The sequence below is a fragment of the Sapajus apella genome, unplaced genomic scaffold (genome assembly GCF_009761245.1).
Source record: "Sapajus apella isolate SASKATOON/1434 unplaced genomic scaffold, GSC_monkey_1.0 scaffold30, whole genome shotgun sequence".
NCBI classification, from domain to species: domain Eukaryota; kingdom Metazoa; phylum Chordata; class Mammalia; order Primates; family Cebidae; genus Sapajus; species Sapajus apella.
Window position 1 is genome coordinate 12,984,622 of NW_022436970.1, and position 144,179 is coordinate 13,128,800.

At 35.8% G+C, this 144,179-nt stretch overlaps 1 protein-coding gene and 1 long non-coding RNA gene across 4 annotated transcripts; both read right to left on the reverse strand.

The window, feature by feature from the left end:
* Positions 1-55,982: 55,982 nt before the first annotated feature.
* Positions 55,983-83,692, reverse strand: LOC116561778. Its single transcript, XR_004273601.1, has 3 exons — positions 75,463-83,692; positions 73,304-73,306; positions 55,983-55,997 (listed from the first exon to the last, which is right to left on the reverse strand). It is a non-coding gene; the product is annotated as an uncharacterized LOC116561778 (long non-coding RNA).
* Positions 83,693-86,494: 2,802 nt separating this feature from the next.
* On the reverse strand, positions 86,495-97,025 carry DSEL (dermatan sulfate epimerase like). Of its 3 annotated transcripts, XM_032293711.1 has the most exons (3): positions 96,887-97,025; positions 91,506-96,036; positions 86,495-87,723 (listed from the first exon to the last, which is right to left on the reverse strand). In XM_032293711.1, the coding sequence occupies exon 2, from the start codon at positions 95,181-95,183 to the stop codon at positions 91,515-91,517; it is 3,669 nt and encodes a 1,222-aa protein (XP_032149602.1). In that variant the 5' UTR covers positions 95,184-96,036; positions 96,887-97,025; the 3' UTR covers positions 86,495-87,723; positions 91,506-91,514. The 3 variants fall into 3 exon arrangements, with proteins under 3 accessions (XP_032149602.1, XP_032149600.1, XP_032149601.1); XM_032293709.1 differs by lacking the exon at positions 86,495-87,723 and having other exon boundaries at positions 87,772-96,036; XM_032293710.1 differs by lacking the exons at positions 86,495-87,723; positions 96,887-97,025 and adding an exon at positions 96,601-96,859 and having other exon boundaries at positions 87,772-96,036.
* Between the last annotated feature and the right edge of the window lie 47,154 nt (positions 97,026-144,179).

Below are 144,179 nucleotides of genomic sequence, written 5' to 3' on the forward strand. Positions count from 1 at the left end.
CACATGTTTCCATGGCAATAGCATTTATAAAGTTAATCTATCAGCATTTTTCATGACACCATTTTGACCTGTGAGCCCTTAGAGAGATCAAGGTGGTACTAATATAATTAAATGTAAGAATTATTTCACAGAGCATCTAGGAATACAGGTGTAGGTATCCTAGATGTGCCATTTATCCCTGTGTTTATGAATAGCGCTATTACCATCATAGAAGAAAAAAATGTGTGTGTGTGTATGTAATTATGCATTGCACACACACACACATATATGTGTGGGTGGGTATATTTTTCCTGTAACAATCTATATATTGATCAAATTGAACATTTTTATTCCCATGATTTATGTAAAGAAATGGCTGCTTATTAAATTAAAAAAAAACAACAAACAAGGAACTAGTGGCACCAACTACCCAGATTTTTAATTTTATACCCCTGATTCTAGTTTCAGGTGTTATACTTTATGTATTTGATAAGATGCTAGTAACATCTTTAGGACCAAGGCTTTGGTGGTTATTCGAAATGAAAAAAACCAAACACCTTAGATAGTGCTCAGAGTCTCATAAAAACCAGCCGAGTGTTCACAGCAGCAAATGTCACTCTATGTCATCAGCATTCCATCCACAGATGGTATCATCCCTCCATCCTGCCCCAATTCTATTTTCAGACGCACAGGCTAAACGTTGTCAAATAGTTTACAACAGGAACAGGATGTAACAGTTCACATTGACTTAGTTACTCCTAAAAATCTCATTTTAGACACCAGACTCAAATTCCTACACCAGGAAGATAAAGTTTAACGACACTGAAAGCAAAACGATTTGTGATTAACTTCTGAATAGTTTGTACTGGGCTATAACAACTTTCTATTATAATAATTAAAACAAGTTCAGATTCTATTTTGTTTTCCTTTTTTGTACTTATCAGAATAAGATAATGCAAAATAAACTTTAAGAAATTCTGAATGTGTCATTTATTAATTTGGAATTAAAAACAATTTAAACACAATGTGGACAACTTAAAGAAAAAATAGTGGGAAGAGGTGGGTAGCCGGTATTTTTAAAAATAATGGTTGGTAGGAGTGTAAATTAGTTCAACCATTGTGGAAGACAGTGTGGCGATTCCTCAAGGACCTAGAAATAGAAATTCCATTTGACCCAGCAATCCCATTACTGGGTATATATCCAAAGGATTACAAATCGTTCTACTATAAGGACACATGCACACGAATGTTCATTGCAGCACTGTTTACAATAGCAAAGACCTGGAACCAACCCAAATGCCCATTGATGATAGACTGGACAGGGAAATTGTGGCACATATACACCATGGAATATTATGCAGCCATCAAAAACGATGAGTTTGTGTCCTTTGTAGGGACATGGTTGAACCTGGAAACCAGCATTCTCAGCAAACTGACACAAGAACAGAAGATCAAACACCGCTTGTCCTCACTCATAGGCCGGTGTTGTACAGTGAAAACACATGGACACAGGGAGGGGAGCATCACACACTGGGGTCTGTTGAGGGGAAATAAGGGAGGGGCAGTGGAGGGGGGGGAGTTGGGGAGAGATAACATGGGGAGAAATGCCAGATATAGGTGATGGGGAGGAAGTCAGCAAATCACGCTGCCATGTGTGTACCTATGCAACAATCTTGCATGTTCTTCACATGTATCCCAAAACCTAAAATGCAATAAGAAAAAAATAATGATAATATAGTTACATAACTAAAAAGAGAATGCTGACCAGGCAGGTCACAGCAAGGCCAGGAATGAAGAAATTATTCTAGATTTTCTTAACCATAAGGAATTAATTCCTTGAGAATGCCACTGTCCAAAGAAATCAGCAGTTTATTCCTCAGTTACAAAGCTGATAATACAAATTTCAGAAAGACAATCTGATTAACATTTCTACCAAAAGTAAAAGCAATGTAAAAAATAAGTCATGAAGAAAAACCAAGGTGTTAACCACGGTGAGAATAAAAAATGAAGCAAACTGATGTTTAACCAATGCCTTCATTCCTTGTTACATGCTATGAACCTTTTTAAATAGGGGTATCTAAAACTTAAAGGGTTTAAGTTTAATGTTAATCACGTCTCTTTTGTATATCTTTCAAATTAAGTTACAAATGTTCAAAGATTATGAAGTGAGAAAAAAGAAAGCTATTTATATTCACACACAGTTTATTTTCTCTAAAAACACAATACTCACAATAGTAGGTGGGATTCAATAATAGATACGATTATGGGTATCAATATTCAAGAATGCTGCCTGATTATCAAAAGCTGTGAAGGGTTTGTGAAGGATGTGTGATGTTACCCTACTTGCAAGCTAACAAGTTGGCCTGCTGAAGTATCATGGCTACTGATCAAAGACATGAGACCACAGGGTCAGATATAAAGGCTAATTTAATAAGCAGAAGCAGTAGGCAGAATATCAGCATTTACACTATTTCCCTGAGTTCAGTTCTCGCAGAGTAAAGCAAATAGGTTCACATGATATCCTCACCACCCAGTGAGTTGTATCACAGCACAAGAACCCTGAATTTAGAGAACCTAAATCTTATAATCAGCAGAAAGCATGTCTGATCTTTGTTCTGGAGGGAAACATCTTTCTTACACTGGCCAGAAAACAAGTCCATCCTTTACTCCACAGGGAAACACTGTCTCTATCTTCCAAGGCCGTTTGCTATACAAATATGATTAAAAAGCAATGCAGAACAAAGGCAGTCAGGACTTCTTTTTGCAAAACTACAGCAACTTGAGACATACATGGGGACTGGTCTCTCAACATTCATTTCCTAAATCTTCTTCAGTTTTGGAAATTTGATCTTCCCCTCTCCTCTCTATTCTTGTAGCATCCTATACATACCCTAATCAAGTGAAGCTTACACACTCTTGTAATTTTCTGTTCCTAGGAGATTACACAAAAATTAGAGGAGGCCATTTTTGCACTCAGTCCTTACACTAGGCCCTGACAGAGCTGACCAAACCAAAATAGAGTCACTCACACTAAATGCCACATAATCAGAGATTTTAAGGAAGCAGATCCCAAAACAGATCAGATCTTCTTTAAAGCAGGTGATTACAGCCTACCTGAGTCAGGATAATAGAGAATCCCCTTCTGCTTTAACTATTACAAAAGGGTAACCTAAAGTAACCTAAGGTCACCAATCAGGAGTTTATTATTATTATTATTGTTCTGTTTACTTGTTTCAACCTTACAAAACCCACTGCTCTGATATTGCCCAGAGAGCTCTCACTGTATTTTGTAAAAGTCAATGTATCTGTAACTAAAGGTGTTGTAATTTTGTTTTTTGACATTGATTAAAAACAACTACCACTATTACTACAACTATCACTCATATCTATTTGCGTTATTTTCAGCAAATATTCTAATATAAAGTAACTCCTGCAAATATTTTTGTGTGAATTAATAAAATAGTGATTGATAGGGTAATATTTCACAGAAAAGCAAAATAAAACAAAATAATGCCTATATAAACTGGCATTATCCATGGGCAAAAAGGGAAGAATCACTTTTTAAAAAGAAATCTAGGGTACAAATAGAAATTTAAACTATCAATTATAGATAGTGTCAATAAGTATATTTTCAGTAGATAGTCTTCAGTGATAAAAAAGACAACCACCATTTTCAATCTCTTTTGATTACAAATATATTAGAAAGATCTATGTTCAAAGATTCAAAACGTCTTCAAAGGCACATTCAATTACAAAGAAGCACACATGCATTCATAGAGGGTGGCTTCTTTAAGGGTTTTTCCAGTCTTGTCTGAGTTTTTGTAATATAAAACCAGTCTTTTAAAGTTAGTCCATAAAAAGACAAAAGTCTCAGAAAGGAATATATGCTTTGAAATGCCCTGCAAAAGTATCATAATGCAATGCTAGTGAAGTATAAAACAGAATATTCCTGCAAAACTTCTTAAATAAAAAAATGATTTCAAAAACTTTGGTGAAAAATTTCAGTAACATCATTTATTTTTTCTTACTTTTAGTTTTTAAATACCACAGCAGAAATAGCAAGGCTACTAACACCAGAAAGTTTCTATGCTGCAAGACTTTGTTAGCAGTAGCCAATGCACTAGGAAATCCAAGAGATTTTGGAATATGCCCAAAAGTAAAAGAGCAAGCAGGGCCACATGTTTATAAAAAAATTTGGCATTAGCATATTACTACAATGATAGATTAATTTCAATTTCTATGGTTAAACATATCCATCTCTGCAATATTATATTTCCTTATCAAGGGCATTTGTCTAAATATTGTACTAGGTATAGCCAAAGATAGAACAATGGCTTAGGGTATGGGGAGCTTATTTTCAAGTATCAATTGTTACTGGAATGTGTAAAAATTGGGCATAATAATTGAAATAATTGTCACCACAAAACTGTACTCTCTAACATACAATACAGAAAATGGGGATGAGCAAATTTTTTCACATTCCCATGCAAATGTACAAAAGTGGTTAGCGAGGACATCCTTGATTTGCTCATAATACACTCATTCCTTTCACCAACCATGAGTATGTACATATTTCTCTGATTGGAAAGAACTAGGAAGAAAGTTTTACTTTTTACTTTCTAGTTTGCTATTAAAGAGAGAAAACAGAGAGAAAACAAGCAACTCAAAACAACCTTACACACATGCATACACACACATGCACACACACATACACAAAAATATTTTGTTCACCAACGTTTTCAGTCAATCCACAGGAAGAGCGAATCAGAGTGACATCTGGGCTACATTAAAGAAACAGTTGTATTGTCCAAAGAACTCAAGTTTAAGCTGTAATTTGTGTTGAACTCTCCCAAGGAGTCTAAATCTCTGAAAGCCAAAAGGATCTAACCGCAGGGTAAACCTCTGCTCCCACAGACATGCTTGTCTCTAGATCAGTATGTAATACCAGGCCTGACTTATCTAATATTTCTGTCTCAGCCGTTATCCAAATCTCTTATCCAGTGGCTTTGCCAAAGTCTCCACCAGTTCATCCTCATATCCACAAGACATGCTCTTGCCTTTCACCCAGTATTCTCACATTCAGTAACTCCTTTCATTGTCCTCTCACCACTTCCCAAGAATTATTCTTCAAAGCAAATTCAGCCACTTTTCAGCTTGGCTGTTCTCTCCACATGTTCAAAGAGAATTCATATTGAGATATTATGAGTCTGTGTCGTCCCTTCTACCCAGATATAAGAGTAGACTTCATTTTCCTTTTGTCTTTGCATAAGCATGCAAATGACCTTAACAGTGTTTGTCAGGTTTTTTTGTACTGATTTTTCAAGCTTCAGAAAATCTCATCCTGAGTATTGGCAGCAGGTACACCATATAGGCTTGCTTTTTGTTCTGGCATGCATGTGCCTTTTCCCCCAATGTTTAGTTATTTATTGGCATTATCAGCAGCTTAAGATGGAATATTGTTACCAAAATGGCAGGGTTTTGATGCTCACTGCAAAGAGAGCCAATCACAGAGAGCCAAATGAGTCTTTCCAGGCAGGAAGGGTTTAATTGGGTGCTTCAGCTGAGGGGAGCAGATCAGTCTCCAATTGGTCTCCTGATAGACTACAATGAGGGGTTTATATGGCAGGGAAGAAATGTAACCATGTGTGGGAAAACAGGAACTGGGGAGGGGTTAGAAAGACGAGTTGATCAGTAGGAAGCAGATGGTTGCTTAGGTCATCATGACAGGTATGGGGTCTGGCTTCTTATTGTCTATATGTGGTGATCTGGAGAATTTCAGCTGTTTGATACTATCTGGGAGGACTGATGGTTGGTTTCCTGAGAACTAAACTCAGATAAGACAAAAGTAACTTTCTCAAGTTTCAAGACTGGGAGGTTCAATTTCTGTGTTTATTCAAAATAAACCATAAACATCAGTTTTATGGAACAATTGAGCCAGTTTAAATATTGCTCCCATTACTTAACTTAGGGGATGAAAGCCTTGGCCTTGTCCATTGCTTTATGTAAACTATCCAATACAGTTCTAAGTATTCATTCCACCAAATATCATTATAATTATCATTACTCTCATAAAGTCAAGTGTAACATCTTTAATTCCAGAACTTTAAATCATTATTAATAACAATAGTAGCAGTTGGTCAAGCTAATATGATATATTAAAATATGCTTTTACTCATTTAATTTGCATTCACGTCCAAGCATAGAGATTCTACATAATCATTGCTACTGCTTATCAAAGTTATAAATAAAAAAAACAGAATAGCAAATAAGTTATATATTTCTGTGTCCTCACTCCTCATCAATGTTTTTATACCATTCAAAGAATATGATATTATTTTATTAATCTAAATATTACTTGTATGTTTTCTAGGGAGAGAGTAGATTTTATTTTTCAGGGATCCTGTAAAGGTATTGAAATAGAAAGTCTATGAGGTAAGTTGTCTTCTGCCTTCAAAACGTGCCTAGGCAAGTCTGCATTGGAAGCTAGGTTACATTAAGGACATGGAATCACCTGGAGTTGCTTTGATTCAGGGTCAGGAGCCAAGTTTAATGTTCTCACAGAGTCGTGAATAGCCTGTAATCACAGATCTTCCAAATGGATTTCGGAAGTATTCTTTCTTTTCTCTGAGGATTTGTGACTGCTCTAAACTGAAAATTTTAGGGTATAAACTGGGGAGCTTATACCTGTGTGATTCACAATGAAGAATCAGGCTAGACCAAAACCTTTCATTATTTTTGCATTCAATGTGGTTACTGGCTAATCTTAAATAGGGACTCAGAATATAATGAACCATCTGGTGGCAGACATAAATGTTTTTAATGGAAATATCCTTTCTATGTAATAACAGGAAACAATGGTTTGTTTTCTTTTGCTTGTTTTGGTTTTGGTGACTTTTTTTTTTGATACTCTGTTGTTAGAAAACAACTTCAGTAAAAAATTGTGTGCATATGTATAATGAGATTATTCTAGAGTAAACAATACACTAGATTTTGGGGTGCAATTTTAGAAAGTAGAATGTAGAACACTATAAACATTGTCATGTAGAACTGTAAGTTTCTCTTGAAACTGGATTTGAACATATGTAAGCCAAATATAATGTATATTTTAGAGCAACACGCTACCACCAGCAAAATTTAAAAACTGCTGCATTTAATTATTGTTGGTTTTTCTTTGAAAGAAAAGCATGTTTTCTCCAAAGAGAATAACAAAACACACATGTGCACACACATACACAAACACACATATAAAAATGTACAAAATAAAACCTAATATTGCCTTGTCTCTTTCTCTCCTAGTCACACACACACACACACACACACACACACACACTTTTAAACAGTATATAAGTAAATATATAAATGCATGCATATACATATGAATACATGATACACACATAAATACATTTATACCTACATAAAATAGGTAACTCATGAAAAAGAAATAAAAACTGATTTTGATTCTTATTGTCTTATAAAAGGTATTAAGCAAATGCACACACAAACACACCCACCAGAGGAAGAGATATGTAAATCAAATTGGCAATGTAGGACTATAGCTGTAATTGGGACACACTTATGAAAATGAAGGAGCAGAGTGACAGAAGCCAAATTTCAAGAAATATTTTATTATAAAGCAGGAAATTGGCTGCAGTGAGGAAGAACGAGCAATAAACCTTGTGGAACAGCGGACGGTCTAATATATTCACAACCTGGCTACTGCTATTTGAACCCTTTCCAACACAGTAGCCTCAGAAGTATGTATGCATCTTGGGAAAATAGACAAAGGCAAATCTGAAATAACTGCCTCACTATGATGTCTGACACCTCAATATCCTCACTGTGGAACTCTTTCAATAGAGAGACACAGAGAAAGAGATTTATTCTCCTCCTCAATTTGCCATAGTTCTGGTCAGTCTGTGATGTCACGGGGATAGAAAGTCTTGGTAGGCATAATGATCAGCAGGGATTTGAACCTATGTTTTACATCCTTTGCTCAGAACTGTGGAATCAAACGACAGCCTGGTGTAGGGAATTAAACAGCAGACATGTAGCATCAGGCAATCACCTGGCCTGATGATAGAGGTCATATGGGATTCCCAAAAGCATTGGTAGGGAGAACTTTGAAAATTGCAGTTATCCAATGCAATCTGCTTATTAATTTTAATTGGACTGTGTTAGTTCTTGGAGACTAGTGAAACCTGACTGTTTATAAAGGCATCTTTACAATAGTGCAGAAAGCCACAAGTTGAGTCCAAACCCTAATGATTTTCTGTCAGAAATTAATGCCTTTAAAAAATGACTCTGTAATATAAAAGGTATAATAGTGGTGTAATATATAAATCTTCAAAGTTTTAGTAAAGCCACTTTGGTGTGTTTTAGAATGGTAGCCTATTCTTTTAAAAATAAAAAGAAACAAGATTAGGAAGTTATGTAAGAACCAAAACAAATGATAGATAAGATCTTCTAGGGAAAGTTTTTAACTGAAGATTCACTGTTATGTTAATAGGGTTGTGACTTAACAATCTTTTATATATTAAGGAACAATACTACTTAAATTATAGCACTTTGAAATGAATAAATTATGAAACTTTGTCACTAAATTAGAAAAAACATTAATATGAACATAAAATTTTAATGAACATGAAAAATTCACTAAGAAATGAACCACTTTCAAAGAATGATTTGCTTTCTTTTCTAAGAATTCAAAAATCAGAAATTCTAGAAACTCCCTAGGTGTTTTTATCTGAGGAGACTGGCATAATGTGTAAAAATGTAAACAAAACAAAAATACAACTTTCATGCATGTACAAACACACACACACACAGACACACACACACACACACGCAAACATTAACCCTGACATTCTTGTTTTTCCATTTTTAAAATTGTGGTGGAATATGAATAACATAGAAACTACCATCTTAGCCATGTTAAGTGTACAGTTCAGTGATATTAAATACATTTGTAATGTTGTGCAACCAATACCACCATCTATCTTCATCTACTTTCATCTGGAAAATCTAAAATTCTATATCCATAAAATGCCAACTTTCCAGTACTCCATCCCCTTATGCCCTGAAAACCACCATTCTACTTTTTTTCTGTATGATTTTGATGATAGCAGTCTCCTCTTATCTGTTCCATGCTCCCTAGTGGCTGTCTGAAACTAAGCATAGTACTGAAACCATTATGTAATATGTTTTTTCCTTTTATGATAAAATTTAATTTACAAATTAAGTACCATAAAAGATTAACAACAATTATTAGTAATAAAATTGATTGATTGAGTTAAGTTGGGGTTACTGGAATGCAAGCATTGTGATACTGTGACAGCTGATCTACTTCAGCGTGGAGAATAGCATAAAAGATAACTATTGGGTACTGGGCTTAATACCTGGGTGATGAAATAATATGTACAACAAACCCCTATGACACATGTTTACCTATGTTACAAACCTTCACCTGTACCCCCAAATCTAAAATAAATGTCAAAAAAAAAAAAAAAGGACAGTTGAACTGATAACCAAGATGGCTGCTAAGTGGCTAACAGGTGTGCCTAACATATACAGCGTGGATAAAGAGATGATTTGGATCCCAGGAAGGAGGGAACAAGATGATGCAAGATTTGATCAGGCTACTCAGAATCGTGTGCAGCTTGAAACTTATTCTGGAACTATCTGGTATGTTGTGGCTGTGTCCCCACACAGATTTCGCCTTGAATTGTAATAATCCCCACGTGTTAAAGGCTGGGCCAGGTGGAGATAATTGAATCATGAGGGTAGTTTCCCCCATACTGTTCTTGTGATAGTGAGTAAATCTCATGAGATCTGATGGTTTTATACATGGGAGTTCCCCTGCACAAGCTCTGTTGCATGCCACCATGTAAAACATGACTTTGCCTTCTGCCATGATTGTGAGACCTCCCCAGCCACTTGGAATTATGAGTAGATTAAACTTCTTTGCTTTGTAAATTATCCAATCTTTAGTATGTCTTTGTTAGCAGTATGAAAACAGACTAATACACAGTCAATTTAATATTTTCAGATTGTAGTTCACCACAGGTAAACAAAACCTCTGAAAGTATATCGACAGATAAGGGGGAAAAACTGTATTCTGATAACTTTATGTAAGTGAAATAAAAAAGTATTTGTTCTTTGGTGACTGGCTTATTCTGCAGAGCATAATGGCCTCAAGGTTATCCATGTTGTAGTGTGTGTCAGATTTCCTTTCTTTAAAGGATCCATAGTATTTTATTGTATATATAATTGTGTATATATCTCACACCTTGCTTATTCATTCATATTTTCACTTCTGCATTTTGGTCAGAAAAGACTGAGATTAGAACTTGCAAGAACAAATTTAAACAGATAAATCATTTATTTTAATTTTTGATAAAAAGATTCCTTAGGAATGCTATCTATGAAACCAGGGATGTGCTGTTGTTTTGCTCATTTAGTAGCACTGTTGTTAAGATGCTGCTACCTGTCTTTATTTTGTGATATTAGATTTATAAAAAGTACTACATATTATTGATGTGTTCATAGTGATTAATAAGAAAAAAAGAAATTGAATAGAACACCAGCTCTCTCATCCAAGCTGATCAAAAATACATATGGGATCATTGAGGATGCACTTAACAGACTGATAGTCTCTCTCTCTCTCTCTCTCTTTTTTTTTTTTTTTTTGAGATGGAGTCTCACTCTGTCACCAGGCTGGAATGTAGTGAGTGTAGTGGCATGATCTCGGCTCACTGCAACTTCCACCTCCCAGGTTCTAGTGATTCTCCTGCCTCAGCCTCCCAAGTAGCTGGGACTACAGGCGCATGCCACCATGCCCAGCTAATTTTTGTATTTTTGGTGGAGACAGAGTTTTACCCTGTTGGCTAGGAAGGTCTCAATCTCTTGACCTCATAATCCACCCACCCAGGCCGCCCAAAGTGCTGGGATTACAGACATGAGCCATCACAGACTGATATCTTTCTTTATAGAATAATAGATAATGTATATTCTTCACATGAATAGGAGGACAGAAACTGTTTCAGAAAGTGAATAAAAGGTTACAGAAATGTGTCTTGGTAAATAGAAGTGGAGTAATCTGCCTAGAAGTGAGAAGGAAGTGAGAATCTAGACTGGAGAAGGCTTTCAATCTCTCTCCTACTGGAGAGAAGTCAAGAAAGCTCTTCAGAGATTATTGCAAAATTATCTTACTTTTGTTATTTGTCACAGAAGTAACAAATACATCTAGAACTGTACTGGGTGCTCAGGGCGTATTTTTATTTGTTAATAAATGAACACCAAGTTGAAATTATATGTAATGTAGTATTACATAATAAATAGCACACATATATTTTATATATATACAACATAGTATATACAGATTGTATAGCATTTACCTATAGTATTAAAGAGCTTGTAAAGTTGATATTTTTCAGTTAAATATATTTACATTTATTTCAAGATTTCCAGAAACAACTGATCCATCTGAAAAAGTACCATAATACTGTTCATCATAAATTACCAATGGCTAGAAAGATTTTAATTTCCATTATATCCTATATATCTTCAAGATTTTTTTGTAATTATTACTTATATGACATTAACATCCTTTCACAAACTTGTAGATATGGAATATAATAATATAAAAGGCCAGAATTAGTAGAGTACACAAAGATCTTATCCAAACCCCTAATTAACAGTGAAGAAAGCTACAGGTCTAAGAAGATCAAATTGTACAACTGAGTTAAGAAAATGAGTAATAATAATGAAGAAAAAAAAGCAGGAAGAGAAGGAGGAGGGAATATTTGTGGATAGTACATAGTGTACACTGCAGCATTTGCTAAGAACGCATTTGCTAAGTTCTCCTCATTTTTCAACTACATTAAAAACACTGAATTAAAAAAAATCAGACATGTTCTATTTATAATCTTACAAAAACATTCCTTTAGAAAAGAGGACTTCATTTCATTAGGGAAATTAGAGGACGGATTTCCTATTTAATAAAAGGTGCTGGGAGAACTGGTTAACCATATGCAGAAAATTGAAACTAGAACCCTTCCTTACACTTTATACCAAAAGTAACTCAAGATGGATTAAAAACTTAAATGTAAACCCAAAACTATAGAAATGCTAGAAGAAAATCTAGGCAATACCATTGAGGACATAGGCATGGGCAAAGATTTCATTATGAAATTGCCAAAAGCAATTGCAACAAAAGCGAAGATTGACAAATGAGATCTAATTAAACAAAAGGGCTTCTGTACAGCAAAAGAAACTATCATCAGAGTGAATAGGCAACCTATAGAGTAGAAGAAAATTGTTGTAATCTATTCATCTGGCAAAGGTCTAATATCCAGAATCTACAGGGAATTTTCTATTTTTCTTCTCCGATGCCTTTAGCATTTGGCTTACTTGCCCAGGGTTATTCTATGATGTAAGATGGCTGCTTGAACTCAGGGCATCAGATCAAATGAAGAACTGCAATTACAGATTTTTCTAAACCACAAGAAGAAATAAATGTGCCATAGAATTATTTTATTAGACATTTATTGTCTTAGGCTACAAATATGTAGCAACTCATCTAGGTTAATGAGACCCTTTGTAAAAAAAAAATAAAGTTAAAAAGCAGCATCATAGAATAGGAAGATTAATTCTTTAAAATTATTTTATGCCTTAAATGGACAAAAATGTTAATACATAATGCAATTTTAGAGGCTTTTTTAAAGAAAAGGCCAATCAAAGATTTAAAAACGTAAACTAAGCAAAGAAGAGAAGCAGAATTTATGTAGGTTCAAACTTCAGGCAGACTCAACAGCTTGATTAAAGGTATTATGTACTTTCTTTTCATAAATGGTTTCAAATGTTGGGAAATAAGAAATTTGGTCAAAAATATAAGTTGAAATATAAAATGTATACTTTTATAATCAAATTTTAGAGTTCCATCTAAAGAATTAAAATGACTTTTGAATCTAGAGAAAAGAGCCAGCCTCCAAAATAAATATAAAACCAAATTTCCTCTGTTCTCTCATATTTAAGAACTGACAGAGGACGGCACATGTAAACTTACTGTAAGCAAACAGATGTGGAAGCTCCTGTTTACCATATTGATAAGACAATAATAACTATCAAAAACTGTTCAATTATGTCACATTAAAAATAAAATAGTACTGCAAAAACTCCCTGTCATTTTTCTTAACTCCCAAAGCAGCACTGCCTACAAATGGACATAGGTGACAATACACTCTTATAAACACAACCACTCTATCTACAATTAATTCCACCTCATGAAACAGTGTTTTCTTAAGAGGAAATGTTCAGATTGTTTGAAATAAATAGGAACGTAGATAAATTATAATAAGAATAAAGGGAAAAGGAGAACAATTTTGTTTTAAAGTAAAACATTTTGTTGTAACAAAATATAAGACATAATAAAACACAAACTTTTATGCATGGTTAGTTGTAGAAAGCTTGAAGGGCAATTTACTATTTTCTCTAGTTTACTGGAACCACTCAAGTAATGAGAATTTCTAGTAATTCTAAACAGTTTCAACTTCTAAAACATACCGTCCATTCAGGAACTATTATCAAATATCATTCCTTTCTTCTTTGTGATACGACCTGTAAAATTTTAATAAGTATAATCTACTCTGCAAATAGAGCTGCCAGATTAAATGTATTAAAGTCTCATTTATCTACACATAATCAGATTGTAGCTGATCTAGAAATTAGAATACTTACATTATATATGAAACATTAAATTAACAAAGAATTACCCAGAGTTCCAGAATCCTTATTGGGAAAAGACTAACGGAGAATAGACTGAATAATTGGAGCAAAATCTATAAGAATACAGATGGTCTTTTTTTATATGCTTCTGACTTTGCTCTTTTTTACATTATTAATAGTAATAACTTAGGTTTAAGGCTTAATAGAGAAAATAACTATTCAAATTCAACTCTCCTGAGCCATTGCTAGGCAGCCAGTATGAAAAACAAGATAGTTACTTTTTACTAACCTTACTAATAATGGGGCTTGTCTTAGTCTGTCCATGCTGTTCTAATAAAAATCAAGTAGATAAATTTATAAACAACATAAATTAATTTGCTATATAGTTTTGGAGGCCGGAAAGTCCAAGAAGAGGCTACAGCAGATTTTATATCTGGTAAGGGCTTGCTCTCTACTCTCCAGTTGTTGCCTTCTTACTGTGTCCTCACATCTAGATGGGGATAAAGGGCCAAACAGACCCACTCAAGCCCTTTTATTAAGGGCACTAATTGTATCCCTGACGGTAAAGCTTTTATAACCTAATCACCTCTGAAAGTCCCCCTCTCTTGATACGAAAGCATTGGGGATTCAGTTTCAATCTGAATTTTGGAGGAACACAAACATTCAAACCAGACAACACTTTTTTGAGTTAATATAAATATAAATAAAAATATCCTTGCTCTACATAAGGGGAATGATTCTTAGAATCAGCGATTACTGTTTGTCATGATGATTCCAATAAAGTTAACTGCATCTCTTTTGCAGCTTCTGGATTACCTCTATGGGAGATTAGGTGGCTCTTCAGTGCCAATTTTGGTTGGTTTTGTTTTTGTTTTTTTCTTTTTCTTTTTTTTTTGAGACAGCATCTCACTCTTTCAACCAGGCTGGAGTGCAATGGCACTATCTCAGCTCACTGCAACCTCTGCCTCCTGGGTTCAAGTGATTCTCCTCCCTCAGCCTCCTGAGTAGCTGGGACGACAGGAGCGAACCACCACATCCAGCTAATTTTGGGGAGATATTTCTGGTAGAGACAGGGTTTTGTCATGTTGGCCATGCTGGTCTTAAACTCCTGACCTCAGGTGATCTACTCATCTCGGCCTCCCAAAGTGCTGGCATTACAGGCATGAACCTGGCCGCCAATTTAGGATTAAGAATAATTGTTTCATGGAATTAGTAGTTAGTCCTTCCAGCACCCTAAAAAAAGTACACAGTGATAAGACATTTTTTGGTTAAATAAATAACTGAGGGAACAGGCATTGAAGGATATCAATTTCATCTATAGTAACTGGAATTTTAAGTGGTTTCTAAAGTGTATTTCTCACTTTGGTTGAAATAGTAAATAACAGACTTATAAATAAAAAGCATTAAATTTCCTAAAGCCAAATAGTAATGAATAATAACATAGTCTTTAGTTTTCTTTTAACCAACTAACAGTAGCCTGCACCATTGATACTTTATGTAACAAATAATATGCAATATAATGTTAATACAGGTGAGATAAAACAATTTTTGTCTAAAAGAAGAGGCAATCTGGCTTGTCATGAAAGATCTAGGAAGTTACTTTAATTTCACTTTGAAGTCACTTTTTTTCTTGGTCAGATGTGGGAAATCCAGAATCATGGTCTTCACTTCTCCCTTCTTATAATAATCTTAGTTGTACTTACTTGTCTCACAGCTATTTAATTTCCGTAATCCTAAGATGAAATGTCTTGTCTCTAAACTCTACCAGAAGATGATTCAACAAATTTTTCAAATAGAAAAAACAAAGAGCATAAAATGCTGCTGATTCATGCTTAAGCTGAAAACAATATTTCCTGAAGACAGTAACACTTCTTCAACGAGAACCAGTAAACATGAAGATCTGAAGAAGCCCTGATGAGCTTTCTGAACCATCAGCTGAAGGAGGTCCAAAAGAAAGGCTCAATAGTTTTTGGAAGTTCACATATTCTAGGAAAGACTGATACTGTTCCAAAGCCGACAGAACTGGTATTAAAGTGATCTATCAGTTGAGACCAAACCAAAACAAACAAAATCTCTCCTTAGTAAACATTATTTCTACTGCAAGCTAGCCAGTCAGCAACAGTCCTTTCCTTTTGAAAGCCAGCCAGGCAGGAAGGGATTCACTCCAATAAAGACATTTCAGAATATCAAACATTAAATAGACTCACATGAGTAATAATGATTCTATCCATTTGAAGATAAATCAGTCTTCGCTCTCATACTTCCTCTACACTCATATAAAGTCATCAGTGCCTTCCATTAAGAGAGGCTGTGCCTGACCAGCAGTGCTTCCCATTTCTAGAAAAAGCAGAAAACTGTGCCTTCTGTTTCCTCATTTCAGATGTTCAGTGGCAATCTTATTATCCTACCAGTATGAACCCTAGGCTTCTGGTTTCGGCAAGCCCTTCAACAACAGTGTGACACGTTCTTCCAGTTTAAAAGAGTCCTAACTTAACATGTGGGCATCCCCACGCAGTTAACCCCTCCGTTAACTTCATAAGTCTTACAGTTTGGCTAATAAGTTACACATTCATTCAAATATGGTAGCATTCATGGAGATGATAAAATGATGACATTCTTTTTTGGACATATTGTATTGAAAGTCTTTGTGAAACAGCCAAGTAAAAATTTTCAGTAAGTTGTCTTATCATCACTATATGGTGAGTAACTGAAATCTCTGGAGTAATGGGGATCATATAAAAAGAAGAGACTGCAAGATGAGAGAAGAACTAAGATGAAGAGCAAGAATTACTATCATTGAAGGAAAAAGAAATCAAGAAGAGCACCCAGAAGTGTAATTGAAAAATCAGAAGAAAACAAAGTTACCAAAGACATAAGAAGAGGGTCATAAAAGGTCGATTCATGTTCAGCATTTGGTGCATATTGCAGACCTAACAGGTAAAATTCTCAGAGTATCTACACTGATGACTTTAGGAAGAACAATTTCAGTGGAGTAATTAATGAAGAAACAACTCAAATAACCATGCAGTGATGTGTCAAAAGAACTATGAAAAAATAGACATCATGAATATAAATAGTGCTTTTCAAAAGAGTGGCTTTGAACAGATAGGGAAGCGATTAGATACCAGTTGAAGAAATTGGCTTAGTTTTATATTCCACTTTGAAAATGTGGATGAATGAGCCGGGAGGACATTATGCTCAGTGAAATAAGTCAGGCACAGAAAGACAAATACTGCGTGATCTCACTTAGATGTGGAATCTAACAATGTTGAACTCATAGAAGTAGAGAATAGAATAGTGGTTACTAGGGAGAGAAGGGAGAGTTGGGGAGATATCCATCAAAGGATGTAAGATTTCGCTAGATAGGGGGAATAAGCTCAAGAGATCTATCGTACAACATGGTAACTATAGTTAATAACAATGTATTGTATTCTCAATTATTGCTAAAATAGTAGTTCTACTATTTTAAGTGTTCTCATCAAAATGATAAATATGTGAGGTAATAATGCATATGTTATTTAGCTCAGTTTAGTCATTCCACAATGTATACATATTCCAAAAACAGGTTATGCACAGTAAATATGTACAATTTTTATCCATCAATGAAAACATAAATTTTAAATGTTAAAAAAAGTGAAGTGAGTTAGTCATATTTAAATATTGATGGAAAAAGCCTGGGAGAAATAGAATTTGATAAAAAAATGTACTGAGATAAATCAATTGAATGAATTTTTAGAGCAGAGATGGGGCATCCTGACCACAGTGAAATATTAGGCTTATATCAGTGGAACAATAAGATTTCCATTATAACATAATTATGGTCAGCAAGGAGGTTCTTGAATATTAGGAATGTCAGTAAAAGTTTCTTTTTTTGTCAAAGCTCTGAAGCAATTGAAAGACATACACAGATGGTGGCATAAAATAATACAGATTTAAATATCCATTTTATCTGGAAAAAATGTACATTGGAGGAGATGGCTTAGGGGTGTAGACAAATGGTCTTGCTTACATTATACGCTAAAATTTACCCTCAAGTCTGAACACTCCCATAGAACTCTGCTCTTATAAATGTTAAGCACAGAAATCTAAATCAGGGTTTTCAATGGGAAAGCTGGCTCACTAGAAAATAATAATAATAATAATAAGAGAGAGAGAGAGTGCAAGAGAGAGAAAAGTATGTAGCTTAGCAGGCCTATTCATGTAAATTGGGTAATTGGTTGGTGGAAATATAAAACAAGCCACAAGATTTACCCTTGGGAAGTACTTCACGTGGAGACCAGAGTAGTAGCAAAATCAGATGTGTACAGTTGCAGTTACTTTTGTAGATTTGTTGAGGAGAAATTAATTCTTTTCTGATGATTTGTTTGAGGTAACAAGCAAAGATTTTTTAAGGTAATGTGTATGTTAACTAGTTCGGTTTAGCTATTCTGTGGGGTATTTCAAAATATTATGATAAACGTGATAAATATATCCGATTTTTATTTTTCAAGTAAAACTTTTAAAAAGTGAGATAAAAGAGCATTTACAGCCTAGCAGTTTTGTGAGGACAAATACACTACTAGGCTGGTGTTATAAAGCATGAGAAAGCTCATTGTAAATTATATAGCATGATGTTTTTCAAAAAAGGCATTTGAAGGCCCAATTGAAGTGGCAACCCTTGAATTTATAATGCTACCAAACCACCTGGTTACATAATCATTTTTATGCCAACACAAAGAAAAGGAAAACTTTATATTGATCTACGAATAAAATTATTTTCAGGAATGTGTAGCAGTGATATAAAAAGAAATGAAAGTTCTGCCAAGAGAGTAACTGAAGTTTTAGAGGATAGGAAAAATAAAGAGATTACCAAGGAATTTAAAGTTCTCCTGCGATTTAAAAAAAATGTATTTAAATATCTGAATGAAAGTTTTAGAAGTTTAAAGCATTATGTTCAGAGACTGTGACGTATTTGATATATGATGATATTTGAATATATTCTAGTATCTCAAATAAATTTCTGTTTTTAAGTCCCACCTTTGAAAATTCTAGTGAGTGTAGAATATTTTTTGAGTAAGGATTAGATTAATACATTTCTGTTTACTTTTGTTTAGCTGCCAAATCTTCTGCCACTTTAAGAAAATCAATTACAGCCAATTTATGTCTGACTTTCAGGAAATCTATTTGCAAGAATCTAAATTTAGGAAAACAAAATCATATCACCCTGCTGTTCAAAATTGTAAGCCAATATTGGTAAAAAATATATTAAATTGTTACATGCACAATAATACAAGAACATTTAAAACTATTAATACCTTTGCTTTTTTAACAAGTTCTAGCACATTTTTTGGTAAGTAATTTTATATTGAATGAATCAGATTTGTTTAGATTTGGATTCATATAGTACAGGTAGGATAGACAGATGGATAAAAAATACTCCTGACATATTTTATCTGCATTAAATATTTCAAGAACAAGCATTTTTGTCTCTTCTTTCCAGGCTATGTCACAGGCACCAGGCATGAATTTTTAAAATCTAGGTCAGTGGTTAGCAATTGAAGAAACAAAGTATCAGAATATTGTAAATATCTGAAATGTATATTTGAATTTTCCATCCTCTACTGACTTCTATTTTCTACCTGTATTCATGTAATATGTAAGATATCAGACCCATAGATGGCAGGTAAGACACTGAGTATTTTAAGAAAACATCTTCTTTAAATTATGATTTTGGTAATTTGATGTACACCTCTGGTTAAGAATAATTCTTTCTCCAGTTCCCAATAGCAGAAACCACTATAAACCAAAAGAGGTCTTTCACTCTAACAGCTAGATGTGATAGTCATACTACCAAGAAAACTGTCCCATGACTTTAAAACTGCCACATGTGGCATAAACTATACTGGAGTCTGCATCAAAGCAAAATGCTGAAACAAAAGAGGAAGTAACGTGTTTCTCTTTCCATTTAAACCATTTTTAATTCTAATTTAACAAAAATAAATATACATTGAAAAAGCAATTATTTATTTTACATCAAAGTATTAGTTTATATTTTAGTTAATTTATTAAAGTATTTTTGACTATTTTATAAACCCTAGGATTGTTTAAGCCAAGTGCACCTTTATCAAGAGAATGATCAAAATGAGACTGCAGATCAGCTGGGTCTCATTATAATATAAAAGATTTTCTCCAAATTTTAAAATATATTACTGAGTTTTATTAAAGAACAAAATGGACAAGGGATGACTAAAGCAACAAAAGCAATGGCAACAAAAGCCAAAAGAGACAAATGGGATCAACTTAAACTAAAGAGCTTCTGCACAGCAAAAGAAACTATCTCCAAAGTTAACCGGCAACCAACAGAATGGAAAAACATTTTTGCAATCTACTCATCTGACAAAGGGCTAATATCCAGAATATACAAAGAACTTAAACAAATATACAAGAAAAAAACAACCCCATCAAAAAGTAGGCAAAGGATATGAACAGACAATTCTCAAAAGAAGACATTTATACAGCCATCAAACATATGAAAGAAAGCTCATCATCACTGGTCATTAGAGAAATGCAAATCAAAACCACATTGAGATACAAACTCACAATCCAAAAAAAAAAAAAAGAAAAAAAAACAGACAACAGATGCTGAAGAGGATGTGGAAAAATAGGAATGCTTTTACACTGTTGGTAGGAGTGTAAATTAGTTCAACCATTGTGGAAGACAGTGTGGTGATTCTTATCTAGAACTAGAAATACCATTTGACCCAGCAATCACATTACTGGGTATATTCCCAAGGGATTATAAATCATTGTATTCTAAAGACACATGCACATTTATGTTTATTGCAGCACTGTTCACAATAGCAACTTGGAACCAACCCAAATGCCCATCAACAATAGACTGGATAAAGAAAATGTGGCATGTGTACACCACAGAATACTATGCAGCCATAAAAATGGATGAGTTTATATACTTTGCAGGGATGTGAATACAGCTGGAAACCATCATTCTCAACAAACTGACACAAGAACAGAAAACCAAACACCACATGTTCTCACTCATAAGTGAGTATTGAACAATGAGAACACATGGACACAGAGAGAGGAACATCACACATTGGGTCGTGTCGTGGGGTGGAAAGCTAGGGGACGGATAGCAGGGGGTAGGAGTTTAGGGGAGGGGTAGCATTAGGAGAAATACCTAATGTAGATGATGGGGTGATGGATGCAGCAAACCACCATGGCATGTGTATACCTATGTAACAAACCTGCACATTCTGCACATGTACTGCAGAGCTTAAAGTATAATAAAAATAGACAAAGTAATTTTCAAACTATATCAAATATATTTATAGGCATTTTCCATAGAATAAAAAGAGACATAATTTCTCTAACGTTTCTTTAACCTCTAATTGATAGGTAAGCACAATGGAGACAATGGTTCCTAAGTCCCTGTATCTAAGCTGGTCATATATCCATGAAGCCCTATAGTTGATGTCACAATTCAACTTTTAACATTCATTGCCATAAATGAATAATTGATGACACTGAAATGGAGACGATTGTGTTCCTCCAAAGCTCTTTCCTGTAATAAAGCATAAAAGGAAATTATAGTAGTTTATTAGCAATCATTTTCCACTTTAAAAGTTTAACACTGCCTAGAGGAAATTTCATATTAAACTAGCACCTGTGAAATTTTTCCATAAGGATAACTAAATTTTCTTTCATGATAATTCCCTTTTCTATACAGAAAAATAATGATCAGCAAGCATACACCAGGAGAAAACTTTAACATGCTTTTAAACAGCATCTACTATTTAAGTATTTAAACTAGTCCATTTAACAGAAAGTAATGAAACTATTTTCTTTGTCCACTGACATTTTGACTGTACATAAAAGTAACACTGGTGGACTCTTACTTTTGACCTACTTCATTTATTTTTTTACAAAATCGATCTTTAAAAGTCTATAGTACAAGGCCACAGGCAAGATTTTATGTGGTGAGTAAGAAATTCACATGGATAATATTATTTAACAGAAATCCATTTTAGGAAAATAATTGACTTCTATGAAGAATTTGTGTCAATCAAACAGGCTACAGTACACAGCCATTTTGCTCTTAAGGCTAAGCAAAACTCTATGTACTGTAAATACTATCTCTGATATGTGAGGCAGGCTTTCCACAGCCTAAGTCCTCAGAATCGGTTAAGAACCATGGAGCTCTCTTCCTGTGAGCTCTGATATATTAACAATTTTTAGAAGAACAAATTCCTACCTCTTAGTCTCTAAGATTGTTCTAGGCAATAAATAAAGATCTTGATTTTTCTTTTTAAATGCTTGAGATAGGGGTATAGGGGATTAAGTTCTAAGACACATGATAAGTTATTAATGTGGAATCATTGTTCACTTACTTTAAAGATAATTACATATTTTAAAAATTAGGCCAGGCTTGGGGGCTCACTCCTGTAATCCTAGCACTTCGGGAGGCCAAGGCTGGTGGATCACCTGAGGTCAGGAGTTTGAGACCAGCCTGGCCAACATGGTGAAACTCCACCTCTACAAAAAATATAAAAATTAGCTGGGCATGGTGGTGCACACCTGTAATCCCGGCTACTCCGGAGACTGAGGCAGGAGAATTGCTTGAACCCGGAAGGCGAAGAAGGTTCAGTGAGCCGAGAGTTGGTGCCACTGCACTCCAGCCTGGGTGACAGAGCAAGACTCTGTCTCAATAAAACAAACAAAAAAATTAATACGCATTCCTAAGTCCTTTCCTCCATGAAACTCCAAGGGACTCTGAAATATTTCAGGTCCCTTTCTTTCTTCTTATTACTTTAGGTGATTCTATGGCAGGCCAGGGTTCACTTAAAGCTGAACAGGCAGGCTTCCATGACAACTGTTTCAGCACTGACTGAGTAGTTAAGTTAAATATTAAAAGCTGATATAGCTAGTGCCCTCATACATAGGCTGAAATGCAACAAAATCCCATCAAGCATTTTGCCCAGGCCTTTCTTGGGCCTTGAAGCATGACAATATAATGAAGGAATTCTGAACAGAACCCATTTACGATTAAACAAGTTTTACTGGGGACCTGAAGGACCTCCCTAAACCTGCACAAACAAGCTTTATTGGGGACTAAAGGAACTCCCCAAATCTCCATGATTTAGTAGGAGACAAGGTAAGGGTAATTATTCTGGTATCTGGAACCATTTAGATTAAGTAAATTTATTGAGGCTCCAGAGGAAGGTCTTCAGGACTCAGATCTTAGTTATAGATTAGAAGGTAATCACTTATATCTGTAGATGAATCCACAGTTATACATAGACAGGTAGTCTAGGTGTATAAGCTCTGCAAAGCTTTGCAGTTTTGAGTTGGTCTGGTGATATTTTCCCAGCCTTCTCCCTGTACCTGGATTACAGAAATAAACTCTCTTCTTTCCCAGTTCATCTGCATCTCATTATTAGGCCATGAAAATATGCAGCCTGACCCTTGGTTTGGTCCCAGAACCATGCCACTATCAAATGTGGATTTATTATTGAATTCTGTCTGTCTTTGAGGACCAAATAACAGGATTCACAATTCAATCTCCTGTATACCATGTATTAATTGGTTCAGATGGCTGGAAGTCCATGTCAAACAGGGAAGGCTTTGCTTCAGGCCTAACCCAGTTTCATTGTTCTCTGACTTCTTCATCTGGCCCCTCCTCTGTGTGCTGGCTTCATCTGGAATTTAGCCTCTTTCATAGCAGTAAAATGCACACAGCAATTTCAGGCTTCCCACACACTAGTCCTCCCAAAGATTAGAAGAGTTTCTTTTTCTGTGGCTCATACTCTAAACTATTTCTTCCCAGAAGCTTGCAGCAAAACTCATCATGTCATGTGTGAATAGGGTCATAAGTCAACCTCAGAATCAATCTTTGTTTCAAAGTGATCAAAGTAGTAGAATTAACTCTGGATCAGTGATGGCTCATCTTTGGAACTGGTAGTGGAGTCAGTTTCTGATCAGCTTCCTTAACAGAAGTCAAACAAAAGCCTACCAAATAAATAGGTATCATTGCTATGAAAAGTGAAAACATTTTAAATTCTGAGTTTTCTTCTTACAGAAGATTATTTAAAAAACAGTTTAAGGGATGTATAGGTTTAACAAGACACCAGAGTGTGAGTGATATATTACAATGTTAAGTATATTTATAAAATAGAGAAGGATTTAAAAATAATTGTAATTATATTGGCATAGTCGTTAGAAAATTATTAATAGCAATTACTCATCAAGGAAAGAGATTGTTATTTTGAGGAGTGTCATCAAAGCTGAAGAACTACAATAGAACAAACAGCATTTTATCACATAACTTGGAATTAGTAAAACATATCTCACAATATTAACTGAGATATTTCCTCATAACCAAATTTGTTTGGAGTATAGCATATAATAATAGGTAATCAAAAATGTTCATTCAACAACAACCAAGAAGTTGAAAAACCTTTGATTAATCTATGCATGTCATAGAGTTTTTACAAAAAATTTCTTCTGGTTTGCCTCTTGCTTAAGCATTACAACTCTGGTATTACTTCTTAGTCTAAAACTCTGGTATTACTTCTTAGTCTAAATACATTATTATATATTTTAAACTCTTTTCAAAGGTATGTATGCATGGTGAAATTTTCTGACATTTTGAAAAATGGATTCCCTTGAAATTGAATGAATTAAATGAAATGAAATGGGTGATATATCTGAAGATTTGTATTTTGGTTAATTACTGCTGCATAACATGTTACCACAAATCTTAATGGCTTAAAACAACAGCCAGGAGGATTTGAGGAAGATGGCCGACTAGGAACAGCTCAGGATTGCAGCTCCTAGTGAAAGTGCAGAGGGTGAGTGGACGCCGCATTTCCAGATGGATTTTTATTGCCCACAGACCAGGAGATTCCCAGATGGAGGAGCCCCATGGGTCGCCAGCGCAGCTGTTTCGGCCGGCGCGACTGTTTTGGCCTGCGCGGCTGCTTTGCCCACGCCCTGGCGCTGCGGTTCTCCATACAAAAGACACTTGACCAGGTGCCCTCTTAGCTGGCAATTGGAGATCTGAGACGGCAGAGTCGCCCATTCATCTGAAATAGGGAGCCAGGCCAGGAGATTCCTAGGCAAAAAAACTGCCAGGAATCTCAGCACCTCTGTTTCAGCCGGCTCAGTGAGTGGCAGCACGGGAGATCTCGGCGCCTTTTCAACAGGCGACTGGAACACTGGGAGAGAGTCAACCGTTCAACAACAACAACAACGAAAAAACTCTGAGTCAGGGAGCCAGGTGATGAGGCTCGGCTGGTCCCACCCCCCCACCCTAAAAAAAAAACAGTAATTGAAAATGCTCTGGGTTGAGAGTTTCACAGCAAGCACAGCTGAACCCTGGATGGTCGGGCTCTGTGGGGGAGGGGCATCCGCCATTACTAGACACTCCATCACTATGGAGGCAGTCTGACCATCGCTGAAGCAGCCCGCCATTCCCAAGGCAACCTGCCACCACGGAGAGAGTCCGCCATAACAGAGGAGGGCCACCATTGCCAAGGCAGTTCTAACTACACCCATATAAACAGGACTGCAGGGAAGATCACATGGCAGCTGGGTGGGGCCCACAGCAGCTCAGCAAAGCCTCTGCAGGCAGACAGTGACTAGGCTGCCTCCTCACTGGGCAGGGCAGCCCTGAAAGAAAAAATAAGGCAGCAGCACAATAGAAACTCGTAAATAAAGCCGAAACTCCCTGGGACAGAGCACCTGGGGGAAAAAAAAAAAAGAAAGAAAAAGGAGTTTATGAGTTCTGCTGCAGCAGACCTAAACATACCTGCCCAGCAACTCTGAATGAACAATGGAGCTCACAGCTCAGGACTTGAGATCCAATAAAGGACACACTGTCTCCTCAAGCAGCTCCCTGACCCCCGTACATCCAAAGAGTCACCTCATAAAGGAGAGAACAGACTGACATTTGGCAGGCATCCTTCTGGGACAAAGATAGCAGAAGAGGAAACTGGTAGCAACCCTTACTGTTCTGCAGCTGCTGCAGGTGATCCCCCGGCAAGCAGGGCCTGGAGTGGATCTTGGCAATCCTACAGCAGAGGGGCCAGGCTGTTAGAAGGAAAGCTAAGAAAAAGAAGTAACTTCAGCATCCACAAACTGGAAGTTCACTCAGAGACCCAATCTGAAAGTCAGCAACTACAACGACAACAGGTGCATAAACCCACAAAGATGGGACGAAACCAGCACAAAAAGGATGAAAACATCCAAAACCAGAACACCTCTCCTCCTAAAAGGGATCACAACTCCTCACCAGCAAGGGAACAAGGCTGGATGGAGAAGGAGTGTGATGAAATGACAGAATCAGACTTCAGAAGATGGGTAATAAGAAATCACAGTGAGCTAAAAGCACATGTTCTAACCAAATGCAAAGAAACTAGGAACCTTGAAAAAAGATTTGACGAAATGCTAACGAGAATGGACAAAATAGAAAGGAATATAAGTGAATTGATGGAGCTGAAAAACACAACACAAGAACTTCGTGAAGCATGCACAAGTTTCAACAGCCGAATTGACCAAGCAGAAGAAAGGATATCAGAGGTCAAAGATCAACTCAATGAAATAAAACGGGAAGGCAAGAATAGAGAAAAAAGGGTAAAAAGGAATGAACAAAGTCTCCAAGAAATGTGGGACTGTGTAAAAAGACTTAATCTACGTCTGATAGGTGTACCTGAATGTGATGAAGAGAATGAATCCAAGCTGGAAAATACTCTTCAGGATATTATCCAGGAAAACTTCCCCAACCAGCAAGGCAGGCTAATATTCAAGTCCAGGAAATACAGAGAATACCACAAAGATATTCCTCAAGAAGAGCAACCCCAAGGCACATAATTCAGATTCACCAGGGTTGAAATGAAGGAGAAAATACTAAGGGCAGCCAGAGAGAAAGGTCGGGTTACCCACAAAGAGAAGCCCATCAGACTCACAGCAGATCTCTCAGCAGAAACCCTACAAGCCAGAAGAGAATGGGGGCCAATATTCAACATCCTTAAAGAAAAGAACTTTCAACCCAGAATCTCCTATCCAGCCAAACTAAGCTTCATAAGTAAAGGAAAAATAAAATCCTTTGCGAACAAGCAAGTACTCAGAGATTTCATCACCATCAGACCTGCTTTACAAGAGCTCCTGAAAGAAGCTCTAAACATATAAAGGAACAACCAGTACCAGCCACTCCAAAAACATACCAAATGATAAACAGCATCAATACAATCAAGAATCTGCATCAACTAACGAACAAAACAGCCAGCTAGCATCAAAATGGCAGTATCAAATTCACACATAACAATATTATCCCTAAATGTAAATGGACTAAATGCCCCAATCAAAAGACACAGGCCAGCAAATGGGATAAAAAGCCAAAACCCATCAGTATTCTGTATCCAAGAAACCCATCTCATATGCAAGGATACACAAAGGCTCAAAATAAAGGGATGGAGGAAGATTTACCAAGCAAATGGAGAGAAAATAAACCAGGAGTTGCAATTCTCATTTCTGATAAAATAGACATTAAAGCAACAATGATCTAAAGAAACAAAGAAGGACATTACATAATGGTAAAAGGTTCAATGCAACAAGAAGAGCTAACGATCCTAAATATACATGCACCCAATACAGGAGCACCCAAATACATAAGGCAAGTTCTTAATGACTTACAAAGAGACTTAGACTCCCACACAATAATAGTGGGAGACTTTAACAACCCATTGTCAACATTAGACAGATCAACCAGACAGAAAATTAACAAGGATCTCCAGGACCTGAACTCGTGCCTGGAACAAGCAAACCTAATAGGCATTTACAGAACTCTCCACCCCAAATCCACAGAATGTATATTCTTCTCAGCACCACATCACATCTACTCTAAAATTGACCACATAATTGGAAATTAATCACTCCTCAGCAAATGCAAAAAAACGGAAATGACAACAAACAGTCTCTCGGACCACAGTGCAATCGAGTTAGAACTGAGAATGCAGAAACTAACTCAGAACCACACAGCTTCATGTAAACTGAACAACTGGCTCTTGAATGTTGACTGGATAAACAATGAAATGAAGGCAGAAATAAAGATGTTCTACAAAACCAACGAGAATGAAGGCACAACATACCAGAATCTCTGGGACACATTTAAAGCAGTATCTACAGGAAAATATATAGCAATAAGTGCCCACATGAGAAGCAAGGTGAGATCTAAAATTGAAACCCTAGCATCAAAATTGAAACAGCTAGAGGAGCAAGATAAAAAAAAACCGAAAAACTAGCAGAAGACAAGAAATAACTAAGATCAGAGCAGAACTGAAGGAGATAGAGACACAAAAAAACCCTTCAAAAAATCAATAAATCCAGGAGCTGGTTTTTCGAAAAGATCAACAAAATAGACAGACCACTAGCCAGATTAATAAAAAAGAAAAGAGAGAATAATCAAATTGACCCAATAAAAAACGATAAAGGGGATATCACCACAGATTCCACAGAAATTCAAAGCATCATCAGGGATTATTACAAACAACTCTATGCACATAAACTAGTAAACCTGGAAGAAATGGATAAATTCCTGGACACTTGCCTCCTCCCAAGCCTAAACCAGGAAGAAGCTGAATCCCTGAATAGACCAATAACAAGGTCTGAAGTTGAGGCAGCAATTAAGAGCCTACCACCCAAAAAAAGCCCAGGTCCAGATGGGTTCACAGCTGAATTCTACCAGACATACACAGAGGAGCTGGTACCATTCCTTCTGAAACTATTCCAAATAATCCAAAAAGAGGGAATCCTTCCCAAATCATTTTATGAGACCAACATCATCCTGATACCAAAACCAAGCAGAGACTCAACAAGAAAAGAAAACTTCAGGCCAATATCCATGATGAACATAGATGCAAAAATCTTCAATAAAATACTGGCAAGCTGATTGCAACAGCACATCAAAAAGCTTATCCACCATGATCAAGTAGGCTTCATCCCGGGGATGCAAGGCTGGTTCAACATACGCAAGTCTATAAACGTAATTCACCACATAAACAGAACCAAAGACAAAAAACACATGATTATCTCAATTGATACAGAGAAGAGCTTTGACGAAATTCAACAGCCCTTTATGCTAAAAACCCTCAATAAACTATAAAATAATAAAAGCTATTTACGACAAACCAACAGCCAATATCATACTGAATGGGCAAAAACTGGAAGTGTTCCCTTTGAAATCTGGCACTACACAAGGATGCCCTCTCTCACCACTCCTACTCAATATAGTACTGGAAGCTCTAGCCAGAGTAATAAGGCAAGAAAAAGAAATAAAGGGTATTCAAATAGGAAAGGAGAAAGTCAAATTGTCTCTATTTGCAGATGACATGATTGTATATCTAGAAGACCCCATCGTCTCAGCCCAAAATCTCCTGAAACTGATAACAACTTCAGCAAACTCTCAGGATACAAAATCAATGTGCAAATTCACAAGCATTCCTATATATCAATAACAGACTTAAAGAGAGCCAAATCGAGAATGAACTGCCATTCACAATAGCTACAAAGAGAATAAAATAGCTAGGAATACAACTAACAGGGAACGTAAAGGACCTCTTCAAGGAGAACTACAAGCCACTGCTCACCAAAATAAGAGAACACAAACAGATGAAGAATCATTCCAAGTTCATGGTTAGGAAGAATCAATATCGTGAAAATGGTCATACTTTCCAAAGTAATTTACAGATTCAATGATATTCCCATCAAGCTACCAATGACCTTCTTCACAGAACTGGAAAAAAACACCTTAAACTTCATATGGAACCAAAAGAGAGCCCACATAGCCAAGTCAATTCTAAGCAAAAAGAACAAAGCAGGAGGCGTTACTCTACTGGACTTCAAACTATACTACAAGGCTACAGTAATCAAAACAGCATGGTACTGGTACCAAAACAGAGATATAGACCAATGGAACAGAACAGAGGTATCGGAGGCAACACAACATATCTACAACCATCCGATCTTTGACAAACCTGAAAAAAACAAGCAATGGGGAAAGGGTTCCCTGATAAATAAATGGTGTTGGGAAAACTGGCTAGCCATGTGCAGAAAGCAGAAACTGGACCCCTTCCTGGTGCCTTACACTAAAATTAACTCCAGATGGATTAAAGACTTAAACATAAGACCAAACACCATAAAAATCCTAGAAGAAAATCTAGGCAAAACCATTCAGGACATAGGTGCAGGCAAGAACTTCATGACCAAAACACCAAGAGCATTGGCAACAAAAGCCAAAATAGACAAATGGGACCTAACCAAACTCCACAGCTTCTGCACGGCAAAAGAAACAGTCATTAGAGTGAATCGGTAACCAACAGAATGGGAAAAAATTTTTGCAGTCTACCCATCTGACAAAGGGCTGATATTCAGAATTTACAAAGAACTAAAACAGACCTACAAGAAAAAAACAAACAAGCCCATTGAAAAGTGGGCGAAGGATATGAACAGACACTTTACAAAAGAAGACATACATGAGGCCAACAAACATGAAAAAATGCTCATCATCACTGGTCATTAGAGAAACGCAAATCAGAACTACATTGAGATACCATCTCACACCAGTTAGAATGGCTATCATTAAAAAATCTGGAGACGAGATGTTGGAGAGGATGTGGAGAAATAGGAACACTTTTACACTGTTGGTGGGAGTGTAAATTAGTTCAACCATTGTGGAACGCAGTGTGGTGATTCCTCAAGGACCTAGAAATTGAAATTCCATTTGACCCAGTAATCCCATTACTGGGTATATATCCAAAGGATTATAAATCGTTCTACTATAAGGACACGTGCACATGAATGTTCATTGCAGCACTGTTTTCAATAGCAAATACCTGGAACTAACCCAAATGCCCATCGAAGATAGACTGGACAGGGAAAATGTGGTACATATACACCATGGAATATTATGCAGACATCAAAAACGATGAGTTCGTGTCCTTTGTAGGGACATGGATGAACCTGGAAACCATCATTCTCAGCAAACTGACACAAGAGCAGAAAATCAAACACCGCATGTTCTCACTCATAGGCAGGTGTTGAACAATAAGAACACATGGACACAGGGAGGGGAGCACTACACATTGGGGTCTGTTGGGGAGATATGAGGGAGGGACGGGGAGAGAGGTGGAGGGAGATAGCATGGGGAGAAATGCCAGATATAGGTGAAGGGGAGGAAGGCAGCAAATCACACTGCCATGTGTGTACCTATGGAACAATCTTGCATGTTCTTCACATGTACCCCAAAACCTAAAATGCAATTAAAAAAACAGCCATTTATTTGCTTATACATCTGCAATTTGAAAAGAGCTTTGTTGGAATGATTCTTCTCTGCTCCTCATAATATTATTAAAGGCTGCCCTATCAGGGGCTAGAATATCCAGTTTCAAGTTCACTCACATGACTGAAGAGTACGTGGGACTTGAGCTGTGTCCATGGGATTGGCGTCCATGGCTTACTGGGCATCTTCAGAGCAGGAGCATGTTGTGTGGCTTCCAAAAGCAAGCCTCACAAGAAAGCAAAGCAGAAGTGCATGGGAGTATATGGTCTAGCTTCAGAAGTCACAGAACATCAATTCCAGCCTACTCCATACATCAAGGAAATCACAAAGGGCCACCTAGGTTTGCGACGCCAAGACATGATGTAACCAGCTCATAAGAAGCATATGCAGTGAGAGGTCTTGCAGCACCCAGATGTGCAAAATACAATCTGACTCAATCCCCAGCAATTACTTTCTTCTTCTTCCCTCTATCTTCTTCCTTGCTCTTGCCATCTCTTTTATCTTTACTGTACAGATTTGTTTAACCTATCAATATGGTTTGGCTCTGTGTTCCCACCCAAATCTCATCTTGAATTGCAATAATCCTCATATGTCATGGGAGGGACAATGTAGAAGGTAACTGAATCATGGGGGTGAGATTTTTTCTGTGCTGTTCTTATGATAGTGAATAAGTCTTATAAGATCTGGTGGTTTTATAAAGAGAAGTTTCTCCACACATGCTCTCTTACCTGCTGCCATGCGATATGTGATTTTGCTTCTACTTTGCCTTCCATCATGATTGTGAGGCCTTCCCAGTCATATGGAACTGTGAGTCCATTGAACCTCTTTCCTTTATAAATTATGCAGTATCAGGTATGGCTTCATTAGCAGCCCAGGCCCAGACTAATGCACCTATCATCTATACATAGAAATGAAGTTGGAGACGTCTTGGTTGGGGAGATACAAAAGAAAGAATGTAATGAGCAATCACTCTCACAATCTTGGCTTTTAGCCACTCACTTTTCCTAATCCATACACTTACCCCAAACTTCTTCCTATCTTTCATGTTCCTATGGTCATGCTTTAGGTTATCTATTATTTCTTTGCATTCATATATACTCATTTAGATAATATACAAGAAATACTGCAAAATATTTGGCAGCGGACAAATGGGTTTTAATCTTGACTCCGCTATTCATTAACAATGTGTTTTTAGTCAGTGGCTTCATGCACATTGATATATGCAAAATCAAGATAATGATGTGTAGAGCTCCTGTGGATATTAAATAATTACTATGTAGAAAATACTCAGCATATTACCTGACACATAAGTGCCCAATAAATGGTAGCTATTCATACTCATTCATTCAAGCATGCATAAGACATTTTATATGTATATGCACACACATACATATATATACTTATATACACATATATACATACAGAATCATAGAGTTATAAATGAGGTATTGAGTTAGCCTTTATGAATCTGCAGTTAATTAGGGGAGAAGGTCCTATAACAAATATTTTCAGACTATTTGGGGAGATTAAAAAATACTTCATGCTCTGTATGAAGTATTTGTCTATCAGGAACTAAAACTTTGAAACACACAGAGTCCAGATTGGATGTGTAAATTCCTGAATTGGATCATTAGAAGTAAGAGAAGCAGAGCCATTCCTGCCTCCATGTTTTGGTGTTGGATCTATGTATTCTACGTTTCAGAAGTACACCATAAAAACAACTTTAATTTAAGGTTTCTATGTGTGAAGATGCTTCAGCATTCTTATGAGGTATTGCCTCTGAGCTGACACTTCAGCTGTCACTTTACAAGGCTGTTCCAGTACCCTTATAGTTAATGTAGGGTGCACTATGACCAGTGGATTCCTTAGCCATGGGCCCACTATGCCCTTCCTTTGCCAGGTGACATCTGTTGGTCTGTGTGGCATGATGTAGAATATCATGCATGTGAATCAGTTACTGTAGGCCCTCAGAGAATGAGACAGACTCAGACCCTGCAAGAAGGAAAATTAAGCTTCTTCCCAGAATATGTACCCATTCTATCAGCATGAACCACTGGAGGCCAGGAAAGAAGAGGGCCAGTGATACCAATCTGTCATCTTTCCTTAAAATGTGATGTTATTTTCCTTAACATATTATGCCATACTGAAAGTGCAAAGCTGCTCTTTGTTGCTGGCAGGTTTGACATTTGGACCCGATACCAGCTGGACCAACCTTGCAAGATGAGAGCCCATGCTGTTGGGCCTATGCATAACCTCCACCTAGGACCCTGCATTAGCCTCTTTTCACACTGCCAATAAAGACATATCCAAGACTGGGAAATTTACAAAGGAAAGAGGCTTAATTGAACTTACAGTTCCACATGCTAGGGAGGCCTCACAATCATGGAAGAAGGCAAAGAGGAGTAAGTCACATCTTACATGGATGGCGGCAGGCAAAAAACAAAAGGAGCTTGTACAGGGAAACTTCACCTTATAAAGCCATCGTATCTCATGAGACTTATTCACTATCATGAGAACAGTGCAGTAAATGCCCACCCCTATAAGTCAATCACATCCCACCAGGTCCCTCCCACAACACATGGGAATTCCAGATGAGATTTGGGTGGGGACACAGCCAAACCACACCAGATCCCATACATGCTACTTAATTCCTGTTCTTATTGAGAAAGCAATGGAGTGGTCAATGACAGAGGCTGGCTGACATGATCTTGCTCGATCATTTTGGTCTACGTGGTTGTGTCATGCCTCCCCTGTATCAGCTTTTATTTGGTGGTTATCATGAAATATTAATATCTCTATGCTTTGTACTTACTCTCATATGTCTGAACATATGCTTCTACTCTAGACCTGGTAAGTTAATATGCCTCTAGTCTAAACCTCCTAAGCCCTTCAGGCTTCTAATCAGCTGGCCAAGCTTTAGCAGGTGGCAATTTGATATACATTCTTACCTCAGGCCATTTTCTGTTCTACACAAAGTGGAATACTACTTGAAGCTCCGTTGACAGGCAGGACTTTTTCTCATCAACTATCTTTCAAGGTCACCCCTGAGGCGGACTGGGGTACACCTATCATCCATTCCTAAACTGCACCTGCATTCTGTGATGATCTATCTGTGAACAAAGCTCCATGTTTCCCTCCTTTGCTGCTACGATAAGGGATCCCCATTGCAATTACAGGTTTGTTTCCAGGAAGGGGCACTAGTTCCTCAGCAGTAGCTGATGTAGGGTCTGGGCTACCTGGTTGTGAACCTTGTTTCTGCTTCCAAGTCCTGCTTATGCTCATTTTCATCTTAAAAAGAAATCTTGCAAGGCCCTGCAACTGTGTGACTGAGTGGGTCTGAGAAAATCCAGTTTATGATTGGCAGCTTTAATTATATGTTCACTTGATGTCCTATAGTCAAAGACCTCTGTCTTTCCCAGGGTTCAATAGCATGCCAGGAGCTATTTTGCAAAAGGTGTATAATTTTTTACTGCAGATATCATGTTCTAGGTCAAAAAAACCTCCTGGTTAATACTGTGATTATTTGATTAGATTTTTCTATAAACTACATATGTTATCTCTTCTCATCACTGATAACTTTAATAGCACAGAGTCAGCTACATGGCCCCAGCAGCTGTCCAGACCTGACACAGAGTACATCTGGGTCTGGGCTCCACTGAAAGCTGAAAGATTTTAATGTCACCTAGCATACAGGTTGGGGCACACTCTTAAGGGTGAAACATGCTTACTCCAAAACTCAAAGAAATCTATCCAGCAGCGTGCTTTCACCGTTTATGGTGGGAAGTTGAAGACGCAATAATTTATCTTTTACTCTCTTTGGTCAAAACAGTCAGATTATGTATGTTTCACCATGTATTCATTTTATTAACAGAAATCTTGGATCCTTAATGCTATTATAGACTTCTTGACTAATTGCCTTCTGAAATTAACATAGTAAAATAATAAATATGTATTTAAACAAAAATATAGAAAATTAAACCCACCTATAGGAGTTTCTTGATAAAATTGTAAGTACACATTTCTACCTTTAGTCAAATTCTTGAGTAACCATAACCACTTTCACTTTCTTGAAGTCAGTGGATAACTAATAAACTTAATGGGTACTCGTTCTTCTCACTGACACGATAGCAGGAAAGCAAAGAGAATTTTGAAGTTGATCAGCTTTGTGAGATATTAAAATATTTACATTTCAAAATTAAACAATGAGAAATATAATCTGCAGTCAACAAGAGCCTGCATTAAATTGCTGATGATAAATGGTGGAAAATAAAGTTGGAAACAGTTTCAAATTGTATGTTCCAGGGATTAAGATAAAATTTGGTTGTTGAAAATGAACTTGATTGATGAACAAGACAAAATATATGGAAAATCTGGTGTAAATATAATCATGTGTAAAATTCATTGGTGGTTAATGTAAATGCCAAAATCTTTAGCAAGCATAAATAAAAAAAAAAAAAAGGAAAGAAAGGAAACAAAAGAATAGAGTCAAAACTTTTGCAAGTCTAGTCTACTGAGTTTATGCCACAATTAAGCATAAATGGCATTCTGAAACCAGAGTTGTTAGTTACCTAACACTGGGAAAGACATGAGAATTATTTCAAGTTACAGAATAATTTATTCCATATTGCAGTTAAGGAAAATGATTAAAGCCTTTTGATTCATTTGGCAAAGAGATTTTGAAAGTTTTTCAAATTTATTCAACTACTTTCTGAAGTCCCATAGCTACTTCCTATAATTGTCCACTGGATTTGCATACCAACATGAGAAAATAGTAATAACATTTTTTTTCTCATTTATTTATTTTATTGCATTTTAGGTTTTGGGGTACATGTAAAGAACATGCAAAATTGTTTCATAGGTACACACGTGGCAGTGTGATTTGCTGCCTTCCTCCCCATCACCTATATCTGGCATTTCTCCCCTTGCTATCTCTCCCCAGCTCCCCACCCCCCACCGTCCCTCCCCTATTTCCCCCCAACTGACCCCAGTTTGTAGTGCTCCCCTCCCTGTGTCCATGTGTTCTCATTGTTCAACACCCGCCTAATAGTAATAACTTTTAAGCTAAATCATTTAAGCTTTGTTAGTTCTAATTCTGCCAAATTTCCTACTGAACTTCTAAATTTTTATTGTTCTTTCAAAATCAGTTACAATATATTGTGGCTTTTTTTCTTTCTCATTCTTTCTTTCTTTCTTTCATGGTCTATTATTTTTTGTTTCTGAGACAGGGTCTCTCACTCTGTTGCCCAGGGCTGGAGTGCAGTGGCATGGCATGGATCACTGCAGCCTTGACCTCCTGGGCCTCAAGCAATTCTCCTATCTTAGCATCCCAATTAGCAGGGAGTAATATACCATGCCCAGCTAATTAAAAGAAAAAAAAATTGTAGAGATGGGGGTCTCATCATTTTGCTCAGGCTAGTCTTAAGCTCCTGGGCTCAAGCAATCTTCCCGCCTTGGTCTCCCAAAGTGTTGGGGTAACAGGTGTGAGTTACTGCACCTGGCCTTTGCCTTTTTGCTTAAAATAAAAATACTATTGTATTTTAATAGACTAGTATCTTCTTCCATCTGCTCTTTTTCATCCAGGGACATAGATGAAGCTGGAAACCATCATTCTTAGCAAATTCACAAGACCAGAAAACCAAACACTGCCTGTCCTCACTCATAAATGGGAGTTGAACAATGAGAAAACATGTACACAGAAAGGGAAACATCACACAGCGGTACTTGTCAGGGGGTGAGGAGCTAGGGGAGGGACAGCATTAGGAGAAATATCTTATGTACATAAAGGGTTGTTGGGTGCATCGAACCATGATGGTGTCTATACCTATGTAACAAACCAGCACATTCTGCACATGTATCTCAGAACTTTAAGTATAATAATAATAAAATGAAAAAAATGTAGATTCAGAAAGAAAATACAATCTGTAGTTTTACATCTCTTGGATATAATTTTGTATGACATACACATATCTTGTAAAAGAAAAAATAGGTTAAAATTAAACAGAGTATCATAAAAAAAGAAATACAAGGCCAAAATCAGTTTTCAAACTGTTTTCTAATTCTTCATTACATAATTCCCTTTGAATTATAATTTTAACTTTCTATTTCAGTTCTCAAACCTTCAGATTTATTATTTAATCCTCTCTTGTATTATTTGATGTATTTTAGAAAAATACATAATTTATCAAGACAGGAGTGTATGTAGTTTACTTGATTTACATCTTTTATTGAATAATCTATATATAGTTAATTGAGAACAGCATGGAAAACCATGCTCAATTAAAAAACCTAACTTTTTTATGTTAGCTAAAACTAAAAACTTGCTTTTAGCTAGGCAAAGTGGCTCATGCCTGCAATCCCACCTACTTGAGAGGCTGAGCCAGGAGGACTGCTTGAGGCAAGGAATTTGAAACCAGCCTGAGGAGACATTGCCCCCCCCCAAACACGTCTATAAATTAAGAAAAATTAGCTGGGTATGGCAGTTTGTGCCTGTAGTGCCGGTAGACTGCAATGAGAGGATCATTTGGGCCCAGGATCTGTGACTCCACTGCACTCCACAGAGTAGTTTTGTGTGTGTGTGTGTGTGTGTGTGTGTGTGTATGTTTCAGAAATAGTGAGACCTTGTCTGTAAAAATAAATAAAGAATTTAAAAATTCTCTGTCATGATATCAACACCATCTACACAAAATCTAATATGGTTTTTACATAAATATTTCTTATTGCAACATTTCCTCCAAGCACCAACAATAGAGTTTCATCTTACTTTGGTAGTTGTCTATTTTGACCACAAGAGTTAATAAAAATGTGCACAATTTTTGTCCTTTTATAAATTCAAAAGACTTATTTCCATGATGTGGGAATTCACTCCGGAGGGTGGCAAAATAGTAAAGGAAAAATGTTAGAGAAAATTATAGAATATAGTCTCAAACCCTTTTAGAAGGCCTAAAGGTTTTTTCCATAGTTCTTGGCTGAAAGCAGCCCACATCCCCTTTACATTTAGTTAATAAGTAAAGCAAATAGTTAAGATATGTTGAGAAGTTTATCTAACTAGCTTGTTTACACATGCAGTCTTAAAACTAACATTTAAGAAGGATGCGCCTCTCAAGAAGTAGTCAAACAAAGAGCTTACCCTCCAATAGTGTTTAAGCATCAGAACCTGTCCTTTAATCTTTCAACCTCTAGTAGTGTTGACTTAAGCCTTTGTCAATTAAACTTTTCTAAATAAATGCAAGTCTCACTAGCTAGTACAGGCTGACAGCTGCTCTCTCTTTACAGCACTCTCCAAGGAGTCTGTAAGCGACCACAGACCCTCAGCCAGACTAGCAATGCATAATACCTGTGTGTTAGTGTACTTTATTCATTCGTTGCAATGTCAAAGTCTGTAAGACAGGTTCCCTCAAGTAGTGATGCTGACAACATGATACATTAAAGAAATGCTAATAATATCCGAACTTTGTTGTCTTTTTGTTCTTGGTTTTGGTTTTTGATATTCCACTAGAATTGTTGAGTTCATGAGTTATAAAAATTACAACAGTTTATCAGAATAAAATGTTCTGGCTGAGTGTAGTGGCTCATTCCTCTAATCAATTGCTTTGGCAGGCTTAAGGCCAAGTTTGAGACCAGACTGAGTAACACAGTGAGACTTGGTCTCTACAAAAGTGTGGTGTTGCATGCCTATAGTACCAGCTACTTGGGAGGCTGAGGCAGGAAGATCACTTGACCCAAGAAGTTGAGAACTGAAGTGATCTGTGGTCATACCACTGCACTCCAGCCTGGGCAATAGAGCTAGACCTTGTCTCAAAAAAAGAAAGAAAGAAAGAATGCAAAATTCCAACAATTTAAAAGTGGCAGCAATAACCTGTTTTGTGAATAGCAAACCATGAGGAAACTCCTTAAGCAGAGTTATTTCCTGCAGAGTGAGAACAACACGGCCCAAAATGATACAGACTAACATTCCTGTGGTGTTAAGTATGACACAAGAACCTTTATCATGCTTACTGTGACATCCTACATCTGTTTCATTAAACTAAAGTGTTCATAGGAGAATTTATGTTGTTAATTTTTTTGTTTACTGTAGTTAATACTATCATAGGCATGGATTTATTTTGGCATTTTAACAATTGAAAACACCATGTCAGCTCTGTTCATAAATCTTTTCCATACAGGAGAGTAGAGCATAAAGCTCAGAGATGGCTTGACAATGGGGTTAGGTTAGGGATACAATACCTCTTTTACTCATTAAAGTTGTAACCTAAAATAAAAAAGAAAGGAATGTACATAGAGCAGTTTGTTTTCTGGCAAAACAAAATTTGCTCCTCCTTATAATAGCAATATCAACGTGAACTGTCAAAATGTACCTGGCATTAAAATGGCTATGTCACAGTATCATCTATCCATAGGAAGTTTTAAGAGATAAGATCCAACAGGTAGAGCAGAGCCAAATAGCATATGTCCATGGAGTACATTGCAATTAATTCTATAGGATAAAAGTAATTACTGGGATTTTGTTAGGGGAGCACTATGGTCAAAGTGGTGTTTTGGAAAGATTAATTTAATCCATACTAGGGCAGTTTAGAGTTTGTAGATTATAAACTAAAAGGCCAGTTAATAACCCGTTATCATTATCTGGGATTAAAATAAAATGTCATATAGGGAGCATACCTTGGAAATGAGAAGAGCTATATTCAAACATTGAAAACACAGGATCAAGAGAATTACTATACAATAGAGATGACAACAGTGAGGAATATTAAACATAACATTCAGGTTTGCTTTTGCTCATATGAAAATAAATTCAAATGTAGGCAACCCAGAGCTAGTGTAGTTGTTTAAAGTTACTCTCAGGGACTTTGGTTCATTCTGCTTTCCGGACAGGAAGAGGGGAAAGGGGAAAAGAGAACAAACAGCATTGGTCCCATTTATCAAGAAAAGAAAATAATTACACTTAGTTGTTTTTAAGTTTTCCCTTTCATATTGTTAGAGCTCTTTCGTGGAACCACTGATTGCAGATCACGGTGGGAGGTATCAGCAGGCTCCCTCTTCTCCTGGCATACCTGCTGGGTGGGGCCAGTGGGTACCAAAGGGAGACTGAGATATCTGAATGCTTATTTCTCTAACAGTTTGGCCACAGTCTGGAAGTGACAACTGCTTGCAAAGGTAGAAAATTCCAGTCAGACGGCCCCTCAACTACAGTTTCATCTCTCAAAGGGATAAGCGGGAACTACTCTCCTTCCTTGCTCCTTTTGGCTTCCCTTTTTGGTTTCTCTTAGCCCACACTTTTGGGAACAGTCCCTCACTTCTTCAATTACCTCTTTAATGTGTGCTACTCATTTCCTGATGAACTAGAAGAATATGTGAAAACAGTAAATAATTTTGATTATAAAACTGCGTCTGAATAAAATTGGGGTAAAATAAATGAAGAGATGTGTATAGAAAGTTTAACAAGTAAAAATCCACTTGGTTAATATAAAAGTGAAACAAATTCTCAAATTTGTATAAAAATATGGCCTAAATAAAAGTTTATAGAGCCAATAAACTATTTCTATGTGAAGGTGCAAGAAACATCTCATGATTTTAAGGATTCAGATATAGAATGGATCAAAAATGTATCATCATTGTGTTTGCCCCTTTAAAAAATCTATTTTGGATAATCTTATCAAATTGAGGTACAGCTGCTTTGAAATTAGTTCAAATAAATGTAATTTAAAATAACTTTTGGAAAGTATAATTCCTAAACTGAATAACATGTCAAAAGTATTCCGACAAATCATACTAACGTTCAAACAATGTTTCAAAACAATGTCAGGATTTTACATCAGAAATTACAGTAAGATGGCCTATACTTCTTATTCCAAATTGCAAGGACTTAAAATCTCATTCTTGAACCTAATCATAAAAAAGTATAAGATAACCACAAGTAGAATTTAAAACAAAACATCCTCCAAAACACTGCCAGGTTTTGTCCAGGATGATGGGAAGAGGCAGGAAACAAAATATGCACATCAAAGGACAAAAACAAAGGAAATACAAGCAAATCATAGGGGACAAAACAGACAAATGTTCAGGTTGTAACAACAACTGCAAATAATCAAACAACAAACAAGAGATAAGAGACTCTTGACTGATGGTGTCAGACAATCATCATGCAACCTCTAAAAGTCATATACAAACTTACTATAAATAATAGAGGTAACATTACAGGCAATGTAAATACAATTCAAGGCAAAAATCATTAAGTGATACAATATTAGTCATGTTACATAAGTAGTAATGTGACGGAAAACGGGTCCCAAGAGAGGGTTCCTGAAACTTGGGCAAGAAACAAGTTGAGGGGAGTACATAAATTGAAAGCAAATTTATTAAGTAAGTAAAGGAATAAAGAATGGCTACTCCATAGGAAGAGCAGCCCTAAGGTTGCAGTTGCCCATTTTTATGGTTATTTCTTGACGATACGCTTGCAAGGGGTGGATTATTCATGTCTCCCCCTTTTAGACCATACAGGGTAACTTCCTAACATTGCCATGGCATTTATAAACTGTCATGGAGCCGCAGGAGTGTAGCGATGAGGACAATGAGAAATCACTCTCGTTGCCATCTTGGTATCAGTGGGTTTTAGCTGGCTTTTTTTTTTTTTTTTTTTTTTTAATCAGCAAACTGTTTTATTAGCAAGCCCTTAATGACCTGTATCTTGTACTGACCTCCCATCTCATTCCGTGACTTAGACTGCCTAACCATCTGGGAATGAAACCCAGTGAGTTTCAGCCTCATTTTATCCAGCTCCTATTCAAAAAGGAATTGCTCTGGTTCAAACCCCTCTAACAGTAAGAAATGTCATAATATAATCAAATTTATTCTGAAATGCTCTGTGATAAATGAAACTGAAGGAAATTATAAATCTCAAATAGTTAAAAATAAAAGGAGACACTGACATGAATTCTAAGGTCATAGCAACTAATTTTTTCATGTATGGGAACATGAAAAAAAGCATAGACATTTGAATGTCAATTTTATATTATATGGATTATGCCTATAATACATAAAGAAACATGTGTGTTGACTAAAAGCATTTTCAAACTTTTATATCATGAGCCTAAAAGGACATACTTGCACTAAATGACCTCTAGTTCCATAAGAGATAAAGATTAAATCACTTTTTTTATTTTTCTGCTGAATTTCAAAATTGACGCATCAGTTGGTAAGTTACTCCCTAGATGCACAAGGGTATTTTTCTTTTTCCTGTTTTTAAACTTGCATCATGTCTTTCAGGCCGCTAGGGTAACATCTAAAAAATTATCGCTTCAGTGGCTCCTCATAGAAAGCACTTTGGAGAGTTACTTTCAATGTTATATTCTGGGCAACTGCCAGAAAATTACAAGACATTTTCCTTGTAGTACTTTGTCATTTTAGGCATCCAGTCTTGGCTCAAAACCCAAAGAGAAGATGAGGAAAAGGTCAAATCTCTTAACATTGAGGAATTTATAAAACTCCAAGTAAAAGTTAATTCCTAAAGCACTCATATGACAGCAGACACAACTATTATGTCTTTATACACAGGTTGTTGACTAAATATGTTTGTATATCTGAGTTGAGTTTAATTTTTAATTAACCACATTTTCTTGACCTGAACTGTTCATTAAAATAAGAGACAGTAGAAAAGCTATTAAAATTTTAATAAAATTGCTTTGCAAAATGTACATTTTCATTATCTGCAACACTCCTCTCACTACTATTTCCTGGGCAGAATTTTCTATTTCTTAGCATTGTCATATTAGGATGGAAATAACAGAGTAATATAATGAGAATGGTGATTATTGTGATCCACTGGAACAATGTACTCTTCTAGAAGAAAAAAATAAACATTTAAGCAGTTAAATAATGTATAATTATGGCCATTCAGAATATATTACATATTGCATCATATAATTAATCTTTTCCTCTGAGTTCTACCTTCTGTGTCTAAGATTTTGAAAAATATATTTTGAGTTTACCAAATTATATCATAATGCATACCCATTGAGGCAAATTGAATCTATTTCCAAAAGATAACTTCTATATAGTTAACATATATAATAAATACATATACTTTTAAGTGTAGAATAGTCAATACAAGTACCCACTGCCCAGAATGAGAACTAGAAGAGTTTGGTTTTGTTTTTAATTAGCATAAATGGGAGTGCAAATTTAAGGTTGTGACTGGAATAAAATGTAATTTTATAAAGATAAATTTTTACTATCCTAGACAGAAATATGCAAATATAAAGAAAAAGAAAAAAAGTCTAGTTAAAATATTAAGGATCCACTATGTCATTTTATACATCTCATGACATCAAGGCTTAAAGTGCTTTCACTCTCCTATTCCTTAGGAAACCCTCTCTTTTGCTTTTCCTTATTTAAAAAAAATAATTTGGTCTGTTTAGATTCAAGGATATATGTGCAGGTTTGTTACATGGGTATATTGTGTGATGCTGAAGTTTGGGATACAAATGACCCCTTCCCCTAAGTAGTGAGCACAGTACTCCATAACCAGAATTTCAAACCATCCCTGCTACCTCTCTCGCTGTCTAGTAGTACCTAGTTATCTATTATGTTTATGAGTGCTCAATGTTTAGCTCTTGCTTATGAATGAGAACACATAGCATTTGTTTTTCTGTTCCTGCATTAATTTTCTTAGGATAATGGTTTCTAGCTGCATCCATGTTGCTGGAAAGGACATGATTTCATTTTTCAGTATGGCTTCATAGTATTCCATGTTGCATACATATCACATTTCTCTGTCCATCCTCTGTTGATGGACACTAGTTGATGGACACTCCATGTCTTTGCTATTGTGAATAGTGCTGCAATAAACATACAAATGCATATGTCTTTTGATGGTGCAATTCATTTTACACACACACACACACACAGTAATGAGATTGCTCGGTCGAATGGTAGCTCTAAGTTCTTTGAGAAGTCTCCAAACTGCTTTTCACAGTGGCTGAATTGATTTACATTTCCACTAACAGTAAATAAGTGTTCCCTTTTTGCTGCAACCTTGCAAGCATCTGGTGTTTTCTGACTTTTTAATTATAGGTATTCTGCCTGATATGAGCTGGTATCTCATTGCTGTTTAGATTTGCATTTCTCTGATGGTTATCAATGATGAGTATTTTTCCACATTTGTTGGCTAAGAGTATGACTTCTTTTGAGAAGTATCTGTTCATGTCTTTTGCTCACTTTGAGTGAGATTTTTGTTTGTTTGTTTGTTGAATTATTTAAGTTCCTCATAGAGTATGGATGTTGGACCTTTGTCAGTTCATAGTTTGCAAAAACTGTCTCCCATTCTGTAGGCTGTCTATTTAATCTGTGGTTAATTTCTTTAGCTGTGCAGAAGCTCTTTAGTTTAATTAGGTCTCATTTGTCAATTTTTGTTTATGTTGAAATTGTTTTTGAGGGCCTAATCATAAATTCTTTATCAAGGCTGATTCCAGAATGGTGTTTTCTAGATTATCTTTTAGGATACTTACAGTTTGAAGTCTTACAGTTAAATCTTTAATCCATCCTAATTTTTGTATGTGGTGAAAGGTAAGGGTCCATATTTGTTTTCCTGCATATGGCCAGTCAGCTGTACCAGCATCATTTATTGAATAGTGAGTCATTTTCCAATTGCTTATTTTTGTCAACTTTGTGAAGGTCAGATGGCCGCGGGTGTGGAGCTATATTTATGGGTTCCCTATGCTGTTCTATTGGTCTATGTGCCTGTTTTTAATGCCAGTACAATGCTGTTTGGGTTATACTGTGGTTTGGGTATAGTACAACTGGAAGTCAGGTAAAGATTTCTCCAGCTTTGTTCTTTTTGCTTCAGATTGCTTTTGCTATTCGGGCTCTTTTTTGATTCCATACTTGTTTTAGAACTGTTTTTCCTAATTCTGTGAAAAATAAAGTTGGTAGTTTTATAGGAATAGCTTTGAAACAGTACATAGCCTTGGGAAATATGGCAATTTTAATGACACTGATTCTTCCAATGCATGAACATGGAAATTTTTTTTTCATTTGTTCATGTCATCTATAATTTCTTTCATCAGTGTTTTGTAGTTCTCCTCACAGAAATCTTTCATCGCCTTGTTTGATGTACTCCTAGGTATTTATTTTTTTGTGGAATTGGATTTTTGATTTGGCTCTCAGCTTTTTTTTTTCCTTTTTTTTTAAATTATACTTTAAGTTCTGGGGTACATGTGCAGATCATCAGCTTGAATGTTATTGGTGTATAGAAATGCTATTGATTTTTGTATAATAATTTTGTGTCCTGAAAATTTACTTAAGACACTTACTAGTATCAGTAGTCTTTTGGTGGAGTCTTTAGGGTTTTCTAGGTGTAGGATTATATTATCAGCAAAAAGAGATAGTTCAACTCTTTTTTTTTTTTTTTTTTTTTTTATGGATCCCTTTTATTTACTTCTCCTGCCTGATTCATTTGGCTAGGACTTCTAGTACTATGCTGAACAGAAGCAGTGAGAGGAGGCATCCTTGTCTTGTTTGAGTTCTTAAGGGGAATGCTTCCAGTTTTTGCCTCTTCAATATGATGTTGGCTGTGGGATTATCATAGATTGCTCTTATTGAGGTACATTCCTTTCATGCCTAATTTTTTCAGGGTTATCATTATGAAGGGATAGTAGATTATATTGCAGGCTTTTTCCATGTCTATTGAGATGATCATATGATTTTTGTTTTTAATTCTGTTTATGTGGTGAGTCACATATATTAATTTGCATATATTGAATCTAACTTGCATGCCAGGAATTAAGCCTACTAGATCATAGTGAATTAATTTTGATGTGCTGCTAGATTCAGCTTGCTAGTATTCTGGTGAGGATATTTCTGTTTATGTTCAGCAGGGATACTGAACTGTATTTTTTCTGTCTTTGCCAGGTTTTGATATTATGGTGATGCAGACTTCATAGAATGAGTAAGGAAAAGACCCTCTTCCTTAATTTTTTGTAATAGTGGCATTAGTATCAAGTCTTCTTTGTATATCTGGTAGAATTCAGCTGTGAATCCATCTGGTCTAGGGCCTTTTTTCGGTTGATAGGGTTTTTTAAAATTGCTGATTCAATTGCAGAACTCAATATTGTCCTGTTCACATTTTAATTTCTTCCTAATTCAATATTGGGAGGTTGTGTGTCTCCAGGAATTTATCCATTTCCTCTTGACTTTCTTGTTTGTGTGCATAGAGGTGTTCATAATAGTCTCAAGATTTTTTTGTATTTCTGTTAGATCAATTGTACTGTCACCTTTGTTTCTGATTATGGTTAACTGGATCTTCTTTTTTTTTCTTCTTAGTCTAGCTAGTGGTCTATCAATTTTCTTTATTCTTTTGAATAATAAACTTTTGGTTTTATTGATTCTTTGCATAAATTTTTGAGTCTCAATTTTGAGGTGTTATAAAATTCAATTAGTCTTCAAAATAATCTTATGAAATAGGAAATGATATATTTATCATTATTAATAAGCACACATGTACAGCTAAAAAAAATGCAAAAATAAAATAAAAGTAAAATTTGGGCCAGGCACAGTGGCTCATGCCTGTAATCCCAACACTTTGGGAGGCTAAGACAGGAGGATAGCTTGAGGCTAGGTGTTTGAGACCAGCCTGGGTCACTTCAGGAGATCTTATCTCTATAAACAATTAAAAAAATCATTCAGCCATGGTGGCTCATACATGTAGCCACAGCTACTCAGGGGGCTGAAGTGGGAGGATCACTTAAGCCTAGAAGGTCAAGGCTGCAGTGAGCCATGATCACACCACTGCACTCCAGCCTGGGTGACAGAGCAGGACCCCGTCTCAACAAAATAAAAACAAAAAAATAGAAGGAAAATTTAACAGAAGTCAAGATAAGGGTTCTATCTTCATGGCTGGTATGAGAGTGCAGATGATTAGTAGTGCAATGGGGCTTCCAACATGCTGCATTACTCTACTCCATTTCTTATTCTGGGCAGCAAATACTTGTATTCACCATTTCACACTAAAAAAAAATGTATATTATATTCATTTTGTACGTGTAGAACAAATAAATTTACTCCTTTCTATATTCTCAGGGACACAAGGAGACACCTTTCGCTGAAAGGAGGCATAAGTTACATGCTGAGAAGGCATGTGCAATTTGTTTTCACAGCACAATGGAGGTGGCGGACAGCACTGCCAAGAGAAAATCAGGAATCAGAAATGCATCATGCAGAAGATTGTAGTCACTCTGGTACTCCGAGGATAATTAGGAAATCTCCAGGTGGTAAAAGAGGGGAAAGAGCAATCAGGCATGCTTTTAAAAAAACATTGAAGAAGAAAAAGCAAGCAAGCCAGCAACCTAGAAACACGACGTACAACTTAAAGGTACAATGGGATAAACTGAAGTAAATGAGGACATTAGAAATAAGACATTAATTTTGGCTACAGTCGAAAGTCAATCAATTTCCCTCTCTTTCTCTCTCTCTCTGTCTCCCTGCTTTTGTCTCTTTCCCTTTCACATACACAGCAATAGAGTGATTTTGACAGTGAAGGAAATGGAATAGGAATATTTATGGTTCAATAATTCATACAGAAGGGCTTAAAATATGCAAGATGAATAAAAAGAGATGCCAAAATTTTCACATTCACACTGTGTTTATTCAACAAACATACTCTTAAAACAATTTTGGTGTGTCTTGAAGTCGGGGTGGGAAATGGGGCAAATATTTTTGGCTTGCTAATCGTATTTCTTTTCCTAATCATTTTCCCCTTTCCTACCTCCCTAAAGAAATAGAAATGTTAAATTCTCATATTTATATACATTCTCAAAACTAAAGGTGGTCACATGTTACAGTTTCACCTAATGAGACATAATGACTATTCTACTAGAATTATGTGGGAAGATTCTCTTTCCCTGGTAAAGAGATTCAAGCATCTGTTGCCATCACCTCTTCCTTTAATCTTGACTGTGGATGTAATGTCTTAATACTGGCAGTTATTTTGTTACCATGAGAATGTCAGAGCATCCACCTCTGACATCACCAAACTACTGAACCAATACTAGCAACTTCCTTTTAATTGTCTCAGGAAAAAAAAAATCAAATATGTTAAAGCTATTGCTTGAGACTTCTATTACTTGAGGCTAGAAGTATTTCTGGCTGCTAGAAAGTTTATTCCTCACTGAGAAAGCAAAGCTAAAATATTCCAAGCTATGGCTTTGCTTTCGCCATTGGTTATGTGAGACAGAATTGGCATGGGTTTAAGGGAATTTATGAAAGAATTGGTGTGAAGTTAAAAGAAACATTTTACATAAAATGAAATGTCCTTTTGATTTTACTATGCATAAACATAACAATTGTGATTTTGAATAATAGGATCATCCAAATTCTGGATGGAGCATTGAACATTTAGGTCACAATAAATGAAATTATTAAAATGTAATTAATTTATAATGAAAATATTTCTAAAACATAGCAAATATTTTGCAAGTTCTATTTAATGCTGAAACTTTAAAATGTTAAAAACATGAAACAAAAACGTGTAAGTGTCCATCAGCTTGAATCCTAAGCAAACTAATTGCAAGTTCATTTTAAAACTGTTTGTATCGATGATTGCCTAAAACAACTGTGAGGACCTGTGCTACGCTTCCATTCTGAGATGTCACTAGGAGTCCCAAACAGGGAGGATTTACCAGAGAATGCTCTCCAATCCTTCCTAAATCTCCACTGTTTTCTGAACTGAAGCGCTGCTCTCCCTGTTTCCCTTGGCAATTCCCCATTGCCATTCTCCTCATTGGTTTATTGCCCCATATGTCTCATAGGCCAAAAACCCTCTGCTAAGGTCCAACACGCTGTTTTTTGATCCTTCTTTAATTTTTAATGCTTATTGGTGAATTTGCTTGTTTTCCCACCATTGTCTCTAATTGTCAGTGTCTAATTGTCATTGATGTTTCACTCAAATCTCCCAGCCTGCATATTTCAGGTATTTAATTCATTTTCCACTTAATAGGAAACATTTTTCCTTTCTCATATTCAACTATTCTATGGAGAAAAACCTAGACTAGAAATGTTGTGTCTTAAATATATAGTTGTTCATAGCCCTTTTTAATCTCAAAACTGGGAAGGTAACCACAGATAACTTGGAAAAAGTAAGTTTTGTTATAGGCTAAATTTTTCCCATAACTACTCTTTCTTACAACTTGCAGTAGACACACCATAACCAGGAAGATTCTTCTTCTGGAGCCCCATTATCTTCTTGTAATGTAGCTTTCATCAGCAACTTTGCCTCTTCACTAACCCCACCCCATGCTCAGGTGTTCAAACATGCCTGTCATTTTGCTGCCCTAGTTGTGAAGCCTGCTAAACCTGTATTTCATGATCTACTGGGAGTCCATTCCTCATTTTGATTAGATATTAGAGAAATATCACTAATCTCTGCCTAGAAGTATATCCAGATCTTAGATCTGACTCAATATTTAGAGCCATTTTACATATTTATCTTTTTATAATCTCAAAGATAAATATAATTGTTATATCCATTTTAGGAAAATGAAATGAAATTCATAAAAGTTAGGTGGCTAGGTCAATATCACATAACTAAACAAATAGAAAGTCCCATGCCTAGCTTTCTGGCAGGAATCTTTGCTTCATGGTCCTATTCTCTCCCTCTCTTTCTATTGTTCCCTACCCATATAAATAAATTGGCACCAAGCTATTACCAATGAGAGCTCAACATCTCTAGAACATATGCAGACGCACAGATATATATCCCTTCAACTCTAAGAATTTCATTGCCTTAGAGTCTCAAGAATATACTTTAAGTCTAATCTTTCATTCATAATAAATTTATACAAATACATTTGATTTTATCTCAGTTGCTCAACCAAAAATGTGCAAAAATTAAGAATTAACCTGGACAAATAATAGTTAAAAGTTCAAGAGAAATATAATAATCATTTTTTCAGTTACTCGATATAAGCTAAATAAAGAGAATTGAAATACATTTATTTCATTGTTACAAAGGCTATCATATTAAACTATAGTTACATACTGGATAATTGAGTATGTATGTGACTAACTGTGCCAAAGAGCATTTTTAATTATACTAAAAAATTCTATTAGCTAAGACTTAACTTCTTCAGAATGTGATACAATACAATCCCTAATGAGCCAACTTACTGCCACCAGTAAATAAGAGGCACTTACTGAGCTAGTAAAAAATATAAGAATTTTTAAGAACTATGTAAATTCAAGATTTAGGACATACAATTTTAACATTAGCAAACACTGATTATACTGGTGATGTAAAATTCTCAATATAGATCTCTTCATTAAACATCAAAATTGCTTAACCTAGTTGAAATTACAGCTATGATTATCACTTTTCCCTTCACAGTTATTACTTCAGACATCAGAGGAAAGCAGGTGAGAACACGTGGGGACGAAGGGCATGCATCCTTGCATGTGCTCTATGTGCTTCAATTTTACTTTTGTAGGGTACCACGTGGTGCTGCTCTATTGATAAAAGAAACTTTTTGAGAACACACACAACTACTGAGTACATTAAGCTGGAAAAATTGAACTGTAGATTCCTCTAAAGCAAATTTACATGAAGACAATTGGCCTCATAAAAGTTATTTTCTGTGTTTCCATCAAAACCACACAGTTATTGATAAAAGGAGATTTTTGAGGACCAAAGAAAACCACAAGGTTTTTGTCTAGGATCATAATTATCTAGGATGAAAATTACCATGCTTTTGAAGACCTGCCTTGGACAAACAAAACACATTATAAAAACACCAGTATATTATGGTACCTTGATGTGTAACATGCATTTGATTCAGAATTAGAATACCAGCTACACTAAATTTTTAAAGTTCAGAAAAGGAAAGGACTAATGAATGTATCAGAGAAATATTTATGGAAGAGAGAGAGAGAGACAATAGGCATATTGGGTGTGAGAAAGTGACTTGGTCCTAGAATAAACACTATATTTTTCAAAGTTTTAAGTATTCTATATTTGAGAGCAATATTAAGCTTGACTTACATATTTTATTTTTTAACTTCTTAGTAATTTAGATTGGCCTTGCTCAATAATTTCTCAATAATAATGACAGTGTAGGATTCCTGTCATTTTAAGAAAACCTGTCATTATAAGAAAACTTATCATTATAAGAAAACTAGTATTGACAAAATTATTTTCAATGTGTAAATTAATAACAATTGCTTTACTAAACTATACACAAAAGCGAATATATATATTGAATAAGAAAGAATTTGTGAACTTCATTGAAATAATTTTAAGTAATTTTCCAACACATGGAAAAGCATATTTAATGTATTCTTTGCATCAGTCATATTTAGAATAAAAATGCAAGAATGGTTAAGTGACTTGCCCCAAGTCACACTACAAATAGACCTAACTGTGGGTCTTCAGAGTCAGATATTCCTAAATTTTATTACGATGTATTTGCTCTACGCAGTTCTCTAAATTTACCCACACTAACATGAATTGCACAGCTCTTTCATTTAACCACAGTCTTTCTGCTCTCATAGATACTATTGTATAATAACTCCCAGTTTATCCACAAGACTTCCCACCAGACTATGAATCCCTCAGGTCTTCCCTGAAATCTATGCCTGCTCTATAGAATTTCAATAAATATTGTAATGATGGTTATTTAAAAAATTAAGCCCCATATTGTAGTGAATAGAAACTTGACTGTGATATGGGATCAACTTGAGCTTGCCGCTCAACAGCTTTATGACTTAGTATAAGTTATTTAGATTTTCTGAGGCACTCTCCTAATTTTTGAAGACAGAATGCCTCACTGAATTTAGAAAGTTTAAATCATTTAATGTAAGGAACACATTATGTACATAAATGTTCCATCAACCTGACTTTAGTGGCGTGAGACCTGCACAGCCAGAAAAAGACCTGAAATAGGCAGAATCTTTCAGATTGCATAAAAATAGCTATGTGAATTTTTGTTTGGCTAGACACAAATATTCTATTAATATACAATTCAATTATAATAAGATTAGAGAAGCAAGTTAGCTGCAGTGTGTGTGTGTGTATGTGCACACACTGGGGACAAGAAGGGTGTGAAAATTCTACAACCCATGGAAGGAAAATTATTGAATAAAAGTACAACTTGAATCTGTAAGTTTATACCAGATAATACATATGTACACCATAGTGTATTTCATATATTTTGTAAATATAGTTTTAACTTAAAGTCTCACATTCACACTTACTTGGTAGATAGCACAGTTTATCTCTAAAGCAAGTCAAGTTACCCTGAATATAAATTACTCTCAGGTTCAACATTCCAGCCTTCAGTTCTGACATACAACTGTTTTCAAATAACAAAAATTATTTCCTGAACTTGTCTTTCGACCCTGGAAAGATTTATAACTAATTAAAAAGATAATAAAAGCAAATAAACTCATTGATTTAATTATTTCATGATAAAGTAAGGGATATGGTTTTATCACTAGAACAACCTGCAGCTATTTGGCATTGAAAGGCCCACAGTGTTTCATAAATATTATCACTGCAGAGATTTTGAAAGATCAGATTTAAGATTTCAATTTTAAAATGTCTAGTTAAGTAAATGACTTTAAGTTGTGACAGCAACTTGGCATCACAGCAAACTGACAATGTTTTAATGACTGTTGAAAATGTTTAAATGAACTTAAGACTTACTACACTTAATTTTTTATTATTAGATTTACAAGATTTCTTTAAATCTTGGAAAAGTTTTCCTTTTGTGTATTTAAAAATAAAATTGAATACATTATATTTGAAACTACAATTTAAAATGTATGAAGGGATGTAATTACTGTTATAAGTAACATAAATAGACTAATGATTTTTTTAGTTGAATTTAAATTTTTATGATCTGTTAAAAACAATGGTAGCTTAACTAGACTCTACATAGTCTTTTCTGTACATAAACATTTCTTTCAGATTAAAACATATTTCACCCTTGTAAAAAACCATTTGATAAATCTTAGTTTTCTTCAGTCTGGTTGCCATACTACAATACCACGGTTTGACTGTCTCATATTAAAATTGCTTCATATTACTCTGTAACTATATAGATAAATGATCAATAACCATAAAAATCTATATTCAATAAAAAAATATACTTTAAAGTTAATTTTCAATAGGGAAAAGATCATCTATCATGATTATGCTTAAGGTTTCAAGAACAAATTTAATTAATTAATTTATTTATTTATTTATTTGAGACGGAGTTTCGCTCTCGTTACCCAGGCTGGTGTGCAATGGCGCGATCTCGGCTCACCGCAACCTCCGCCTCCTGGGTTCAGGCAATTCTCCTGCCTCAGCCTCCTGAGTAGCTGGGGTTACAGGCACGTGCCACCATGCCCAGCTGATTTTTTGTATTTTTTTTAGTAGAGATGGGGTTTCACCATGTTGACCAGGATGGTCTCGATCTCTTGACCTCGTGATCCACCCGCCTTGGCCTCCCAAAGTTCTGGGATTACAGGCGTGAGCCACCGGGCCCAGCACACAAATTTAATTTATGACATTAATAATTATTTTCTTTAATGATGTATAATGAAAAGTGGTAGTTCTGAGGTGAGCTAATTTTGCTCTCTGTTTGGCAAGCAAAAGAAACCAGAATGTTGAGCTTCCTGGCACAGCAGGGAGAGAAAAGATGGGAACAAGTTTTCTGTAAGGAGAGAGTAGTCCGGGGCCAACAAAAAAAGTCTTATATTAAATTTTAAATTATTACCTGTTCCATGCTAAAATTCTTCTGAAATATACTCAAAAATTTAAGAAAAGATTACATCCCATCACAATCTTTTATTAGGTTTATTGGAGAATTAAGGGAAGATTTTTGTACAAATTTGAAACAAATCATGCAATGGAAAATATCAGGATGCAGATGCACAAGAAAAATTAGCAATAGTGATAAAGTGAAGGCAGAAGAGGGGCCACATTGCAACCTGAAAAACAGATAAGAATCCCAGTGGAATCCTGTGGGAATCCTGAGAAAATCAAGGCATCAGAAGTCAAATTATGCATTTGTATTTTAAAAAATGGATAACCCCACAACACCGGATATCGTAAGAATTTCACTATAGGAACATCTTCAACCATATCCAAACATCTAGCTCTAAAATTGGAATGTTTAAGTCCCATGAATATATATCACAAAGATAATTTTGGCGTATTAAATACTGAGCCAGAATTAATCAGAATACTGGGCTGAAGTCCTGGATTTTTCTAATCCTGTGACATGAGACAAGTCTCTGAGTCTCCATTTCTTTTACTATGAACACTTATTATAATAGCCTACAATTTGCCAGCTGCTATTCTATGGGTTTTACACATTAAACTTAACTTTTACAACAAACCTATGGAAGGTTCTGTTATTATAATCCTTCTACATCTTGAAGAGAATGAGGCACAGAAATATTAAGTAACTGGCCTAAAGTCATGCAATATTAGCACATTGTAGTAAGGGGATTTGAACTTAGGAAGTCTGGCTCCAACCAAGTGGAAATAATTTCCTGCTTATCTTTTTTACCTCAACAAACTTTTGCAGCGCTCCCAAGGAATGCATGGTGATATATTTTATAATGGTTAGCCCAGTTCCATCCCTGATCTCGAAGAGCACATAATTCTAAAGAAAGTTCTAAAGTAAAAAGCCTCTCTAAAACTCACGTTAACCATAGATAATATGTTCCCATGGAAACATACTTTGCAATTTATAGATCTTAGTATAAAGAAAAATGATATTTTTAACATATTTATAGTCAGATAATTATTGTTCTCTTAAGCATTTGCGTAATTTAAAACAAGATTTTATTTATTCTAAAATACGTAAGGCAGCTTGTATCAAAATAAATAGTTTGAAATTTAAATGTGAAGAAACGGTGGATTCGATTATTTGGAGAATTACTTCCTACAATTCAATTTACTGGTATATGTTGCATCTATTTCCTAACATAATTTGAGATGTTTCCAACTCAGTGCTATGGTTTCCATGAGGAGAAATTTTTACTTTGAGACAGTTAAACTACATATAATGTTACCAGGTTTTACAACTGACTTTAATACATTTCTAAAAATTTGTATTTTATTTAAAGGTAAATGTTTTGTCTGTCTTAATCCACAGCTGGTTTTGGTATTTTTAATGAATTGGCTGATTTGGATGTTTATTGAAATGACTAGTCTGCTGGACAGCAGAGAGGAATGTTTGAAACTCACTGCTGTGGTTTCCATGAGGAGTGGTTTTTACTGGCTCTCCTCTTACTTCTTTCCACAGGGGCAAAGTTACCTGCTGATAAATCTAGAGGGGAACTGCCAAATAGTGTAGACTCCAGTCCTGATGTTTCTTGGGAATCAGCCTGACATGAGAGTAAGAGTAAGTGTTCTAATACACTCCTGCAGGTTAAGAGTACTGTAAGGGCAGATTTCCATGTGCGATTTCCAGCACCACTTGGGGCTGAGTGGGAAACTTTGCCTAAGTCTGGTCTTAAGTATTAGGGAGTTCGTCTTTGTCACATTCTTCAACCTAGACTTTCTCACTAATAGAGCTCACATTTCAATCTCTGATCTTTTGTTCCCTCGACAGGATCAGAAAGAACATAAGCAGGGAAGTAGAAGTGCAATACTGCCTCCTCAAAACTGTAATACAATCTAAACTCTCCCGCAGAGAGGGGGCGATCATTGTGAGGATTTAGCAAAAGAATGCAGGCAGCCTCTAAGAGCTGAAAAAGGCAAGGAAACAGATTTCTTTCCTAGAGACTCCAGAAAGAAACACAGACCTAACAACACCTTTATTGTAGCCTAATGAGACCCATTTCAGGCTTTTGATTTCCATAAATGTCAAATAATAAATTTCTGTTGTTTTAAGCTACTAAGTTTATAGTAACTTGTTACAGCATAAAAAGATAACTTTATACATACATGGATGGTCAAAATTTTACAAAAGCACAGAAGGGAGAGCTCTGCTTTGATTCAGACAAACATTGGTCTAAATTAAAAATTATTCATGAATAGAAATTTTCTATCATTTTTAGGTATGATTTTATTGAGAGTTCCAAAAATACAAGCCTCATTGTACATCAGATATTAAAGGATTTATATTCAAGTAGCAATAATGTATGTATTTATTTATTTATTTTTGATACAGAGTCTCACTCTGTTACCTAGGCTGGAGTGCAGTGACAGAATCATGGCTCACTGCAGCCTCAACCTCTTCCCACCTCAACCTCCCAAGTAGCTTGGACCACAGGCATGCACCACTACATCTGGCTAGTTTTCTTTCTTTCTTTCTTTCTTTCTTTTTTTGTAGAGATATGATTTCACTATATTGCCCAAGCCAGTCTTGAACTCCTGGCCTCAAGTAATCCTCCTGTCTTGGCCCATCCGAGTGCTGGGATTACAGGTGTGAGCCATCACACCCAACCAGCAATTTGTGGATAATTTGTATAAATCATGTATCTTCTGGTCTTCAGTGGCACATAATGTTATGATTAAACTACAAGGACATAAAAACAATTTGGGCACATCTTTTAAAACATGTTTAAATAAACATTATGATTTAACAAACTCTGCCAAGAACTGTCACAAGAAGCAAGAAACACAAACACTTTTTAATACCAGATGTGAAACGGTTTCTTCTAGTATAAAGTCAAAATACATTAGTGACTCAGCCTGTGACAGCTTGCACCCTGGAGATTATCTCCTTAAAGTGCAGAGACAGACTGAAAAATTTGACACGTTTGTTGGAGAATCAACCTAAATATCTGCATATGAAATACTGAAATAATGTTTCTTAGCAGAGAGTTACATTTTTGAATTTGGTAAGACAGTATAGTAAGGAATACTAATTTTACTTTGAATCTCTCATTAGTATTTGCAGCTGGTCAGGGTACCACATACAGTTTTGACAGGAGAACAGGAGCAGAAATTCAGCCTGAGTTACATTTACTAAACTGGGGTTGGCATGGGGCAGTACCTGCCCCATACGGAGGAGGGAGTGTCACCTTGTCAAGTCAGGCATATTTCAGGGCTTTATCCATCCAGAAAGGACATCTTTTCCTAGATTTTACAAAGGTTTTCTATGGACTGGTGACAGATTAGCATGTTAAAGAACAGACCATTATCCAAATTTTAAAACCAAATATAACATATTTGACTAAAGTCACAGTTAAATATCATAAGTTTACAATCATTCCTTTGCATGGTTTGAAGTGGTGGTACTTCACTTCAAATGAATGGTGATCACATTTTCGATTTATTGATAAAGTAGAAATTTGCTTGAAATGTGTTCCCAGATATTATCTTATTTTGCTTATATAAGTACACTGGCCAAATTAATATGAGTAGATGTCTATCAATGTCCAAGATTTGTAATTTATATCTTAGTATAATTATGAAATTCAAAAATATTTCTCTATGTTCTGTACCTACTGAAAGGTATGATTTGCTACAGTCTTTTCTCTGTAAGCTATGAAAGGGAAACTGAGTGAGTAGTAGTTATTTAGTACCAAGGACTTGAAAAGTAAAAAATACTTCTGCATATTTAAATGCTGATATAGATATTTTAGTGTCAGAAGAAGATGTTCATTATATATTGTTATGTGAAATAAATAGATTATGAAAAATATTTTATGTGACCTAATGCATATTAAAATTTGTCTTTTATGGGGAGGTATGGGTAATTACTCACAGATAAGGTTCTATAAGTGCCAGGTGCAGTGGCTCACAACTTGTAATCCCAACACTTTGGGAGGCCAAGGCAGATGGATCACCTGCGGTCAGTGTCCAAGACAGCTTGACCAACATGATGAAACCCCATCTCTAACCAGCATTCTCAGCAAACTGACACAAGAACAGAAAATCGAACGGCGCATGTTCTCATTCATAGGCAGCTGTTGAACAACGAGAACACATGGACACAGGTAGGGCAGCATCACACACTGAGGTCTGTGGGGGGGAACTAGGGGAGGGACAGTAAGGGGTGGGGAGTTGGGGAAGGATAACCTAGGGTGAAATGCCAGATATAGGTGATGGGGAGGAAGGCAGCAAACCACATTGCCATGTATGTACCTATGCAACAATCCTGCATGTTCTTCACATGTACCCCCAAACCTAAAACACAATAAAGTATTAAATAAAAAAATACAAAATTAGCAGGGCATGGTGGTGCATACCTGTAATCCCATCTACTTGGAAGGCTGAGGCAGAAGAATCGCTTCCATCGGATAGACGGAGGTTGCAGTGAGCTGAAATAGCGCCACTGCACTCCAGCCTAAGCAACAAGAGTGAAACTCCATCTAAAAAACAAAGAAAAAAAATTCTAGAAGTACACATGCCAAGATGTTAGCATGTTTATCTCCATTTCATTGAAAATATATTTTTAAATTATTCATTTATGCAGACATATTTTCTAATATTTCGATGACGTGTAAAGTTTATTGTTTTAATTGTCAAAAAGACTTATTTTCTTTGGAGAATTTTTGCTATGAAAGAAGAGGGGAAAACAAGAAAATAACATAAATATATATATATATATATATATATATATAAAATCATTCAGATCAGCACTATATCCTGATAGTAATATTCAGGTGGATTCTAGTTAGGAATAGTCAGAGAAACAGAATCAACAGTCTGTGTGTTTACGCAAGTGGTTCAACTGAAATATTTCAACGCGAACCATATAGCATTCACCTTTCTTTATTCAATTCATCTCATTGTCTTGAAAATAGTATGCCCAGAGAAAATATCAAGAACAAAGGAAAAATAAAGACTTTATCAGAAAAATACACCTTAAAAGAAATAATTTCAAACCTATCTATAGTACAGGCATCATAATGGAGGGAATAAAATTTATAATGTTTGGAAAGAAAGAAGAAAATTTCACTATTCACAGATGACAATTAGCTATGTAGAAATTTCCACAAAATCCACAAAGCCATTATAACTCATAATTGAGTTTAGCAAAATCACATGACACAAAGTTAATAGAAATATTTAACTCCATTTTTATATAACAGCAAAGCCAATTTAAAAAGTACCATTTATAATATCAAAAATAATTAATCTACTAAGCATAAATCTAAAAAATATGTACAGAGTCAGAATGCTGAAAATTATAACACTAATGAAAGATATCAGAGAACATCTAAGTAAATGGAGTTATTTCCATTTATAATGAAATGTTATTATGCTATTTCTCCCTAAATTGATCTGAAAATATGATGCAATCTCAACTAAATCACAACAGGACTTTTTTTGCGAGAAATTCACATGAAATTTAAAATTTATTTGGAAAGGCAAAGAAACTACAATTTTGAAAAAGTATAAACTTGAAGGATTAACTCTTCATAATTTCAATACTAACTCTAAAGCTATAATAATCAAGACAGTGTTGGATAAGTGAAAGCAGCAATATAAATCAATATAACAGAATAGAGAGTGCAGAAATAAGCTCATATGCATATGGTGAATCATTTTTGACAAAGTGCAAAGTTAATTCAATGGAGAAAAAGCTATCTCCAACACACAGTATTGGAATATGAGACACTCATATTTATTTATTTATACACACACACACACACACACACACACACACAAACTCACACACGTATACCTCAACCCAAACCTCACATCATGTATGTAACCTAACACAAAGTAGAACATATACTTAAATGTAAACTTAAATTAAATAAATAAATTGCATATTATCTAAACTAAAAGCATCTCCTTTTATAAAGGCATAAGAGAATAAAAAGTAAAGCCATAGACTGGAACACAATATTTTCAAAATGCATATTTGAACACAGAATTATATCCATGATACTTAAAGAACGAACAAAACTTTAAGACATCAACTAAATAAACAACAGCAAAATATTTCAAACATTTGCCAAAGAAGATACATAAATGGCAAAAAAATGAATATATGCTCAAGATCATTAGTTATTAGAGAAATGCAAACATGATCCTCAGTAAGATTCCACTATACAGATATTAGAATGGCAAAACTAAAATTAAAAATAAAATTGGCAATACTAAGTGTTGACAATTATACACAGTTCATACATTGGTAGTGGGAAAACAAAACCATACATTTGCTTTAAAAAATGTTCTGAAAATTTATTAAACATATATTTACAGTACAATCAAGAAATCTCAGTCCCAGGTATTCATACAGGAAAAATAAACTTTCTCGTCCACAGAAAGTTCTGTAGATGAAGGTTTATATCTTTTCTATTCACATTCACCAAACCCAAAAATAATCAAAATGTCCTACAACCAGTAGAATGCTAGTTCTTCCATACGATGGAATACTAGTCAGTTGTGAGAAGTAGTATTGACACAAACATCATGAATGAATTTCAAATCATTATGGTAAGTGAAAAAAGCAAATTCAAAAGCTTATATACTGTATTGTTCAATATACGTGGCCTTCTGAAAAAGACAATATTATAGGCTCAGAAAACACATCAGTATTTGCTGACACCTGGAAAATGGAAGGGGTGGGGATATTGACAACAAAAGAAGAAAAGCAAATTTTGGAGGGTCATGAAATTGTTCTATATGTTGACGGTAACACTATTTACAAAACTGTATGAATTTATTAAGACTTACAGAACTATACATTACAAAGTGTAAGTTTAACAGTATGTGAGTTATACTTCAATAATACTGGCTACAAACATATTGACACAAAATAGTTGATAAAATGTGTAGTAAATTAAAATCTAACAGTAACAAATACTCAGTTTTGACATGTGAGCACTAGTGGTTTGCTTGCTTCTTATAATCTAGCACCTCAGGTTACTAAAACAAACATATATGTGTTTGACAGTATCATTTTTTTCTTGCAATTTCTAAATTTGCTTTTGTTCTTTTGCTGTCAATATCCCCACCCCTTCCATTTCCCAGGTGTCAGCAAATACTGATGTGTTTTCTGAGCCTATAATATTGTCTTTTTCAGAAGGCCACGTATATTGAACAATACAGTATATAACCTTTTGAATTTGCTTTTTTCACTTACCAAGTTGATTAAACACAAATGGCCAAAGATATCAGAGCTTACTCTACTCAGGAAATGGAGATAATGCTGAAGACCAGCTCATAGTACACATAAATTTAGCTAAGTATTTTTTCTTGGAACTTTACAAATGCATAGTTTTTCTATTATTTATTATTAATAATGTCACTATTTGCTCATCTGTTATTATATGAAAATGATGGTGTTATAAATAATTTGTGTTTACAGCTTCATTATTGTCAAAAATGCAACTGGCTCTAAATTGTATAAAACTATGAAAGTTTGTGTTTTCATCACAAAGTCTGTGTTTTGAATTTTAAATTTTTTAGGAATGTGTTCTGATGGCATGATTTTAATGACAAGAAAACAGTCTTGAATTGTTACACAGATAAAGAAGTTTGTATCAGACTGTGAATCACCAGACTGCTTCACTCATCAGAAACACTTGCTATGAATGAAAAACTGAAATCAATTGAACTAAACAGTTTATTTGGTGATATTGTAAAACTCTGATACTACATAAATATATGTATTATTCTTCCTAGATTATTCTCATTATGTTTTAATACAGAGGTTCATCATAAACAACTCTTAGAGCATGCTGAAATGCAGTATATATTCTGGTTTTTAAAAAAGTTCTATTGACAATGTTTGAATTACTGAATGGAGCATTCTGCAAGAACTTTCTGTAATATAAGAAACTGACTTGACCCCAACTTTTAAAATACACAAAATAAACAGCAAGTCTAATGTCTTTTATAAATCATTTTACTATTTTCATGCCTGGAAAACACTCACACACACACACACACACACACAGACACACACACATACACACACTCTTCAATGGATCTTATTATACATCTGTGAAAAATTATCAACAAGCACCTCCAAATTTAACAGAATATTTTGAATTTTAGCTTCTTATCAGGGATCCACACCAGAAAAATATGAAATCCATTCTATTAAAATATAATTAGATTTATAAGGTTAATGATTAGATGTAGTATTATTCTTCCTAGATTACTGAAGATTATTATTGATGAAGGATTGAAGATAAATTTTAAAAAATACAAAATCTCTTGCTTTATAATAGATAAAAGTGAATTCCATCAGCTTACTGTAATTACTTCAAATTCTTTTCTTCCAGTCTAAGCAACATGCCTATCTGAGACTAGCTTCTCCACTGAAGTGTTATGAAATCAACACATAAACATTTAAGATCGACACTATCCCCTGAGTGACACTGTCATTTATCCAACCTAGATTATATAAATTAACAACCAAAAAGCAAGTTTATCACTACGTTGACATACACATGATTGATTCAAATGCACATATAGTTTAGTACTGGGGTTGCTACTTCACTTATAACCTTTGTTTGATTATAGTTGTGGAACAAAAGAAAGTTGCAACTGTAATAATATTTTTATATAAATTACCTATAAAAATGATTTTAATGAAAACTGTGTGCATTTTTTGCAATCCTTTCTTATTGTACATTTGAGTATTGAAATATTTGATCTGTTAAATCTAATAATAAAATTATTAGTTTCATTTCTTTTATTTCATTTTTCTAATAATTTTATTTTTATGTTTGTTTTTAATTGTATTTTACAAAAGTACAGGTCTTTGACAATTGTAAATTAAAAAGCAAACTATCCCTCACAACAGATGGTATGAGAAACAGTGCTATAAAATTTATCTCATATCAAAGACAAGGCAAAAATAGGATGATTAATAGTTTTTCACAGAAAATTGAGTTATATTGTAGCTAGGTGGCCAAAGAATGTTAATAAACATCAAACAGCAAAGTACAATGTTCTTTAACAAAGCTCTATAGTGGGTTGGCTGTTAGCCCTGCCTTGTTAAAATTTTAATTAATAACTGGGAGGAAGACAAATAAAGGGCATGTTTTTAAGATTTGTAGATGGCAGCAAGCTAGGAGTAATAACTAACTCAATAGACACAAAATCAAGGGAAAACGTGGTTTTGACCATCTGTCATGCTATGTAGAAACACAGACAACACTTTACAGAACTCAAGCAAAATCTGGTACTTTTCAAAACTCAGTGGTATACTTTCAAAGGAAAGGAAAGCTTTTTGGAGTAGTTCCTTAAAAAGAAAAATCTGGAGATTTTCATTGCATGTGCAAATACATTATGGTTAGTGGATGAGGCTCCTGAAAATTCTAACACAAAAAGACACTGCAAAATAGAAGGTAACATGGGTGAAGCATCCCATTATTCTCCAGTCTCAAAAGTCAATTTCAAACTGGATTTTTATTTCTGTCTTTGTCAAGTATAAAGGATTTTTCTTCTGATCATGATCATCGCTCCATTGTTCAAATCCTAAATCAAATGGCCTTGAGGGCTTTTTGTGTCCTGGACCATCGGTGATACAATCGAGCAGAGTCATGGGATTCAAAGCGGGTGTCAGAGCTGGGCGAAAGGTTTTTGGCACAGATGATGTGTTTGTCTGCAAGCATGAAGCTCAGTGGGCAACAAGACAGGCTGATTCTGGATACTGGCAGCTGTCCAAGCAAGAGGAGAGCGAGAGTGACATCTCTGGGCCAAGCTGGTTTCCCCTACTCTCCATGGTGTTGGGATTGAAGTCTGTCTGCCTTTACTCCTGAGAAGCTTAGTCTGTTCTTTTCTCTGTGTTTCTTTCCCTTTTCTCTTTTCCTTTTGCCTTCCCTTTTCTGTGAAGAAACAAAACAATACAAAACAAAACAACACTAAGCACTTTCCACGTAGGTAGGCAGCAGTTTGAGTCTAAGTTTGCAAAGGAAGCAGGCAGCATAGAAAGCCACACAAGAAGCATCCTTCATTTCTCAGCTTCTCAAGTTTAACTAAAAACTTTTGAGAGAAATCGTTTCATGACGATTTCATATTAATAGCTTACTATTAAAATGCAACTGTCTATATTATGGAATAGTGAGGGACTGTGTTAAGGAAAATTGCCTGTGTTTCAAAGGCAGGAATTTTCTAGCGCCATGCCTCCATCCACACCCCCCACCTGGGGACCATAGCGGCTTCAAATGTAAAGTTATTTGTCTGACTTTCCCGTGCCCAGGCTAGGTAGAAATTCCAGGTGAGCTTCTTTGTTCAGAAAGCCTGCCAAAAGCCCTGGGAGGAGGGGCGCTGTTGTGGGCCCAAGCAACCAATCTGGGATCAGAGCCCATTAATCACTCCAGAGGAGGCAGTTTGAATGAACTCCTCTCATTGAACAAGAACATGAACGGGGTGGGATTAACTCTGGGTTAAAATCCCCCTGCCCTTTACCTGTGCGGATTTCCCTCTCTGGGATCGCCTCCTACAACTGCATGGTAGCTGTCTGTCACTCTCTCTACCAGTGCGGATATCCCCTCCGGATTCCCCTCCCACAGCAGCGTGAGAGCTCTGTCTCCTTCTGTCTCTTTCTCTCTCTCTGCCTAATAACTCGCTCTCTGCTAACTCTTTGGGTCCGATATTTACTTGAATGGTAAGCTCACCGCACCTCCAGGGCCCCTTCCCTCACTTCTTGGGGCAAAGAGAGGCCAAGAACCTTGAGCACATCAAATCAGGGAGGGAGCTGGGCCCTTCTGCGTCCCACCCTATTACAATAGTATATGACATTTACTTCATTTTACAATGAGGCTTTAAATTTGGAGTATGCGGTAGGCAACTCCAAGTAATGTGCCTCATGTCTCCATTTTCACATTTCCAAAACGAAAATAATAGTAATACTACACTCCATTTTAATATCCGTATTATTGGCTTTATTTGGATATGGTGATCTAAGTGCCCTAAATTAGTCCAGGTAAATTCCTCAAATTCCTGATGGTGATTTCACATGTTCTCCTTTCATCCCTCATCCCCTTTCTCACCTGTGTCTTTACCAGACTGTCTCAGTGCTACATCCAAAGCTGACCACTTTAGGGACACTGCCACTGTACTAGGGACACTTTCTGTGGCATGTGGACCACTGATATGCCCTATTTTGTGTTCAGACAGAGAACACGACTACTACATCTGGAACACAAGCAGGGCTCCTTCATTCCTCAAAGCATAATGGTACTTTGGACAGAACTTTAACAAGACAACAGCGAAGGTCTGTGGGAAAACAAAGGGAAGCCACCCTCAGCATCTCATTCCAGGATGATTAAAAATGGAAACAAACATTTCCTCAAGTAGAGAGCCTCAGAGTGATATATTTGCATAACAGGGAGGCCCAAGCCCCTGACACACAGCCACCAAATATTCTGACCACACTTATTTGTCACAAAGACCAGTAATATCCTCAGGTGCCCTTTCCCAGAGACCTAAAGTCCACATCACCTCTAAAGAAGAGTTTGCATGGAAACAGAGAAGTATGTAGAAACAATGTTCAAATAAAGTTTTAGAAAAAAGAAATTTCTCAATTAGAAATATAGTGTGATCATTCTGCTGAAAAAAATAAATGCTACTCATGTTATAAAGAGAAGGCAGAATCACAACTAGAAGTTTATTTTGCGGGCTATTTTCCTTCACTTAATTCTATCTCCAAATTTATGCATAGGTATTGGTTTGATTTTATTTTTAAATAAGAAAATATAGAAGACAGAATATGAAATATTTGATATTAAATGAAACATCAATGTATGAAACATTTACAAAAAAAAAATATATATATATACACACACACATACATACATACATACTGTGGATGAAAGGTTAACACATATCTAGTTTTGTTTTTAAAGATATTTCCAATTTCCCTCATTAAGGATTTTACCAGTCTGGTGCAATGTCTTACGCCTGTAATCCCAGCACTTTGGGAGTCCAAGGCGGGTGGATCACAAGGTCAGGAGTTCAAGACTAGCCTGGCCAACATGGTGAAACCCTGTCTCTACTAAAATTACAAAAAATTAGCTGGGATGGTGGCCGGTACCTGTAATCCCAGCTACTGGAGAGGCTGAGGCAGAGAATTGCTTGAACTTGGTAGGAGGAGGTTGCAGTGAGCTGAGATTGCGCCACTGTACTCCAGCCTGGACGACAGAGTGAGGCTCTATCTAAAAAAAAAAAAAAAAAAGATTTACCAGTTTGCATTCCTACTAGATATGTAAGAAAGTTATTGTTTCTACATACTCTTGCAAGCAGAGTACTTTATATACTTGTTAGCAGTGTATTATTATATACCTTAATTTTTGCCATTTTGATAATATGATGGCTTTTATGTGTATCTTTTGATGATCAGAGAGGCTGAACATCTTTCCATATGCTCAAAGAGGTTTTAAGTATGTTTCTGGTAGACTATGTTTTTTAATCCATTGTCATGAGCTTTTTGTGACTTTTTCTCTCATATTGAGTTTCCTATGATTAAGATATCAGCCCTTTATCAGTGATACAGTGGTATATATTCTTCCATTTTCCGTATGTCTCTTGACTCTGTTCCGGTGTTTTTTCCTACTCAATTATTCTCTTCTTAAAGTTTTATGCTGTCAAACATGTCAAGATTTTCTTTTACTGGGTTTTTCTCAAATTGCAATTATGGTCTTGAGTAGCAGGCCAAGTTTTTGTTGTTATTCTATTATATTGCCTACTAAGACTCTGTCTTTAGCATTTGTAGTTAGCCTGCCAGTTAAGCAGATCAAATGCAGAGAATTTGTGCCTCCAATCTCAGGTACTCTCCTTTTCCTGTTTCATCTTTCACTTCCCAGTGAAGATTTATTTTTATTTTTATTAATTATTTTTGCTTCCATGTGTGGTTCAGGCAAGGGGTGGCCTCAGGCTAGAAGTGATGAAAATATGAAAATCACTACCATCATTCCCTTTGCCAATGGTGGTTTACTTGCCAGTTTCTGCTAACTTCTGATCATTCCCCAGTGTCTTCCAGTAGTTGTTTGTTCATTTTTGTATTTTCTCTAGAGTTTATAGCTACTATCTATGGGAAGTTGATTCAATGGTAGCTAACTTGTCCCTTACCAGGAGTGAATGCCAAGCATGTAAATTTTGTTATAGTTAGAAAGCCTTATCCTATATTTAGGTTGAGGACACATTTCCAAATTAGATAATTCTAGCTAGAAAAATTTTACCCTAATGCTTTCTCAAACACTCATTTTTCCAAAAATTCTTATTTTATAGTACATAATCAATTTATTTCATTAAGAAAAAATGAGTTAGAAAAGGTCAATCTGGTTTTAATAGTCTCTTATAACGTTATCTGAAAAGTAAACTGCATAAATACTATGCCTTATAAAGATGATAGTTTCAGTGACCATGAGATACATCAGAATCACCAATAGCAAGTAACCAAGGTATATCTTTATGGACAATTCAAACAAAATATAATTTGATCAATAATGACCTATGTTGAAGAGCGATAGCACACATCATGAAGCCTCTGTTATTCAGTTTGAGGATTATGTATTTCTATGAAAGATAAAAAAGAACTAGAAAACAAGAATGTTGAGAACTGGGATCCATCCTCCTCTTTTGCATTAAGTGTCCCAGTTCTTTACTGAAAGTGACAGTAATTTCAAGGATGCTTGTTTAACCGGAGTCTGTAGAAATGGGTATGAGTCTCTACGCTGAATGGTCTCTAAAAGCTGTGGATAGTTACATTAGCATATCAAAAACCTTCCAAAGTGTCTTTGGGAGTTTTTGTTTTCTTTTATCTGCAGGTTTTTTCTGTTTGGAAGAGAAAAGTGTATCTTGAGATCTGAGTTTTATTTCAAGGTTATTGAAGTATTACAGGAGTGTGGTCAAATGAAAAACTGATGAATAATATCCAGGGGGCACTGCTAGTAAGACAATCCTGTTGTTTCAAGAAACTTGAGAACCAATGATAAAGAAACTTTTTTTTTCAAGTTTGTTGCTAGTGAGAATAAATTTTGACAGAATACTCAACTTGTTTTTCTAAGTTTACCTATAAACTGTAGATTTCCAGTATTCCAATTCACAATGAGTGTCTATCATTTTGCAGTACTAAGCCCTTCTGTTCAAGAAATATCTAGACTTTAAACACAGATTTGTTGTCTAAAATAAAATAATGTAATAAAATAAATTCAAGAATATTTAAGATATTCATGTCTTTTTGTTTAATAGTAAGCTTCAGGGGAACTTTCAGGAGGTTTTCCCAAACTAATTTTGTCATTAACAATGTGCCAGTAAGAAACGTCACTTATGTTATACAGATATAATTTTCTGCATACGCAGTCTAGGTGATCACAAAGATTCCTTCGTACTCTAAAGTTCTTTCTTCTTGAAGATTGTCTGCTATCTACTATAGTATAATAAATTGAAAACTCTTTAGTATAAAGATATACAAATTAATAAATACAAATAAATACAAATGGAAAATCAACACACAGAGAATGTGTCCTCATCATCCTACTTGAGAAATATTTTATCTTTGAAAATCTTTGTGGCCTTCTTAGCAAGTTGGCTTAACATCGAGCAGCTAAAATAGCCAGAAACCTGTAATCTGACTCTCTTACAGAAAGAGAAGACAGATGTCAGCGCTACTACTGAATTTAAAAATGCAGAAAAGCACAGAGAAAAGAAAACCACAGAAGGGTAGCACCAAATTCTGCACATAAACTCTGACTGAATCTCTGGCAGATCCAGAAACTACACTTGCATGCAACAGATTCCAAGCAGTACTGACAAAGCTAAAATAACTGAAAATACATCTTGGCTGCTGTCAACAATAGGGGACTCAGTTTGCACTTTGAGTTTAGCCAAGTTAACCTTCCAAAACAAAAGGTTAAATATCACATAAATACCATTCTAGAAGAAAAGGAGGGAAAATATGAAGTTAAAATATATTTGAAGAATTAATGGACAAAAATTTCCCTAAGTTGAGAAAGGCACAATTTTACAAATTTAAGAAATTCATCAATCTTAATTAGTATAACTGATCCTATATTATAAAAATCATAAGGTGTTTCCTTTCCTTTTGTTTTCTCTTTGTCCTTTTCTTCCTTCATGCATAATCACTTGTACATAGTTATTTCAGTAGAGAGTAGTCACTAATAATTGATTAACTTTATATTCTAAGCCCCCAGGGGTTGCCTGCAAGATTAATGAAATTGTTTTTCTTTTAAACAACAATGATTCTTAGGTCATACAGACCTTTGATGGCATCTAGAAGTTCAGTCTGAGGAGGGAGGCAAACAGCTTTGATCACAGAAGGTTCTCACCTCACACTCAACTTCCTTACTCTTAAAAGCCCCTAGTTATGTTCAAAAGCAGGTCAGACTTGAGAGTTTGCCTCTCCCACTCTCACGCTTTGGCCAAATCGAACAAACTTTTCTCTGCTCCTATGCGCTCGTGTGCCAGTATTGGGCTTACTCTGCACTGTATATTCAAACCCAAATCTGGGAGTTCTAACAGCAGAACTAGTACAAAAACAACCACACCTAGACGCATAATAATCAAATTGTTAATTCAAACGTTAAAAGAAAATCTTCAAAGTAGAAAGAAAAAAAGAACACTTTATGTACATGGGAACAATAATATTAATGTTTGCTGACTTTCATCAAAAACAATAAAAACCAGAAGACAGTATAATAATATTTCAAAAGTTAGAATATTTTCAACCTAAGATTTCCATTTCCAGTGAAAATATTTTTCAAAAATTTAAAACAAAATGAAAATATTTTCCAATGAGAGAGTGTGTCTATTAGTGTGAGAGGGAAATAATGTCCTGTCATCAGATCTGTACCAGAGAAATTTTAAATAAAATCTTCCTGTTGAAGGAAAATTAATAATGATATACACATTGTTGGCTAGCTTGACCTTATCAAAAATTATAAAGTGCTACACATATAAGTATCAGTATATTCATTCTAAGTGCTTTCTAGAGAGTGCATCTATTTGGCTGAGAGGCAAATAATACCTTGACAGCAGACCTGTACTACAGAAATTTTAAAGAAATTATCCTAGTTGAAGGCAAATTAATAACGATATGCATATTGTCACCTAGCTTGACCTAACTGAAAATTATAAAGTATAATACATAAAAATATCAGTATATTCATCCTTTCTAAGTGATTGTGTACGTTTATCATGTTATGGTACTTTTATGGTACCATATGGTCTATTCTGAGCATCAAAGAATGCTCAGTAATTGCAGTAATTGAAATCACACAAAGCATCTTCTTATCCACAAAGAAATTAAATTATAAAATTAACAGAAGGACAGAAGAGAAAACTCTGAATATTTTAAAACAACATACAGCTGTAAATACCCTACGGTTGCATAATACATCATATAGGATGTATAAATATATACTCAATGGAATGAAATAAAAACAAGATATATAAAAATTTGTTGGATAAAGTCTAGTCAGTACTTAAAAATAATTAATTGAAAATTCTTGTTTTAGCAAAGTATAGTTTTAAAATCAATTACCTAAGATTCCATTAAAAAAAAATCAAAAACAAGCAAACTCCATATCTACTCGAATGGTAAAATTTAACAGAATGATTACCATCAAGTATCAGCAAGGATTTGGAGAAACTAGAACTCTCATGTGCTGCTGGTGGAAATGTAAAATGGTATAAACACTTTTGAAAACTGTTTTTCAGGTTCTTAAACAGATAAACATACTACATAGAGGGAAATAAAACTTTCCTAGATTTTTCACCATTTCTGTAAAAAGCTCTCACCTCCTAGAAATATTTTCACAAACCATTAGAGATCTCAATTAGATCTGTAGCCATTTGTCTACTTAGTTGTTCTGACTCAATCAGAGAGTCAAACTTCTCATTTTATTAAAATGGTTACAGTTGTACTAGGTTCCAGGTTAAGAGGCCAAGATACCTGAAAAAATAAGAGCAGCTACTTTCCTAGGTATTCACATATCAAAGGCGAATGGGCTCCAAGAATCTGGACACATCTCTAGGTCATAAAAACCGGGTCACAAGGGGCTAGCTGGCTGTGAGAGAGATTCATATACATGCATGCTGAAAGGCTAAACGAAGGAGTCCCTTTCAGAGGGGTGGGAATGCAGCTGCCTCCTTCCCCTTTATAAGCAGAGAAAAATGATTTTTTTCTTTATCCCTAGCTATTAGGCTGTCTAGCTACTTGTATAGGACAATGGACCTACTTCTCATCACATTGTTCCAAGGGTAAGGACTAAGGCAAAGGGAGGAGAACACCTATTATTTGTAGTGACACATATAATATCTCTACCTATGATTAACAACACCTCATGTGTGCTTTTAGGTTAAAAGTAATAAAGATAAATATTAAAAATTCAACACACACATAACACAACCCTGGCATTCTACTCATAGGTATTTAGACTACATCAATGAGAAGTAAATATAATAGCAGAAATATACATAGAGCAAAAATTGACACAACTACTAGGAAACAAAGCCATCTTAATAGGAGATTTTAAAGCATCTCTCCAAGTTAGAAAAAACTGTGTGTACGCACACCCACCAATGTGTTGTTGATGACTTATACAATTTAAATAATGTGATCTCCTAATGGACATATAGAAAACACTATGCCCAAACATTTCAGAATGCACTTTGTTTGCAAGGACACATAAATAATTTCCAATTATTGACCATATGCAGAACCATAAAGTCAGTTTCAAAAAATCTCCATGTATTAAAATAATATACAATATTTTTATCACAGTGCTATCAAAAAACATAACTACTAATCTCTATGTTTTGGAAATTAAGAGTGATAAATCTAAAGCATGCATAAAAATAATAAAAATAGAACATAATCTGAACAGTGAAAATATCACATATCAAAATGTATAGGATGCAATTAAAGCATTGCTTCTCCTCAATTACCTTTTTAAACTTCTGCCTTCCCCTTAAATATTAGTTTTCTCAGAATTTATATCTTACTTATAACTTTTTCCATGTTAGCTATTCCTCTTGAGTGACAGCATTCCAGTGCTGGTTTAACCCATCAGCTATAATACCTATAATACTAATGATTTGCTAATACTATTTCTATTTCTGGCTGTAAAATGCTTGGATTTACTAATGAGGCAAATTTACTAACAACCCAGAAGCTAGCTGAGAATGTGTCCATTTTATTCTTCCTCTCTTTTACCTTTCTTTGATTTAGAGGTAAATGGATGTGTAAAATGAAGAAAATAGTGAATGTCTTGTGAAATAACTATGTTTGGATTTTTTCTTGGTTCTTCACTATATTACTCCCTGCAAACCTATTAGAAAGTTAAGGAAACACAAATCAAAACCACAATGAGATGCCATCTCACGCCAGTGCCTATTAGAATGACGATCATTAAAAGGTCAGAAAACAACAGATGCTAGAAAGGACGTGGAGAAACAGGAATGATTTTACACTGTTGGTGGGAGTGTAAATTAGTTCAACCACTGTGAAAGACAGTGTGGCGATTCTACAAGGATCTAGAACCAGAAACACCCTTTGAGCCAGCAAACCCTTTACTGGGTATATACCCAAAGAATTATAAATCATTCTACTATAAAGACACATGCACACATATGTTTACTGCAGCACTATTGACAATAGCAAAGACTTGGAACCAACCCAAATGCCCATCAACGATAGACTGGAAAAAGAAAATTTGGCACATATCCACCATGGAATACTATGCAGCAATAAAAAAATGGATGAGTTCATGTCCTTTGCAGTGACATGGATGAAGCTGGAAACCATCATTCTCAGCAAACTAACACTGGAACAGAAAACCAAACACTGTATGTTCTCACTCATAAGTGGGAGTTGAACAATGAGAACACATAGCCACAGGAAGGGGAACATCACACACTGGGGCCTGTTGAGGGGGGAGGGGCTAGAAGAGGGATAGCATTTGGAGAAATACCCAATGTAGATGAGGGGTTGATGGGTGCAGCAAACCACCATGACACATGTATACCTATGTAACAAACCTGCATGTTCTGCTCATGTATCCTAGAACTTAAAATATAATAATAAAAAAAATAAATAAAAAATCCAGCCTTCAAAAAAAAGAAGGAAAGAAAGAAAAGAAAAGGAAAGAGAAAGAGAAAGAAAGAGAAAGAGAAAGAGAAAGAGAAAGAGAAAGAGAAAGAGAGAGTGAGCGAGTTAAGGAAACTTTCTTAGGGTTTTGAAATCCAAATCCTAAACACCATCACTTCCACTGAGCGAGATTTAAAGTAAATATCACAATGAAAAAGAATGCCCCTCTTCTAGTGAACTATTCAAGGAACTAGACATGTGGGCATGCTCTACTTCCTGAAGAAAACAGAAAATGTAAGTGCCTAAGAGCAGTCAGCACTGGCTATGTGTAGATCTGTCACAGTGTGCCCTTCTTAAAAGCATCTGAAATGGAGCACTCAGAAGTAAACAGGATGTACTTGAAGAGTACTCACTCCCATCATTTCCATGGTAATTGCCATCATCCTAAATGGAAAGCTAGGATAGTAGAATAATTCCATACAAAACATAGAATATGAAATCAAGAATGACAATACCTGACAACCTACATTTTGATATACTACATTTTCTCTTTCACAATACTTAAAATACAAACAAATAAACAACAATGATTTTTCTAAGTTTAGTGTTAAGTGCTTATTTTTGACTTTTGGCCATGTTACTTCTCCCTTACTGTCTAAACCAAGAAACAAACAAAAGAGACATAGCCTTAATGTCACCTTAGTTTTAACTTAAGTTGGGCCCCTTGGCTTGAGAGAAGATATGTTTTGTGGGTTGAGAAAAATGAATCCCTCACCTATGGCTTGAGATGCCAAGCTTGTCTCTGTGATGACCACTAATCACTGAAGAAGCCCAGGACATTTTTGAAACTGAAGTGACTTTTAACCAATCCCATTCCCACCCCCCCTTTTTTTTTTTTCCAGAATTTGAATGTAGAGGGGCCTTGAAAATTGGAAAGCATGACCCCAAAACAAGTCTATGTGTAGGAAAGAACAAGAAAACACCTAAAATAAAATTACCTTGAGAGGAAATTTTAGGCTGATAATTTAAGTTCAATAGAAGTTCCTAATTTTTTTTAGGAGTTAAGGGTATGGGAAGATGGCTGATTTCTGTGTAATATGTACCTAATGCAGGCAGCTCTTCTAGCTCTACTAACAATGATCCACTAGGTTGCCCTTTTAAAAAACAGCGAACTAAGCAAACAAGGTGAACTAAAATGAACTGGCCTTTTGTATGAACCACCAATGTAAACTGCACGAAATGGTATAAGCATGCAATTTTGGCCCTCACACACAATTGTCATTTGTTTAGGTGAGCAGAACCAGTCCTCTATAGTGATACTTTATACCAGTGAGAAGCAGTGAAAGTTTTGCCCACATGGATTTCATGTCGTTCTTCATTTTGTTTGGAATTAGTCCTGAAAACTTCTGATTAATTTCCAAGAAATTTTAGACTTTTTTTTTTTTTCTCTCCTGTATGTGTTTTTCCTCCATTTAGTAAGTAGTAGGAGGAAGACATTAAGTAGAAATAATTATAAAATGGAAGAAAAGTAAGAGTACGCATACCTGAACTGGTAAAACAGATTGTTTTAAACATATTTTATCACTTTGATTTCTCTTTTAAGTTGAAAATTTTCTCTTTTACTTAAAGATTTATAAAACATTTTCTATATTAAAAATATTAAATGTTTACCAGTTTATAGTACAATCATGTTTTCTAATTTGGTGCTCTTTTTTAGTGCTGTTAGTTATTGTTTTTTGTATATAGAGAAGATATAAAAATATGTATGTAAACATTTCAGTATTTTTTTACACGGTTCCTGGCTTTGTCTAATGATTAGTTAGTTCTACCTCTTTTACCCTCAACATTACACAAGCAATTATTTCCTCATAGTAATTTGAAATGCCTGTGATTACATTTAAGCCATAAATCCACTTGAAATATATTTTAGGGCACATGAGAAAAATAAGATTAGTTCTTAATATGCACAATGTTTCACCCATTAATTATTGGAGAAACTATAAAGTACTTTAGAAAGCTATTGTGAAGAATAAATTTTAAATATACCCAAATAAATTAGCAATTAGCTCAAGAGTTATATGAGAATTAATATTACTGGATCTATATTTACCTTATTATTGAAATGTAGATTATACTTTTAATCCCAATCCAGAGCTCTTTATTTATTCATGTACCTTTCTAAACCTTAAAAGTGAAAGGACATTCAGAAAAATGCTAGTAGATATTTCTCAGAGAGGGTTTTTGGGGCGCCCCTCATATTTCTCTTTATTTTTAAAGACATTTTTCAAAACATAACTATTTTTTAATACAAAAATGACTTTCCTAGATGTTTTCCTTCCACAATACTATACTATAATGAGAGCAAAGAATATTACTTCAAAAAAGCTGAAAATGGGTGAAAGGATAAGATTAAAGCAAAACTTTTTGCAAATGGTTGAAAGAGACAGAATTCTTGTTAAAGTGGGACAGAGAGAGCACAGGTGGGAGCTGTTGTTCAAGCAGAGACCTCTGGAAAACCAGGGCTATCAGATACGGAGAGGAAAGAACTTCAGAAATAGTTGATCCTTACGGTGTGCAGGTTTGCATTTGTAAATTTGTCTTCTTGCTAATATTTATGTTACCTCAAAAATCAATAATCACTGTCAATGGTCATTTGCAGATATATGCAGAGTGGCAAAAAATTTAAGTTACCTGAAGGGAGAGCACATTCCCAGCTGAGGGTGAACAAGGTAGTAATTTGCCTGCTTGTTTCCACTTTCATGCTATAAACAAGTGTACTTTTCAGGGTTTATTTAATGCCATGTTTTTCACACTTTTCTGTGTGATTTTGTTAGTGAGTTTGCTGTCTAAATTGGCCCCAAAGTGTAGACCTGCAGGGCTGTCTAGTGTTCCTAGGCTCAAGAAGGCTGTGTGTGATATGCCTTACAAAGAAAATACAAGTGTTAGATAAACTTCATATAGGTATGAGTTACAGCACTGTTGGCTGTGAGTTCAATGTAGAAGAGCAATCAACAATATTTATTATATAAGGTGTCTTTAAACAGAAACATTCATGAACCAAGGTTATTGACTGATTGACAAAAATTCAGTTACCAAAGGCTTCTAGGACCCTAACACTGTATTTCCCCAGGAGCAATAAGGTATTGTTCACTAATTCAGTGTTTGCAACAATGTTATATGACATAAGTACTGCAGAAAACAAGAAACAACTGTAATTGATTGGACTATTCACCTGCCTAATGCAGTGGATTTCCCTCCACTACATAGTGGAATCCCTTGGAGGGTGAGCATTTAAAAAATGCAGATGCTGGTAACCCATTTTACCGTCTCCTCCAGGCCATGGAAATCTGAGGAGATGTCTGCTTTGATGTTTTTAACAACTCAAGTAATTCCAGAAATTCTTTCCTACAAAATTATACCTTAAGAAAGTGGAAGTTGTTGGTTGAAAGGCTCTTTTCAGAAGAGAAAGTCATCTGGGATGTTGCTCTTCTCTTCTTCCTTCCAACTTCCTGGAATGCAGCAATGATGATTTGAGCTCTCCTAGCCTTCTCTGCTCATGAGGCAATTTTGAAAATAACAATAACTGATTTATTCAGTTAATCTTACCAGCGAGTACCTCCTATCCAACAGTCTTGGATGCCACCAGAATCTAAAATCCCTTTTACAGTGTTTCCTAAGCCTCATTCTCATAAGTCACTTTACCCTCTATAATCAGTCCCTTGCATGCAACATTATCTCTAATTTTTTTTTTCTTCTGTCATCTCGCTCACTCCTGGGAAAAACACAATCTGGCCAATCTAGCTAGCTGAACAGAGCTGAGGTAAACCAGGTTTCTTACATTAAGTGAACAGCCATTACTTTCAAGAAGGCCATTAGAGCTGTCTAGCAATGGTACAAAATTTCCACTCTTCATCCCCTTCACTCTCTCGCTCTCCTAAATGACTATGCCTATTGTATACCTCCTTTTCTCTTCTCAGCCTCCAAGACCTCTTCCCCCATCTTTTTTCTCATCTACTGTTCTGCTTCCTATTTCACTGAAAAAACGGAAGTAGTAAAAAGAGGTAAGTTGAATAGTATATTAAAAGCGCTGTAAACCTAGGACTGTATGTACAGCCAACTTACCTTGCAAGAATGAATGTCATACAAAGACATATTTTAGGCAAACAAAAATTGAGAAAATATTAAAGATACACCTAAGGCAGAAAAAAATGAGCACAGAAAAAAGGCTTGAACAGTATGATGGTTACAGAAAAAAAAACATAAACATAGAAATAAATATACATAAATATTGGATGTATAAATGAATAGGATGCATTGCTTTTAATAAAAGGAAGGGAAGCATTAATCATCTCAAATAATTCAAGAAAGAAGTAAATTAAAAAGGAATATATTAATAGTTAAAAGGCATAGACAGAAAGTACATACTAATTACAGATATAAATAAATCCATGAATATCAATAATCACATGGATATAAACACTTTAGATAAAAGACAATGATTGTTAGAATGTGAGTAAAAATTCTGTTATCTATTTACAGTATGTATATTAAAAACATCAGACCACAAAATGTTTGATAATATCAAAATGAAAATTTACATGTCAAACTAATACTAAACAAAGTTCCAACATACTTAAGATAAAAATAATAACAAAAGATAAATAGCACTATATAAATTTAAGAATAACTCAACCATGATTTTCACTGGAATTCAGAAAACAGAAAGGTTAATGGATAAACTACATATCAAAATATGTGGAATATAAGCAATATGGTTCAAAAGATAAATTAATAGCCTTAAATTAGTATAGTAAAAATGATAAAAATTTTAAAATGCAAATGGAAAAACAATAGCTCCTGACATTGAGGAGCTGGCCTGTTATCATCAGCCAGGCCTAATATCCTCCTGGTAACCATGAATATTTCACCGAACAAAGCGACTCTGTTCCCACAGTGGATCAAGAAAAAGATAACACTACTTCATAATCACGTTTGAATACAGGAAAAGTATAAACATTTGCTAAACCACAAAATAGTGCACATTCCTGTCTCCAAGTTAATATACGCAAAGGGTACTTTTTCATCAATTATAGTTTTAGCCTCTCTGTACTCACCTCTGCTATGTAAGATTTATTCAGATACCCAACTATTCCTACTTTTTGAGAGAAGCTAATCCAGAGAAAAGCCACACTTCTTAAATCTCTCTCACTGGAATACGCAATAAACCCAGCTTATTCCTGGTGGATTTTGGCAGCAGGACACTGACCAAAAGAATGGATCATATATCTAATTAAAGAAGATACAAAACACAACATCAAAAGAAAATTAGAAAAAAAATAGAATGAAGGAAATAGGTAAAATCAGGAGCCAAAGTTAATGCAACAGCAAACGTACATAAAATAGAAGTTAGAAACAAACAAATACTAAAAGTTAATCTTCAAAAAGACTTATATAAAAGGCAAACTCCAATTAAGTAATAAAAGAAAATAAGGCACACGTGCTCAATACTAAAGATAGAAAAATATATGTAGGGGGTGAAGAGTTAAAGAGGCAACAGAATGCATTTTGAGTAAATTTAGGTCAATAAATGTGAAAAAGAAAAGGACATAGACTGGGCAATAAAGCAAGATCTCATCTCTATAAAAAAAAGAAAAAATATTAGCAAGGTCTGGTGGTATGCACCAGCAGTTCCAGCTATTTGGGAGGGTGAGGTGGGAGAGGGCTTGAGCCCAGGCCATCAAGGTCACGCCACATAATGCAGCCTGCATAGCCAAATGAGACCCAAAAAGACAAATTCTTCAAACTACAGATTGCCAAAACAGACTTACAAAATAACTATGTGAGCTAAACAGAATAAGCCTATAAGCACAAAATACAATTTTATACATAGTTAAAAATCTTCCCTCAAACAAAATACAATGGTCAGATGACTTTACCAATAGGTTCTAATGAACATTCTAGTATTAAATCATTTTAATCTTATGCAAATTCTTCTAAAGAACATAAAAATGGAAGATTTCCAACTTATTTTATGTGACAAGTATAATGTGGACTTCAAAATTAGGCAAGTACAATATGAGAAAAGACGATTACAGGCAAATCACAATTATAATTGCTGATGTAAACATCTTAAACGAATTATTAACAGAGAAAATTCAGCAAACTACGCAAATAAAATGAATCATTCCCAGGCTCATTTTATCATAGCAAACAAATTTCGATTGAATCTCAAATAAGGAAAGAGTTTTACATAATGTATTACATTAACTGATAAAGGCAAGAAACACATGAGAATCTTCATAAGATTAGGCAAAAACATTCAATAAATTTCATCATGCATTCAGGATAAAATGTCACATATCAAACTAGGAATAGAAGGAAATATCACATCCTGATCAGGTAAACCTATGAAATACACACAACATCCATTTTGAAAAGCAGTGAAATGTTAGAAGCACTCTATTAACATTATAAATAGTACAAGACTACCCATTACAAATATTATCATATCTATTCAGTATTTCATAGGGGGTCCTAACAAATGTAAGAATATTAAAAAGTTATAAAATCAGAAAGAGGGAAATATAATTCTCAGTAATTACACGGTACCAAATCATATACATAAATATCTCCAAAGAGTTTACAGGCAAATTGTTGAATTAATAAGTAGATTTAATAAGGTCCCTGATACAATATAAATACACAAAAATAAACTGCATTTTCTATATACTAGCAAGAATTACAACATATAACTAAAAATAAACATAATTCACAGTAATAACAATATATAAAGTGCTTTGACTTAAATCTACTAAAAAATTACCAAGTATTAAATTAAAGGAGACGCATGCCACGCCCATTAAAGACATCAACTCTCCCAAAACTCATACAATGCACTTAAAATTAAAATGCATTGTTATTTTGTTTTGAGGAACTGTGAAAACTAATTATAAAATGCATATGGATGAACGAAGGCTTAAGAAAATCCAAGACAACAATGAGAAAGAAAATAAACACTCATCTTGCCAGATTTCAAGGCTAACAAGACTACAGTAATAAAGACAGTGGGATATCATCATTGATGTAATCAAATTTGCCAGCAGAATAGAAGAGAAAGTCCAAAAAGGACTCCTACAAATTACAGAGACATGATATTTGGTAGAGATGGCACTGAAGATTAGTGGGGAAAAAAAAAAAAGATTATTCAATTTTTTCAATTAAGGACAATAGGTTATTCATACAGGAAAAAAGTCAGAATAGACACAATAATTAATATAAAGTAGATTAAATACTTATATATGAAAGACAAAATCTGTGGCAGATGGACTGTAATATGACCCCCAAAATTATCCCATCTCCTGGTATTAATGCCCTTAAGTAGCTCATTCCTTCTGCATATAGGTGGGACCTGTGACTTGCTTTCAACCAATAGAATGCTGCAAAGATGATGGCGTGTCACTTTCATAATTTAGGCTACATTGTAGGCAGAGTTTCTCTATTGACTCTCTTCCTGGCTTTAAGGGAGCAAGCTGCTATACTGAGAGGTCCATATGGTAAGCTACTAAAGGCGGACCCCAGGCAACAACGAGAAAAGTACTGAAGCTTTAGGTCCAACAATCTATAAGATACTGAATCCTGCTGACAATCATGTAAGCTTGGAAGCATATGCTTCCCCAGTTGAGTCTCAGGTGACACTGCGGCCCTAGCCAACAACTTAATTGCAGCCTTGTGAAAGACCATAAGCCAGAGTACCCAATTAAGTCATGATTGATCCCTGACCCATAGAAACTGTGAGATATTTAAAATATGTTGTTTCAAGCCACTAGGTTTCTGATAATATTGTTAGGCAGCAATAAGTAAGTTTAAAAAGTGCTTAGGAGAAAAATATAGGAAAAGATTTTTAGGGCCAACATCTTGGGGAAAATTTTTTAGTAAGATGCAAAAACAGTATAAATAATAAAGGAAAACTGACATATTTGATTACTTTCAAATTAAGAACATCTGTATATCTAAAGCTATCATAAAGGTCACTCTGCAAAAATCAAGAAAATATAAGCCAAAAAGTTAGTCACAATACATATAACCAAAATAGGATTAGTATTCATAATATACGGTATAGTAAACTTCAGTGAGTCAATAAAAAAATAACTGAATAAAAAAAGGGGTAAAAGAAATGACCCCAGTTTCACTCCAGAAAAGAAACACACAAGGCAAAAATAAAGACTGTGTGTGTGAATTTGGGTGGGTGTGTGGGTTTGGATGGGTGGGTGGGTATATGTGTACATGTGCAACACACACTTGTGTGTATAAGTTCTAAGTCATTACTAATCAGAGGAATGTAAATGAAAACCATAATTTGACATCCTTTTATCCCACCAGACAGGAGAATATTAAAAATCCTGTAAATGTCAAGTGCAGAAGAAAATCTAGAACAACAGAAACTCTTCTATATTACAGTGTTAACTTATATAATTTGGAAAATAATTTGGCATTGTCTAGAATAGTTGAGGATGTACATATCATATGAATCCAGAACCTTTCGGCTATATATATATATATATATATATATTTTAAATATATATATATTAAAAAAGAAGACTGAGTAGCTGTGAGAGAAGGCTCTTAGCACAAACAAAGTAACAGAAAAACTAAATTCTTGCACAGTATGGAACATACTTAAGAATTTTAACAGAAAGTTGCTTGAATTTGCAAAAATCAGAAATATCCCTAAAATCTATCAAGCAGCTAAAAGATAAATAAGGTATGGCATGTTCCTACAATGGCATATTCATATAATGAATCACTACCTTGGTGAAAATATGTGATCTCCACCTACAAATATCAGATACATTAGATAATATTTTGAGCAAAAAATAAAAGCAAGATAGATACTAATATACACAATATGTTAATGTGACAGTTAATATTAGATGTCAACCTGACTAGATTGAAGGATTCCTAGATGGCTGATGAAGCATTGTTCTTGCGTGTGTCTGTGAGGGTGCTGTCAGAGGAGATTGGCGTTTGAGGCAGTGGACTAGGAGGGGAAAACCCACCTTCAATGCGGGGGTGGACACCATCCAACATGGTGCCAGCAAGGATAGAACAAAGCAGGCAGAAGAACTGGGATAGACAAACTGCTTGCTGAGTTGGCTTGTTCTCTTTCTCTCCCTGCCATGCCACATACTTGGCTTCCTCTTCTTTTGACCTTGGACATTAGACTCCAGGTTCTTCAGCCTTTGGACTTGAACCAGCAGCCTGTCAGGGGTTCTCCAGCCTTCAGTCTCAGATTGAGAGCTGCACTGTTGGCTTCCCTGGTTTTGAGGGTTTTAGATTTGGACTGAGCAAGGCTACCAGCTTCTCTTTCCCCAGCTGGCACATGGCCTACTGTGGAATGTCCCCTTGTAATCCTGTAAGCCAATTCTCCCTAACAACTTTGTCTTATTGGTTCTGTCCTTCTGGAGAACCCTAACAGAGACAGTATTTAAATAAAGTTCACAAACATGCAAAATCATACTGTATGTTGATAATAATAGACTTATATATGGTGGAGCTATAAAGAAGAAGGAAATGAGAAACACAAAATCCAGGACAGAAGTAACCTCTGGGAGGGTTCATGGGAGCAGAGGATGTGAAAATGGAAGGTCAGATGGAGGGCTTAACTACTCATATTAACTGCATATTTCTTAGTGAGGTTAGTGTGTACACTCATGCTCATTTTATTACTATCTTTCATATTAAATATGCTTCATAACATTTTGTAGAATGTGTGAGTATATGAATTCTAAATCTAAATCCCAGCTGCTCCGGCCAAAACAACTTATGGATATCACAGGGGAGGGCTTCCAACTTCCCAACCAGGGTAAATGCATCTTTTCATTGACAACATATGAAACTATTTTGCACATCCAAATACCAAAAATTCAACAAAGAGGGACAATAAAGCTCATATATGCAAGAATCAACACAATAGTGGTTTATAACTGCTTACAGACAACTAATGCAAGGATGCGGCAGCAATATCCAAAATAAACAATCAACCACACACAAGGACTTACTCTCCATTGAGGGTATGTGCCTCACTATCACAGCACTATGACACTCAGTCCTACTTCAGAAGTGCACACTCCCACTTTCCTCACTGAAAGGCTGAGTTTCTGACTGGAGGCTCCGGAATTTGCTCCTGGGTCCCAGTATATAAGCCAAGAAAAAGCAAGCAACCAAACTTAAAAAGCACCAACCAAAAGCACAACCCCAAAAATGTGTGAATATCCTGTGAATTAACAGAAAAGATTGATCTAGGTAGATTTAATAATTTTATATTGATATAATCCTCTGTTATGTATGGTGTTAAGGTAATAATATATAGATACACATTTATATGTAATTTGAATGCACTTCCTGCAACTGGTTTCTATTTCTTCCATCATAGCCTATGGGGTAAATGTAATGTTCTAAAATATGCTGAGCTTTATTTACACTTAAGTGGAAAAAACTGAAATGGAAAAAATACAATAATTACAATGTAGACAATCACAAATATATATCTATCAAATGAAGGTATGAACACAGTTATGCTTAATATTATGCAAATGGCACTTGTGGCCAGGCAGGGTGGCTCATGCATGCAATCCAAGCACTTTGGGAGTATGAGGGGGTGGAGTACCTGAGGTCAGGAGTTCAAGACCAGCCTGACCAATATGGCAAAACCCCATCTCTACTAAAAATACAAAAATATTAGCTGGGCATGATGGCAGACTCCTGTAATTCCAGCTAGTCAAGAGGCTGGGGCATGAGAATTGCCTGAACCCAGGAGGCAGAGGTTGCAATCAGCTGATAATATGCCACTGCACTCCAGCCTGGGCGACAAAACTGGGATGACTCTGTCTCAAAAGAAAAAAATAAAAGCATTTGTAACATGGAATAAAACTGAATAACAGCAGCAAACATGAATTCAGAAATGTTTATATCTCAATAAATCTCAGAAGTCAATATGCTTTGAGAAAAGTCAAAATATGGCTCTGTAAATGAAGATACTGAAAATGAAAAGTTGAATAAAATTGTTTGTTGAAATATGAACATTAAAAAAGCAGTATTTCTAAATCAACATATTGGGTAATTTTTATTTTCCCAGTTTGTGCAACTCAATTAATGTACTAAATACTAAAATAGGTATCTGATTAGTATAGATATCTACTATATATGCCCAAATTACCTGAAAATATTTTAAATATTTTCTCACTTAAAAACAGATGCATCACATTTTATATTGGTTTTTCTCTTCGGGCATATACTGTAGGAGAATGAAAGTAAAGATACCTCTGCTGCCTCTCTCTCCTCAGTAAGACAAGAATATTGGAATTGCTCACAAAGAGGAAATAATTACTGTTCCATTAAGTTACAAACTTTTGGAAAATCCTTGTGTCAACTTTGCAGGAATTTACTGATAGAAAAACGAAGATTTAAAATTAAGAATCTTGCATAAGACATCAGAGCTAGTAGATACTAACTGGGGGATTTACACTTATTTGTAATTCCAAAGATCAGATAAAATATAAACTTCTTGTGTATATAACATTTTCAGTGGTAATGTCTCCCTTCAAATTAAGGATGGAAATAGAGGAAAGGTAAAAACAAGGCTTGTGAAAAACCCACCAGTACAACCTGACAGTTGTACAGAGAAAACTTTGTCTCTTAAGGTAATGAAATTTTGTGTGTGCATACAAGCATGTATCTTTTTATTCATGTGTTCCACAAACAGGGTATTTTAGATAGTTTTATAGTTATTGTTGGGAAAAGTCAAAATAACAATGGCACATGTGTACATTTCGGTAAATCTAGAGAGAGAATCAGAAGTTAGTTGGTGTACATAAGCCAACTGAAAGTGTGTTGTGCTCCAGTTAGCACTGAACAAGGCAGGGTGCTCAGGTTAGTTTAAAAATAATAGTAAAAACCTTGTTTTGTTTATGTGTGGTTAACTTTTATTAGCTATATCCTTTATATGAACTTATATTTTAATAAGTATTTCATCAAAACAATTTCATCATTTCTTGGTTGTACTGTGATTTTATATGTATAAAATCTCCCTTCAATTTTAAGTGAAATATTGCATTGAAGCATCAAATTAAATTGGTCCAATAAAGTTAAAATAGCCATATTTTAAAGTTGAAAGCCATGTAAACAAACCTACAGAAAAAGTAATCTTTTGGAACAAAGTGAAGGAATGAATAAATTAACATACCATTAAAACAACAAACAAAAATTAATAAAACTAGGCAGTAATTTTTCAGTATAGTACAAGGGTTCGGAGCATTATTTGCATCATGCAATGGATAAAGTAAAAATAGTTTATTGAGGGGTGTCAGATTTTAATGCAAGATTGATGAGTTTATAGTTCTCATTTAGCAAATGAGAAAAGTGACAGTAGTAGGAGCCAAATTGACTTCCAAAAAGAGAAACAATGAGCATTACGGATGTTGCATGACCATGAATATTTCCCTCTTTAAACCATAAAGAACAATGTATGTATCCCACGGTCAGAAATAGAGAAAAACACAACATATGAGAGACCACTGCTTACCTAGGACACTAGATAACCTGAGACATTAGGTGAAATTCAGTATCAGTGTTAATGCACTTGATAATAAGACCTCAGAGCTAATAGATACCGCCTGGGGGATTTGCATTTATTTCTAATTCCAAAGATCACATAAAATATAAACTTGTTGATGTATATAACATTTTTAATGGTAGTCTAGGACACGTGAAAGCCTGAGACATTGAAAGAAGAATTACATTCATCTCAAGAGTCAGCAATACAGAAATCATTTAAATAGTATAAAATAGAAAAAGCAACTGTCATGTACTATGAAACAGTATCGACTAAGATGATTACAATGTACCTTTCTGTTCTTTCAAGTTTCATCTACCCTAATATTTCAGTCTTTTAAAGAGTTTATACAATAATTAACACCACTGTCATGGGAATGATTCTCCTTGAGTACTTTATTTTCTGTGTTCAGGTTTAGGGTCTCTCCTTTATTCCCATTTCACTCCTTCCCTCCCTCCTTCGATTCCTTTCTTCTGTCATTATTTACAAGACAGGGAAAAGAACAACAGATTGTTGCTTTTCCCTAAAACTTTCCCTAAAACAAACTCTATTTGAATATATTTGATCAACTGTTAGTCACAGAATTCACAACATTCTCGCTTCTACTTGGTGTAGGCTCTTTTTTGCTGGGAAATGTGTGAAAAGTGGAAAAAGAATGTTCAAACTGTCAGCTCCATGGAGGTAGGGCCCATGTGTGCTTTGTTCACGACTGCATTCCCAGTATTGAGAGCTGTGCCTGGCACTGTGGATCTGGAGGTACTTACGGGGAGAGTAGGAAGAGTAGGAAAAGAAAAGCCTGTTGGAGCCTGAATCAAATACATCAAGTTGTACTTCGTACCGCCATTACTAGCAGTGGTCCACACACAGGGCAGTGAGACCACACTCAGGCATTTTTTTTCTCTCTTCAGGTCATTCCTTGATATTCAAATACAGACCAAACTTGGAGTGGTTGAGTGAGTGGAAACTTCAAGAGTGAGTTACAGTAGTTTTATTGTTTGCATTTATGGATAATCTCTTTTAGAAGAGCTATTCATTGATGAGACATGCTGTGAGAAATACAGACTCAAAACCCAGTGATCTCTACTCAAATTTACCTATCATAATCCCCCCATCTCAATATTTTTTTTTCCTCTAACCATGCTGTTTCAGAAATAAATAAGCCATGTCTCCTATAGAACAGGTACCACTTCTTGGTGCTTTTCCTTGAATGGTAATCACCATCTTGCATGCCCCTCCTCTCACTCCTCCTTTTCCTGATGAACTCCTAATAGTTTCAAAGTCTCTAGAGAGACTGTCAATTTTTCACAGAGCAGATTCATAGTCAACTGACTTTTATGTTCTTCCTTTATGCTAATCAGTATCTGGACAGTAGACCCACCAAAAATATGGTAAATAGGCAAATTAACAATGAATTATAAATTCATTTAAATTCCTTCAAAAAACTATAGAATTGAAAGAAAATGTGCCTAAATCTTGGCCATACCATTTATCAGCTGATTTACTTTGGACAAATCACTTGACGTGATTTTCAAACATGTAGGTAAAATAACTACTAGAGTTGTTGTGAGTATTGTAATGATACATAAAATCCTTATGATTCAATGTGCAGCACATATTAAATGATTAATTCATGACAGATCCTCACCCAATGTAAAGCAATTATTGACAATTCAGTCAACATTTAAGCAGGCAGTAAATAGACCACATATTAACTGTCTCAATATCTTAGAATGTTAGGGAGCCTTGCCTCTGGAAGTAGTGTTATACTGCTTTCTATTAAAAAAAAAAAAAAAAGTATCTTCAATATGCTAACCTTACATCACTTTCGTGCAGTTTCTTCTTTTAGTGATACCATGCCTGAATGAAGATCTTACCAGTGGCAGTAGGGGCAGATGGAGAATACAGGTGCTTGATACAGGTACATCCTCGCCATTAAGAAAGTTGCAGTCAGGACCTGGAATTAAGTTAGAGGAACAAACGCACGAGAATCGGAGGTTGGGGGAGGTGGAGAAGGACCAAGCTCAGATGCTAAAATTGTGGCTTTGGGTAACAGTATTCAACTTGTCCTCCATTTTCCAACTGCTGGTTCCTGGGCTCCATACAAAATCCAAACAGCATTACCCAAAGACCTAAGGAAAAGGGGTATGATAAAATTATCCCAATAATAGACAAGTTGCTTTTAGCTTTTTATTTTTGTATTAACAGGAGTCTTATTATACATAGGTCTGATAAACTTATGATTTTCAGTCATAAACTTTATGATCTTCAGTCTGTTTCCGGTGCTGCATGAACTGGATAGCGTATGATGCGAAAACGACAACAAACAAAAACTACTAATTTCTTGGAAGACCTAGATGAATCTGTCTTTGAAAGCAGAATCAATTAAACATGTATGTGTTACTTAGACTAAATACAAGACAAGCCCATATAAATGGTAGCTCAAACATCTCAAGTGTTTCAGAGAATGCCAGAATCTACTGTTTAAAAAGTGTCTATTATCCTGTATGCAAAAATCCAAAGTCATTTGGGTCTTTAAAAATTATACAGATAATTTTTCTTCCAAAATGAAGTGAAATAATGACCAATCAGATATATTTGATAATTTGGTCAACATTTAAATTAGCAGATAATAGCCCAGAAATTAATTGTCTTGTTCTTAGTATGTTAGGTGCCCTTATCTTTGGAAGTGGTGTTATACCGCCTTCTACTTACGCTTTTTCCTAAATTAATAAATGAAAACTTTTCTATTTCTGATCAGAGCTAATCAAGCCAAATAAAGCAATTCAAAAATTATCATTAATATTTACTCACTTATAATTGTGATATACTTTGCATATCAAGAATGTCTAGGATATTTGGTGATGTACAGAAATCACTGCTGAACAATGATGCCAACCAAAAGTAAGTTCGGAGGTTCTTCTTTGAGTACATTTGCAGAGGGCAATGTACCAAGATCTGGGAACTCTGATAGAAGGAAGGATTGTCCCATTCTTGTCAGGTATTTATTAATTATTAAATGTCTAATATTTTGGTGTCTATACCTAATATGTACATATTCTCATGTGTCTGCTTATTAAAATTTGAATTTTAAATTAAATTCTACAAATTAATGTAGATTTAGCTTCTTTCTCCTGAGCAGATTTTCCTATTTCCTATTCTCTCTGAATTTTCATTACAGTAAATAAACTCTGAATATGGCCTTTTTATTTCATCCTGAATAAATCTATGTTGTATGAAACTTTAAAAAGCCAATTATCATTATTTTGTTACTTTACTTTTGTCAGCAAAATTAATAAGTCCTTTCAAAATTTTAAAACTTCAATCCTATTATTTTAATAAAAAGCATTTATCTCAATTAGGTCTATCTTTGGGGAATTTAATGTAGAAAAGTATGGATTTTACATTAAAGAAATTTTATGTTTCTTTCAGAAGTGTCAGATAGTGATAATCCCTCTTTTAATTATTTTAAAGATAAGAACAAAAATAAGAGTAGAAGCTATTTAAAATTCTCCTAGATCACCCTACGTGCAGGACCTGGGAATGTGCTGGGACAGTCAGTACCCTTAGGGATTCAGTTTCTAAGGCAGGGGTCTCAGGCAGGATCACATACATGTATATCCAATGGATGTGTCAACCCCTAACCCATACATAACATTTCTTATAGGAGAATCTGTGAGTAGATGCTTTCTCCAACAAACTTTCTATTTTAGAATTAGCTAAATAGTGAGATGCATGTCCAAAATTTTCCCTTGGATGGGAGTAGGTAAGAGAGAAACAGGCAAATACAACTCTGCATTGCCATGTGGGGGTGAAACCTGGGATACATTGTAAAGATCATTTTGGTAAGCCTGTACCTATCTTTTGCAGTCAATAACATGTCCCCATATTCATTCTCAATGTAACTCACTCTCTTTTTCATTTTCTGTAATTCTTCTTCCCCTATTACTCCACACACTCCATCTGGCCTTCTCCTGGCCATGAGTACATTTTTGTATTGTCTGTACAACGTTAAAATAAAGGCAGTAATAGTTTCTGCTTTCTTGTTTGCTACCTGCACATAGTTGTAATTCCTACCTTGATCAGACCTAATACTACTGACAGTCCAGGCTTTTTATATGTGATCCAATTCAAGGTCACATATCCTGGGAATTGAATGTAAACACTGAGACTCTGACCAATAATGGAAATAGTGTTATCGTCCATGTACCATGCAATATGCATGTACATATCATCAAAATAGCATTTTATATACTTGCCAGTAATTTTGAGATAGACAGAATAATCTTTCTTGCGAATAATAGTGTAGATTCAGGTCTTCAGTTCCCTCTCAACCTACATTCACATGATTTTCATTCATTTTGACATTATAGAAGGAAGATCATGAGAGATATGGGAGAAAGATGTGGGAGAGGTAGAGCAGTCTCCATTCACACTATAATGGAAGAAAAATGACAGTCAAGTTAGGTTTAGCTGGAATATAACATATCCACAGCTTTATCACTCTGGAGGCACATTTTGACATGATAACAAACTACTGAGAAAGAACCACTTTTATCTAGGTCAGAATGACAGACTCTCAAGTGTTAGAGAGCTTGGGGGAACTACAGTTTGAAACATCAGGAAGACTGAAATCTGTACAGAGATTTTCATCAAGTCTCGACACTGCCTAATGTTTTCATCCAATACATTGTAATTACTCCACTGGCTTATAATGGCATAGCATTTTGATTTCAGAGCCTACCAAAATAAAATAAACCACATTTTGTGATGACTACATTTATAATAAGATGCAGATGGTAAAGGAAACAGATGCCTCTGACATCATCTCCCATTTGCTTTCAACTTTTGCAGACACTGGCAGTCTGTAAACTCATTCAAAGGGATGCAAGATAAGTCAGGCAGTTTTCCAATTCTGTTTCCAGTCTAAAAAGACACTGCAGTGGCATTACTTTGAGTCACAGAGTGTTAATTCCACCAAAATAAGTTTGATTCTAAGTCTGTGTCAGTCTTTAATGCAAAACTAATTATCTGGGGGAAAATGCCCCACAAATATTGGGAGTTTAGCAATTAGTAACCACTGATTGTTTTTCTTGACAGCGACAGAAAGGATAGGGTGGGAGTGATGTGACGGCGAACAGCTGTAGCTTCAGGGAGGAAAAAAAGTGAAAGGACAGTTTCACAGAAAACCACATGTAAAATAATCTACCAGCCCTTGGCACCCATATTGTTCAAAGACTTATTCCTTATTATTTTTAAGTAAAAAACTTTAAAGAGGCTTTTCAAGTCAGTTTCTGATCTCAAAAAAACATATTCATTCTGTATTTCCATCTGTATTTCCCAGAAGAAATCCTATAGTTCTGATAGGAGCTTTCACCATTTCCTCAGTGATATCACTGAACCTTATTCACAGTAAAGAAATTCTTCTTTTCTTTTTCTTTGTGCAAGATAAGTGTGTCAGAAGATCTTTTCAAAAGGATAAGGAACTTTTGTAGTCCATCTTGAAAGCAAGAGATGCGTGGGGAAAGCAGCAATTGCAAGGCCTTTAGCAGTGTTTGAGGTCCCTAGATAGATTAGCACAGTTACAGATGAAGGAGAGTTAGACAAAAACCTTTAAAATTTTCCCATCTCCCCTGACCTCCATGATATAACTTCATCTACCACTCTGTAGCAGAAATTTTAGTAGATGAAATATTCAGAAACAAAGGGAGGTGATAACATAAAAATAAATTCTGCTAGTCCAAATATGGTGCCAATTTTTAAAACAATCTCTCTGTGCAAATAATACTGAACACACACACACACACACACACACACACACACACACACACACACACATTACAAGAATAAACAAACTCTTCTAATTCATATCTGCAAAGTGGGCTGGGAAGTATTAGTGCAAATTTCTGCTGACCTGCAGCATTTAGTCCATAAACTTTGGATATCCTAGGCGATCCATCAGTGTCCAGCAGATGTTTTCAATTAGTTTAATTTCCTCTCTAGGCAAGTTCTGTTTCCAAACATGAGTATTAGTTGGTGATATTTCCCCTTCATAGGGAAGGTAAAAAAGGTTTGTGGAGGTGGCGAACAATATTTGGTTTAAACTAGCAGGAGACAAAGGAATTCCAAGAAAGGCAAAAATCCTTTCAGTAGTTTTCTGAGGAAAATGCACAATATCTTCAAACTTGACCAGCTGGTAGCTAGTAGGCAGCAAATCTGTATTTATTCTCAAGGCTGCTGCTGTATTTGCTAGCCACAAGTGAGACAACAGGGACACTGCATTTGATTTGGATTTTGATAATTCTTTCCTCAATGGTTCATACTCGAAAGCATAGGCAGAATTTAAGTTACATTTTCCTTTACCTCCCTCTATTTTAAACAATTTTGCTAAATGCTCTGGTACATTCTTTAAAGAATAAAGACTTGGTTTACTATTGTACAGCATTGAATAAATCCATGCCCGAGGGTCTCTTACTATGTATAATGCCCTCATCGAAGCTCCTAAAACTTCCTGAAAAAAATGAAGCTTTAACGTCCAGCTCCCACTGCTTAAACTGAGCACAGGACGTGCACTTGGGTAGTAAACCAGGTGTCTCCTCAAAGCCCTAACATATTCAGCATCTCTATCAAAGGCGCCTTTCATTTGACTTCTTTGTTCTGGCAAAGACTCTCTCCTTTTTAATTTTCTCTTTTTGTCCTTATTCATTGTAAAATACTGGGCCAGTTTACCCCTACTAGGTTCACGCAAATGGATGTTTTGCAAATGTAATTTTGTATCCTGGACTAAAGACTGTAACCAACCTCGGAGTAAACGAAAATGCCCACTACGGATATCTGACACTTTCCATTCACAGGCGTCTACAAATGAGTCAATTTCAAACTCAGTTTCAGGAATATCAATGTAGGCCGTAGGAACCCTGATGTAGAGAAAATCACTACTGTTGAAAAAAAGTTGTTTGAGAATTTCAGCTCCTGAACCAGGAAGTGAGGTAATGACAACATCAGGAAGATCGATGTGGTGCCCTTCAGAAGACAAAGACTTCTTGCTTTCCTCAGCCTCTGTCCTTGTCCATTTTGCACAAATGGGCTGAGTGCAAGTGCTCCACACATCCAGAAGCTCAATAAACCACAATGCAATAACAAGTATTAGTATCCATCGCATTAATTTTCTAAAAGAAAGGTAAAAACGCCATTGGAAAGTTAAAATCACCAAGCTAATGCACAAAATTAATCCAACTGCTATATTAAATTTATATCCAAAGGGTAAAATAACCCTATCATGTCTTACAGGCTTTACTATTGCTTGAGCGCCCAAACCAAATCGGGTGATTTGGCCTTGATCAGCAACACTGGCAAAGCCACCAAATCCCAGATAACTGAATCTTGTCTTCAGGTTATGGTAATCAGTTACGATAGAAACAACATGTTCGGTATTATTGACATTGAGAGAAATCTGAAGTCCAGAATTGGAATTATCAATAAATCTGCAGCTGGAAACATTGATATATGGCCCATAAAAGACATATGCAATTCTTGTGATTGTAGATTCCATCTGAAAGGTAACATTAACAAATTGAGTCCACCGTTTCTTAAATTCAGCAGCTTGCTCTGCTTCCTGTATACTAGCCATGGGACTATTGCCATGATGATCAAACCAAAACATTTTGTAGTGTGCATCCCACACATCCATCATGGCACCATTATACTTATTCATAAACCTATATGGGATATATTTAAAATCAATATCCAAATTATGAAAGAAGGCACTGACAGAATTTATTGGGGAATCTTCTTGCCTCTCAATATGATCAACAACTAGCAGAGTCTGAGAATTTAAGAGAAGCAAAGCACGATATACACTTTTCAGTCTCATTGCTGAAGAATAAGCAGACACTGCTTCCCCACTCACAAATATCATTTCCCCATGTTGAGAGGCAGTGATGATTTCCCCAGCTGCATCACCAACCTCCTCACCAGTCCACTTAAGCCACTGTGCACATTCTCCCAGTTGACCTTCCCACGGCTTATTACACTGGCTTGAGGGTGATGGAGCGAACACCAATACATTGTTAAGGTGGCTCAACTTGGGTCCATAGAGAGCTTCAGAAACAAATACTTGTCCATTAGGGGCAAAAGTAAATGAGTTCTGATCTGGATGCTCATGTCCTGGGTTAAAGCTTCTCCACCCATCAATCCATGAATATGGCTGAAAATGAACTATGTCATACACAGCCCGTCCCCCCAGCTTCCCAGATTTAAAAGACACAAAGGTATTAGTTTGTGTGTTTGGCAACCCAGCCCCATAAGTAACCACACCCCAATTAGGGAATGTGTGTATTTTTGCAGTACCATATTCAGCAGGTGGCTGTGGTATGAGCTGGGGATCATACCAGATGTATTCAGTGTGAAGAGTACTCCACCTCTGGGCAGTCGAAGGAACCATCGGTCCATCTTTAGGTCGGTGCTTTCTAATTTGCTGAGCTAACCAATTTCCAGCTCCATTCTTTAAGATGAACTTATCCAAGAAAACTAGCTGGCTCTCTGGACCATAAAACCAATTATAATTGGAATCTGCTATACCCACAGTTCTTTGGAAGCCAGGTAAAAGTGTGGCATAATAGAACCAAAAGTGCATCTTTAACCAGTTATTATCCAAGTTGTTGATATTAAAATGGCGCTGGGCCAGAAAAACATACTGTGTGATGGATTTAGCTGTGTAGCTTCCATAGGCCACACCTTCATCCAAAGAACCGTCAACAATATGATTCAGTAGAAACATCGTCTTTTCCATTACATCCACTACAACCTGTTTCCATATATTTGCTTTAGATCCTTTATCTACTCCAGTCACCAAGGCCCCTGTGAGTAATGCTATCATATTAGTGGCTTGGTGGTTATGGAGAAGCTGTTTGCCCCATGAACGGACCTTGGAATACTCATACATTTCCTCAGTAATAACCCATATTTTTTCCAGGTATTTTTGTCTTCGATAATTATCTAGTAAGTTATATAAAAAATCAAAGGCAGTGGCAAAACCTGTTAAGGAATGGCCAATTGGAACCTCATCTCCTGGTGCATTCTCTACTAGCCAGTCTTTGTAGCCAACCATCCTGTCCATATATTCCAAGACAAATTCAAAGGCAACTTTGTCTTCTGGGCATAACAAACAGTACAATGCTAAAGGAGGCAGATTGTTACCATAAATTTCGTTCCACTTGGCAGCAAAATCAGCATGTTTTGGTGGAGGTAGGTAGTATGTTGGGTTGGACAGCATAACTGTCACTGCACTTCTGATAGCTCTAAAAAGATGCAAATGGCTTGTGCGAGACTTTTGTCTCATTGCTTGGATTTCTCCAGCATCAAAATATAAACTTGGATGAAGCATACTTTTCTTCAGCTTTTGGTTGGGTCTGAAATCTTGCACTCTCTGTGTTTTAAACTGATCTATATCATCTGTGAAAACTGCCCATTCAGAGTAATTGCTCACAGATTCCTCAAAAGTAGGGAAAGCAAACATCAATAACACTAAGAATAGTAAATGTCCTGTAAACATTACCGCCATGATCCATGGGGGTGCTCCTTCCTTAGGCATACATGTCAGATACGATGCTCAATGTGTTTCCCATCTGGTTAGTATAAAATATACAGTAAAGGCCTTGAAAAAAACAAAGACTGTAAATCTGATATGCTGTGAAATTCAGCTGACATTCAGTTCATTCTAAGCAAGTGCAGTTGCCAAAAAGAGAAAATTTACATTGTGTATCTCTGTCCCTGGCACAGTTTTGCTTCCAGTAAAACTTCAAAGAATGTTAAAATCTCAAAATTTTCCATAATACACAGGGAAGTGGTAGAGTTAAAAAAGCACTATTAATTAAGCATTTACTTCCTTTACTTAAATCTATTTAACACAAAGAGTTGGGACGCACATTGTTAAAAAAAGAGAAAACGCACTCCAAAATTCAAACTAAGAGTCATTTCTACCACAGAAAACCTTCACTGGTGATAAAATCACCACGCATGTATGATCCATTTGTGTATGTTTGCCCAAAGATGATGATGAATTACTGACATTCCTGGAGTGAGTGGACTCAGTTGTCATTTCTCTCAACTTTTTATACTTCTTGCCTTGTGGATTTTTTCTTCCATTTATGAGAGAAAAACATCCTCAACAAGTGGTCAAAGTCTTACTTGGTTTAAAAAAATTCAAAATACCTGCCTTCATTTCAAATGTTTTTCAGGCTTACCTACTCAGCCTATTACGACAAAGAGAAATCATTTTCACATCTTCTTTTACCAGCGTCATCTGTACAACTGTAAAAATGGAATCCCTTCAGCCACCTAGGTACTTCTCGTCCAATCATGAAGCAACTGCCAACTGGGAAAGAAAATTCCCCTTTCAGCAACAGGGAGGTCTCTCTTCTGTTCCTTTCTCATGACACTCTTTTCTGGGGATGGGGGACAAAACAAAAATTATCTGAGGCTCCAGGTATGCTGAGAGTGAACATAAACTGATGACTTAAACATTCTGCAATCACTTGATACAAATTTTAGAATCACAGTAAAATCTCATATTATCTGCAACCTAAGCTAGCGCAAGTGATTTTTTTTCTTACCCATTTAAATGCGCTTGTTTGGAACCGAATGACCGTCAGCAGACGACAGTCAGCTAACACCACAAAATACACAAGATCGAACTCTCCTGACAATTTCTAGAGATTAACGCCACTAAAGTGGCTTTAGTCATTTAAAAATGTTTTTATTCAAATGCAGTTTAAACAAAGATGAGCCCTGCTATCTTTGTTATATCTTGTTCCCAAGGACCGAGGGACAAAAAAGTAAAAGTTGAAAAGACCTTTTTAAAAATTCCGGGAAGGTTTCGCTTTCATGGGATCAGAATGCATCTTCCTAAAGAGAATTAATCGGACCAGTCGTTTTTTTTCTCGGCGGGAGAACCCAAATCGTGACCCGGCGCCAGGCCGAGGGGCGGCAGCTCCGCGCCCGGCGCTCACCTGTGGCCGCGTCCCCGTCCTCAGCGGAGCCGCCAGAGGGAGCTCGTACCCCGGTGTCGGGAGCCGCCTCTCCGCGCCCGTCCGCGGCTGGAAGAACCTAAGCAAGTTTCAGTCTTGGACAAGTCTCCCCTCTGTAGGAAACATTCCGGCGAGGAGTTTCCTGATCCGCCCCGCCTGTTGCATTTTTTCATTGGCGTCCTCCGACCCTGCCGCCCCCAAGCTCCGCTCCCCGCCCTGACGCTGAGGTAGGAGTGTGAGAGACCCCTGAGCCGCCAAGTCCGCTTACCTCAGGCAGATCCCCACGGGGGCTCGGCGCCGCCCTGGGCCCCGAGGGAGGCGGAGGTGGAGAGTTCCAGAAAACTGCTCTGCACCGAGAGTCACGGGGCTCCGGGCGCCCCCAGAGCTCTGGCAGGCGGCGGCCCCGGCTCGGTCTCCTCAGCCGCGCTCGGTCTCCTCAGCCCCGCTCGGTCCCCGCGCCCCCCACCGCCCGGACACGCCCGCCCACAGAAACCTCGGGCGCTCGCGGGGGCAACCCCTGACTCCAGGGCAGAGACACGCGGGCGGGGGGCGGTCTCAGTGGCGCCTCGTCCAGCGCTGCGCCCGCGTCCCCAGGAGGTGTTGTCGCCGCGGCAGCCGCTCTGCTGTGCCAGCTCCAGCAGCGCGGCCCGGGTAGGGTGAGAGGCGGCTTTCCGGGCAGGCAGGCGGGGGCGGGGCGGAGATAAGACGGGGCGGGACTGGAGGCGGGGTCTCAGGGAGGGCGAGAGACAGCGACACTGGCGGGCGGGCGAGGGGCGGGACAGAGACCGCACGGGCTGGGGTCGGAGGCGGGGCCTCGGGAAGGCCCAGAGGAGGCGTGTGCCGGCGGGCGGCGGCGGGCGGGGCCGACAGCAGGTGGGGCGGAGCCGAGGCGGGGCAAGCGCCCTGGGTTTCTAGCAGGGGAAGCTCCGGGTTTTTGCGTTCCGGGCTGCGGCGAAGGCCGCGCGTTCCCGGAGGAGTTGAGCTGAAGGAGGGGACAGTTTGGGAGTGCGAGTGTCTAAAGACACTGCCGTGCTGGCGTTAAAAGCTTTTGGCTATGGAAAGAGGACAACTGTATAATAGAGCCATACTGGGGGCTGATGGGAGGAGCTGTAGTGGGAAGGGATACGCACTGGGAAGAGAGAAATCATCCTTTGGAAAAGAGCAAGGGCTGGGAGGGAGGGGATGAGCGCTCCCTTGGAACTAAGAGGCAGCCGGGCTGAGCTTGCTGTCCTTTGGAAGAGTAAAACCAAAATATCCAGATTAATACAGAAGAATAACTTCTGTAGTCCAGATGCTAGCAAAGATCAGGGGAAAACAGAAAAGAATAATCAACTTTACTGATGGAAAACAATTTCTCAGGCAGTATAAATAGGGGAAGGATGGGACAAACAAGTAGAAGGAACCTCTTATTTAAAAATGAGACCTGGTATTCGGTAAAGACCTACATGCAGACAGGAGAAGGCAGTGTGCCCGGTTACTATGACATGTGAGTGCAGTGCCAGGGCATGGAAATCCTAGAGCAGGCTGGGAATACTGTTGTACTTCACATATGGAACTTCTCACAGATAGGTGAGATGGCACTTTGGCGTAAACTAACCCGAGGTCTGACCTCAGATGTCACAAATAATAACTTAGTAGCAATAGGAATACAGGGAAATATAAACTTCACAAATGAACAATTCCTTTCCCAGTTGGAGATTAGTAACACATTCAGTCTCTTCATTTCCCATACTATTTTGATAAATTTTTAAGTTTATTTTTATTTATTATTATTATTTGAAATGGAGCATGGCTGTGTCTCCCAGGATGGAGTGCAGTGGCGCAATCTCGGCTCACTGCAACCTCCGCCTCCCGGGTTCAAGCAATTCTCCTGCCACAACCTCCTGAAGAGCTGAGATTACAGGCGTGCACCACCACACCCAGCTAATTTTTGTATCTTTAGTAGAGATGGGTTTCCACCATGTTGGCCAGGCTGGTCTCAAACTCCTAACCTGGTGATCCTCCTGCCTTGGCGGCCCAAAGTGCTGGGATTACAGGCATGAGCCACTGCGCCCAGCTAAGCCGCCTCTCCTGACCGGTAATATTTAATAAGATATATTTTTAACATTTTAAAAATAAATGTCTTGCTTTGATCATTTACTGGTGAAAATCAAACATATTAGACTACTGCTAGCAGAATAATTTCAAATCATTTAACGCTGAGGTGAAATGTGGCCTCTAAATCTTCATCACTCTTCTATTTTGTCACTGTAGTAACTGTAGCCCAGTCCAAATGGCCACACTTGCTTTTGCTTCTGAGCTTCTGTAACCATGCATATTCAGTTTCTTCCCTCACAGTGTCCTTTACCCAACCACCCCACTTACTAGTTAAATTTTTTCTGTTGAATTTATCTGGTCATCCTAGTCTCAACTCAGATACTTAAATTCTTCTGTAAATAACTCGTGAGTTTCTCTAGTCAGAATCTATTATTCCAAAACTGTATCATTTGTACCTATATTCAGCCCTTTAGGTTGTTTATATTTCCTGCTTTCTATTTCAAATGGTTGACTCCTGTACCCTGTTCAAAACTCCTTCAAGTCATGAGTAAGCACTGAAGTCCCCTTTGTAAGTACTATACCTGCTTTTGAAATGAATTGAACCTTTAACAATTGGGCTGATAGAGTGAGCACCTGGTCTCCTCCACTGAGGTTCATTCCAAAACAAGGATTCTCTTCTAACACAACTTCCTGTAAAATCTGGATTGTCCCGCTACATGGCCCCTGATAGAGGAAGAGGATCCATCGCCTCCAACCTCATTTATGAGAGAGTGCAGTTGGCGAAAAGTGGGGCCTGACCTAAGAGACTCCTGTCTATTTGCAGAGAGGAGCCTAGAATTTAGGGTTAGTAAACACAGCTAGTAGATGTACAGAATATTTCTCAGAACAAAGTGTGGGTGCAGAGTTATTTATTTCTATGGATCCAAAGTGTCTCATGATGCCAGGGTAAGGTTAGTCAGAATTAATGGACAAATATCTGCCAAGCAAATATCCTTCTAATATTGTTTTCAGATCATGAAATACCAATATGACCATTTTCACTTTTCAGTTGAATGAATTCAGGTACAGACATTGTGGCCTTTGAGCTCTGCCCCATGCATCTGTGCTGAAGCAGTGGGGATGCAGCCAGCCTCCCAGCATTCTCAGAAGAACTTTCAGGCTAATTCATTTTGAACAGACATCTTTTCATAGTGGCAAAGTGTGAATGCATTAAAATAAAACAAGAGCCACAACTGAACAATTCAAATCATTGGCAGAAAGGGTGGTAGGTAAATGGCACTATTAAAAATGAAGAGAGTCTTGTTTCCTGTGAACTAAAAATGGATAGCTCCAATTATTGCTCCTTCCACACGTGAAGATGGTACAAAGTTAGTTAATTATAAATAATGCATCCAACCATAGAAGGGATGAGCTATATGCTATGTTATTGTACATTAAAAACCTTTATGAGTGTGGCAAGAGACACATGTACCAACAGCTGCTAAATTCAGAATCCTGGAGCAGTATCTTATTTTAATGTACGTGAAGAATGGTACAGTCTATTGCTCTGGGGATTTCTCTCTATATAAAAGGATCTTAAATCTACATGAGATTTTAACTTTGTGATTTCAAAGTACTTATGAAAATCTGTTTTCTTTATCTGCATATCTATCAATCTACCCACAGCCACCTATCTTACAACAGAAACAATGCTATGTAGAATAGAGTCTTCAAAGCAGAAACCTTTCTCACACTCCTTCCCTTCCTTTCTTCCTTCCTTTCTCTCTCTTTTTAAAAATTTTATTGCTCAACGTCTATCCCAGAGCCTGGCACTTTTTATTGAATGTGTGTGGTGAATGTTAAACATGAATTATCACCCCCATTTTATAAGAGAAGAGAGAAAGGCATAAAGGTCTAAAGTGGGTTACTGCCTTCTAAGCAGAGTCACACACTCTTTCTCCTGACTGTGCTGAGAAGCCTCTTACCACACAACCCATAATTGCAGCTATGCCTTGATGCGACTTAATTCAAGTGAAACATGAAACTGGAAAGTCATACAACATTTTCAAGAGAATTTCTGCATGAAATTTACATGTTAAGGTAGGCAAATTCAAGCTCTGAGCCTTAGAATGATAAAGTGCCAGCAGTAACACAAGGTTAGACACTACACAAAGTCCCTGATCTAAAATCCCATTTGTCCGTGATCTATTACTCTGGTGGTTTTTAAATAAACAGGGCCAACACATTCAAGAACCAATTTTGGTGCTTTCATCAACTCATATGTACAGGTCTCCAATACCTGGGCTTTGATGTAGCATAGGCATTTGAATATGGAGACAGCTTTGTTATTCTGATAGCATAACTCTTCTTTGCTATGGCTTTGGCCCTGGAAGCTCAGATGCAGATTTCTTGAACCACTTACCAGGGTCAGATGTATATTATATTGATCTACTAGCAATATTTGAACCAGTATCTGCCCCAGAGGTTAGAGATATTACAGCTGTGACTGTTTAGAAACAGACACCAAATTTAAGCTGCAAATTTAATTGCTCAATTGGCCAGCGCAATACGCCACACCAATAATAAAGATGAAACCACAAATTTAAAGCAGGCAGTAGAATCTGGAAATACTCTTTTTTCCCCCACAATTGCTTTGAATATAAAACATCTCAAAGTGACAGGGATTTTGCCTGCAGAGTTGCTCATGAAGATGTGGCTGAGAGTGTTTCTTGAGTTTGTTTATCCAGCTGTATGTACAAGAGTCAGTATGACAGTAACTAGATCTATTAAAACTTAAAAATACCAAAGCCAAATTCTGGGGAAAAAAACTTCCCATAAGTCTACTAAAGCCTTGAATTCATAAATGATAAGCTTTATTGCTACCATATTTGCTTACATGCAGTTTAGCTTTTGATAGGAAAGAAAATTTTAAACAAAGTAAAACTTGCAAAGGGATCATAAGATGGTTTCTCTAGGGCTCTTCCTCCCTCCCTTTCCCCTGGCCTGGTCTACTTACACCAGTGTTTCTCAACAGGACATTTGGCAATGTCTGCAGAAAATTTGATATTGGTCTTGTTTAGTGGGAGGGACTGCTGGAATCTGGTGAATAGAGATCAGTATGCTGCTAAATACCCTACAATGCGCAGGACAACTTCCTCTCCCCTCTTACCTCACAAAACAAAGAATTATCCAGCTCGGAAAGTCAGTACTGCTGAGAATGAGAAAATGTGACCCATCCCACTGACTCTAAAAATGGATTTTGAGCAAATTGTTGGTAGTTCAAATCAAGTCTTGAACTGTCCCCTTAGCTTGCCAATTACCTTCTTGCGGTTTGTTTTAGAGCCAACCGTTATGGCTAGAATGTACGTCTTCCTCCAAAATGTGTATATTGGAACCAATGTGATAATATTAAGAGATGGAGCCTTTTGGGAAGTCCTTTTCTTATGAATGACATTTGTGACTTATTAAAGAGTTTGAAGGGAGTGCCCTAGTCTCTTTTGACCCTTTGATCTCAGTCCATTTTGTGTTGCTGTAACAGAATAGCTGACCCTGGATAATTTATAATGACCAGAAATTTATTTCCTCACGGTTCTGGAGACTGGTACGTCCAAGAGCAAGGTGCTGGCAGATTAGGGTCCAGACTCTCTTCTTCAAAGATGGCACCTGAATGCTGCAACCTCCAGAGAGGAAGGTCATTATGTCCTCACATGGCAGAAAAGAGGGAGAAAGAGAGAACCTATTATTCCCACAAGCCCTTTTTATAGCACATTAATCCATTCTTCATAAAGAACTTTCTCATTTGGCCACACCTCCAAACACTATTGCATTGTGGATTACATTTCCAACACTTGGATTTTGGGGAACACATTAGGACCATAGTATCTTTCATCTCTTCCTCCACATGAGGACACAGTGTCCATTTCTTTTTTGCCCCTTCCACTCTGTGAGGATTCAGCAAGAGATATCATCTTGGAAGCAGAGAGTAAGCCCTCCCCAGACACAGAACCTGCTGGCAACTTGATCTTGGAATTTCCTGCCTTGAGAACTCTAAGAAATAAATTTCTGCTATATATAAATTATTTGTGGTATTTTGTTATAGTGGCAAGAACAGACTAAGACACTAGCTCTTACTAATTTATTCACAGATGACTTTTTGTTGTTTACCAGATATGGGGTTCATTTTTCTTCATTTGACCTAAGACACTTCTAACCCAGCTGTCTCACCTATTATAAAAGCTTGAGCTATGCCTATAGGCATAATTGGCAGTAAACTAACTACTGCCAAATAACATTTAGAATGATGTGTCTTTTAGAATTATTTGAAACACCCTTCTGATATTAACAAGAGAATGTCCTTTTACCTCCAACCCCCTTACATATCAAACATCCCAATTACCTTTACTATCTGATTATTTCCACTGGAACAGTGTTTTTCAAATTGCAATTTTTAGAATACCAGTATCAGAAAATTCATGGTGCTGTTAAAAATGACAGTTATCAAATCTGTCTCAGCCTTATGGACTAAGAATTTCAGTGCGTAACCTGGTATTCTATACCTTAAAATGTTCCTCAAGTGCCTAATAAATTTTGAGAGTCACTATTCAAATGTAATTCTCATTCTTTTCTCCTTGCCCACACACCAGTGTCTGAGGGTTTGTTTGGCTACGTAACAGAAACATTCTCAGTCTGGCAGAAACATAAGGACTAACTAGGGTTAGGAACTAATGTTGCAGAATAACTCAGAAACGTGTGTAGCTTCTTTGCAGCTAGTTTAATTGTCTGACGTATAAATAGTTTATTCACATGTGAGGGAGTAAGGTAGTAGAATTAACCAATAAAGGCAAATAAGATTTATAAAACAGAAAAGAGAAAAAAATGAATACAACCTAGAAACACTGAAACTTGCATTTTTGGGGGGCAAATTGACTAAATGGCAGTTAACAGAGGAGTTCATTGCCCAGAAAACAGAGTTTAGTGGTAGAGCAGAAATGACAGGTTCCTCTGTAGAGTTTTGGCCACTAACCCTCCATCAGCACCTGCATCTTACTCAGATCCAGCCAGTACCGTTTTCCTCAGTAGTCTTCTTGCTGGAAAGCCACTAAAGGATTCCTCTCTCCATCTGTCTCTTCTTTCTCTGCTCCTAAGCATTTACTTGCTTCTCTTTTTCTGAGGATCAATTTCCCCTGCTCCTTCGTGGTGATACAACTCAACATGGCTATCCTTCAGCACAAGTTTATATTGCCTTGACTCTACCATCAGGCAGATATTGATTGTCCTTTTTGAACCTCAAATTCAAATTCTCAGAAAAGATCGTTTCATATCAGAGTCAGAGTTTCATCATGACTCCAGCAGCAATGGAAAGCAATTCAGGGTCATATAGTTCAAATATTGCTGCAGGGGCTGACATTCGTAGGTTCAGGGTATCAGTCATCTTAGGAAGAGAGAGCTAGCTTATACCTCAAAAGTATTTATCATAAAATGATGTACCAGAGAGTCATGCACCCCCAGAGACGCACATAAAAGCAGCGTATTTGGTTGTGAGTAGTTGAGGTGGTGGAAGTTGAGGTGTGGTGGGATAGTGGAAGACTGGGTTAGAGGAAAGTTTAAAAAATGGCCACACATCATGAACAGGCTGACTCCTCTCTCTTACTCCCTGAAGATTATTTCTTTTGTCAAATGTATTAAATTTACCTAATTAGAAGATTCACCTCAAATTGCTTGTTAAAATAAAAAAATATGAGATCCAAGACCCTACTTGAAAATAGAGTGAGGAAGGAAATGTAAGAAACTCGAATTTTCAAATTCTATTATGATTCTGCAAAATTAGCAAATTACCATTAGATAACTTTTAAAAATACTGCCAGCTACCGACATCTCCCTAAGCCCACTGTTGCCACCAACACCTGAGCCCCCGATAACCACCATATTTAAAAAAAAATCCATATTTGAGTGAGTTCATGTAGTCTTTCTGTACCTGGCTTACTTCACTTAACATAATGTCCTCCAAGTTCATTGATATTGTTGAAAATGGCTAAATAATATTCCACTGTGTATATGTACCACATTTTCCTTATCCACTCATCTGTTGATGGACACTTAGGTTGATTCCATAGCTTGGCTATTGTGAATAGAGCTGTTATGAACATAGCAGTGCAGCTATATAGATCAGTATCTGTTTGATATATTGACATCACAAAAATGATACTATATGTGATGCATATGTTAGATTTAGTCAAACCATAATCTACCTATACTTTAAAACATGATATTTTACGTGATAAATACTTATAATTTTACCTGTCAATTTATTTTATTTTTCTTATTTTATTTATTGATTTAAGACAGTCTCTCACTGTTGACTAGAGTGCAGTAGTGCAATCTTAGCTCAATAAAACCTCCACCTCCCAAGTTCAAGTGATTCTCCTGTCTCAACCTCCTTAGTAGCTGGGTCTATAGGCATGCGCCATCACACCTGGCTAATTGATGTATTTTTAATAGAGACAAGGTTTTGCCATGTTGGCCAGACTGGTCTCAAACCCCTAACCTCAGGTGATCTGCCTGCCTCGGCCTCCCAAAGTTCTGGGATTACAAGTATGAACAACTACACCTGGCCTTACCTGTCAATTAAAAATAATAATAATAATAATAATAATTGGCCAGCTACTTATGGCAGAACATAATTTTGTTTCAGATTCAGAGAGTAAAGTTTGACAGAGATGGGAGGTAGCACCACACTGTCCTGCTAGGTAATTTATGTGGGTGAAGCAAGCCAGGTGCTTGTTACCATGTGGAACGTAAGGCCCTATGTCACATGACAACCTGATTTTGCAAAGAAAGCCAGAAATCTGAACTCATATGGGAAATTATCTGATTTTTATAATGGTGTAAATTGTCTTGAAAACTCTATGCATGCCAAATAAAATATATCTATAAAATGGATTCAAATCATAAACTTCAAGGTTTTTAGCTTCTGACTATGAAGTTGGATGCATGAAAATAAATTTCCTGATTTTGCGTATGCTAGCTAAACATCCCAGGAATTCAACTTTCCATCTGAATTCTGTGAAAAAAAAAAGCACTATCCTTTCTTTTAAGTTATCTACTGCTATAACTCCTCTCCGTCTGGAACAGTCAAAGACTGGTGATATAATCAAGCAGTATTCCTGCAGATGTGTATGAAATTTTATTTCCTTAATTTGATAAATATTCACTGAGTGCCCAGTAATGCACTGTGCCAGACACTGAGAACCCTCAAGGGGAAGAAAACATTCTTCATCAAATGGAGCTTTAGATTCTGTGGATAGAAAAGGGACAAAAGGCATGAATTATTACTTCATTTTTTGTGTGTTTTAATCATTACTTCATCATATTTAAATGACTTTGAAGGTTCATCTATATCCTGATTCAATTATTTTCAAAATCATATTTAAATTGATGAGGATGGAAGATTAGTAATGACTCAGGAGCTGGGAAAATAGGTAAAAACCCAAATGTTGTAAGAAATCACTAGGATGTTTGCATTTTTTCAGAAGTGCACTCTTTCTGTTCTAATACCTGGAATCCAGCCAGGCACAAAGCAAGCTGGCTGACTACTGAAGAAAGGAATGCTGAACCCTCTCTTGCTGACCTGCTTCCAGAGTTTCCAGCACAGCTAGCCAGAGACTTCCTATAGACAACGAGAAAATTCAAAAACAAAGAACTTAGCAGTTTGGCTATTCCTCTAGGAGCCCTTGGGGATGAGACTGAGCCATTTTTCTGCAGCTGGCCGCAAAGCAGGCCACTGAAAAGGATCAGTATGAAAGAACAGGGCATACCATTGGTGTGCATCACTATGAGCCAGAGCTTTTTGTCATGGGATTCAGTCAAACTCAAAATGCAAGATGAGAGTCATCTCTCTTTGGTAACCATTTCAAAAATAATATATAGAAAAGAGGTAAATAGAACCACGTTTTCCAAAAGTCCTGATGATAAAAACTCACAAAAGACTCTTAATAATTCCCTGAGCTGAAAATGCAGGCTTCTTGGTCTGGGATCAAGTCTAGAATTTTATGTTCTTAGCAAGCGCATCAAGTGGTTAGCATCAGCAGAGAAATTTAGGAAGTACTGAAGTAGAGGGGTAAAGGATGATTCCCTCCCTATAATGGCATTACTCTGAGTTATCTACTGTGTGTTGTCCTGGGCTTACTTCTGGTCCAGGTTTATAGTTACATGCTGTATTTTGGAATGAGATGGTCCTGAGTTTGAATACAAGTTCTGAGATTATATTGTAAGTTTCCTGGAAGTATTAGGCCAGTTACTTAACTTTTCTGAATATACATGTCCCTATAAAATGGATTTACAATATTACTAACTGTATAGGGTGTTTGAGAAGATCAAATGAGAAAAGGCAGGTACATTTCTTAGTACGGAGCTTTAAGGGTTGGCATACTGTAAAAGCAATTTTACATACTTTATTTCATGTAGTCTTTTTAATAATCATGTGAAACGTTATTTACTCAATTTTGTGTACTAAAGAACTGAGAAAGAGAAATTAGGAATAGAAAATATTATAACTTAGGATAGTGCGACAAAAATGGTATACCAGTGTATAGGGCTGTAGGGGCTCCACAGGGTCTTGGAGTGTCCCTTATGCTGTGCTGAGGTGCAGGATCTGAGAAGTAAAGAGACAGGACACTGAAGAACTGGTGAAGAGCATCTGGACTTGGGGGCCATGCCACCTGTGAGCAGAGATCAGTGCAGCGGCCACCAAATGCCCCAGAGCATCTGTATTTATTAGGTACTAGCAGGGGGCAGGGTCGTACGTGAGGTCATCATCTATAGGCTTAGTAATAGGGCATGCATAATCACGTGAGTCACAAGCGAGGGGACCACCCCATTATGTTACCTGGGCAGAGAGGTGGGCCGTGCACAGCAGGGGGCTGTGCCGTGCGCAGTAGTAGAGAAAAGGGGTCCACGCCCATTAGGTCACCGAGGCAAGGAGGTGGGCTGTGTGCAGCAGGTGTCGTGTGCAACACTTCTTATCTGGGGGCTGGAGACTTCAAAGGATTTCTAATAGAAGGATACTGTAAGCCAATGCAGTGGGAGCTGACAGACTTGTGCTCTTCTCTTAAGATATTTATGGGAGGATGATTTGAGCTAGCCCAGAAGCAGAAAAGACTGACAGGGTGTACAGCCGCTGTGACTGGTCACACCAGAAGGGTTGTTCTCCCTCGGTTACTTCCAGGATCTCAGGCCTGAGACCTACTTTCCACAGGAACTGGATGCAAGGTACTGCAACTCCTTTATCAGGAGGAGAGGCACTTGCTCCAAGCCTGCCTTACAGTGTATGCCCTTTCAGGCAGGGATGCCACAACCTGGATCTTTGATTCTTGTCCTGGTCTGGCTGTTTTCCTATGTACTGCTTCTGTGCTGTGACTGCTCTAGGCATTCTTCCTACTACAAACTAGTATATGGTTATATAGAAGGATTATATAAATCAGCACTAAATGTGTCAGTACAGCTCCGACTACAATACTTATATGATTATATAGAAAGATTATACAGAACTAAGTATGCTAGATATAAGTATTAAGTATGATTGTATAAACTAGATATATATTAGCAGTAAGTTATACTTCAAGCACTAATTCTATAAACTAGTAAATGATTGTATATGAAGGATTATATAAAGGAAACAGCTGAGCAATAACACTATAAACTAAGATATTCTTTGGGCACTAGTGCCTGGAGTCTGGACGGTTCTCCTTCCTCAGTGCCCATGGGGGGTGTTACCCACACCAGTGTCTACCAACTTGCTTTCTGAACTTGTCTAATTTTAAAGACTGAGAATAGTTGAAGGAAACACGTAGTGCAGTTCTCTCATTTTACTGATGAAGAATCTGAGCTCGATGTGTGAGACAGACAGGACTGCTGGACCAGAACACAGATCTCTACCCATCTGCAGCCGCACCATGACAATGCTATTTGTTTTTAAGCATATTCAGTAATGCATAAAGTTGCTTTTTTTGATATTAAAAAAATATCTCATAAAGTAACAATTCTATGTGCAGCTTACCTTAAAGCAGTTTTTCAAAGAATTTCCTAGGGCCCCAAATTTTTCTGAGAGCATTTTTAAAAGCCAAGTGTCTATATCCATTACAGATCCTTTTTGAAACAGAGTTATGATTGGGGAATGAAAATTTGCATTTTTATCAGGTTTACCAATAAAAGATTGAGAACGAGCGAATTAAATCATTCTGTCCTTGGAGACAGAAATTGGGCACTGTCCTTCTTTTGTCTTCCCATCACTTCCAGCCAGAATTTTCGGCACGTACTTTCCACTCAGTTAACTCATTGAATTGAACAGTGGTGGAATGAAATTAGGTCAAATGTTTTAATTATATAAAAATCTCTGAAGCACATGTATAGAGGAATCATTTTCAAATATATAATTTCTACGATTCACTCTGAATTACAAGCATGATTCTCCTGTCAGATATATTTGTCTGGCAAATATATGTATATAAGATACTTGTGAAATTTGATGTATATTTTACCTATTTATTATATATAAAAGACAAAGAGGGATAGAGAGAGGAGAAAAATAGCTTTGAGGCCAATTTTGAAGAATGTTATCTTGGCTATTAGTCATCTATTGCTGTATAACAAATTATCCCCAAATTTGGCAGCTGTAAACAAACAACAGTTTATTTTTTCACACACTTTCTGAGCATTAACAATGAAAGCAGCTTAATTAACAGGATGGTCCTGGTCAGGGTCACTTAGAGGGTTATAGCCAATATATTTGTATTTTAACCGTATTACCTTAGGTGGGGTATGACAAGGCCAGATGCAAATAAAAAAAGAGAAATGGCTGAGCATGGTGGAATAGGCATGAACACTTTAGGAGGCCAAAGTGGGAGGATTGCTTGAGCCCAGGAGTTCAAGACCAGCCTGTGCAACATAGTGAAACCTCATCCATAAGAAATCGTTTTAAAAATTATCTGGACATGGTAGTGTGTACCTATAGCCCCAGCTACTCAGGAAACTGAGGTGGGAAGATCTGTTAAGCCCAGAAGTTAGAGGCTACAGTTAGCTATGATCAGGATACTGCACTCCAGCCTGGGCAACAGAGTGAGACTCTATCTCAATAAATAAATAAATAAATAATCCATGTAATAAAACAATATGCAAAATTATGTAGCTAAACACATTTTTGTGTTTATTCATTTGTTTATTCAACAGATTTTACTACAGTTCTTAGTACGTGCCAGTCTCAGTAGTTAGCCATGGGTATACGATAGTGAAAAAAAGAACATGGTTGTAGTTCTCATTGACTTTGTGGCTTCATACAAGAAAAAAGTTCTATTGACACTAATACATATATAAATAAAAGATGTGTTAAAGTGAAAAAAATATTTTATACTGCTTTACATAGACAGGCAGTGTGGAGGCATAGTTAGAGAAGCCTTGTTAGAGAAAGTAGCAATTTTTCCTTGAGCTAAACTGTGGGAAGGAGTTGGAAAACATCAGGCCTTCCATAATCTATTGAACTTTAGATATATTTTCTAAAAGTTAAGCAATTTCAACTTACAAAGAGATTCTGAATGTTTTGCTACCTCAGGCAAATATTGTTACCCTTTTAAATGCCTTTAATTTTTAATCCCCTGTCTCATTAATAGTCTTTTTTATAAATGTGAACATTGTTCTGGACAAATATGATGGCATCTTTCAATATATGTTATCAGACCTCCTATAACATAATTATTTTAACATTTACTAGCTTATAATCACAAGGTCCATTTCTCCCACCCTCAATGAGCTTTGTGGAATGACACTATTGCTTTCTGAGAGTCATGGGGTACCATCTTCCCTACTGGACACAGGGAAAATATGGAAGAGAGCCTTGGTTATACTCACATGTTGGTGGAAATTTCTCTTTCTACAGGTGGGGATACTTAGTGTGGTGGTCCAGGGCTTGACCAACAATAGTTCCTACAGTGCAACTATCATACTTGAGACCCTTTTGTTTTTAAAAAATCAAACCTATGGTGTATTTTCCCAGTAAGGGGTGGGGAGAAGAATAAGTTTCATGTGGATGGAATAGCAAGGACAAATGCCTGTAGAGGGAGGGAGGCAGGCTCACAAGAGAAACAAAAACAATTGGTTATCTGGTTAGAAGAAAGCTGAGGATAATGTGATGTGATGGAAGACTAAAGATGTTCAACCAAGTAAGATCTAATACATAGGTTTATAATCAATTCCATTTTGCCCAGGGTAGTGTGGGTTTACATTAGCTTTCCCGTCTCAAGTACTGGTAGTGCTTCCTGCTAATCTCAAACATTTCTTGGTTTGGATGATACATTTTATGATCACGTTACATATGTTAAGATTTTGGTCTTTGTCTTAACAGTAAGAAGCTGATAAGGGTTTTAAATATAAAATAACATGAATATCAGATTTGTGTTTTGCACTATATCTCCCTGGCTATACTGCGTAGAATAAATTACCAAGGTACGTCCAAAGAGACTAGTCTATTGCTGTAGTTCTGGCAAGATATGGTGCTTGAATCAGATTGATAGCAGTGAAGATGGATGGATGGGACCGAACTGGAGAAATGGGCTGTCAACTCTGCACTGTAGTCCTTTCATGAACCTCTCCTTGACTGACTTTTTCAGTCTCCCACTCTCCATGACTAGTAAATACCCTTTACATTCTCTTAAAAACTAGGACCCCACTTGCACATCCAGGCATGTTTCTCCTTAATTTCTAGAGGAGAAATTGTTCTTTTTCCTTGAAAACTAAAATCAATAGACAGGAACTCCCTTATTGTCCAGCTATCAAACCTGCAAATCTACCTACATCTGCACAAAACCTCTTTCTTCCTCAGATTACAATATGAGAGGTATCTCTCTTTTAACCTAAAGCCAATAAATCCACCTCTGATTTGGATCCTGGAAATTATCTTCTTGTCTCTGCCCAGCGTTTGTTCCCCAGATTTTATCACTTCTCACTATCTTCAACCCAAAGCATTCTCATGTCTCCCCTCACCATTTCCGGAAAAGGCTCCTTCTGAGGACATCAATGACATCTATGTCATTTAATTCAATTGAACTATTCCAATTCTCATCTTATTTGACCTCTCAGCAGCTTATGATATTGTTGTTCAGTGTATGTCTTTGAAGCTATTATTTACACTGTCCTCTGAGCAATTTTCCTCATTTTCACCTCTACCTCCTTTGCAGTCCTTACATATTGGAACCTCAAAGAACCTCAAGGCTCTTGGACCATATTTCCTTCCTACTCTGTCCTCTCACTGTGTAATCTTATATATGACCCCATCATTAATAGCCATCCATAGATTAATTTTCTACATTTACATATCCAAGTTAAGGTAATCAAATGCCCTTTTAGTAGTGCCAACAAAATTTCTCACAAATGAAACCAAAAATTCATATGGCCAGACTGAAATTTGCAAATTCCTCCTACTCTAAACCTGATCCATTTCCATTCCCTGTATTTTGGGAAGTGTCACATAAGTCAGAATGCCAACATCCTTTATGCTTCCATCATCTCATAGTTTATCTTTCACCAACTTCAGCTAGTTCTTTTCTCTAAATTTTAAAAGAGTGGTATTTGCTGTACTTTCTTATTCTCTGCAGTAGCAATGAATTGTGTGGGTATACTCATGGAGAAAGCAGATTATAAAGTCAATCCAAGATTAGGTTTCACCTTGAAGACAGTACAAGGAGACTGTGGTATTTGCAGCAGTGCTACTGAAATGAGGTTCTATGAATCTAGCTGTGTACAGAAGGAACTATGAATATGGCAGGCTTCTGTATTGAATTTCTGATGTGACCAACAACTGGTCTTAGGTAAAGAGTTGTAAAGTAAGCTGCAGAAAGAGGAGGTGTTTTGAAAGAACAAGTGCATTAGTCCATTTTTATACTGTTATAAAGAACTGCCTGAGACTGGGTAATTCATAAAGGAAAGAAGTTTAATTGACTCAGAGTTTGGCATGACTAGGGAGAGCTCAGGAAAATTACAATCATGACAGAAGGAAAGGGGAAACAAGGCATCTTCTTCAGATCCCATGGGAACTTACGTATCATGAGAACAGCATGGGAGAAACTACCCCCATGATTCAGTAACCTCCACCTGGTCTTTCCCTTGACACATGGAGATTATGAGGATTATGGGGGTTCCAATTCAATATGAGATTTGAGTGGGGACTCAAAGCCTAATCACAGCACAATTCTTTTTTTTAATTTTTCTTGCATTCACATTTTAAAATTTCTAGTTAGACTCAGTGCTAAAAATAGACCAGTGAACCAAAGAACTAAAACCCCTGATGCCTAGGAGGCTTACCTTCATGAAATGCTAACATACAATACCTACATATACAAAAAAGATAATGTTGTATAGCAACAACAGGAAGATAATAAAACAGATTAAGAAGCCACAGAAGCACTGAAATGCTAATTTAGAGGTTCTTCTTGGGGGGTGATATCTGAGCCGGGACCAAACGAAGTGACAGAACAAGGCACGATAATTTCAGTAAATGGATCAGCTGAGACACAGGACTGGAGATGGGAGTGCTTAGTGAGACTGAGGAAAAGCAAGGAAGCCAGTGCACCTGGAAAGCATTTAGAGGATGTGGGGTATGAAGATTTGGAGAAGTAACTAAGGACCAGGTAATGCATGGCCTGCGTTCCTTGGTAAGGATATTAAATTGTGTCTTCAGTGTGTTTGGAAGATATTAGAGTGCTTTGAGCAGGGGAGCAGCAAGATATGAACTATTTAAAAAAAAATTCTCTGACTACTATGTGAAGAATAAGGTATGGTGAAAAAAAAAAGGTGTCATCAGGAAAACCTGAGCAGGATGTAGAAATTAGTAATTTTGCATGATGTAAAGGTCCAGAGCATGACCAGAGGTGGAGCAGAGGATAAATTCACTGGAAAGTGGTGTTCAAGGAGCTGAGAGGCTGTGAAAGATTCACCCATGCAGAAGTGTGCAGAAATTGGTTGGGAGTGTTTCACCTGTGAGGAGGAATCATGGTGAGGTCCCCAGTGAAAACCAGGTGGGACAGAATGTGATAGAGTTTAATAGGTAACACCCCAAAAGCTTAAAAACAAAAATAGACACATGGGATTATATTAAATTAAGAAACTTCCACACAGCAAAGGAAACAAGCAATAAAATGAGAAAACAACTTGTTGAATGGGAGAAAATATTTGCCAATTATTCATCTGACAAGGGGCTAATATCTAGAATGTGCAAGAAACTCAAAAACTCAACATACAAAATTAATTATTCCATTAAAAAGTGGGCCAAGGACATGGAAAGACATTTATTTAAAAAAGACATAAACATGTCCAACAGGTATATGAAAAATGCTCCACATTGCTGATCATCAAGGAAATGTAAACCAAACGACAATGAGGTATTATCTTACCTTAGTTAAAATGGCTATTATCAATAAGACAACGAATAACAGATACTAGTGAGGATGTAAAGAAAACTCTTATATGCAATTAGTGTGGCTGTAAACTGGTACAACAACTATGGGAAACAGTATGGAGACTTCTCAAAACACTTCAAATAGAACTGCCACAAGATTTAGTAATCCCATTATTGAGTATTTATACAAAGGAAAACAAATTAGTATATCAAAAGCTTACCTGCATTGACATGTTTATAGCAGCATGATTCACAATCAACCTAAGTGTTCATCATTGGACAAATGAATAAAGAAAACATGTACATACACAATGGAACACTATTCAGCCATGAAAAAGAAAGAGATCCTGTCATTTGCAGCAGTACAGATGCAATTGGAAGTCATTGTGTTAGGTGAAATAAACCAGGCACAGGAAGACAAATATTACATGTTCTCACTCATGTGGGAGCTAAAAAAGTTGATATCACAGTGGTGTGGTATAGAATCAGACAACAGTGGCTGGGAAGAGTGTATAGTTGGGAAGTGGGAATAAAGAGAGTTTGGTTAATTGGTACAAACAGAGTTAGATAGAAGATAGAAGTTCTAATGTTCATAGCAGAGTACAGTGACTATACTTAGCAATGATGTTTTATATATTTCAAAGTGGCTAGGAGAGAGGACTTGAATTGTTCTCAATTCATAGAAATGATACTTAGTCCGGATGATGGATACTCCAAATACCCTGACTTAATCATCAACATTTTGTGTGTGTAATAAGTACATATGCCCCATAAATGTATAAAATACTATGTATTAATTTAAAAAATAACCTTTGATAAGTGTTGCACATACTAGGCAAACATTAGACTTGAAACATCAAAAATTTAATTCAACTTTTTTTTAAAAAGATACATAGGTTGAATAACTGTTTTTCTTTAGTGAAAAATACTACTTGTAAAAAATGGAGCTCAACCTCATGTAGGTTAGCTTTTGTTGTTTCCCTTAAACTCAATGTTAATATTATTCTTAATGTCATTTAAAGATTTTTCATATACCATTAAAAGGGATAGAAATACCAGTTTTAACCAAAAAGATACAAAGACTACCAAAGTTTGATTAACTTATGAAAAGGAAGTTGCCTTGCCCTGCAGTTAATTATCATTAACGCCATTGCCAGAACTTAATGTTTCACATTGTGCCCAGGCAGTGCTGATGGTAGCTTTGAGTGCTTGCTGATGAGAACCTCTGAATGGTGAGGTCCACAAGAGGAAACAAGAAGTCATGTGTGAATTCAACATTTTGAGATTATTTTTTATGTATCTCTTTTTATAGTTATCTTTTGGCAACTTATAAAACCTCTCTTATTTTGGGGGGAAAAGTAAAGAACATTTACCATGGCAGGAATTTTGCACTAGCAGGGGACCATTTATTGTGAATTGTGCTATTAATTACAGAATTCCTGTGCCTCATGAAAACAAAACAAAACAAAATAATAAATTTCTTAAAATGAAGATAGAACTTATTATTCTTATCCTTTTTCCTTTAAACTGTCCTTCTGTGTTAGAAAGTAATTTAAAATTATGAATTAAAAATGTCTCAAATATATAATTTTTAAAAATGCTTAGGGGGAATTTAAAAACATCTGAATGGTCATTTCTTTTACATTCATCAAATGAACTTCATTTTCGTTATTCATTCCAGATGAAATGAATAATGAAATATCTTTGCATTTCATACTGGTATGAATAGTATTATTCAATGTCTATTTAATTCAGATTCCTTTTTCCTTCTTAGGTACATATTATTTTTAAAGCATCAAACAGTATAGTTCATTAGCTTCGTATATTTTATTCCGGCTTATTTAACTGCTATTTAAAATTTAAAACTTTTAGTATGATAAAATTTCCAAGACTGCAGCAAAGGGGGAAAATAATTTGCCCCTTTTCTATACATATGTTCTTTTTTTTTTTCTATATAAAAGGCTTGCTAATCTGTAATCTAACTGATTTAAATGACCTTGATACAGTTGTATTGTTGATTCAGTTATATCATTTACTCTTGTGAGATCTAGGAGTTTTGGATTTCAGTGAAATTAAAAGAGATTTCAAAGTTAGGTAAGTTGGAAACAAAAAAATCCTCAGAAAGCCTTGAAGAAAAATATGTCCGTACATATATTTTTTAAAAAAATTAAACAAAACGTTATCTTTAAGACTATCTGTGTATTCTACAACCATATAGATTATTTGGAAGCTAAAGGAAAGAGCTTTCTGTTAATAGATTTGATTTTTTAAAAGCACTTTTGTATAATTCTGCTATTTGGTTGGGATTCTGTGACTATTTCTTTCAAAAGTGTGCAGGCAATGAAATTAAAAGGAAAGCCATCTAAAATTAAATATACTAAATATGAATCATTAAAATGTTATATTTTATCTAATCAAAATGAAGTTGAACATTGTATAAATATTTTCTATTCTATGTATTGTTATATAAGGACATTTTAAAAATCAGTAGTTTTATACATTGATTATTTTGAATCTTTACTTCATTAAAAAATGGACATATGTAAATTACCTCAAATGCTATGACCTTAGTTATAGTATATATATGTGTATATATATATATATATATACACACTATGTATATATATATACACTATATATACACATTATATATATATGTATAGTGTATATATATAGTATATATATATATAGTGTGTGTGTGTATATATATATATATATATATATATAGTACATTTATATATATAAATCCAGAAGTTCAACAAGTATTTTATCAGTTCCATAGAAAACTGAAATTATGTTCAAAAGACTTTAAAGATCTGGTACTTACATAGTTGGACAATTCTCACCTCCACTGACTGATTACTCTGAAATGCTAGCAACTCACTTAATCCTTCTGTAATAGCTCACAGGAAACTCCCAAGCACCAGATTTAATTGAGTTTTTCTGTATGGGAGCTCTTGTAGCCACTACTCTAATGAAAGTCCTACTTTAACTCTGCTGATCAGTCAACTGTAGCCAACTGGGCAAGGTTCTGGTCAAAAGCATTATAATTTGTTTGAAGACCCTCTTAATACAGGCCTGTATGTGTGAGTCCCTTCCAGGAGTTGGGTTACGTAGCAACCCTAGCACTCTTGCTGATCCTTGATTCTCAAATTTAGAACAGGAAAGGACCTTAGTGGTAATGTAAGCTACCTCTTCATTTTGTCCTGGAGAAAAGATCATTGCTTAACTTGCTGATTCTAATCTTTTCATAGAATTCAAAAATTCTAAACTAGTATTATTCCAATGGCCGCCCTTGAAATATAAGGGATTAAAAACAGATTGTGAGGAAATAGCAATAGTAAACTTTTAGCTAAGCAACTATTAGGGATTAAGGAGAATCGGTACATACGTCATGTAAATAGCACATCACAGATCACTGGGGTGAGAGAAGCAGAAAAGGAGAAAATGACTCTTTAAGAAAAGTAATCATATACCAGACCCTCTCATATCTCATCCATCCTTAAGTCAAAGCAAAAGTGCTTATGGAAAAAGCCCTGAACTCACTTATAATGACATATTTCATGGTTAATGTTATTAGGGAAAATGGAGGTGAATATATTATAGAAAATTATTCCTTTATACCTAATTGAATTATAAAATGAGGTTATGCTAATTATTATATATATGAAATTCCAGAATCATTGTGAGGCTGGTGATATTTTTTAAATAGCAGATCCATTTCTGAGCAAGGCAAATCAATTTGCTGTGTGAGATTAAAGGAATAGTCATCTGATTGACACAGCAGTATTTATTTCTATTTTTATAATACCAGAACTATCTTTTGAAAATAGACAAAAAGGAAGAAGACACTGACAAGTTTGCATCCATAATGGAAACTTTTGTTTTCTCACCAAATTGACCAAATGTTTTTGTATTCTAGAGTAACTATCTATATAACTGTGTATTCTAGTCAGATCCGTTAAACAAAACTAGTCTGCTGTCTGATAGGGTGGCACAAGGAGAGCTGACTGAGTTGATTTAACAAATATTTATTGCAGGCTTTAGATGCTCCATACAGCACGGTAAATTTGTTATTAATAGAGGAGAGATTTAGAGGAGAGATTTTGCAAATAAGTATGTCATGGTTGCTGTCCTTGAAAAAGTTACAATATAAAATAGATAGAAATAATTACAATAAAAAGATAGAAATAATTACAATATGTGGCAATAACATTGTATTAAAAAGCTAGGACTTGAAGTGTTGAGTTAATCATTGTGTTTAGGGACTGAATATAGATATTATTGTACATGAGTAAGGATTGAAAGACAGCAAACCAACATGGCATGTATGTACCTATGCAACAATCATGCAGGATGCAGGATGTGCACATGTACCCCAGAGCCCAAAGTACAACTGAAAAAATAAAGTCAGTAAATGTTTGTTGAATAAAAGGTGAATCATTCTTGAAAAAAAAATAAGAAAGAAAGTGAGTTAGCCAAAGAAATGTATAGATAAAAGAAAAAAATGATCAAAAATTATTATTTTGGGACAGAAAGCAGTTGACTAAGCATGATTTATTCACTAATTCATTTTTTCATTCTTGATAAACCTTTTTAGAGACTTCACTTCCAGTGGCCAGATAAGTAAATGATCTAAGTGCTAAGAGCACATATTCTCACAATCTTGTATTATTTTTCAAATACCGTGCTGGCCAAGCTAAGTGGCAATATTTTGCCAGTGAGCTGTCAATTCTTATATTCTGACACAGAATGTAAAATTTTAAATACTATACGTGTTATAAAATAAACTCTGACACAACACCATATGCAAAGATACAGCAATAAAGAAAGGGGAGACATTGATATTGAATAGTTCAATGTGTTTTAGGAAAAGTTGAAGTCTAGTTTCCATATGAATGTTTACAATAATGTTAGATTGTGTGTTGAAAAACTATCACAGGGAATACCAAGTAAAACAGATTAAATACAAATGTCTTATTTGCTCCCACCTGATGTTTTATTGGAGTTTAGAAATGGACTTTTTAAAACCACAAGAGCAGGAGAGCTAAAGAAAATATAAGAAAAAAATAAATTTGAAATCTAGAAAATAGGTGACTTACCATATCTGAGAAAGCTATCAAGTATCCGTCAGTGAAAAAGTTGAAACATCTGATTATAGTGCAGTGTCCTGAAAATACCAAGGAATCTGAGCCATCAGATTCCCAAGGAAGTGGAAATGAAGATTTCAACATGAGGAGCATTAGTTATTTAGGATGTTGATTAGGTGTTTAAGAAAGGCTAGTTAAAACCTTGTGTTCAGCAAATTATCTTAGGAAATGGGAATTGGCATTTTGAAAAAAGACATCTATAGAATATAACAACAGCAAAAAAACCTACCCAGTTTAATTCAGTTCTTCAGTGAGTCAAAATGCTGCTTGGTTTCATTGAACACAAAACAATTAATACATCACTGTCATACAGCTTTCTAAAAGTATTATAAATTTCTATTGTTTGTGTTAAAATTTGGTATAGTGCCAAAGATTTTACATATGTTAATAATTGGATTATGGATGAAATTATATTGCTAGTATTCACAATGGTAGAAATACATATTAATGATGTTTTTTCGTTTATGGAAATTTGAAAGCAAATTTATTCACACATCAGTTAAATAAATGTTTACTTGTACTATATACTAGGAATTGGGTGATTTGGGGACATAATTAACTTGGTGATCATGGGCCAGCTTTCCAAATGTTCTTATGCTACCTGGGAAGTCAGATGCTAATAATAACTAATACAATATGTGGTGGGAAATCTATCTTGCACACATACTTCAGGAACACTGAGGAAGGATGTTTCTGCATGGGAAGGAATTTATGAGAGTGGATTACCAGTGCCCTCCAATCTCTATCTACATCTACCCACAGTACCAGGCTTCCAATATACTGGTGATTTACCTGAGAGCTTACCTTTGCTCATCCTGTTTCTATGCTTGGACTGAGCCTTTCACTTACCTCTGTATAGGATGATTTAATGAAGACTCAGGCTTAAGACTCAGATTAAATATGTCTTGAAAAAAATAAATCAATCCAGAAACACACTTGTAGTGAAATGAGGGTGTACTCCCATCTTTTTGTATAAGTTAAATTGTTTTGACTATCAGTGTTCTAGGAATTCTTTTTCTGCCTTTAGGGGTGGAGGTTAATGTAGAAGATAAAAAGATTTTCCTAGATAGAGACTTTTAGGAGGCCCAAGACCCTTACAGTGTGCTAGAGTCTTTAGTGGTAAGGTAATTTGTCTGGTAAATCGCTATCGGTGATACAGTGGGGGGCATATATTCAATAAAAACTTAAGAAGGGTGATTTCTTCCCAGGGAGAAGAATGATGCAGGTCAAAATCCTAGAATTCTGACAAAGATAACAACAGGTCATGAATATTAAGTGAAGAAAGTAATTTTAGAGAAAGAACTGATTTCTGAGGAAAAATAAAAGTTTAGTTTGGTGGTAATATGGGAAAAATGATTATACAGATGAATACATGTTAATTAAAATACTTTTTCAACTTTAAGAAGTGTATAAAGGATCCAGATTGGATACTTATATTTAGGGGAAAGAATCCATACTGCCTATTTATTTATTTATTTATTTTGGAAAAAAAAAATCAGTGAGCATTTTGGGTGTGTTTGTGTGTATCAGATAATTAAATCAGATAAAATATTTTGAGGAAAAATAGTACATTATTGAGCTCAATAACCCTATTAAACTCTGATGTCGAAGTCTGGTAGAAAAACACCATGGGTTAAGAGGCAGATTTAGTACTATTAGTGTGTGCTTTTATGTACATAAGTGGTAACTTCCCGGCAATTCCTCAAAAGGAGGTCTAAGGGGTGTGATAGAGCCGGGAGGGAGATATTGCTGAGAGCTACTTTGGTCCTTTGATTTACTCTGTTATTGGAACACTCCTACTTTACCTGTTTTGTACAAAGCGTATTAAGGCTGTGGAAACATTAAGGGTATCAGTCCCTTGTGGAAATTGTCAGAAAGAAATGAACCATAATCTCTCTCTCTCTCTCCCCCTCCCTCCCCCCTCTCTCTCTCCCCACCTTCTCTCTCTCCCCCTCTCCCTCTCTCTCTCTCTTCTCTCCCTATAATGTGATAAAGAAATATGAGGTCGTAGATTCTGAAGGATTTAAAAATATATACTTATTGTCATTGTTTATCAAAATGCTAATAAATCAGCCCTCAAACATCTAGAGTTAACAAATTTAATATGCATGCCAATGCTAATTAGGTTGTTAGGGTGGAGTAATTCCAAACGTGTGCCTTCAGGGGTGTGTGTGTGTGTGTGTGTGTGTGTGTGTGTGTGTGTCCCCGAAAGGATTCCTGAAAAAGTGTGATTCAATTTTCCTGAATTCTGTCTTCTGGTACATTGGTTCACTGGATCCGCAAAACTGAGAACAAGACTTGGGACCATGGTGCAGCCAGCTGCTCTCCTTAGATAAAATTTCTATCTTGTCTCTAACACAGTTTACATATTTTAATTTTTCTGGAAGAGTATTTTTCTTGATATGATTTCCACAGAATGTTAAAACAGACTAAAAATAAAACTTGTTAATATTTATTCTTAAATTATATCTTCAAAATGAGTCATAACTGTTTTTGTTTACACATAGATTTTTGAGATTCATTGAATTATTGAGGTCTAAGAGTAAATTACAATGCTTATATTAGAGAAGCTTGTTTTTCTGAACAGCTCTGAGAGACACTAGGGATTAAAGAGAAAACAAACTTAGATATCAAAAATTAAGAACAGGGAAAGAATCAGCTAGAATTATCAGATGAAGGGCAGAGGAAGTCACCAAGGGAGAAAGCAGGAAAAAGTGGGTGATACCAAAGCAGAGATGCGCCACAATATGAATACACAGAGAGAACAAGATCTAAGGCCAGCTTGGCATCTTATTTTTTAATTTAATTTTTTTTATTTCCATAGGTTTTTGGGAAACAGGTGGTGTTTGGTTATATGAATAAGTTACCTAGTAGTGATTTGTAAGATTTTGGTGCACCCATCACCAGAGCAGTATACACTGTACCCAATTTATAGTCTTTTATCCCTCAGCCCCTTCCCACCTGTTTCCCTAAGTCCCCAAAGTCCTTTGTATTATTCTTATGCCTTTACATCCTCATGACTTAGCTCCCACTTATGAGTGGGAACATATAATGTTTGGTTGCCATTCTTGTGTTATTTCACTTAGAATAATGTTCTCCAATTCCATCCAGGTTGCTGCAAATGCCATTATTTCATTTCTTTTTATGGCTGAATAGTATTCTATAGTGTGTGTGTGTGTGTGTGTGTGTGTGTGTGTGTGTGTGTGTGTGGGTGGGTGTGTGTGGGTGTGTGCGTGTGTGTTTATGCGTGTGTATATCTATCTATCCATTTATCTATCTATCTATCTACCTACCTATCTATCTATATCAATTTCTTTACCCACACATTGATTGATAGGCATTTGAGCTGGCTCCATATTTTCTTATTTTGCAATTGCAAATTGTGCTGCTACAAACATGTGTGTGCAAGTATCATTTTTGTATTATGATTCCTTTTCCTCTGGGTAGATACCCAGTAGTGGGACTGCTGGATCAAATGGTAGTTCTACTTTTAGGTCTTTAAAGAATCTCCACACTCTTTTCCATAGTGGTTGTACTAGATTACATTCCCATCAACAGTGTAAAGGTGTTTTCTTTTCACTGCACCTGCACCAATGTCTATTATTTTTTTAAATTTTTGATTATGGCCATTCTTTAATGAGTAAAGTGGTATCACATTGTGGTTTTGATTTGCATTTCCCTGATAATTAGTGATATTGAGCATTTTTTCATATGCTTCTTGGCCATTTGTGTATCTTGAAAGTTATAGAGAAATAGTAGCTTTCTCTTGATAGATAAGACAGAAAGAATTGCAATTTGATTAGAATTACCGATTTTATTCTAATTATTATTGCTATTTTTCCATAAGAATACTATCTCTTATTCAGTATTTGTAGATATCTAGATAAGTGGGCTTTGACCAAGCAATAATTGTGAGAAAGAGATAATACTGCAGCTAGAGTTCTGGAAGATGGCAAGGACCTGAAGTACATCACCAGCAATGTCAAAACTGGAATTTATCCATGGTAGGATAATCATGTATGTGAAGTGATTCTGAAGCTAAAAAAAGTAATATCAGCTGATCTAAACACTAGTACATTTTAAAAACAAGATTGCATTTGATGGGGAGTAATGAACTATGGATAATAAAAATAAAACATAATCTCCAAAAAAGAATAGTTACGTTGCAGAAATATACAGGATGTGGATTAGAAGATTTGATATATCTTCACTTCATACATCCCTACAGAATCATTTTATGGCTTTTAACATTTTTTATAACACTTTGTAAAATATTTATTTTTATTCCCATAAGATACAGACAAATGCTATAGAAGCTCTGTGAATTTTTTTTCTTTTAGGATGTCAAAGGCAAGAGGTATATGTATTAGTCATTATTTCCATCAATATTTATTAAGCATCTACTAGGTGTCTTTAGTATTGGGCTGGTGTATAAAATTACCCATGTTTGAATATTATTGGACTTGAGGTGCTAAATCACTTGGAAAAAACATCCAGAAAGTTTCATGGAAGCTGGATACTCCAACTTTATTCTAGATGGGCTTCATTAACTTTAACTGAATTGATTCACTAATTTAAACTACCAATCTAACTGAATTGTTTTCACTATTGAATGAAAAAGATTTTGGATTAAGTAATTCTAATCATTAAATCATACATAATGCATGATATAAATTACATTTTATATATATAGCATATTTTATTAAATTTTCAATTTTAACTACTACTCAATCTGACTATTGCATTATTAATTGTTTTCTGATATTTCAGAAACATCAGAGACAAGTTACGTCTAATGGCCAACTTTTATGTTGATATAGCACTTTTTAAATAAGGTTTACATGAATTGAATAAAAATATATAGGCCAATTATGAGTTACAGAACAAATTAAATTTGAAAACTATCTTTGAAAATCTGAATAGCCAGTTTTGTATTTAAAATACATATTCATAATGTATATAGAAATTTTTTTTTTTTTTTTGAGACGGAGTTTCGCTCTTGTTACCCAGGCTGGAGTGCAATGGCGCGATCTCGGCTCACCGCAACCTCCGCCTCCTGGGTTCAGGCAATTCCCCTGCCTCAGCCTCCTGAGTAGCTGGGATTACAAGCACGCGCCACGATGCCCAGCTGATTTTTTGTATTTTTAGTAGAGACGGGGGTTTCACCATGTTAATCAGGATGGTCTCGATATCTTGACCTCGTGATCCACCCGCCTCGGCCTCCCAAAGTGCTGGGATTACAGGCGTGAGCCACCGTGCCCGGCCTGTATATAGAAATTATTTACTCAATGCACCATGATGATATTTATTTTACAACCATCATTATGAATATTAATTTTAAAATTCAGAGGAGTATGTAATACTTAAACAAGATATGCTTGATAGAATTTGAATGGAAGATAGATATTGCAATATATTAATTTTACATATTCCACTAAGATCAAGCAGTGATCTAATAAAAAAGGTATTATAACTCTTTTGACTTGCCATATACTTATTTAGAAAAGAAATCAGTTTTGAAAATGTGAAAACCATATAGATAAAACATTATTAAAATCAACTTGCTTGTTGAAAGCATTGACATCTTGACTAAGAAAATAAAATGTTTCTCATATCAATTTGGCAGCAATTTTACTCCTGTAGAAAATGGCGATACTTCACATGCCATTATTGAGTATTCAGGGACTTGGTTTTCTCAGCATCCTACAGAATCTTATACTGACCCACTACAGTATATCATCTTGATTTGGAGTGCATGAAACATGAAATTTCAGGAACCTATTCAGGATCTGCCATCCAAAGTTAAAGACAAGGTGCAAGTCCTTATAATTCTTACCACTTATAATGGTGCATGAAGACTGGTGGGTCACACTGTATGTTAGTCCGTTTGAGTTACTGTAAAGGAACACCTGAGACTGGGTAATGTATAAAGAAAAGAAATCTATTTGGATTACAGTTCTGCAGGCTGTACATGAAGCATACTGACAGCTTCTGCTTCTAGTGAGGGCCTCAGAAAAATTACAATCATGGCAGAAGCCCAAGGGGACCAAGCATTTCCCTGAAAATTTCCCAGAGAAAGAGAGAGAAAGTGGGGAGGTCCCATACTATTTCATCAGCCAGATCTTGCATGAACTAACAGAGAACTCACTCATTACCATAGGGAGGGCACCAAGCAATTGATGAGGAATCCACCCCCATGACTCAAACACCTCCCACCTCTAAAACTGGGAATTACATTTCAACAAAAAATTTGGAGGGAACAAACATCCAAACTATATCACACTGAATCTTGGAGAAACATTGTATCAGCATTTGATTGTACTACTCAAACCCATTTATCATCAAATTAGTAGGCCTATCTACCAGTAAGGCTAAAAGAAAGAGACAGTTCTTAAGCTAGTCCAAGCTGTAATGTATGCATCATAGACACTTGGGCCACTTACACTGGTGGCCCCAGTGTTGCTTGGGGTATCTGTAGTTGCTCAGAAATGCTATATGGAACCTGAAGCAAAGCAGTAAGGTTGCTGCTATGCTGTTGGGATAGGAACGGGTATGCCATCAAATCAGGGAATTTTAAGGATGCTTCTCAATTTGCCATGTTTGGTGCTAACAGGTAATGTAAGACTACAACAACCTTATAAAGGCTGGATAATCATGTACTAAAATATATTGGGGTAATGGATCTAGGAAGTAGAAATATGAAATGATGGGTGGAAAAGTTATATTGCAAATCACAATCATGATTTCCTGATTCTTTGGAGAAATCAGAATGGTAGTAACTATATTTTCTAAATGCTTTGTAGCATCATGTATCTACCCATGTACATGAATTAACATCCACCCGATTTTCTTACCCTAATTATTTTATATATGGTATTTGTGAAGTTTATTTTCCCTGTGAGATTTCCCATATTTTGTATTTTCAAGTAATATCAATCATGCTTATATTATTTAAAAGTATAAAATATGGGAAGTCTCACAGGCAAAATAAAATTTCAAATTACTTTCATGTTACAGAATATCAAAGTGCTTATATGACTGAACTAGATAAGGAAGAGATATCATTAGAGATAGAAGCTGATGGTTTTGAGAACATTTTGTTTTGGCAAGAATGTGAACATGTTTTCATTTTTGTAGGTGAAATTGTGTTTTCCTGAGATGGGATGGTAGAGCCTATTATTTTTGTTGCTAGAAAGTTCAAGTATGGAAAAGGGCTGCTTGTTCATACTGAAAAATTTATGAGTGGATTATAAAGACTGGAATGCTTAAAATATGCTCCAATCCTTTTTTGTATTGAGAGATTTCCATATATATCCTGCAGAGAATCTAATAAATTGCATTTCCCAGTTTTCTTTGTCAACAGAATTTACGCATGTGACTTCGGTTATGCTAAACCAGTGTTCCCTTATAAACTCATATTTGCTAGCAAGTTTATGAGGAAATAGGGCATGAGGCAACCTTCTTCTGGTGTGAAGAAGGTTATCAACAGTAGCAAGCTCCTGAGGTGATGATGATAGCCACAGATCCTCCAGAGAGGCAGAGGCAGCAGAGTTCTGAGGTGAGTGACAGGCATAGTCTTTCCCCTGGGGGCATTTATGGAGAGTGTGCTTTTTTTTTTTTTTTTTTTTTTTCCTTAAAACCTCAGGTGAAAAATCTATTCCTTCAGTCCTTTAACAATCCAGTGAGCTTTCTGAAATCCCTTTATGGATTCCTTCTGGCACACACTAGCTTAGTCTACAATGATGTATCCTCAGTAGTGCATTGCTTATTCGTTGTTGAACTTGGAGGAAATACTTTTGGTGTCTCTGAATTCCAGTTCCACTATTGGATAAGATGGTATATAGGTGGGAATCTTGTATTTTTAATAGATGTTTATTGAATTCTCTTGATGTACTTCTCTACACTGGTTATGTTGCATGATTCAGAAGTCACAGAGTTCACCATAGTCCCTCAATGTCTCTATTACTTGGTTATCATTACTTACCCAGGACCAAAAATTAATGATGCATTTTCATCTTCCACATACAAATTGTGTTAAACCATGTACAGATTTAGAAGATTAAAGTTAAAAACTTGGACAGAACTAGAGAATAAGAAATTTAGAAAGATAGATGGCTAAAGCAATTTTCTGCCTTACCTACTTTTGTAGGTAAGGGCCTAAAGGCTGTTGGGGTATTTAGTGCCAAAATAAGGATAGACTCTTACATTTCTGAAGGTTTTATTTATTTATTTTTCTTACATAAGGTCAAATGGATAATTATGTTCCATCATGTACTTCCCTCCCACAGATTCTGCTGTTACTGTCCCCTTCCCTTGGAGGTGCTCAAGGGTGATAGCAGCTAAACTTTATTTCTTTTTAGCAGTTAATTTGTAACTACTCTGTATAATCCATATCTACATAAAAGATTGAATTTTCCAGGACAATGCTGATATTATTCAAAAGTACAAAATACCAAAAGCTGCACAGGGAAAAATGAAACTCATATTTTTAAAAGGTACAGGCATCATGCCATATCACAGTGCAGTGGAAACAAATGACTATGAATGACTTCCTGTGAGCTGTTTAGCCTCCCACAAACAGCTTTCTCTGTGAAAATAGAGGGAGTCATCAATTAAGACTTAGGGTACTTATAAAGGGCAAAGTCCAAAGAGAAGTGCTCAGCAATATTCTTGGCAATGAGTGAGTGTTCTTAAGTGTAAGTTCCCTTATACTGACCCTCAGGATCAATTAATAGTTTATACATCAATTATGGAAGATGTCAACTTACATAAATAATACAACAAAAGGAAAAAAAAATTGAAATCAAAATGGTAAAAATATACTGGCAGTCTCATGTTCTTTGCAACATTATTTGCAATAGATAAGATCGAGAAACAACCTAAATATCAATCAGTAAATGAATGGGTAAAGAAAATATGTGTGTGTATTCACATAAATAGAAAATGGAATATTATTCCACAATAAAAATGGAAATCTTCTCATCTGAGACAACACAGATGGGCAGGGAGGACATTATGCTAAGTGAAATAAATCAGACACAGAAAATCAAATAGCAGATCCTCTCACTTACGTATAAAATCTAAAATAGTCAAATTCATGGAGGCAGAGGGTACAATGGTGGTTACCAGGACATATATGGGTGGGGCCGAGAATGAAGAGATGATGGTAAAAGGGCACAAAGTTTTGATTATGCAGGAAAATGAAGTTTGTCCATATATATATGTATATAAAATATATTAATGGCAGAGTGCTTATTGCTAATACTATTAGGTTGGTGCAAAAGCAATTGCGATTTTACCATGAAAGTAATGTCAAAAACCACAATTACTTCTAAGATGATAGATTTTATGTTAAGTATTCTTATCGCAAACTAATAATAATAAGGATGGGAGGAAACTTTTGGAGGTGATGGAAATGTCTGTGAATTTGATGGTGGCAGTAGTTTCATGGGTGTGTATATGTGTTTATCCCCTAACTTGTCAAGTTGCATACATTAAATATGTACAGTGCCCTACATGGTAATCATGAGATTAACATAAGATATGAAAGAACATGAGATATGGCATTTCTTCTGACCAAATGAAAGATGAAAGAGATTAAGGTACAAAAAGCCCTGGCTTTCCTAGCAATGAACTGTATATGATTTAACAAGGCATATGCTACGCATGCCCTTAATTAGCTTTTCCTTCTGAGAAGTGAAGCATTTGGGTCCTATAATATCAAAATCCCTTTCTGATATGTGGAATTATATTAATTAATAATATACACACATTTCTCTACAGTTATTTGGACTTACTTTTTAGCATATGAAGGTATAATTTCTTATATTTGTTTTATAATCTTTAAAACCTAGTTTTTGTTATTTGAGATTTTAAAAATCAAATTTACATGGTGTAGCTCAGAGGTAGGTAACCATCTATTCTCTATTACTCTGAGTTAGCCTAAATTTCTAGTAAAAGGATCCTCATTTTTCTTACTTTTTATATGCAGTGTTATTATCACAGGGTCATTTTGTAATGATCTTTTCAGGTTTCTAGTTCAGGGAAATAATTAGAAACAGAATAAAATTTGCTGGTCGTTGCTCACACATTCAAGTAGCTATTCCTTCTGCAAGTATTTTAAATCTAAACTGCTAACACTCACTCTGCTATAGACTTGGGGGACAGCCTTGCTTTCTTCAGGTAAATTGCAGCTGGCAGACACAAAGTATTTTAACTTCCTGTCTAACTTCTCTTAAAACATTATCTGCATCTGTCCTTATCTTTGTGCTATCTCTCCTTGTCCCAGAGAATCTTCTTTTCAGTATACACCTTTATCTGAGATCTTGCTCAATCACATTTCCTCTGGGACTTCATCGATTTTCTTCTCTCTCTCTAGTGAGAAATTCCAGTTAGTTTGTTAAGAACCTGGATTTAGTCTAGCTCCACCACTGCTAGCTATGTAAACTTGGGCATATTATTTAGAAGCCTGAGTCTGTTCTGGGAGGCGGAGATTGCAGTGAGCCGAGATCGTGCCACAGCCTGGGCAACAAGAGTGAAAACTCCGAAACACATACACACAAAAGCCTGTGTCTGTGTCTGTGTTTCCTCAGATGTAAAAAGGATAATAATATAACCTCCCTAGTAAGGTGTTTGGTGAGCATTAAATGAAATACTTATAAAGTACTTAGGAGGAGACTTTAATAAACTTTGGCTCTTATTTTATCTTTGACCTCTCTCTCTCTCTCTCTCTTTGTCTCCCTCTCTCTCTCTCTCTCTCTCTCTCTCTCTCTCTCTCTCTCTCTCGCTCTCTCTCTCTCCCCCTCCCTCTCTCTCCCCCCACCCAGCTATTTATTCTGAACATGTAAGCATAGAGTCTCTCCCACTGTAAAAATTCTACCATTTTGCTCTTTGTTTTTATTCAAATACTACCTTATTTTTTTCTTTTATTCTCATCTATGTGTATTAATAGTAACTTTACAAGCATTAATTTCACCCCATCTATCATAAAATCCTATCTTTTTGCCACCCATTTCTAAAACAAATCCTCTGCCATCTAGGTCACTGCCCTAACTCATACTTTTGTTATTCCTTACTTCTCTTGTACCAAAAGACATGCCTGCTTTGAAACAGAAGAATGACTTTGTTCTAAAGAAACATACAATTTAGTAAAAAAGAAAAGCCTTAACCAAAGATATGACACTACACACCTTGCATTGTCAATATTTCGAAGTAAATTACAGGGTTTGATGACGTTCTTTTGCTAGGAAATTTTAAAGGAGGAAACATGATGACAAATTCAAATACTGGGAAGCATTCCATGTTAATTGTTGATTTACTGAGCCAGAAGGCAAGCCTGGATGGTCTGATAGTGCTGCTTACTAGAGGGACACAGGCTTTCCAAACTTTTAATGCAATTTGCCCTTGGAACTACTGGAAAGCTTATTTTATTTTGATGTTCCCACATCCTGTAATGTTTATTTATTTAATAAACAGACCATGGATTTGGAAACACAATAGTCTACACAATAGAACCCTGTGAACATATTTTGTGACTTTTTGGCCACAGCATAAAGGAACTGAAAAAATAGCATAACCACAGAAAGATTCACGAATTCTGATACTGTTAATGGTCGTTATAAAGAATAATTTTAATTTATTGGTTGTTATAAACAATAATTTTAGTTTATTTTGATAAGACATCTCTACATCTTTTATAATATTAATGGCTGTTACAATATCAGATGCATATTTGGGTTTGTAGGTCTTCTTACTTAAATTACTTATTAGACTCCTGTTATATTTCTACTTGTTGGTTCATGAAAAAATTTATCAAATTAGTGTTCTATATCCCCTGCCTCTGTTTTTCCCACTAATGCATTAACCCTTTGAAATATAGATTTATCTTCCAAAACTGTAGTAAAATGTCTCTGTTTGTTGAAGTCAGCCATTTAAATTATGGTATTTTTGGGGGGTAATATGAGGCTAACTCTCCCTGATCTCATTCTATTTATCCTCTTGTTACTTTTTGATTTCTTGATATTGGTTTATTTTCTTCCTCATGTTCTCAAAATTAGAGGCAACTCACCAATTATTTTCTAACATAAACAATAACATTTTAAAAATTCATTTTACATCCTACTAAATGTTATTTCATTCAAATTTGTCAATAAAAAAGTTTCATTCCTGGAGTTGCACACTACCCAAAGTAGCTGTAAGATGATTAAATTATGAAATCCTAATACCAGCAGGCAAAGGGGGAAGGACAAAGAGAAATTTGTATATTTAGGAACTAATCAAAGGTACATGGACTTCTGATCAGTGCAGCCTCAAGGTCAGGCTCATTTTGGAAGCTGTGCCTGACCAAAAGCCAAGAACCGTAAAATCAGCCCACCAACGAAGTATCACTCAAGGACAATACTGAAGGAACTGAACCAAAGAGAATAAACAATGCAATGAAAGAAATAGAGGTATTTAGGGAGATGACAGACTGCTGAGGAAGATGCAGAACAGAAATGCGAACCACATTACAAGTACAAAGAAGCTCTTCCTTGGTAATGAGTAACTGGCAGCGGTCACTGAAGTGTGAACATTCCACTTGCATTGTGTTTTTAATGGGAGAGGCACGTAGAGCTCAAAAGTGCAGCTGATGCCAATTAAAAAACTCATTTGCTTGATACAGATGAAGACATGGAGAATTTCCAGTAATTAATAACAAATAATCTTTTCCAAATATTCTTTTCATTCAGCATTCTCAGTTGGAAACAACAGAATCTACTCTAGCAGGATTGAAATGCAAGTGTTTATTAAGGAAATGAGGTGGTTCACAGAATTTTCAGGAGGGTCAAAGAACCAGGCTTGGTGCTATTCAACTGGAAACAATGGAGCCAGGAGCTGCACCCAAAAACATAGTGAGAATGTTCTAGTAAAAACACCACAAGTGCCATAGCTCACTGCCGGACATTGACAAGGATATTGATTGAACTTCAGAAGTTCTGCCACAGACCCCAAAGAACTAGATAGCTCCACCACTGTTCTCAACCAAAGATCAGTTCACATGTTTGTGGCTATGCTGCCCCTTCCACATCCAGTTTTCATTTGAGTGCATCTAATTGGTATAACCTAGTCCATGTACCCACTTGCTAGCCACAAGGAAGTAGGAGAAATTTAGTATTTGGAAATCATTTTGGAAGTCTGGGATGTGCAATGTATTAAAACTATCAAAATATCGATTAAATGTTCAAAAGATGCCAGCCAGTAAGTATAACAGATAGTTAGCTAATTCCTGACACACAAAAAGTGACCATTCCTGGAAAGTTTATCTATAAAGAGACATCAAGAAGTGGACCAGAAGACAATCTGGAACTGAAAGATCAGAGCAGTCACCACAAACTAGACTAGTGGTCTTCAAACTGGAGTGCATGATGGATTCCTTTGCAGTGCTTGTTAAATCACAGATTGCTTGGCATAGGCCTATAAGTTTCCATTCAGAAGGCCTGGGGTCTTGCAGGAGATTCCACAGTTCTAACAAAGTCTCAGGTAACCTTAATAATGATAGTCCCAGGACCACACCCTGAGAACCCCTGGACTACTACATCATAAGCATTTCCTTGAGTAAATGCTGGTTAAAATTCTCACAAATTCAGTTTGGGTTTTTTTTGTTTTTGTTTTTGTTTTTTTTGTTTTTTTTTGTTTTTTTTTGTGAGATGGAGTCTTACTCTGTTGCCCAGGCTGGAAAATAGTGGTGCATTTCCAGCTCACTGCAACCTCCACCTCCCTGGTTCAAGCAATTCTCCTGCCTCAGCCTCCAGAGTAGCTGGGACTACAGGTGTGTGCCATCACAACCAGCTAATTTTTGTTTTTTTGGTAGAGACTGGGTTTCATCATGTTGGTCAGGCTGGTTTAGAACTCTTGACCTCCTGATCTGCCTGCCTTGGCCTCCCAAAGGGCTGGGGTTACAGGCATGATCCACCATGCCTGACACAAATTCAGTCTTGATGGTGGATTGAAAGTCAGTTGAAAAAGTACAGGATAAATTGTCAGCAATTCTGTATTTTATGAATAAATAACTGTGCATTATTTTTCAATTAAACCTTTGATTATTTATGTGAATTTTTGGGTTACAGAATTCCTTCAAGGAATTCTAAAGTTGTGTATATGAACCAGATGTGTCCAATCTCATAGTTGCTCTCAGAGCTCAGAAGCAAAGCAATAACAGACGAGAAATGTTCCTGTTGGGTGTATTACATCTCACAGTAACTAAAATTTTTAAGATGATTTTATTATTTAGTGCAAGGTTCAGCAATTCCCAAGAGAAGAAATTGGAGCCTGCATACAAGTATTAATTTTATAAATTTTATAATTTTTGGAAACTAATTTATGGTGACAGGTATAATATTTTAAAAGACATGTACAGATGAAGGTGAATATACCCTATTTTTAAATTTTTTGCAAATAATAGTTTATATATCTATGTGAGATTCCCTAATGAAAATGAAACATTTCTATTGACACACAATTTTCCTAGTAGATAGAGAAACCTGTGTCTAGGGATTAAAATGAGGCTATGATATAACCTAAACTATCCTCAGGAGTTGTTATCTTCATTATTCTGTATGATTTGTATTCTTCCCTCTAGTTTGTGCAATTGTTCAGAAAAAAACATTATGGTGAGGCTCACTGCCCTGTATTCTGATTGACATTGTCACATATTATTATAATTGCCTTTCCTATGTTCCCAAATGGTAATAAAGCTTCAAAGTCGGCCAGACGCGGTGGCTAACTCCTATAATCCCAGCACTTTGGAGGCAGAGGCGGGTGGATCACGAGGTCAAGAGATCGAGACCATCCTGGTCAACATGGTGAAACCCTGTCTCTACTAAAAATACAAAAATTAGCTGGGCATGGTGGCGCATGCCTGTAGTCCCAGCTATTCGGGAGTCTGAGGCAGGAGAACTGCTTGAACCTAGGAAGTGGAGATTGAGGTGAGCCGAGATCGCGCCATTGCACTCCAGCCTGGGTAACAAGAGGGAAACTCCGTCTCAAAAAAAAAAAAAAAAAAAGAGCTTCAAAGTCACACATGACCATATGCCAAGGAAAACAATGTTTTCTTTTTCCATAAAATTATCATTATGCCTTTAACTTTTCTTGAGTCAAGTGCAATAGTTTTAAAGAAAAGAAATTTTCCATTTAAAAAATGTTTCTCAGTAAATTTTGAGGTTTAAAGTTATTTTGTTCACAAATTTGAGAAAAATGCCATTTCTTAAAACACAGCATTCTTGATCAACTGGAGTTCTAACTGGATATATTTGGGTTTTCAATTAGGTACATAAGCATGATAAATTATGCATTCATATTACCTATAATGCTGAATTTCTGCACCTTGAGATAATGGTTGGCCCATGGTGATAATTACACAACAGATGGTTTTCCTGAAGCAGAACGACACATATCATGCAATTTAACCATGAAGGAAATAGAGAGGGCTTATAAAAATAAATAGAGATAGACACCTGATAAATGACTTAATACATAGCAATGTGTTGAGTCAGACACCGACATTCATTTTCTCCCCATTAATTTGGCTGATTTTCATGGAAATCTCATAGGTGAGGATTTAAACAAGCCTATTCTGACTGTGCCCATCCTTACAGGCTATGTGTACTTGTGAAAATCAAATATTTTGTTTTAATCTGCTTTTGCCATGGCTTTCAAAATACAATCTTAGCTCTTTTAGGTGACTGAAGCATGAACAGTAACTTATTGATGGAGGGGGTTCAAAACAGCATTCTTTTGTTCATCTGGAAAAACAAAATGCCCTCTTTTTAAATAGGTTTATTGAAATATAATGCATATATTATGAAAGTCACCATTTATAGTGTGAAATTCAGTGCTTTTTAGTGGTTTCATACCATGTGGTTTTATATTCAGTGTTGTGCAGCCATCATTACTATCATTTTCAACTTCCCCAAAAGAAATATCATGCCCATTTGTAGTTACTTCTCATAACCCCACTCTAATTCAATTCCTCCCTTCAGTTTTAAAAAATCATAACCTTTCAATCTTTGTACATTTGTGTTTTCTTGAAACTGCATATAAATAGGATCATACAATATGTGCTCATTTTTGACTGGTTTCTTTCATTCAGCATAATATCGTCAAGGTCAATTCATGTTCTAGCATGTATCCATGCCTCATTTATTTTTATGGCCAAATAATACTCCATTATATGAATATATGAAATTTCAATTACTTATTTCTCAGTTAAAACAGATTTTTTTGCATTATAAATAGCATTGCTGTAAACATTAGTGTATATGCCTTTATAAATGTGGGACTTCCATTTTCAATTCTCTTGTGTATATAGCAATGAATAGAATTGCTGGGTCATATGGTAACACTATGTTTAAAATTTGAGGAAACACTGAATTGTTTTCCAAACTCATGACATCATTTTATATTCTCCCAACAAGGTACGAGGGCTCTAACTTCTTCATGTCCTCATTCACACTTGTTATTGATGGCCTTTTGATTTTATCCATCTAAGTGCATGTAAGGTGATACTGCATTGTTGTTCTAATTTGCATTTCCCTGGTGACTAATGATATTGAGCATGTGTCAATATACTTACTGTGTATCATGCTATACATTCTTTGTAGTATAATGTCATGTGTACAACTTGGATAACAGCCTTCAAATAATTTACCCATTTAAAAATTAATAAACTTTAATTTTTAGAGCAATTTCATAGTTATAGCAAAATTGTACAGTAAATACAGAGAGTTCCCATACTTTCCCTGTCCACAAACATACATAATCTCCCCAACATCCCACACCAGAGTGGTATATTTTTGACATTTGTTATAGTCAGTGAACCCATATTGATACATCTTCACCTAAATCCATAGATTACTTTAGAGTTCACACTTGGTGTTTCACATCCTATAATTTTTGACATATGTATAATGACATGTATCCACCATAGCAGTGTATACTACATAATAGTTTAACTGGCCTGAAAATCCTCTCTGTTCTAGCTATTCATTTCTCCCTCACCCCAAAACCTCGCAACCACTTATATTTATACTGTCTCCACAGTTTGCAGTTTCCGGAATGTCATATAGTTCGGATCATTTAGTATACAAACTTTTCAGATTGCTTCTTTCTTTAATTTTTACTTTTTAAAACTTTTTTGAGATGGAGTCTTGCTCTGTCCCCAGGCTGGAGTGCAATGGTTTCATCTCGGCTGGCTGCAACCTCCGCCTCCGGGTTCAAGTGATTCTCCTGCCTCAGCGTCCTGAGTAGCTGGGATTACAAGTATGCACCACCATGCTCAGCTAATTTTTGTATTTTTAGTAGAGACAAGGTTTCACCATGTTGGCCTGGCTGGTCTCGAATTCCTGACCTCAAGTGATCCATCTGCCTAGGCCTCCCAAAGTGCTGGGATTACAGGTGTGAGCCACTGCACTGGCCACTTCTTCTTTCTTTTAGTAATATGCATTTACCTTTCATCCATGTCTTTTCATAGCTTGATTGCTTGATTATTCTTAGCACTGAATAATATTCTGTTTTTTGTGTGTGTCATAGTTTATCCACTCACCAACTGTAGGGCATCTTGGTTGCTTCCAAGTTATGGCAATTACAAATGAAGGTTTAATAAACATCCAAGTGCAGATTTTTGTGTGGAAGTAGGTTTCTGTTTCATTTAGGTAAGTACCAAAGAGCACAATTGCTGTATCTCATGGCGAAAGTATGTTTAGTTTTGTAGGAAATTGCCAAACTTTCTTCCACAGTTTTATACCCTTTTCACTCCCACCAGCAATGACTGAGAGTTCTTGTTTCCCTACATCCTCAATAGGATATGGTGTTGTCAGTGTTTAAAATTTTGGTCATTCTAATAGATGTGCAGAGGTATCTCATTGCTGTTTCAATTTGCAATTCCCTAATGACATATGATATTGAACATCTGTTCAAATGCTTACTTGTCATCTGCATATCTTCAGTGAGGTGTCTGTTCAGGTCCTTTGCCCATTTTTAAAATGGGCTTGTTCATTCTCTTGTTATTGTGTTGTAAGTGTTTGTATGTTTTGGATAACGGTTATCAAATTTATCTTTTGTACATACTTTTTCCCAGTCAGTGGCTTGTTTTCTCATTCTCTTGACATTATCTTTTGCAAACAAGATGCTTTTATTTTTAATGAATCCAGCTTATCAATTATTTCTTTTATTGATCTGCCTTTGTTGTTCTATCTAAAAAGTCATCCCCATACAAAAGATCTAGGTTTTCTTCCATGTTATTTTTTAGAAGTTGTATAGTTTTGCATTTTGCATTTAACACAGTTTTGAATTAATTTTTGTGAAGGGTATAATGTCTGTGTCTAGATTCACTTCTTTTTTCACATGCATAGTATATCTAGGTATTTCAGTGCCATTTGTTGAAAATTTTTGTTCAATTGTGTTACCTTTGTTCCTTTGTCAACGATCAGTTGGCCATATTTACATGGATTTATTTATGGGCTCTCTATTCTGTTCCATTGATCTATTTGTCTGTTCTTTTGCCAATGCCACATTGTCTTGTTTACTGTAGAATTACAGTAAGTCCTAAAGTGAAATAGCATCAATCCTCCAACTTTGTTCTTCTTTAATTGGTTTTTCTGGGTTTTTTTCTCCTTCATATAAATATTGGAATCAGTTTATTGATACCCACAAACAAAACTTGCTGGAATTTTAATTAGGATGGCATCAAATCTATACAAGTTGATAATGACTGACATTTTGACAACATTAGATCTTCCTACCCATCAGTACAGACTATGCCTCTATCAGGACGTTTTTTTTTAAATATTTTCATCAGAGATTGTAGATCTCCTCATTTGGTCTTGATTTTATTAGATTAATATCTAAATATTTTATTTTCTGGGTGCTACTGAAAATGGTAAAGTGTTCTTAACTTCAAATTACACTTGCTTATTCCTGATATATACAAAAATGACTGACTTTTGTGTATTAACTACATAGCTTGTAGTCTTATTACAATCACCTATTAGTTCCTGGAGGGTTTTTTGTTCATTCTTTTAGATTTTCCACATAGATGATTATGTCATTTGTGAACAAAAATGATTTTATTTCTTTCTTCCTAATTTCTATAATTTTAAATTCCTTTTCATGTCTTATTGCATTAACTAGGACTTCTAGAATGGCTGAAAAATATGGTAAAGGGATATTTTTGCCTTATTCTTGATGTTAGCTGGAAAGTCTCTAGTTCCTTATTATTAGGTATGATGTTATTTGTAGGTATTTTGTAATTGTTTTATGTCAGGATGAAAAGGTTTAATCTATTTCTAGCTTGCTAAGAGTTTTACTATAGGTGTTGAGTTTTATCAAATGCTTTTTCTACATCTAATTGATATGATTATGTGATTTATCATTTTTAACCTGTTGATGTGATAGGTTGCATTAGTTAACTGTACTTGGTTGTAGTGTGTAATTTTTTTATACATTGTTAGATTTAATTTGCTGATATTTTGCTGAAAATGTTTGCATCTATGGGTTCATGAGAACATATTTCTTTCAATGTCTTTGTCGGTTTTAGATCTTAAAGTAATGCTGACCTCATAGAATGAGTTAGGAAGTATTTCCTTTGATTCTCTCCTGTTTACTTATTCATTCTATGATGTTCTTTCCTTCTTTATGTAGATATCACTTTCTTACCTATATCATTTTTCTTCTCTCTATAGAATTTCTGTTCATATTTCCTGCAAGGCAGTCCTACTGGTAACAAACTCATTGTTTTGTTTGAGGAAGTCCTTATTTCTCCTTCATTTTTGAAGGATTATGTCACAGTGTACAAAATTCTAGGTTGGTGGGTTTTCTCTCAACATTTTGAATATTTTACTCTCTTCTTGCTTGCATGTTTTCTGAGAAGTCAGACATAATTCTTTGTTTCTATAGGTAACTTCTCACTTCTTTTTAAGGCTTTTAATTTCATCTTTGATTTTCTGAAGCTTGAATGTAATATGCTAAGGTATAGTTGTTTTTTGGCATGTATCCTTGTTAGTGTTCTGTGAATTTTCTGGATCTGTGGTTTGGTGTCTGATATTAATTTTGGGAAAATATGCATTATTATTGCTTGAAATATTGCTTCTATTTCTTCTTTTCTTCTTTAGGTATTTTCGTTATGCATATATTATATATTCTGTTGTTTTATTTTTTGGTATTCTGGTTTGTTTATTCATTTTTCTCTTTGTTTTCAGTTTTGAAAGTTTTTGTCATATCTTCAAGCCCAGAGATTATTTCCTCCACCATACCCAGTCTACCAATAAGCCCATTAAAGCATTCTTTATTTCTGTAACAGTGTCTCTGATCTCTAGTATTTCTTTTTGATTCTTACTGTGAATTTTCATATCTCTTCTTACATTATTTATGTGCTTACATGTTGTCTATTTTCTTGATTAAAACCCTTAGCACAGTAATCATAATTATTTTTTAAAACACTAGTCTAATAATTCAAACATTTCTGCCATATATAACTCTGATTCTGATGCTTGTTCAATTTCTTCAAAAAACTTTTTCTTTCATTTTAGTATGCCTTTTAATTTTTATTGAAAGGCAGATCGAATGTAAAAGAAATTGTGGCAAACGGGCCTTTATGATGCAGTAGCAATGTGTGGGGGAAGGGGAAGTATTCTGTAGTCTTATGTTAGGATTTAGTCTTTTGGTGAGCTTGTGCTCTTGGACTGAGACCTTTACCAGTGCCTCTCAGTGTTTTCCTCCTTTTGAGAGATATGATGGCTAGAGGGGGCAGGAGTGTTTTATTTCCCTTCCCCTGCATAAAGGCTAGAGAGGGCTGGATTTGGGTATATTCCTTCCCCCAGGCCAGTTAGGCTTTAATAAAAACCCCAGCAAATTAGGTTCTGTTGAAATATTTTCTCCTGAGAGCAGTCATTCTTAAGAAAAACAGAGTGTTCTGGGGAATTTCAAAACGGTTTCTTTTTTCTTACTCCTACTAGAAGCATAAGAGGATTTTTCTCCAGTATTCGCTGCAAAAACCAGGTCATGTTCCAGGAAGTAAAACTCATAAAAGTGTAGAGTTCCCGCAAAAGTTTTTAATTCTCAAACTTGTTCACATTAAGCCTCCAGCAAATCATCAATTACAATTCAGATTTCCCTACCCCAGCACCTGTTCCCAAGGAGGTTACTTCTCTTGCGTTTCTGCTCTGCAAAGTTGTGATTCTCTGTTTTCATATGTGTCTCCAAATTTTATGGCAGTGGTTTTGCATTGTGACCTCACTTTCCTGTCCTTCCTAAGAATAATTGTTAATTTTTCAGTTTGTTCAGCCTCTTAATTATGGAAATAGAGCAGTGACTTCTAAGCTCCTTAAATAACCCAACTAAAAAATGGACAGACCCCTTAAATCCAATGTCTGCCCATTTTTTAGTTGGATTATTTGTCTTTCCATTACTAGGTTTTAAGAGGTCCTTCTATATTCTAGATATAATTTCCCTTATGATTGCAAGTATTTTCTTTTATTCTGGGTGTTTTCTTTTCACTTTCTTGATGATACTCTTTGCAGCAAGAAGTTTTTCATCTTATTAGAAGCAAAGTTTCTATGTGTTTTCTTTCGTTGCTTGTGTCCTTCAGTGTTATATCTAAAAGAAATCACCTAGCTCAAGGGCACAAAGACTTACTCCTCTGTTTTCTTCTACAAACTGTATAATTTCAGGTTAATAATCATTAAATTTTTTTATGTGTAGTATAATGTATGGGTCCAACTTTATTTCTTGCATGTGGTTATCCAGTTGCCTCAGCACCACTGTTAAGAGATGACTATTGAATTGACAATTGGCTCATGATAGACAGATGTGTAAGACATATGAGAATTTATAAATAAGATAAAGGATATGGAATCTAAATAGCAAATATTAGGTTGGTGCAAATGTAACTGTGGTTTTTGCCATTACATGTATATTGTACTGTCTCCAATCTTGGCCTTTTGGTTCTCAGATCTAGCTTTTCTCCTGTATTGTAGTAGGGCTAAACCTTAGCATAACTCCCATTGCTAAATATGGTAAAAGGGAACAACAGAAAGTCCTAAAATGGGAGAAAGGGACTAGCTTCTCTCTGTAGTTTGCAGCATCTGTAAAAGCAGTTATGTCTTCTTGCTGTTGCAGGCCTTGATGGACAGATGTGCCTTCATGTCAGCTTCTGCTTGGTCCTTGGAACACCGGATCAACACTCTCTACATTCCAGCAATACATTTGCTTTTCAGTCCAGGGATGGTAGCAGCTTCTTTGTTAATTTCTAGGTCATCTCCTTGTCCCGTTTGCACTTTTAACTTTATAATCACCTATGTAATTAATCCTTTGTATTGAAGCCCTTCTTCTTGAAAAGGTAGAGTAGTTCCTTGTCTTGTTTGTATCCTAATTGTGCTGCCATCTACCAGTAGTGAAACCAGGGGGCAAATCTAGGAAGACCAGTTTCCTAATATGTCTTCTCTGATTTTTTATCCTGCTTTGCATCTATTTCTCAAGATGGGGCCATACAAATTTTATCTTAGGCTCAATCAGACCTTTAGAATCTGGTGTCAATTCTATCCACAGTTTAGGGATTCAGAAAACTTCTAGCAGAGGGTACAGATTCAATCAAGACTTGCATCTAAGAATAGCAATTTAGGGAAGTGAAAGATCATCATGAGCAAATGTCAGTAAGAGGGTACAGGCAGATCATGTGGATGGGGACAAACAGTGAAGGCTCTTGCATGTAAACATAAGGAGCTTGCTATTCATCCTGTTGAAAAAGGCAACATTCTAATGGGGGAGTAATCAGAATAGTATTTTTTCTTTAAATTATCAGGCATTGGACATTTAATGTGGTGAATGAATAAAAAGCTTTTCAATCTTCAAAACTCTCTTTATTATGCAAATATGAAGTAGGAAAAGTAACATCCAAACCATATTTGCAAATATTTTTTTAGAGCTGACCTTCAAGTTTATTATGCACCTGGTATTTGAAGTCATAAACAGAGAGATGCAGAGTAATCAGGTATTCCTCTGCAACAGTTTTCTCAGGACAGTTTATTATTTTGTGTTTTAAAAAACCAACTACATTTTCCTGTGCAGTTTAGAAGAAAAAATCTGGTTGAGCAAGATTTTGTTTTTGTCCTAAATTATTTCACTAAACACATATAAAAATAAGGGAAAAATACCTGCCAGATGAGAAACTAAGTTTGTGATTCTAAAAATTCCAAAAGCATGCCCATGTTTAGCACCTGCATTCATTATATACCACATTGATCTATTAAGTCAGTATGATCACATAAAACATATGCAGCTGAAAATCTCAACCTTCCAAGATTGCTTCATTTCACAATTTTTCTGGAGTATCCATGTTTTTTGAAAGTGAACATTATATTGAATGAATATATCATGCAAATGATTTATTCTTTTTAATCACTATTGAATTGGAGCTTCCTTATCTAGGAATGAAACTCTTCAGTTTGACAGAATTTTTTTTGACTTGATAAGGAGTACATGTTATTAACTTTGGCACATTTTTCATGTCAAAATATACTGGTTTTAAAACTTACATTGCAACTATCTTTGTATATCTTATTTATAATATGAATAATATATATTTAAGTTTATACAAAAAATACACGCTTTGAAAGCTAGCTAACTAATCTTGGGTTCTTTGTTACAAATATAAAGCATATAAAATGATTTTCTTCATTTTTACTAATTTAACATATTATGTCTTTTGTAAATTATTTCAGTTATTTTACACTTGATTTCTCTATTCAATATCTCAGAAGAATAAAAGTAAAAAATGTTATAACTTGTTCACTATAAAATTGGGTTTTTAGTATAAAAAGTTTTAAAGGGGATAGTGATTGTTATAGTTATTATTATTTTCCTGCATCAAAGACTACAATGGGAATAAAAGTTCAAATTATAAAATTGAAATTTTGTCCTAGAGCTATATATTTTAATATAGGAAATGTCATTGTTTCAATTTACATTTTGATACTTTTAATACTTTACAATTTTTGCCAATTAAAACTTAAAATATTGATAGATATTTTCTCTCTCTCACTTTTTCTTTCTGTATTTCATTGGCATTGAAAATTGATTTACTACTTAATACTTCCTCCAAATTATGCCTATGAAAATATATTTAGTAAAACATAATAATAATAAATGTAGGTCTTTAAGTTTTTCATCAATCCACTTTGCTAAGATTTAGATAAACTGCTATTTTTTAAAAGATAGAACTCTTTACACTTGTAAATGTATCTGATTTTATACATTTAAATATAACCATTAAAAATTTAAGCAAAGGAAACTTAGCAATAAGACTTCTTAGTATTTTCCTGGCTGGATTCCAAGTATACCAATACTGATACATTTAGAAAGCCTGTTCCTTTGGTGAATAAGCTCAGAAGATATCAGGTAATAATTGTTTTAAATGTGCTAGCAGATGTTTCAGTTATCTCAATAAAAGGTTTACAAACTATTAATTTTGTAATTCAGCCGAGCCTTAAAGATGCTCAAAGACTTTAAAGAGGTGTTAACATTGCATTTAAGGTATATCTACCCTTGCCACTGCATGGCCACTTTCCTTCATCAAATATGCCATGTTTTGGTTCTCAATTCCCTTATCTTAAATGAAAGATTGTGCAAGGACTTTAATTTTTTTTTCTACTTTGAGCCCTTAGGATTCCAGGATCCCTGTGCTAAAAATTATTAACTAAATAGATAAATCTCTGGAACAGAGACTTTTGAGGTAATTTTCCAAACTGGGATGTTAAAATTCGTACACTGACAAACATGAATAAAATCTATACTCACTGACCTTTATTCCTCTGCCATACGCTTCAGGTACACTTCTCCATTGTGTGGTATGTGTCTATGAACAATATTTCTCCTTTCATTCTTTTTAATCAGATTCCTTTGACCCTTGCACTAGCTAGAAATGACAG

What these genes read in the sequence shown, in the direction of transcription:
- DSEL (XM_032293711.1), bottom strand. Translation starts at nt 95,183, where the DNA reads ATGCCTAAGGAAGGAGCACCCCCATGGATCATGGCGGTAATGTTTACA.